At 37.4% G+C, this 144,179-nt stretch overlaps 2 protein-coding genes and 3 pseudogenes across 3 annotated transcripts; all 5 read right to left on the bottom strand.

Moving 5' to 3' along the window:
* Positions 1-14,838: 14,838 nt before the first annotated feature.
* On the bottom strand, positions 14,839-23,560 carry LOC149179691 (protein RRC1-like pseudogene; annotated as a pseudogene).
* A 9,670-nt stretch (positions 23,561-33,230) lies between these two features.
* On the bottom strand, positions 33,231-93,904 carry LOC149179692 (putative glucan 1,3-beta-glucosidase A; annotated as a pseudogene).
* LOC149179693 (cell division cycle 20.2, cofactor of APC complex-like) lies at positions 53,431-55,559 on the bottom strand. Its single transcript, XM_089417950.1, has 4 exons — positions 55,536-55,559; positions 54,344-54,611; positions 53,669-54,249; positions 53,431-53,577 (listed from the first exon to the last, which is right to left on the bottom strand). The coding sequence occupies exons 1-4, from the start codon at positions 55,557-55,559 to the stop codon at positions 53,431-53,433; spliced, it is 1,020 nt and encodes a 339-aa protein (XP_089274076.1).
* A 484-nt stretch (positions 93,905-94,388) lies between the features above and the next one.
* LOC149179694 (uncharacterized) lies at positions 94,389-108,130 on the bottom strand (annotated as a pseudogene). The gene is made up of 10 exons (XR_016256685.1): positions 107,837-108,130; positions 106,213-106,500; positions 97,434-97,565; positions 96,979-97,098; positions 96,673-96,867; positions 96,397-96,550; positions 95,931-96,100; positions 95,669-95,824; positions 95,007-95,357; positions 94,389-94,816 (listed from the first exon to the last, which is right to left on the bottom strand). The product of XR_016256685.1 is annotated as an uncharacterized LOC149179694 (transcript).
* Positions 108,131-111,681: 3,551 nt separating this feature from the next.
* LOC149179695 (putative glucan 1,3-beta-glucosidase A) lies at positions 111,682-114,913 on the bottom strand. The gene is made up of 8 exons (XM_089415755.1): positions 114,679-114,913; positions 114,304-114,423; positions 114,005-114,199; positions 113,715-113,882; positions 113,249-113,418; positions 112,987-113,142; positions 112,298-112,653; positions 111,682-112,106 (listed from the first exon to the last, which is right to left on the bottom strand). The coding sequence occupies exons 1-8, from the start codon at positions 114,847-114,849 to the stop codon at positions 111,919-111,921; spliced, it is 1,524 nt and encodes a 507-aa protein (XP_089271881.1). The 5' UTR covers positions 114,850-114,913; the 3' UTR covers positions 111,682-111,918.
* Positions 114,914-144,179: the final 29,266 nt, after the last annotated feature.

Below are 144,179 nucleotides of genomic sequence, written 5' to 3' on the forward strand. Positions count from 1 at the left end.
GTTTCTAATTTAAAAGAAGATAGAGACGATTGCAGCAGGTGGTTTTCACCCACATTGGGTTTCCACCTTATATCTGGTGTTCTTGTGTGTGATTTTCTGTTCTATTTTTACTGCACCTGGTTACTGTTTATATGGTTCTTATGCACTGATTAAAGATCAACATATGAAGAATTAACTAAATCTTAAGTCTGCAGTATATACGCTAGTTGCCTTAAACACATTTGTGTATACATGCAAGTTTCATTAACTGAAGTAGCGTATATGAATCTGATTATGGAAATGAAAAATTATTGACTTGCTAATACTGATTCACCCCCCCCTCTCAGTATTATTTCCAACAAGTGGAATCAGAGCAGGTCCTTCAGAAGAAGCTTGATCTCTTGAAGGAAGATCCATCATCATGAGTAACCACGAAAAAGAGGGATCCATCAGACCACTAATCTTTGATGGGAGAAACTCTGTTTATTAGAAGGTAATAACCACAACATCTCTTCAATCTCTTGGAACAAATGTCTGGGAGATCGTGGAAGGAGGATATACATTTCCATTGGCAATTCCTATAGATGCGGTAGGTAAAAAACAATATGAAACCAATGCCAAGGCTGTCAATACATTATTGGCAAGTCTGTCACAATCAAAATTTGTCAAAGTTATGCAGATCAAATCCGCCAAAGAAATATGGGACAAGATCATTCTAAACTATGAAGGAGACACTCAGGTAAAACGTGCAAAACTGCAAACTCTCAGAATTCAATATGAAACTCTCAAAATGTACAATGATGAAAGTATAGCTAGTTACTTCATACGTATAGATGAGATTGTTAATTGCATGAAGAATTTGGGTGAAGAGATAAAAGAAGTCACTTTAGTTGAAAAGGTTTTAAGATCCTTTTATGCTAAGTTTGAATCAAAAGTATCTGTCATAGAAGAAAAGCGAGATCTTCAGACTATTACTATGACACAGCTGCCCGGAATCTTAACTTCCTTCGAAATGAGAAAAGGAGGTCCATCAGATATGAGAGAAGCTACATTTAAAGCTTCAGGAAGAGAAGAACTCAATGAATCAGGACATATTTCAGAAGGAGAGGAAGAAGCAAACTTTCTCAAAAACCTTCAACGGGGTTCCAGAAGATTCAGAGGTAAACTACCTTTCAAATGTTTTGCTTGTGGAAGAGTCGATCATTATGCTGCCAAATTTCCTCATAAAAATAAGCTCGATAAAGGTAAAGAATCAGCAAAATGGAATAGAAAACAAAGTGTAAGTAAGAAAATCTATTATACGCATGAAGATAATGATGGTCTATCTAATAGTGATGAAGATGAAAATAGTAATGACTATAGAGTTTTGATGGATTTTGAAGATGATAATTTCTTGGATGCTTTAGATGAAGATGATCTTTATGAAGAAATCTCTAAACTCAAAATTTGTTTAGAAGAAAATAATATGATTATAGATGCTTTGACATTCCAACTTGCTAAAAGAGAAAAACACAATGAAAAACTGGAATGTGAAATTGTGGGTCTAAGAAAGGATATTGAGAAAACAAAAGCTCTCAATCTTAGATTTGCTAAAGGATCAGAAACATTAAATGAAATTATCAAAGTGCAACATTCTCCTCTGATAAAGACAGGTCTTCGATATACTGAAGAAGCATCTCAAGCACAGAAGCTTTCAACCTCCACCAAAAGCTATCTTGATGCAGCAAAGAGCAGTGAACAGTTTGACAAGCAAAGGCATAAAGCAGATCACCAGGTAAATCGAATTCAATCTACTTCAAGGATGAACAGAAGCTACAACCAACCTCAGGTAGATCATACTCAATCTGCTTCAAGAATGAATACCAATAGAAACTACAATCACCAAGTCAGTAGATTCGATAATCACAGAAACTTCTTTAATTGCCAATGTTTTTCATGTCATAACTTTGGACACAAAGGTGCTCAATGTGTTGCTTACAAAACCATCATGACTAGAGAAGCATGAAATCAAAGGAATGTGACAGGGATCATGAAAAGGACCTAAAATAACTTTTCTCTTCTTGAAAATGAAATAGAATGCACTATTTGTAACAAATTTGGTCATGAAGAATCTGAATGCAGGAGTAAATTTTGGCAAACATCTAAGAAGGAGCAAACTTCATTAAGTCCCAAAATATGGAGAAAGAAAAAACCGCAAACAGAAATATGTGGTATAGCATTATATGTAGAAGGACAAGAAAATCAGTGGTACATCGACATTGGACGCTCAAAACACATGACAAGTGACAAAGAAAAACTTCATTCCTATAATGCCTTAGAAAAGGAAAAGAAGGTCTCATTTGGAAATGACACTCCTAGTGTCATAAAAGGTAAAGGTTGTGTTATCTTAAAAGAAAAAGTTAAAGCTAGGATTGTTATGTATGTTTATGGTCTAATGCATAACCTGTTGAGTGTCAGTCAAATGTGTGATGAAGAAAATGAAGTAGTATTCCGAATCAAATAGATGTGTTGTTCATGAGCTTGATATAGGAGAAACAGTTATCAAAGGTATAAGAACTCTAAACAACTTATACATACTCAAGGGAGGACAACAACAGTTCTATCTAAGCAAAAATGATGAACACTGACTATGGCACAGAAGATTGGGGCATCTAAGCTTCCCTCAAATAAGAAAAGCATGCAGATTCTAGGTTGTTCGTGATCTTCCTGATATCAGCATTCCAGAAAATACAATATGCAAATCATGTCAATTTGGTAAGCAAAAACAGATCACATTTCCCTGAAAAGGAAGGATCAATTAGTAAGCCTCTTGAACTTGTTCATACTGATTTATGTGGACCATTAAGGAAAAAGTCACCTCGTGGAGAAGAATACTTTATATTGTTCATTGACGATTTTTCCAGAATGTGTTGGATAGGACTTCTAAAGCATAAAGATGAAGCATTTGAAAAGTTCAAAGCCTTCAAAGCTTTGCTTGAAAATGAATCAGATCGCAAAATCAAATGTCTTAGATCTGATCGAGGAGGGGAATTTACCTCAGATGAATTCTTCAACTTTTGTGAAGAACATGGAATAAAAAGGGAATTATCCACCGCAAGGACTCCTCAGCAAAATGGAGTGGTAGAAAGGATGAATAGAATTGTTCAACAAATGGCTCATGCTATGCTAGATGAGTCTAGAACTCCTGCAACCTTCTGGGGTGAAGCTGCATTCATTGCCATCACTATTCTCAACAAAGCAAATGTTCGGGTAAACAACACTCGAACTCCACATGAACTTTGGTATGGTAAGACTCCTACTGTAAAATACTTCAAAGTTTTTGGAAGCAAATGTTACATCAAAAGGATTGATGAAAAACTTGGTAAGTTTGAGCCCAGAGCAGATGAAGGTATCCTCCTTGGTTACTCTTCCCGAAGTAAAGGATATAAATGTTATAATAAAAGACTTGGGAGAATTATTGAAAGTATTGATGTTGTTGTTGATGAAATATGCAAAAATCCAAGGCAAATAAAAACCAAAGAGCATGAAGAAGATGAGGATTATCCTTCCACATGAAATCAGACTAATTCTGAAGAAGAAACCAATGAAGCACCAAAAGAAGAGATAATGGTAGAAGAAAAGACTCCGTCCAAGTATGTTTAGAAAAATCATCCAGAGACTCAAACTTTGGCACAAAAAGAGGCAGGTGTGCAGACAAGAAGAACTATTTCAGAAGCTTCAAGCTATCTAGCATTACTATCCTCCACCAAACCTCAAAATGTAAGTGAAGCATGTAAAGATGAATGTTGGGTCAAAGCCATGAATGAAGAACTTGAGCAAATTGAAAAGAATAATACTTGGGAATTAGTTCCTAGACCTCATGATAAGAATATCATAGGAACTAAATGGATATTCAAAAACAATCTGAATGAAAATGGAGAAGTTATTAGAAACAAGGCCAGACTTGTTTGTAAAGGATATGCTCAACAAGAAGGTATAGATTTTGAAGAAACTTTTGCACCTATTGCTAGACTTGAAGCTATAAGAATGTTCCTTGCTCTTTCTAGTTTTCAGAAATTCAAGTTATACCAAATGGATGTAAAATCTGCCTTTCTTAATGGAGACTTAGAAGAAGAAGTCTATATTGAGCATCCAGATGGGTTCATTCTTGGAAATGATGCAAAACTTGTATGCATACTTAGAAAAGCTCTCTATGGTCTAAAACAAGCTCCAAGGGCCTGATATTACCGTTTTGACAAATACCTCCATCAACAAGGTTTTTTAAAAGGGTTAGCTGATAGCAATCTATATACAAAGATTGACAATAATAAATTGTTAATACTTGTTATGTATGTTGATGATATCATTTTTGGTAGCAATGAAGAAGCCATGAGTCAGAATTTTGCTTCAGTAATGTAGCAAAAATTTGAAATGTCCCTGCTTGGTGAGCTTAAATATTTTCTTGATCTACAAGTTCAACAACATAAAGATGGTCTTTTTTTGTCACAAACCAAATATCTCAAACAAAGATTGAAAAAGTATGGCATGGAAGATTCTAAACCAGTATGTACCCCAATGGTAACAGGATGTAGTCTCAGCTCAAATGATGAATCAGCAGTAGTACATCAACCAACTTACAGATCCCTGATTGGCAGTCTGCTTTATCTAACAGGTACCCGACCGGACATCATGCATGCAGTAGGAATAGTTGGAAGATTCCAAGCAAACCCAAAGGAATCACACCTTTAGGAAGTCAAAAGGACTTTCAAATATCTTCAAGGTACACATAATTTTGGTTTATGGTATCCTAGAGATACAGATCTTACACTTCATGCATATACAGATGCAGATTGGGCAGGAAGCGTTGATGACAGAAAAAGCACCAGTGGTAGTGCATTCTATATGGGTTCCATATTAGTGTCTTGGTTCAGCAAGAAACAAAGTTCAATTGCGTTATCTACAGCTGAAGCAGAATATGTGGCTGCCGCATCTTACTGCACACAACTCCTTTGGATGATGCAAACATTGCAAGACATTTAGATCACTTGTACTCCACCCATCTCCATTCTATGTGATAATACAAGTGTAATCAATGTTACAAGGAATCCAGTCATGCATTCCAAGACCAAAAACATACCCATCAAATATCATTTTCTACGTGAACAAGTGCTTGAACAAAAGGTCAAATTGGAGTATGTTCCCTCCAAAGAACAGGTTGTTGATATATTCACCAAACCACTACCCAGAGAGACATTTGAATATCTCAGACAGAAGCTGGGAGTACTTGATGCATCATCTTGTTATTAAAACTTATCTGTTTCAGAGAAAAGTGGTTATACACGAGTTCCAGGAAGCGTATCCACGTACATACGCTGGTTGTTGTGGATACAGTCACGTATATGTTGGTTTGAAGAAAAAATAGTGGGCCAGACTCAGGATGAAAGGAACCTTGGCATTATCTTAGAAGATCTTGGTACAAATTCATAGTTGTTTTTTATTCAGGTGGAACATGTTCAGGGGGAGATCATGGTTGCTGGTCTGGATGGTGATTGACAGATGTTGTTGATGATAGTTGCTGATAACTATCATGGTCTTGTTTTAGATAATTGGTCTCTATGTCATGTATATCTTTTAATGTCAAGGTCATGAAACAACCTATTTTGTTTCCCCACTATGCATGGGATGGATGATGTAATGTTCTTGTTTTGACATGTATAAACACTTGGTATATCCCCACTTGGTTGGGAGATGGATGTATGTATGAGTCATTGGTGATAGGAAGGTCATTTATGATGTATGTATAGAGTCATGTTCTTCTTTTAGAACATATTTTTTTCAGACCTTGCTTATATTCAGGGGGAGCATGGACTCGAGCATGGAGCTCAATCTTCACACTTCAGCATATCAAAGAATTCATCATGTACTCAGGGGGAGCATAACCCTTTGCCCTTGATGACAAAGGGGGAGAGTGACATGGGGTTGCCATCAAGTCCAAAGGGGGAGATTGTTGGCATTATGACACAGATTTGGCACTATGACACAGGTGTTGTCCTTGATGGCAACTCACTCAGATGACAGATCACAGTTCAGACTCACAGAATGAAGAAATAGAGGTATACGCAGGTTCCCCATTGACCAAGCCGCTTGTACATGTGGGTTAGCAGACCAAAAGGTGCATGTGGATTACACATGCACTTTCACAGAAGGAAAGGCGCGTACATGTTGGAAAACTTAGTTTTGGTCTATGGTATTTGGTCCATGGTATTTTGATCCATAGTATTGGTCCAAGGTATCTTGTCTGAAGTGTTGACCCAAGGTATTGGTTCTAAGTGGTTTTGGTCCATGGTATTGAGTAAGTCCTAAGACTATAAAAGGAGGAGAAGATCATTAGGCAAAGGCACTCATGAATTGAATATCTGATGAAGAGAAAGATCTAATATATAGGTTATTGGGTTGTGGTGCATAGCTGGATCTGAACCAAGGATGAACCTTAGCGCTTGATGAAGGATAAGATCTAATGATGGGTCAAGATCTTAAGGCTTGAAGTGAAGTATCTTTATGTGGTTTTGATCATTTATATGTATAACTGGCGCATGTTGTAGTCTGTAAATATGATGATCTAGGTATAACTGAAGTCTGAAATTGTTGTAGAGTTTAAATCATCATTTATAGATCTGTACACAGGTTCACTTTAGAAAAGTTGTGTATACACACTGGTTTGGCATATCAAAACAGCGTATACATCTTAAATTTGATTTGCAGATCTGTACATAGGTTCGCCTTGAGAAAAGTGCGTATACACGCAGGTTTGACAAAAGGAAGTAGCATATATCTCACAAAATATATTTTAGCTACTTCTGTTTGTTGTTGCAGTGTTCTGGGTTCTGGCTTGCGTTTTGGTTACTGTATTTTGGTTACAGCATTTTGAAGATTTGTCAAAGTGATTGGTTGATTCAGTTTTGGTTGGTGCAAAAGGAGATTGGTTGATGTAGATGATTGAATGATGCTATTGATGGATCCAGTTTGAAAATTTATGAAACGTGGTCCCTGGAAGAAAAGAGAAGGTTGCAGCCTTCTGTAGGTCGGAACCTATGTACTAGTAGTACAAGAGCTAGGGGGTTGTAGCTCCCTTCCAGGAGAAGCTCGAGAACAAGAGAAGGTTGTAGCCTTCTGCAGGTAGAAGCCTGCGTACTAGTATAAGTCTGCACCAACACAAAAATTGAAAAAAGAAGTTTCTAATTTAAAAGAAGATAGAGACGATTGCAACAGGTGGTTTTCACCCACATTGGGTTTCCACCTTATAACTTATGTTCTTGTGTGTGATTATATGTTCTATTTTTACTGCACCTGGTTACTGTTTATATGGTTCTGATGCACTGATTAAAGATCAACATATGAAGAATTAACTGAATATTAGGTCTGCAGGATATACGCTAGTTACCTTAAACACATTTGCGTATACACGCAAGTTTCATTAACTAAAGTAGCATATATGAATCTGATTATGGAAATGAAAAATTATTGACTTGCTAATACTGATTCACCCCCCCTCTCAGTATTATTTCCAATAATTGGAATTAGAGCAGGTCCTTCAGAAGAAGCTTGATCGCTTGAAGGAAGATCCATCATCACGAGTAACCACGAAAAAGAGGGATCCATCAGACCACCAATGTTTGATGGAAGCAACTTCATTTCTTGGAAGGAAAGAACCACAGCCTATCTTCAATCTCTTGGAACAGATGTCTGGGAGATCGTGGAAGGAGGATATACATTTCCATCGGCAATTCCTACAGATGCGGTAGGTAAAAAACAATATGAAACCAATGCCAAGGTTGTCAATACATTATTGACGAGTTTGTCGCAATCAAAATTTGTCAAAGTTATGTAACTCAAATTACGAAAGAAATATGGGACAAGATCGTTCTAAGCTATGAAGGAGACACTCAGGTAAAATGTGCAAAACTGCAAACTCTCATAATTCAATATGAAACACTGAAAATGCATAATGATGAAAGTATAGCTAGTTACTTATTACGTAGAGATGAGATTGTTAATTTCATGAAGAATTTGGGTAAAGAGATAAAAGAAGTCACTTTAGTTGAAAAGGTTTTAAGATCCTTGTCTACTAAGTTTGAATCAAAAGTATCTGCCATAGAAGAAAAGTAGGATCTTCATACTATTACTATGACACAGCTACACGGAATCTTAACTGCTTTCAAAATGAGAAAAGGAGGTCCATCAGATATGAGAGAAGCTGCATTTAAAGCTTTAGGAAGAGAAGAACTCAATGAATCAGGACATATTTCAGAAGGAGAGGAAGAAGCAAACTTTGTCAAAAACCTTCAACGGAGTTCCAGAAGATTCAGAGGTAAACTACCTTTCAAATGTATTGCTTGTGGAAGAGTCAGTCATTATGCTGCCAAATGTCCTCATAAAGACAAGCTTGATAAAGGTAAAGAATCAGCAAAATGGAATAGAAAACAAAGTGTAAGTAAGAAAAGCTACTATACGCATGAAGATAGCAATGGTCTATCTAATAGTGATGAAGATGAAAATAGTAATGACTATAGAGTTTTGATGGCCTTTGAAGATGATAATTTCTTGGATGTTTTATATGAAGATGATCTTTATGAAGAAATCTCTAAACTCAAAAAAAATTTAGAAGAAAAGAATATGATTATAGATACTTTGACATTTGAACTTGCTAAAAGAGAAAAACACAATGAAAAACTGGAATGTGAAATTGTGGGTCTAAGAAAGGATATTGAGAAAACAAAAGCTCTCAATCTTAGATTTGCTAAAGGATCAGAAACATTAAATGAAATTATCAAAGTGCAGCGTTCTCCTCTGATAAAGACAGGTCTTCGATATACTGAAGAAGCATCTCAAACACAGAAGCCGTCAACCTCCACCAAAAGCTATCTTGATGCAGCAAAGAGCAGTGAACAGTTTGACAAGCAAAGGCATAAAGCAGATCACGAGGTAAATCAGGGTCAATCTACTTCAAGGATGAACAGAAGCTACAACCAACCTCAGGTAAATCATACTCAATCTGCTTCAAGAATGAATATCAATAGAAACTACAATCACCAGGTCAGTAGATTCGATAATCGCAGGAACTTCTTTAATGGCCAATGTTTTTCATGTCATAACTTTGGACACAAAGGTGCTCAATGTGTTTCTTACAAAACCATCATGACTAGAGAAGCATGAAATCAAAGGAATGTGACAGGGATCATGAAAAAGACCTACAATAACTTTTCTCTTCTTGAAAATGAAATAGAATGCTCTATCTGTAACAACTACGGTCATGAAGAATTTGAATGCAGGAGTAAGTTTTGGCAAACATCTCAGAAGGAGAAAAGCTCATTAAGTCCCAAATTATGGAGAAACAAAGAACTGCAAACAAAAATATGTGGTATAGTATTATATGTAGAAGGACAAGAAAATCAGTGGTACATTGACAGTGGATGCTCAAAACACATCACAGGTGACAAAGAAAAACTTCATTCATATAATGCCTTAGAATAGGAAAAGAAGGTCTCATTTGGAAATGACACTCCTGATGTCATAAAAGATAAAGGCTCTGTTCTCTTAAAAGAAAAAGTTAAAGCTTGGAATGTTATGTATGTTGATGGTCTAATGCATAACCTGTTGAGTGTCAGTCAAATGTGTGATGAATGAAATGAAGTAGTATTTCGATCAAATGGATGTGTTGTTCATGAGCTTGATACAGGAGAAACAGTGATCAAAGGTACAAGAACTCCAAAAAACTTATACATACTCAAGGGAGGACAACAATAGTGCTATCTAAGAAAAAGTGATGAACATTGACTATGGCACAGAAGATTGGCGCATCTAAGCTTCTCTCAAATAAGAAAAGAATGCAGATTCCAGGATGCTCATGATCTTCCTGACATCAGCATTCCAGAAAATACAATATGCAAATCATGTCAATTTGGTAAGCAAACCAGAGCACATTTCCCTGAAAAGGAAGGATCAACTAGTAAGCCTCTTGAACTTGTTCATGCTGATTTATGTGGACCATCAAGGAAAAAGTCACCTCGTGGAGAAGAATACTTTATATTGTTCATTGACGATTTTTCTAGAATGTGTTGGATAGGACTTCTAAAGCAAAAATATGAAGCATTCGAAAAGGTCAAAGACTTCAAAGCTTTGGTTGAAAATGAATCAAATCACAAAATCAAATGCCTCAGATATGATTGAGGAGGGGAATTTACCTCAGATGAATTCTTCAACTTTTGTGAAGAACATGGAATAAAAAGGGAATTCTCCACTACAAGGACTCCTCAGCAAAATGGAATGGTAGAAAGGATGAACGTAATTGTTCAACAAATGGCTTGTGCTATGCTAGATGAGTCTGGAACTCCTGCAACCTTCTGGGGTGAAGTTGAATTTGCTACCATCACTATTCTCAACAAAGCAAATGTTCGGGTAAACAGCACTCAAACTCCACATGAACTTTGGTATGGTAAGACTCCTACTGTAAAATAATTCAAAGTTTTTGGAAGCAAATGTTACATCAAAAGGACTAATGGAAAACTCTGTAAGTTTGAGCCCAGAGCAAATGAAGGTATTCTCCTTGGTTACTCTTCCCGAAGTAAAGGATATAAATGTTATAATAAAAGACTTGGGAAAATTATTGAAAGTATTGATGTTGTGGTTGATGAAACATGCAAAAATCCAAGGAAAATAAAAACCAAAGAGCATGAAGAAGATGAGGATTATCCTTCCACATCAAATCAGACTAATTCTGAAGAAGAAACCAATGAAGCACCAAAAGAAGAGATAACGATAGAAGAAAAGACTCCGTCCAGGTATGTTCAGAAAAATCATCCAGAGACTCAAATTTTGGGACAGAAAGAGGCAGGTGTGCAGACAAGAAGAACTATTTCAGAAACTTCAAGCTATCTAGCATTACTATCCTCCACCAAACCTCAAAATGTAAGTGAAGCATGTAAAGATGAATGTTGGGTCAAAGCCATGAATGAAGAACTTGAGCAAATTGAAAAGAATAATACTTGGGAATTAGTTCCTAGACCTCATGATAAGAATATCATAGGAACTAAATGGATATTCAAAAACAAGCTGAATGAAAATGGAGAAGTTATTAGAAACAAGGCCAGACTTGTTTGTAAAGGATATGCTCAACAAGAAGGTATAGATTTTGAAGAAACTTTTGCACCTGTTGCTAGTCTTGAAGCTATAAGAATGTTCCTTTCTCTTTCTAGATTTTAGAAATTCAAAGTATATGAAATGGATGTAAAATCTGCCTTTCTTAATGGAGACTTACAAGAAGAAGTCTATATTGAGCAACCAGATGAGTTCATTCTTGGAAATGATGCAAAACTTGTATGCAGACTCAGAAAACCTCTCTATGGTCTAAAACAAGCTCCAAGGGCCTGGTATTACCGTCTTGACAAATGTCTCCATCAACAAGGTTTTCTAAAAAGGTCAGCTGATAGCAATCTATATACAAATATTGACAACAATAAATTGCTAATACTTGTTGTGTATGTTGATGATATCATTTTTGGTAGCAATGAAGAAGCCATGAGTCGGAATTTTGCTTCAGTAATGCAGCAAGAATTTGAAATGTCCCTACTTGGTGAGCTTACATATTTTCTTGGTATACAAGTTCAACAACATAAAGATGGTATTTTTCTGTCACAAACCAAATATCTCAAATAGATCTTGAAAAATTATGGCATGGAAGATTCTAAACCAGTATGTACCCCAATGGTAACAGGATGCAGTCTCAGCTCAAATGATGAATCAGCAGCAGTACATCAACCAACTTACAAATCCTTGATTGGCAGCTTGCTTTATCTAACAGGTACCCGACCGGACATCATGCATGCAGTAAGAATAGTTGGAAGATTCCAAGCAAACCCAAAGGAATCACACCTTCAGGCAGTCAAAAGGATTTTCAGATATCTTCAAGGTACACAAAATTTTGGTTTATGGTATCCTAGAGATACAGATCTTACACTTCATGCATAAACAAATGCAAATTGGGCAGGAAACGTTTATGACAGAAAAATCACCAGTGGTGGTGCATTCTATATGGGTTCTAGATTAGTGTCTTGGTTTAGCAAGAAACAAAGTTAAATTGCATTATCTACAGCTGAAGCAGAATATGTGGTTGTTGCATCTTGCTGCATGCAACTCCTTTGGATGATGCAAGCATTGCAAGACATTCAAATCACTTGTACTCCACCCATCTCCATTCTATGTGATAATACAAGTGCAATCAATATTTCAAAGAATCCAGACATGCATTCCAAGACCAAGCACATACCCATCAAATATCATTTTCTACATGAACAAGTGCTTGAACAAAAGGTCAAATTGGAGTATGTTCCCTCCAAAGAACAGGTTGCTGATATATTCACCAAACCACTACCCAGAGAGACATTTGAATATCTCAAACAGAAGCTAGGAGTACTTGATGCATCATCTTGTTGTTAAAACTTATCTGTTTCAGAGAAAAGTGGTTATACGCGAGTTCCAGGAAGCATATCCGCGTACATACGCTGGTTTCTGTGGATACAATCGCGTATATGTTGGTCTGAAGAAAAAACAGTGGGCCAGATTCAGGATGAAAGGAGTCTGATATGGGTCTGACAATGATCATCTGGCACAGGGGGAGCATATACTTCTAATGCATTGTTGGCATTATCTTAGAAGATCTTGGTACAAATTCACAGTTGCTTTTGATTCAGGTGGAACATGTTCAGGGGGAGATCATGGTTGCTGGTGTGGATGGTGATTGACAGATGTTGCTAAAGATAGTTATTGATAACTATCATGGTCTTGTTTAAGATATTTGGTCTCTCTGTCATGTATATCTTTTATTGTCAAGGTCATGAAACAACCTATTTTTTTCCCCACTATGCATGGGATGGATGATGTAATGTTCTTGTTTTGACATGTATAAACACTTGGTATATCCCCACTTGGTTGGGAGATGGATGTATGTATGATTCATTGGTGATAGGAAGGTCATTTATGATGTATGTATAGAGTCATGTTCTTCTTTTAGAACATCTTTTTTTTCAGACCTTGCTTATATTCAGGGGGAGCATGGACTCGAGCATGGAGCTCAATTAGCACACTTCAACATATTAGAGAATTCAACATGTACTTAGGGGGAGCATAACCCTTTGCCCTTGATGACAAAGGGGGAGAGTGACTTGGGGTTGCCATCAAGTCCAAAGGGGGAGATTGTTGGCATTATGACATAGATTTGGCACTATGACACAGGTGTTGTCCTTGATGGCAACTCACTCAAATGACAGATCATAGTTCAGACTCACAGAATGAAGAAATAGAGGTATACGCAGGTTCCCCATTGACCAAGCCGCGTGTACACGCGGGTTAGCAGACCAAAAGGCGCGTATGGAGTACACACGCACTTTCACGGAAGGAAAGGCATGTACATGTTGGAAAACTTAGTTTTGGTCTGTGGTATTTGGTCCATGGTATTTTGATCCATGGTATTGGTCCAAGGTATCTTGTCTGAAGTGTTGACCCCAAGTATTTGGTCCAAGGTATTGGTTCTAAGTGGTTTTGGTCCATGGTATTGAGTAAGGCCTAAGACTATAAAAGGAGGAGAAGATCATTAGGCAAAGGCACTCATGAATTGAATATCTGATGAAGAGCAAGATCTAATATACAGGCTATTGGGTTGTGGTGCATAGCTGGATCTGAACCAAGGATGAACCTTAGCGCTTGATGAAGGATAAGATCTAATGATGGGTCAAGATCTTAAGGCTTGAAGTGAAGTATCTTTATGTGGTTTTGATCATTTATCTGTATAACTAGCGCATGTTGTAGTCTGTAAATATGATGATCTAGGTATAACTGAAGTCTAAAATTGTTGTAGAGTTTAAATCATCATTTATAGATCTGTACGAAGGATCACTTTAGAAAATTTTCTTATACACGCTGGTTCAGAATATCAAAACAGCGTATACATCTTAAATTTGATTTGCAGATCTGTACGCAGGTTTGCCTTGAGAAAAGTGTGTATACATGCAAGTTCGACAAAAGGAAGTAGCGTATATCTCACAAAATATATTTTAGCTACTTCTGTTTGCTGTTGCAGTGTTCTGGGTTCTAGCTTGGGTTTTGGTTACTGTATTTTGGTTACAACATTCTGAAGATTTGTCAAAGTGATTGGTTGATTCAGTTTTGGTTGGTGCAAAAGGAGATTGGTTGATGTAGATGATTGAATGATGCTATTGATGGATCCAGTCTGAAAATTTATGAAACATGGTCCCTGGAAGAAAAGAGAAGGTTGTAGCCTTCTGTAGGCCGGCACCTACGTACTAGTAAACATATCAGCTAGTACAAGAGCTAGGGGGTTGTAGCTCCCTTCCAGGAGAAGCTAGAGAATGAGAGAAGGTTGTAGCCTTCTGCAGGTAGAAGCCTGCGTACTGGTATAAGTCTGCACCAGTACAAAAATTGTAAAAAGAAGTTTCTAATTTAAAAGAAGATAGAGATGATTGCAGCAGGTGGTTTTCACCCACATTGGGTTTCCACCTTATATCTTGTGTTCTTGTGTGTGATTGCCTGTTTTGTTTTTACTGCACCTTGCTACTGTTTATATGGTTTTGATGCACTGATTAAAGATCAACATATAAAGAATTAACTGAATCTTAAGTCTGCAAGATATACGCTAGTTGCCTTAAACACATTTGCGTATACACGCAAGTTTCATTAATTGAAGTATCATATATGAATCTAATTATGGAAATGAAAAATTATTGACTTGCTAATACTGATTCACCCCCTCTCTCAGTATTATTTCCAATAGCCTCCACTAATTCCTGATTCATGTTCCTCAACATGTGATCATAAAGATGATTCTTCCTGAAAATTTTGAATAGATCTGGACATATAGTCCTTATCATCATCAAGTATGTATTTTATTTCTTCACCTGTGATCCACCTTCCCCCTCCCAATTTTGAATAAGCATTAGTTTCTCTTGCATGCTTCCCTCCAATTGAAAATTTATACCCATACCTAATCTTTGTTATTATTCTTCTCTGCTTCTTCTAAGCTAAGGAATTGGGAAACCATTACCTCCCTACCACAATGAATAGATAAACCATTTTTCCTACAATGTATTTCAAACTCTACAAGAGTAATACTAAACAATTCTCAAGTTGTTTCTCCCTCTTCAATTCTGAGAGAAACATATTGATTTGGACCAAATCCATCTGTTATGTTTGTAAGATTGGCTTCAGAACTATATAGGTCCTTCAATGGTGGGACATCTCCAAATATTGAATGAAAAGGAGGGACACCTAAATTTCTATATTGAATAAAGGTAGCCCTCAATATATTCACATAAGCATTTAAAAAGAGAAGCTAGTCTGACCAAACCTGGAGAGAATTCATCATTCTCTTCCTCAAAGCTTTTGTACTGATCTGACCTATGATGTTTTGATATAAGTCATTAAAGGTTTCCATAATATCAGGTAATGTTACTTCAAATTTTTTCCTATATGCAGAAGAATTTTTCACAGGAGCACTACTATTGTGAGGAATATCAGAAACTAACACGATCCTTGCAACTTTAGTTGGAATGGTAATCTCCTTTAGATTCAAAGACTCTATAAGTACCTCAATTACCTCACCAATTGCGTCAGCATTGTCTAGAGAAAACCCCATTTCTTCTTTTACCTAATTTCTCTCCAAGGTTAAAGCACCAAGCATGTCCTCAAATTCATATCTTTGGCCCTCTATTAAGGCGCGTTCCTGGTCCACTCTCCTAGTCCTTCTAGCAGTGTAAGTTGTAGTTGAGGCTTTCTCATGCTCATGCACGTGTTCAAATTTAATCACATGAGTGGGGGAACTTATACGTATTCTAAATTGATAAACAAGATTTTTGTGGAAATATGTCTATAAGAGTTATTTCTTGCAGTGAAAGATGCATATTTTTTTCACAAGCATGAAACAAATCATGTTACAAAAATTTGAGGGAGGGATTGCTTTAAAAAGTCAAGTTTTAGCCTACCTTTAGGATGGGTCAGTTCCTATGGAATCATAAAGCACCTAAATATTGATTGTATGCAGGCCAAACAAAATAAATGTATACCAAACTGGAGCAATCAAAGATACAAATACAATGTTGAGATTTGGATTTGAAAGCCTCTAGATTATATAAGTTTTCAAGTAATTTCTGGAAAGGACAAACCATAGTCTTTTAGATGTAGACCCAAGATATTCTTGATTGTTTTCATAAAATTAGAAAATATGGAGAATCTGAATCTTAGTGCAAGTTAAAAGCACTTGATCTTCATACATGCTTTTTTTCATCATTACTATCCTTAACATGTTCTATTATTTAGAGTGAGATTTCGTGAATTGGCATGGGCTTTTTCCCACATTTTTGTTTTTATATCCCACACAATTGGAATCCTACTACATTTGGCCTCCTCTACTTCCCCATGTTACAGGTGTTAAAGAGGGTACGAAAGAATAAGTTCTTCTCATTTTTTGGATGGATTTTGTGGAACTTTTACGCATGCCAATTATGTGGCAGGAAACAATGTTCCATTATTATTTTTTATCATCTCGTGTTTCTAAGTTAGCATGATTCTATTGTTCTATTTCATTACGCCTATGTCATGTAAAGATCAAGTTGAGTGGTTTTTACATTTTATTTCCACTATATTCCACAACTGAATATATATGTTTTCTGTGTACCTTGGATGATAGGATGACACACTTTGATTTCCACTCGTTCTCTCTTTATCATAGACTATCACAAGTGCAAAAATACAAACTCACTTTTATTTTTACCTCGATAAGAAAATGACGACAACTTTGTATTTTGTAGTGACAAGGATAAATATGTATTGCAACTAGACCTTGAGCCCTTCAATTCATCCTTTCCTTACCCAACACGACCATCTCCTATTGGTAATGGAGTTCAGTTTTTAAACCGGCATTTGTCTTCAATACTAATTATGATAAAGAAAGCACGCAACCATTGTTGGATTTCCTTTGAGAACACAAATACCACAACCATGTCATTTTTCTTTACTTGGTTAATATATTGCATTATTGTGTTTGATAGTTAATTCATTATTATTTTATGCACAATAAATCTCTATCAAATAGTAGAGAAGGATGACTTGGCTGTTTTAGAGATATATAATATGAATTGATTAAAAATTCACAAGGCTATTTTGACTATCATCTTTCTATTTCACTTCTTTAGAGAAAACTATATATTCAAATACAAACTCAAATAAAATAAAACTAAAATAGAGAATCCTAATTATGAAGATGGTTCTCTCTCCATACCTTAGAATGACATGTCACATTATTTTTTTGAATTATACTTGAATTTCACTAATAATAACCTGGATTTATATATTTCTTTTAGCACCAAATTGACATCATGGTAAACATACAAATATCCCGTTAAATATGACCTAAAGATGATTCAAAGAACATTACCTTTAGTCTAAGCACATGGCAGAGTAATTTATGAGGTGTGAATTTTTATTAGAGGCATTGTTTGTTTTGGTTAGAAAAGGGTTTGTTCTTACTTTTATGTGACTTTCAATTTATCATATGTAGCATGTTGAGAAATAGGAAAGAATAATGTGTGACATTTATCTTGCAGAATTTGATGATGAATGAAAGTATATAGAGTTTAACCAAGCTACAATCCATTTTGGTAAAGGCAGAGGGACATCTTAAAAATCTACCTAAGAATACACCATATACATAGTTTGAACATAAGTAATATATGATTTTTTCTTTTGCATATATGTTCTTTTTTCTATCCAAGATATCACAGCAAGACAAATATTGATATGTAGAAATTGTTAGAGGACCTCATTGAGGTCGATTTTTCTGATGTCCTACTTGATTGATACCTTCTCATGACATGGAGGCTTTAAATACAAATTAATATGTTCCCGAAACAAATTAGATTTAAATTTTATAGATATGAAAGATAAAACAAAATGTCAATGCCCTCATTTTATTATTACTTGACTCTGGTTTGGGCATGTTACATGAAATGTGATTGGAAAAAGGATGGAGAGACAATGCAGATCACATCTTGGATATGATTCATTTGTTGTTGGAGATCCTTCAGGCACTTGAGCCATCGACTTTGGAAACATTTCTAGTAGGTATTCCTATGGTTTTTAATGTTGTGATTCTTTCCCTCATGGTTATTTTGGTCAAACAAATTTTTTAGGAATGCCCAATAAGACATCGATGGACAAGTAAACACATTTTTTATAATTGCATGCTCATTCCATGATAACCTCTCTTTATTGTTTAATTGTATTTTGAACGTTTATTTTGCTTTTGATTTGTATTTTAACTATGAAATTTAAAATACTTTGTGAAAAGGAAGTAGTTGGTGTGATACTAAGAAAATATGCTCCTAACATGGTTGAGCCTAGCAAAGTCATATCAAGGGAGGGGGTGGTTGAAGGGTAGGTTTAATTGGTGAAATAGTAATACTAGGAACACCTTCCAATACTAGTGGCAGGCCTTACAACCATCGATAATGTTGAGGTACTAGAAGGTCCCCTATTGTTCTCTAGTTGTGATGTAGTGTGTGAGTTTTCGAGTGAAGGGGATAAAATATTTTTTCAATGTAAATTGGTTGATTCAAAGCATTAGATCAAAAGTGAAATGAAGAATAAATAAAAATGATGTGAATATTTCTTCAATCTCTTTGTAATTCAATTTTTTTATTAGTTAAACAGGATTATCATGATTGTGAAAAGAAAATAAACATAAATTCTCGATGTCCTATGAGACCTAGACACTCTTTCCAATAAAAAGTTACTAAGCCTTCCAAAACCATTCAATAGTGAGGCTTGAACTCATTAGAAGAAAGCTAGTGAATATTGAAGGGGTATTATGGGCAAGTTCTGGGGTGATGGGAAAAATTTCCTAATAGCCATTAATAATCACCTTTCGGTGAAATCACATCTCATGACCACCACCTTGGGTATATGACCTATGATTTGGAAACTAAGTTACCTTCATATAGTGTAGGAAAGAGAAACTTAGATTTTGGGTCTGAACCCTTGATCTATAATCTTGAGCAAGATTTGGAAGACTCAATGAGGGCCACAAAATCACAAGCCTAAGCCTTACCCTCTTCACGAATTTCTTCTTGCTATGGCATTTTTTACACTAGATGATGAAGGATTTCTCGAAGCTCCCTAAAAGGAAATCTTCTATGCTTCAAATGAAAATGATTAAGGTGGGTTATTTGGATGCCTACCGCTAAAGTCCTAGCCAAGCTAAAATATTGTGTTGTAACTTGTTAGAGGAGGATCTTAGAAAGATGAATTACAGTTGTTTTTGGAGTGTTAGAGTTGGGGATGTGGTCCAACTCGTTTGAACTATTGTGTGAATGGAACAAGATATTTTATAAATAAATCAACTTTTTAATTCCCCTAAATTGCTTGTGGGTTCAAGGAGAAGAGCATAATAATCAACAATTATCCCCAAAGAACTTGACATATGTGATGTTGATTGTGTGCTAGTGTATTGGCTCTAATCTCATGTATTCAATTACAATATGTGGATATCATTGGATTGTTACTTTTTTCTAGTTAAACTAGATGAAATTGCAACCTTGCTAAAAAATATAGCATTTGACATTTGTATCGCTCTCTCGCTTAATTAATGATATGTCCAGTTTTCTATCTACATCAAAAGGAAGATGAACAAGACCTATGATCTATTCTAATTCACCTAGATCACATGAAGTGAAAGATGAAGAAAATTCCTAGATATAAAGTATTTCTTCTAGCCCCAAAAAACTATAAGAAAATGTAACCTTAACTAAGAAATGCAAATGTGTTTAGATTAGACCATCCGCATGGAAAAATAAAAAATGATTTCTTTTAATAGATTTTAACAAAAACCCAATGGCATATCTAACTAAATCTTATCAGTGAGAAGGTGCAAGATATTAGGGGTTGTAACCTAACTTAAAATGTAGAGAGAAAACAATTTACAAGTTACAATTTTTGTAAATTTGTGTAGATCATGCACTCATAGTCATGTGAATCATGCATAGAGAAAACTCTCAATTTGTGAAAATAGTATGATTGTTTCTTTAACAGTTGTGTGAATTATTTGTGTGAGCAAAAATGGTTGAAATTTCTTAAATAGAAGAGAAAGGAAGGGATATTAGTTCCTCCCTAAGGATGTTGGGGTACCTGTATGACAAATTGACAAGGAGAAACAACCTAAAAAGCAACTAAGAGAGTGTCAATTAATATTTAACATCAGTGGAATCACTAATCTATTTGATGGCACTATTGAAGTGGTTGAAAAAAATCCCACTTCTTAGAGAAGTAGCTACATCAACACAACACAATAGAGATGGTTAAGGTTAGGAAAAAACAAAATATGGATTGGAAAACTAAAAATGGATAGATCAACATGTAAGTAGACAAAAATTCATAAGAAAAAAACGAAACATACTCTTTACTTGATTATCAATGGAGCAAATTTTTGAGGGGACCTTTAAAGTAGACACAAAAGAGGATTGGGATGAACAAGGTGATCCTTCTTCAGTCCCAATGAGGAGGGTCCTTATTGTTCTCCTTATTTTTTCTCTCCCTCCAAGTCAAGAAGATGACAAGCTTCTTCAATGGTGAAAACATTTCCAAGTGGTAATATCAATATCCATGGCCTTGCATTTATATAATTTCTTGTAGCATCATTAAGAATAGCTCCAAGTGTGAATGAAACTCAATGTAATTAAGAATGACCATGCATAAAGGGACCTTTGGGATGCTAAAGGACTTTCTATTACTTTTCATGAGCTTCAAACTAGCTTGGTAATCACCTCAAACAAAAGTTTATGGCTATATCTAAGGGGGTACGATCAAATTTGAGGGTGTATAGTTTATGTATGAGACATGAATGCTACAGTATTGGTACATACCATACTACTTACTATACATGTTGGTGTCTTTAGAATTTTTCTCCTCTTCTTCTTGTTGGCTTAGGGGGTCTCGACCCAGGTTCAAAGTTAGTTGCACCAACCAACAAATCCCTACACTACTGGCCCTTTCGGAAAAAACCCACGTAGCACAGGCTGCAGTCTCACCCGGAGCAGTATGGGGGGATGCAAGAACCAAGTTTCTACATCTAGAGATGAGTGTGATGTCTTTTAGCGCCTCAGATATGCCTTTGTGTAAATCGATACGCCATTAGGGCTCGGTACTAAAACTCTATTAAAAAAGTCTTCAAACCTTCACGAAGGTTTACGATCAGCCTTTGTAGACCCTTAACAATCAATTTATCCACTTATGTGTATCAAATAACAACCCTAAATTAGTGTTTGCGCAGATCTACTTAAATTATTTACTAAACATAACAGAATTCATCTGAGTCTTTGCGAAAGTTCTTAACATGCATTGCGTACATCTATTAAGACTTATTTAAGAGAATCACACATCATTAGATCACTATTCCATAAACACATTATTCATTGACAACATATAATATTAACTGCATTAACAGAAATAAATAGATCTGCACAAGAATTCTTTAGTAACTTTCTTTATTGATCTTCAGTTTAGGTTTACAGACTCAAAACTACCCTGCACACTCAGCTGCAGAGGTCCGTGCACTCAGCTGCAAACTCTACCTAAGCCTCTGTGCACTCAGCTACAGAGCCTTTCTCTCCTATCTTACCCACTTCTCTGCGCTATCACTTCTCTTCTATTGACCCATTACATCTCAGATATTCCTTAGAATCTCTAAGACACACCTATTTATAGCCTTTTTCATACAATCCCATGGCCTGCGAACCATGGGCGGATCTCAAAACTGACACAAAATTTACATAAACAAGGGGCTAAAACCCCTTAGACTCCTAATCATCTATGCGCTCTACATCCATAAATCGTGGAGACTTTACATTAGTTACAAAAATATATCAACACTTGGGTTATCTTAACCCCAAAACTGACCAAGGGGACCCCATCCCAATAGGCCCCCAACAAAAATATCATGACTTACCCTCGAGTCACTGGGCTGGCGCTGCAACCTTGCTGTGAATATCCCCCATCTCTACCTAGATTACTGCAACTTCGACAACGCTCTGTGTAGGTGTCTGCTTGACCTCCTTGACTAATGTTTCTGTATCTAGTCCTTCTATGGCCAACTTCATTATCTGTTGTGTCTGCTACAAGCCCTTAAGCTTACCTTGGATGGTTGTCGTGACTTGATAAGCCTCTTCCAACCATGGATGCAACCTGGCCTTTAGCAAGGCCTCATTCTTTTGTGCTTCCTCTACCTATGAGAGGAGCTTCTTTCCCTCCTATAATTTAGCTTGGTGCTGCTTTGGTGCAATGGAGTGCACGGTTACCCTAACCTCATCATACTATCGATGCAGCTCCCTTATTTCCGTATTCCTCATCTGTAGGTTTGGATCCTCCTACAGATTTGTTACCAACTCCATGGCTTGCTCAAATAATACTGTGCAGTCAGCAAATGTGGCATCTAGAGTGGCCATTCCTTCCTTGATCATGGCTTCGGGCTGCTCCTCGACCTCAAGTAGAGTCGTGGGCTACAAATTTAATTGCAGCTCGGTGATCTTCATGTGAGTTCAAAATGAACTCGGTTAACCTCGGCTTTGGCTTCACACACACCAGCAGCTAGTTTTCTAATCTTTGCTTCTAGTTGTGCATCCTCAGGGATATGAAGCTTAGGCACTATCCTACATGCCTCTGCGACTGCTAACTCCAATCATGAACTGTGCACCTGTAGCGTGTCCTTCTCCTTTAGAACCTGCGTCTTTTCACAGAATAACTACTAATTATTGACTTTGATTTCACTCACAGAACTAAGTGCTCACTATTCCTTAATGCGAATCTCTTCCATGACTCCATGTATTAATGCATGCAGTGACTCAAGTGATATCGCGGCAAGGTTCAGGCCCATTTTGTGACCTTGTCAAGGAGGGCACGCTGTTCCCCGGTGTCGGCACGGTTTGAACCTTCAGGAAAGAGGAAGACTCACACATCCTGTGACCAGGCCATCTTCATGATTGTACTTTTACCCCATTCCAAACTTCCTTATGCGTCGCTTGACTTCCCGACATCTTCTTGGATATTGGTTGCTTGGAGTTGCAACTCTCGGAGGTCCTTCTGAACTCCTCCCAATGTCTGCATCTACTACTACAATACTTTTGTTGCGGTGTCCCTAAATTTATCACCGATATCATCCAGATCACTTTCTGTAAGCACCATGGGATCAACCTGTGTTTTCTAAGTTTTCTGCTTCTTCCGTGATCCACCTTGCTACTCAAGTTCACGCCTTTTCAGAATGAAGGGGGTACATTTCCCTTCCTCGCCTTCACCACCTTGTCCTGTAAACGAAGGTCATTTTTCTCCTATCCTCAGGCGCGATCCTGATCTGATGGTACCCCAAAAACCTATCAGTGAATGAGTATGCATCCTGCCCTCCAATATTGTCTAATACTTCATCGGTAAATGACGTCGGGAATGGATCGTGGACACACGCATCATTAAGCTTCTGCAGATCTAAGAAAATCATTATCTCACCCTTCAGTTTCTTCTCCTAAACCACCATCGGGCTTACCCAATCAAATTCCTCAACCGGTTCTATGATGCTTGCTTCTAGCATCTTATCCAGCTCTAGGAAAACCTTTTCCTTGTACTTAGGATTAAGGTGATATGGCCTTTGTTTAACAGGCTTCGTGTCTGGCTTCGTAGTGATTTTCATAACGCCCAAATCACCAACTATGCCCTTCAAATCTAAAAACTTGGTAGGGAAAAGATCCTGATATTCCGAAGTAACTCAGCAACTTTATCCACAGTAGCGTCATCCCCATAATATCTAATCTTTGAAAACTTCAGTTCTGCTTCAGTACCAATGTTTACTTGCTTTGTCTTCAATGGTGCGGTGATGTCCAGGTTGTCTATTTGCAGGCCCTTGACTTCGCGATGCCCTTCTGCCTCTGGAATATTAATATTTCTTAGATCGTCATCCTCCTCTTCAATGATCACATTATAACATTCCAGCGCATGGCGCAGCTGGGTGCTCCAATCTGGTTGGACCCACTCCATAGGTTCTTGCGGTGTTCTGAAGATAACTGCCTTAATCTCCTGTAGGGCTTCATCAATGCTCGCGAAGCCGTCTTCAAAACTGAAGGTTAATAAGAACCCTTCCCTCAATATATCCCACTCTGCGGTGCCATGGCGGAGCTCCGTTTCCAGATACCAGTTCATGGGAATTGTATCCAAAGTATGGCAAAATAAGTGTACCCACTTTGGCTGCAGTTTTGTTCCCCACGCTTTAGTCCATTTTGCTAGGTGATTGTGTGGATCATGCCTCCCACTATATTTCTTAGTCAATCTAGTGTTAGAGCACCCAAATCGTAACCTCATCATTCTTCTGTAATCCCGTCATCCATCAAAGCTATCCTTGTGCGTACCCCACCATCATGTGGGCATAGCGCGTAGTGCCAAATCTAATACTTGGAAGCGGTGATCCTCAGGGACTTCACGTTCAAATGCATCCAAAAACTTATCAGTGTCAATTAAACCATCATAATAGGGTAAGTTCCTTACCTCCGATGAAACAACGTAGTAATTTTGTCATCACATTGCATCGCAACGTGGATACTTCATGATTCTACCAATAGTCCAACTCTTCGTTTGAATCAGAGGTGCATGAACTCTCCCAGTCCCATGCAATCCATCCATTACCATCAAATTGATCTAGTCCTAGTCTTGCATTGTTATCTTGTAGATTTGATCCAGTTCATCCTCACTTTCTTTGTAATCATAGACTTGTTCAGTGTAGCATGTCCCTTCTGCAGGGTCCAATGACACTACAACCTGAAGCGATTTCCTTTCAAATGACATTGTCCTCCTCTTCAGATTGATGACCCCATTCATGTCAATGGCCCAGCCAATTCACAAGAGTGCAGGCTATGGATTACTGTCGTCAACAATCTTTGTCACCTCAAAGTCATCCATCACTCTCGCACCTTCTATATCAACTGTGACTCCGTATAATCATCCAATAGGGATGATTTTCTACTGGTTTTCCATTCTGAGCTGGATCGAAGAGCACTGCAGCCTAGGTCTCCCCATTATTTCCCATGTTTTCTTTGGTAGTACGTTCGCATTAGGCCCTAGATCCAAAATGACCTAGTCGATCTCATAATCTCCTGTATGCGCAGTGAGCCTCATCTCGCCCTGTTCGTTCCTTAAGTTTTCCAATTTTTCTGACCACCCGATCTCCATCAAGGACCTTCTCTTTGCTTGTGTATTTGTTTATTAACTCCTTCACGCCTTCCACAACTTTTCTATTGCTCAAAAGTTTTATGCAACTCTACAGAAATGTAGTAAGCACAGAGGGGTCGACCTGTGCAGGCACGCTAGTGTCTTGCACCTTGTCCTAACTTCCTGAGGTGAATGCCTCAGTAAAGCTTATCTTGGCCTCCATAAATGTTTCCTTAGAGCATGCCAGATCAAAACCCAGTTCCTTCTATGGGGCCTTTGCCGACCCATCTGTCCTCTTCAAGTTCTTTACCCTTATCATCGTCAGTCATTATTCCACTTCTCAATACTATATTCAAACTTTGATCTTCCTCGTGGGGCTCATCTCTCATCATCTGCAAGTTCTGTGTGGGCTGCAGAGGCTGCATCATATTTTCTTTCATTTTATTTATGAGCACCTAGCATTCTTCTATAGTGTGGTCAAACTGGATGTAGTATTGACATGATGGGCATGTCTGATTCTGACACTCCCATGCGTAGTGGCCTGGTATTCCGCAGTTGTAACAAATAACCTAACCCCAGCCTCTACCAGGTCCTCCTCCACCTCGGCTTCGTCCTTGTCCCTGATATCCTGCACGCGCTTCTCCCACGCCCTGCTCTGGAGGCCAAGTTTATGCTTGCATCCTGTATATAGGTGTTCTTTCCATCATCAGCTCATAGCTGCGACAGTGGCGCTCATCGTGGCCCACTAATTTGTAGAAGTTACAAAGCAACTGCAGCAGTGTCTGGACGAATTTTTGAAGAAAATGGAAATTATTCGTTGCATTTTTTCCAGCAACCTGACAAATAGCGCACTATAGCGCAGCCCCCACGCTTGGTCCTGCTGGAGCTTTTGGCCTCATGGGAATTGGCCCCCCTCTTATAATATAATTCATGAATATGGGAAAATTGTCTTTATCGTGCCCTTGGCTCTTACACTTCAGACACCAGACTTCCGCGCGCACCTTTGGTTTAGTCTCCTTGTCTTTCTTCAAGCTCTACAATTCCAAGCAGAGGCTTTGTAACTGAGAGTGAATCTGTTGTACCCCCAAGGTCACATCCTGAATGGGTGTTTCATGCAACCTCATCGTGATTTCCAGGGCTTCCTCCTGAGTTCCTATCTTCTGTTGTGATAGAGCAATCCTTAGGTGGGGCAGAAGCGAAGCTATAAACCATTCGCGATGCTGACCATCTGTGAGCTGCATGTTAGCTTCTTGAATTTGACATTTCAGCCTTTGATCTAATTCCCAAGGCATCTCATCAACCCTCATCATGATTTCCTTAAATCCAACTACTGACTGTGAGTCAGACTTAGGCTTACTAAAATCTTTGTTTAAAGCAGCCTTAGTTTCTGCTAGTGATGCTAGAGGATTATCAAAACAGTACTTAATATACCAAGTCAGTGTGCGATCCTGCAGAGTGGTAACCAATTGTGCCTTCTTTATATTATCATCAGTAATCTACTTTGTTTTCCACACAACATTCACAACAAACCAGAACTGCTATGTATCTTCACTCCATATGCCTTTGAAAATCGGAAGCTTCATAATGTTTGACATGTTGAATGGTGGTGGTGGTGGTAGAGGTGTGGACAAAGGTGTATGCGATGGAGGTAGAGGTGAAGGTGGAGTGGATGGATGATATGTCCGCAGAAAACCCTGTGTCATCAGTTGGACAACACTCTGTGGTGAGGCCTGTACCGTTCCCTAGTCGTCTCCCAAAGGAGGTCCGATCAATGGGCTATATTGAGGACCTGATCTCTCATGATCTCTAAAGATCTTTCCACTTCGCGTAGCTCCGAACATCAAGGCGGAGACATAACCCATTTTTCACATAACAACATTTTAATCTAGGTATTCAAAGATATTAAATACTTACCTCACGGCCCCTAGAAAAATTGTTGCTTCACTTCATTGTAGCTGACTAAGGTATCGACTACAAATTCTGTAACAAATCCTCCCAGAATCCGATCAAGCCAATGATCAACAACCCACGCGATCTGATTTTTAGAGGCTTCTAATCTTCGCAATAATTTAGGAGTCCACTCTATAGGACTATCAAGCTTCCATCTTACTTGGTTGGTTGTCAATTTAGCTAACCACTTGTACATTTCAATGGGAAAAGTGCAAAAGAAGATTTTGTGTATCTCTGTATATAGATACATGTTCAACAACTCTTCTTTTAAGAAGCGCAGATTCCCATTTTCTTACACCACAAACTCGTGAATATTCCAATCCATCCACTTTTCAATTTCTTTCTTGGTCGGATTCTAGTGATGTGGCATCACAGATCTCTTTCACATAGTTCCTGGTCCCGGTAGCAGAACCATTTTTTGGCTTAGGGGGTCCTGACCTAGGTTCAGAGTTAGTTGCGACAACCAACAAATCCCTACACTACTGGCCCTTTCGGCAACAACCTATGTAACGCACGCTGCAGTCTCACTTGAAGAAGAATGGGGGGATGCAAGAACCAAGTTTTTGCATCCAGAGACAAGTGTGATGTCTTTTAGCACCTCATATCTGCCTTCACGCAGATCGATAAGCTCTTAGTGCTCGGTACTACAATTCTATTAAAACAGTCTTCAGACCTTCATGAAGGTCTGCGATCAGCCTTTGCGGACCCTTAACAGTCAATTTATCCACTTACGTGTATCAGATAACAACCCTAAATTAGTGTTTGCGCAGATCTACTTAAATTATTTAGTAAACATAACAAAATTCATCAGAGTCTTCGTGAAAGTGCTTAAAATGTATTGCGTACATCTATTAAGACTTCTTTAAGAGAATCGCACATCATTAGATCAGTATTCCATAAACACATTATTCATTGAAAACAAATAATTTAACTGCATTAACAGAAATAAACAGATATGCACAATAATTCTTCGGTAAGTTTCTTTATTGATATTCAATTCAGGTTTACAAACTCAAAACTACCCTGCACACTGAACTGCAGGGTTCCGCGCACTCAGCTGCAGACTCTACCTAGGCATTTGTGCACTCAGCTGCAGAGCCTTTCTTTCTTATCTGACCCACTTCTCTGCGCTAACAATTCTCTTCTATTGACCCATTACATACCAGATATGCCTTAGACTCTCTAAGACACAACTATTTATAGCTTTTTTCATACAATCCCATGGCCCACGGACCATGGGTGGATCTCAAAACCGACTCAAACTTTACATAAACAAGGGGCTAAAATCCCTTTGAATCCTAATCATCTAAACACTTAGCATCCACAAATCATGGAGACTTTACATTAGTTAAAAAAATATATCAACACTTGGGTTATCTCAACCCCAATACTGACCCAGGGGACCCCATCCCAACACTTCTCCTTGAATGCACTCTACCTTCTTATAACTCTCTTGTTTTCGTCTCATGAGTGTAACATATCTCTCCTATATTGTCATATTTTTCCTTTGAGAGAAAATAAAGTTTCAATCCTAGCAACTACTCTTTGTGATTGTAACTACCACGTATATGAATTATGAGACATATGGCTAAGATTAAATTCTAATCCAAGTCACTAATGTTCTAGAACTTATATAACATATCATTTAGATTCCTAAGACTAGTTGACTTCAAAACATTAAACTTTAATTTTTTCTTTTATTTTTCAAATAATATTACAAGATAAAATTATTGGTCACCTTTTGAAGGTGGCTAACAAAGAAACATTTCAAAATACATACTACACATTCACATTGAAGCCTATGTAAGAAGTTCCTACTTGAGCTACACTTCTCAACATTTCTTATTTTCATCATTTTTCTATAATAATCATTGCTTCTCTCTTCTTTTCAATTCCAACTACTCCTTTTTCTTTTTCTTTTTTGCTTAGGAAAATGTTTGATGTATTCATTTGACGGTAGTAACGATGATCTTTTTCTTAATTAAAAAAAAAGTAGCGATCATGTCCCTTCTTTCTCTTTAACTATATCCACTGGAAGCCTTAGAAATTGCTCGAGTGTTGGTCCAAAAATTGGATAAATATGAGTATGCTCTATGGCATGTGATTCTTCTTCATCAACTTCTTGATTTAGTTCTTTATTTCCTACATTGTGTTCCTCTACATCTCCAACATCCAAATAATAATATACAACTTCAATTTTGTTCAAATCCGCTGACAACAAAGCAATGTTAAGGCAGTTTTCATTCATGACAACGATGTTTCTATTCATAGGCATCATGGATTGTGTTAACCAGTCATGCTATGGTACTTGGATTAACAATGTCAATTGTTGGTTGAAGTTTCCCATTGCTTGACAACCTTCAATCATTTTCAATTCAATAGTATCATTTTGAGTTTATTCTATAGAAGATATATGTGGTTTGTGTGATGCAATGGGATCCATATTTACTTGATTTTCATCATCATTTAATTGGATGGCACTAAGATATTCATCATCATCACCTAATGGCTAGCACTATCCTTGAGAAAGGATTAACATATTTGTTGCAAAACATTTGCATCTTCCTTGCCATGTATATCAAAAGATTTGCTTCCATATCACTGAGAAGAGCATCATAATTTAGTAACCAAATTATAATATACCTAAATCCAACCTTGATATTTGAGGGTGTATGGACTCATTTAAAAATTATCCTAGAAAATTATACTAATTCAAACCTTTTTACCTCTTTCTCTTTGCCATCCATGATCTCAAAATTGAAGTAACTCTTAAAAGACCCAAAAACAAGGGTTGCAACCTATCAGTAGTATGTGCATCCAAAATCAACAAGTCTATGTCTATCTTGTTTTCCTCCACCATGGTTTGTAAAGCTATGAGGCGACCATGGGGAACAAAAATTAACAAGTATATGTTTTCAAGTGAGACATCACCAAGTTGAAATGCAATAAAATGATAAAGCCAATTCATAAATAATTCTTTAGTCATCCATGCATTGGGATGTGTAACATTGCATGTTCTTAGCCTACAATTTTCTATATAGTTCTTCACCTGAAACTTTCCCTTAAACACATAAAACCATGGATTGACATATTGGTTACATTTACAAAACACCATATATATCCACTCCTTGAACGTAGATATAATATTTTGCACATTTTGAATCCCTCTCTTGGACATTACTCACATGCCATTATTCCTTCCAGATTTTAGACAAATCTAATCATAATTTCATACTATAGAGTATAGGGGATGTTTCTCATATGCATCTGATAGAGTGTCATATAACTTGGTCACAACTATAGGGTGAAAATTCAAAATTTTATCTCCATTTAGGACCTTTTTTATTTGTGAAACAAGCTCTGATGTTTTTTCTTGAAACCTTCCCATCATAATTTCCCAATAAATTGATATCTGAATGGATTTGGCCTCCACTGGCGGATTTGAGAAACAATGGCCTTTATTTATATCAATTCCATCCCATGGCTTATCTCAACTATCTCCTCACACCAAAAAACCACTTCCTCCTCCTCTTGTTCAATTAACATTATAAAAGGCTCTTTCCTCTTTGTATGAGTGGGACCGTTTAGCCAATGATGCAATTATGTTGGTGCAATTCTATATCTTTTCACAGTTTCTCTTATTAGATATGCATTAATTTGACATCATCAAAATTCTTTCATCATATCCTCTTTTTCCTGACCTATGATAGCATTAATCTTCTTGGTTGAACTTGCACCTTGAACTGTAATTGGTGTACCAAGACTTTTCATCTCCACCTCATTATGATATTCAACATTTGTAATTAAATTCTCTTCAACAACTCTATGTTTTATCACCTCATCTAATGCAATTTGTTGTAAATGAGCACCTATGGTCACTGATGTCCTTGCCCTCATTATACTAGCATCATAATTCCCCCTTTCCATGATTTCTAAAACTAATATAAGAGGTCAACATAAACATACAAACAATAGAAACTCAACCATACAGACACAAAAGAAACATATTGATAATAGATACTATGTAACAAAAGAAGATGCAATTTAAAACATACAAATAATAGAGAAATTGTCAATACCTAAACTAAAATACTCTGTGGAGTGTTTACAATGATCTCTTGAATAGATTTGAATTGTGAAATGAAAAAACAATGCATCTATTAATAATAGACATTAATTTATAGTGTTCCACTTTGAGTTTTGACTGGTGAAGGAACATTTGTATGGACTACATAATTAAACTTTTAAATGAGATTTTAGGATTGAATTGCTTATGATCCAATGGTTAGGAAATTTCCCTAACTGCTTCTTGTGATTATGAATTGTTTAATGGTCTTGGAGGCTTGATTTGATGAATTTAATCAGTAAAGTGTCATTAATCATTGAGTTATAGAGCGCATTGTTAGAGATGGGTTGTTGATCACACTTGTGGGTGAGGTTGATCATAAATTGATGAATTGATGTGCAAGTGAAGACCAACATATTACTAGGCTTGCTATTTGGCTTATTGTTCTCCTTATGTCATTCAATATATTTGATATTATTGTGAATCTCTACTTCTTGACTCATCAAACTAGGATAATTTAAGGTTTGATTGTGTCTTCATATCAAAATAGCATAGGGTGAGGCAATACATGATGTTTGTATGGCAGAGTTGTAAGGCATGCACTTTGATGTTGAAAAAATCAATTTTTGGATAGTTGTGGACCCAATCAATTTATGGAAATTTTTTAAATTTATTTTCGACATTTCATTTAAGTTAATTAATTGAGTATAATATTTTACTAATGGAAATAGTTATCACCTATTGGAAGTTTGATATGACTTCTTCTATGAGCAATGCTAATCCCTACACCACTACTAGTGTCTCTCCCCTAGTGTTCAATGTAGTTGTGATATCAGTGGCACAATGGCACTGATTATCCACCTTATTGAAATTCTTCCCTTGGAGACAAGGCTGGTTAGAAGTGCAAAAAAATATGGTTCCAACTTACTCTACATGTCATTGCAACATCAGAAATCCGCTCTATTGAAATTATTTTGTGATAAACAAGGTTGGTTGGAACTATGAACATTTATTGTTCCAATTTACCATACCTCACCTGAAGATTTTAAGTGGAAAATTTATATGAAAGATATTTGTTGTCATTTTTATTATTTTTTTATTCATTGGGAGTGATCAATTCATAAAATGAAGGTACCATTTTTTTCTAACAAAGATGACTAGTACAACAAGGAGAATTATGCTTGACCTTACCTAATTATAAAGGTAATAATTTTTACCTTAATGAATGTAAGCTTGAAAAGGATGTCAATTTTACCACTTGAAGATTTTAAGCAAAAACTTTATATGGAAGATATTTGTTGTCTTTTTTTATTGTTACATTATTCATTGGCCATGATCAATTCATTACCATTTTTCATAGAGATGACTAGTACAAAACTTTATCTCGAAGATATAGTTGTCATTTTTTATTGTTATATTATTCATGGGCATTAATCACCATTTTTTCTAACCAAGATGACTAGTGCAACAAGGAGGACATGTTTGACCTTAACAAGGAGGATATGTTTGATTTTATTTAGGGTTAAATGTAATATTTTTTTTATTAAGTTAATAGGTTTATTTACAGCCTAGTATGATGTGTAATCATGTCTGATTTTGCTCACATTAGCCCAAATATTTTTTTTAATTTCAAAAAAAAAATACAAAATACAAAATATTTAAATAATGCCTATTCATAAAAAAATTACACGTGAAGAGATTAGATCTTTTTCTACTCATATTAAATCTATATTTAAAATAGATGCCAACCTGCCTAGAACACTCACTCTATGGCAACTTGCATCGAACATTAATTGACCTTATTCAACGCCTGCCTTATAAGGCCACATCGTTAGAGAGATAATATTCTAATAAAATAATATGCGTTAACCTTATTCGAACGCTTGCCTTTTAGGCCACGTTTTTGCGATAGATAATACTAATAGGAATATAGTATGATGAGATCTATAATTCATTCCTACAGTTGCATATAGTTGTTCTGCACCATCCACTGGAAACACCAATGAGTGTCATTATTTTTCAATGGCCAGTAACCCCATCCAAATGTAGCACTTCCATACACTTGCAGCTGCACCTCAGCAAAACCACAGTAATCCGACAGTGATGCACCTTGACATTCGAATTCATCTGTCCACTCTCCTGTTTTTCATAGATATTAAAAATAATAAAGTATGCAATCAATTTGATTTATCAGAAATTAGCTGGAAAAGTTAAACCGCCCCATCAACCAAACTTTGAATTGTGTTGTGATTTGTACAGAAACAGTCCGCTCATGCTTAATTGAAGATAAAAATCACATATGTTTAATTGGCGCCTAAACGTTTGAATGTGCGAATTCGAGATCTTACCAACATAGATGAGACGACCATTGGCACTTGTGAGGCTTTGCAACATTTGAGCTCTGTTGTTATTGAAAAAATCAATATTTTGTTGAACCGACATCCCTTGGAAGGCGGAATCATCAAAGAGATTGTAGTAATGCACGCCAATTACAATGAGTGTTAAGCCATTGGTGATACCAAACAACTCTGTAGGATCAGCAGGACCAATTCTGTTCCACATTATCACATAGGCAGAGGACGAATACTTTCGAATGGCGTCATAACCTCTTTTATAATATGTTTACGATGTGTCCGGGTGTATATGGGGTGCTATGGGTTCATTCAGCAACTCAATCCCTAGGAGAGCTAAGTATGAAGCATACCTAATTTAAAAAAGAGATTTATTATTAGGTCAAAGAGTTAAGAGATCAATTGAGAGGGTGATTAATACCCTAGAAAATGGGAGAAATCATCCATAGAAGGCCTATAATGGAACCAACTACTTCTAAAGAAAAAGGGGAAATGAAGGTACCAACTTTAGCTTGAGTGCTTAACAATTCGGAGAATTATTTCTCCATTTATATAACATTAAGATGGTAAGTTTGCTCTCTTGGCAGATCCAGATCAAAATCAACTAACTTGTGTACCTGTTAGCGAGAAAGTCTTACTGATATACTTCAATCTATGTTGTCTTGTGAAAAAGGCAACTCAATATATCCGTCTCTCGTGCCGCTGTGTTCATATCCGTTTTGGTAACTCGGAGCAGCATGAAGATCCACAATGACCCCTATCCCATGATTGCTGCATCAGTAATTATTGAATGTTCTAGTTAGAAACTAGTCTTTCTTTGTATTTCTCTGTCAATCAATCAACTAATTAGTTAGAGACTAGGTTTTTTTTCTACTTCTCTTTTCAATCAATCAACTAATTAGATAGTTGTCGTACTTAGCCCATGTGAATGCGTTATCCAGAGTTTGCAGAGATCCTCTTACAAACAGAGGAAGAGGATTGGGGTCACTCACAATCCACCATCCAACTGGAACTCTCACAGCATTTATACCCGTACTCAACATGAATTCAAAGTCACTCTCTGTAATGAAGTTGTTCTAGTGATCCTCGTTAACCATTGAGTCAAATCAATATGATTATTATTAGGTTACTGAACCTTAAGGGTTAGCTCCGACTTGGGTTTGTTAGTGTCGGTATCTTCATCCCTCCATCAGTGATAAAATTCTCTTTTTGCATGCCTTTTAGGTGTTCCATCCAATCAGTTGCATTCCATTAGGTCATGGATCAACTAATGGTAGTGGCTCATTATCAAATTTCCCTCATGGTCTTTACTTGCTGGCCTATTTTCACAAGTTCAGGTCATTTACAAGCATCTTTTGTCATTACATTTGCAAAAGCCATTTTTAGGGTTTTAGGTCTCATTAGGTCTAGGGTTTGCCACCATAGTCATGTAAAAGCTCAATAACGGTCAGCAAGCACATGAGGAGGTCTAATAAGGTCTCAAGATCAAAATTCCAAATGATGATATACTTAATAAGTGATTTTTTCCTCAAAACCTTGTTTTGAAGTAAAACAGAGTTTTTATTTTCTTTGTATAAAAATTTTATGTAATTTTAATTTTCCTATATGTAATAAGTATAGAGCTGCTGCCCTTGGTCACCTTGCCAACTCCAGCCACTGCAAGCAAAAGCACAAGCATCAATGCATCAGTTTTTCAAATGATGAAGAAAAGTCAATTTCAAAGGAAAAATAGAGTTCAAAACCAAAAGTGACTTTAACATTAGAAAAGTGGGTTTGAGATGAGTGAAAAATTAATGTCATTCATATTTAAAATGAAAAAGGTCCTCTTGGTCATTTCATTGTGCAAATTTACTCTTGGAGAACAAAAATCACAATTTGGGAGTCAAAGAGGCAAAAAACCTTGTTTTCAAGGAAACTTGACCTGCTGCTGCGCATCAGAGGCAGTGCGCTGTGCATGAGGCAGGCGCTGCGCATCAGAAGCAGAACTGCTGTGTAAATTTGAATTGGCGCTGCGCATTGGGCCCAATGCACTGACCATCAATCCAGTTTGCTCTAAATCATCCCAAATCGTGCCATAACTCTCAAATTTGCTCAAATTTGCTCCATTTTCCCTCTACAATTAAGTAATCATCCTCCTAAGGTTGAATTTGAAGTCACATTGGTGTTTTTCATAAGTCTTGCATGTGAAACCCTAGTTTCTCTTCATTGTTTGCCATCCAATTGTGCAATTTTCATCCCATGTTCACAAAAACTTCATCAAACCCATTTTCACTCTTTATTTACCCTAATACACTTCATTCATCCCATTTTCCCATACCCCACTCCCCTAAAGCAATTATTTCCCTCACCAAACCCTAAATCCCTCACTAAACCCTAATTTCCCAAAACCATTCCCTTCACTCCCCAACTTCATTTCCTAAGAGTAAAATCTCTTCATACTCATCACCATTGTCCTCTTTCATCACCATTTTTCATCATACCTTCATCTCATCATTTTCCTAAGACAAGCACTATGGCAAGAAACAGTGACTCAAGCTATGAGGAAGAAACACAAAGTGACAGTTCAGGAGACAGAAATGTACAGCCTAGGAGACCTCACAAGGGTGGGAAGATCATCAAAGAGGAGCCTATTAGCATTGCTGAACTTCTTGCTTGCCCTCTTGCCACCACTTGTTTTAGATACCAATCTTGCTTTGAGTTTTGTGAGCTAGTTGAGAGGGTTAAGTATCATCATGAATTGGCTAGACAATTTGTCATTAACATGGAGGACAACATGGTACAACTTGCTAGAATCAACTTCACTCTTTCACCCACCATTATTGTAGAAGCAACTAGGATGCCAGATGTGGGGGAAAGATGGAACAAGAGACAAAATATCAGCGAACAGAATTATGAACCCTACATCAAAGCCAAATATCATAGTCAATTGGGCAGGGTGTTTCCTTTCAAGTTTTTGGAGGACTGGTATGTGCCACTAATGAAACTCATCATTAAATACTTCACATGTGAAGGAAGGTTCTCAAGACTCTATGCTTATCATATCAAGTTGCTTATGCATTTTACTAGGGTTAGAATGATGAGCATACCATACTTCATTTGCAAAAACATAGAGAGGATGACTGTAATTGCAAAGAGGAAACCATACCCATAGCAGCTCAATAGCATTTATCACTTTGCTGTCATCAAAATTGTTGTTATGCATCAGCTGACTCAGTTGGGAGTGCCATGGGAAACCTTCATTGCCCATGAGATTTTCAAGGGGCCTCAAATGTTTACAGAACCTCAAGAGGAAGCTGGACCTTCCGGGCAACAAAGAGAGCATGAAAGCAAAACTGAAGAGGCTCACATTCTTGTGTTTATCACTTATGAAAAGGGGACAAGGAGGCTATTTGCAGCTGTCAAACGAGTATTATCTCCACCAGGGGTGGAAGGGGTCTCATTCTCTTCACCGGACAACAGGAAAATGTTATCTTCACCTGGGATGAAAGGGGTTTTGCCTTCTTCTTTAGCAGAACAGGTATATGACAGAGGAAAGAAACCATTGCATGATGAAGGGCCTTCTGAAGCCCAAGATAGGGATTTCATTTTTATTGAGGAAGAGGACACTGATTTGGGCTCCCAAAGCTCAAAGCTCAAGGATGAGATCATCAAGGAGAAAGAAGCTAAGATCCAAAGCCTATCACTTGACCTTGAGAGGGCTAAATGGGTCATTAATTACCTTGAGCAACAAAACAAGAAATTGGAGGATAAACAATTAATCATGGAGCTGCAAACCATCAGGGAAAACCGACAAATGGAAAAAAGAAGGAAATTCAAGCTGACTTCACTAGAGCAAGAAATAGAGGTTGACCGAGAATCATGGTTGGAAAGAGTAAATATCCACCTTGAGAAGCTTCTTGACAAGGCTAATAAGGAGAAGAACATGTTGTGACACATGGCTTATCATTATTTGGCCCGGAACAAAATTTGCAAGACAAGAATAAGAAGCCTAAAAACCAAGCTAGGGAGAGCCTTAAAGGCCAAAAAGGAGCAAGACAAACTTAGAATCCTGGCTGAAACTTCCTTGGCTAGCATGGGTGGTTTGTTGCCTATGTCTTGTACTTTCTTAGTCATTTGTCAAGGTTGGACTCTTGTGGACGCATTTAGCACTATTGTACATCACTTCTACAGTTTGGCAAGGAAATAAACCAGGGTTTTGCAGCATTTTGTGGGATTCTTGTGGTAATGTGAATTAGCATTGTGTTCTTCTCTGTAATTTCATTTGATTTATGTTTATGTGTGCCATCATCTCTCTCTTTCTGCATAACTAAATGAATCAAGTTTGAAAGGTGGAATTCATTGGTATTTCAGTGCTCTACCTTAGGGTTTATTTAGTTCTATATGTTTTCTACTGTTTGAAGAGGACTCATGACACTTGCATGCCCTCTCTAGCTCCTCACCAGTCTTTAGACTCACCATTACACTCATTTCAAAGTGCTAAGACACTTGCCTACCTCGCCCCACATAAACCTCTGCAAATCTGTGTTCATTTCCTGGACCCAAAGCTGCCTTCCCCATCTGATCTAGCAACCCAACCATTAAATTCAATCAAATTCCTCTGAGAAAACATACCTAGCCTAAAATTAGTATTTATATTAGTCATCTGTAGCCTTCCTTGATATATTTTCATTGAGATTGACAAGGAGAGAGCCCTCTCCCGACCTGGTAGGGCTAGCTACCAGGTTAAGCGTGGTTTAATGTTACCCTAGACCTGTCTTTCTCAACCTAAGGTAGATTTAGGCCCTAACATAGCAGCGACTCCACTGGGGACCAAAATTTTATTTGTTTGTTAATGTTCTTTGCTTTATAAACTACAAACGGAGCCTGAAGTTAGCCAGGTAGCCTTCGAACTGCTCTTGCTCTGCAAGTGCATAAGTAGATGAATGCTGCTTCAGTCAATCTCCGGTTTAGTTTTATAAACTAAACATCTGACTTGCAAATTTCCCCAGTACATTAAATAATTCTAGACTTTTGGATGATGAGTTTAGAATTCAGTAGGCTGACAAGATTGTAATGTCCATTTGATTTTTGGGAATAATTCAACACACTGGCTTCCAGACAATACACCAGAGCCAATCCTGATCTTGATCCTCCTCCTGTGTATGAAAACCCAAATCTCATTCCAAGAATTCTCCGCCAAGAAAGTTCTGTGATTCTTGTGTTTAGATCTCATTCATGCCCGATTGTTTTTGAATATCTTGAAGATCTCCCATTTGATGAATATTTTGATCTATCGTTGTTTGAAACTAAGTCTGAAAGTGCAGTTGGTGTTACTGTTTCAAATCCGAAGTTTGTGCAATATCTTGAAACTGAAAGAGAAAATAGATCAATTGACGCTTACATTCTAAATCTTCAAAATTCAATTGTGGCTACCAATATTCCTGAGTTCTTAGAATCTACATCTGCTACTCTTGGTTCGTCTGCTGTGGTGTCTGGTTCAGAAATTCTTACTGAGCCTCCTTTTATTCCCACCATTCCCATGCAGCCCACCATATCTGATCAGAGATCTACCGTCTCTTCTCCCCCATCAACTCCTTCAACGCCTCAAATATCAAATATTTCTTCATCCCCTTCGACACCTCATACACCTGTCACATCGACTGCTATCGTTGTTCCCACTCCTCCTACATCCCCAAGGCTAGTTGTAAATCCACCTCGAGCAATGGCTGCTAGATATGCACCTCTTGTTTTGCCACAAAACTTGGATGCTATGCCTGTTGATTACCAAAGTAAAATCCCATTGTTTGATGCTTCCCAAGGTGTCACAGCACAGTAGCATGTTGATAGGATGAGTGATTTCTTTGATCTCCATGAGATAGATGCAAAGAATGTGACTATGAGATTATTTGTGCAAACTTTTGGAGGCGAAGTGCAAAAGTGGTTCAGAGCATTGCCTGCTAGAACTATCAATTCATTGGCAGCTCTTCATAGACAATTTCTGGATCACTGGGAGGTAAAGAAAAATCCACTCCAAATCCTTTCCGAATATGAAAACATAAATAGGAATGTTGGTGAAAGTGTCCAGGACTACTATGTTCGATTCAATACTGTTTATAATGCCATTCCAGCTGATATCAAGCCACCTATGGGGCTAGCTTTGATCAAATTTCTCGATGGCTTTGATCCCGACATGGCATATCAATTGAGAGAAAGAGACCCGGCTACATTGGAGGACATGCAGAAAATCGCAGTAAGTGTTGAAGCAAATTTGCTAGCTAAGAGAGCTAGGACAAAGACCGAGAAGAAGGTGACCATAAAGGAAGAAGCTTCTTCCTCATATCATTTGCTTCGTAAGCTTGAGAAGATGTTTGATAGATTCACCATTGCAGATAAGCCTGAGACACAGGTCAGAAATCCAAATTTTCGTGGTCAGCAGCAACCACAGTTTAGAATCAAGCAACGGGAGCAAAGAGCTCAAGATCCATCAGCTCAACAGCAAGTCAAAACACCATTATAGCAGAACTATGTCCATGGCACTGAATCAGAGGATGATGAGACTCCAATAGGAGAGGAGAATCACTTTTTTACACCAGATGGTTTGCCAATTTATATCACCGAAGATGAAGAGTATTCAGAAAGTCCAGCTGCACAAAAAGATGAAGATTTTATATTGGCAAATGAAACAGTCCTAGAAGAGGAATCAGATGAATATTAGAGGGGATACATGAATGCATTGACAGTACAACAAAGACAATACTCACTCAGGAGTAGGGATGTACTGATCAATCCAATTCAGAAGCGGAAGGAAGCAACACCACCAAAGAATGATTCTCCAAATGTGCAGAAAAAGGGAAAGGAGCCAGCAGATCCTACTTCCAGCAAAGTACAATCAACAAATGAAAAGTCAAATCAGCCAAGTGCAACAAAGGAGAAGACTGAAAAGAAGGATGCTCCAGTCAAAGAGGTAGAGAAAACTACAGCCTTTAGCTTAGAAAATGAAATTTCTAAGTTAAAAGTATCAATACCTTTGACTGAATTAATGAAGAATAGCAGCTATAAAGGTCAAGTAGCAAAGATTTTGAATATAGATCCTTTGTCTGATATGGTTAATGTGGAAGATGACCAACCTGAGCTTATCTTTGGTCCGGCATTAGAAGGCCAATCTGAGGATAGTGATGTAGCTCCTTTTTACATCAGCCTTAGATTGCATGATTATGTTTTGCACAACGCCATGTTTGATTCAGGAGCATCTCACAACCTAATGCCAAAGGCAATTATGGAAAAATTGGGTTTGGACATCACTCGCAAGTACCATGATCTTTATTCCTTTGATTCGGGTAGGGTCAGATGTATTGGTCTTATTAAAGATTTGGTTGTAACTTTGGATCAGATTCCAGTGAAAAATGTTCTTATGGATGTAGTTGTGGCCGACATTCCCCCTAGATTTGGCATGCTTCTATCTAGATCATGGGGTGAAAAACTCAAAGGGACATTGCAGTTAGATTTCTCCTATGCTACTATTCCTGTCTTTGGTCAGTTGAGGAAGTTATATAGGGAGAAAAAGATGAAGTATATGATCACGAGCAAGGAGAAACCTATGAATCATCCAATTAATTATGTACATACAGATTTAGAGTCTTTTGTTCTTTATTCTGATAGTGGTTTCAATGATGTAAATAGTCAATTAGTTGAAGTTGAAGATATACCGGAGATTACAGAAAATTTCAGAGCTGTACTTGATCAAGAGAGACAAAGGCTTGAAAGTACCGTTGAACAGTCAACATCCCACCAGCAGCAAGAAATTGATGGACAGCAGCCAAAGGTAGAAGAGCGGGCAGAATTCCAACACTTGGAGGAAGAAGCCGGTTTGTGGAGTATGGACTTTGATGGAGCAGTAGGTAAGGAAGGTGCCGGAATTGGTATTTGGATACGCAACCCTATTTTCCTACCAAATAAAGTCCCGAGTAATGTAAGAGTTTGTTCGTACAAGTTGGCTTTTGATTGTTCCAATAATGAAGCAGAATATGAGGCACTAATTGCAAGCTTGAAAATCCTCAAAAAGTTGAATGCAAAGAGAATTTCATTTTATGGCGACTCCGAATTAGTAATCAAGCAAGTCAAGGGTGAATACCAAGCCAAACATCCTCGAATGAGGGCCTACCATAATGTGGTTTTAGATATTTTGAGGTTGTTTCCAGATTTTACCTTGACATGTGTTCCTCGTGCACAGAATGTTATTGTAGATTCCCTTGCTACAGCAGCAAGTAACTTGAAGATTCTGATGAATTCAAACAATAAGTTTGAAATTCATGTGAAACATCGCCCAGCTGTCCCTGATAATCTAAGATATTGGCAGGTGTTTCAGGATGACAAAGAGATTGAATAATTTCTGCAAAATGAAGGTAAATATCAAGACACTTCTATAGATGGTGAGCAAGATGATGGTGAACCAGACATGGAAGTAAATCAGATGGAAGTTTTGCAGCTGAAGGACAATGTCATCCCTAAAGGCCTTATACCTTTAGAGGAATTATTTGACCAAGATGATGTAGCCCGGAAGCCAAGTTTAATGCCGACTGAAAAGGGAGTTGAAGATGTGAATATCGGAATAGCAGAAAATCCAAAGATGGTGAAGTTGTCAAAGGCATTATCTCCTCAGGTAAAGGCAAAGTACATTAGTTTATTGTCTTCATTTACTGATGTATTTGCGTGGGACTATTCATATTTGAAGGAGTACGATAAAAGTATAATTTAGCACATCATTCCAATCAAGCCAAACCAGAAGCCATTTCGGCAAAAGTTAAGAAGGATCAATCCAAAGTTGTTGCCATCAATAGAGAAGGAGGTGAACCGATTATATAAGGCTGGTATAATCGTTCCAATAAGATTTTCAGAATGGATTTCCAATTTGGTGCTCATGCGGAAAAAGACAAGTGAGATTAGATTATGTATTGATTTCAGAAATCTGAATAAGGTGTCTTTGAAAGATAATTATCCATTGCCAAAGATGAACCACATACTCCAAAGAGTGGTTGGGGCATCTTGAATGTCGCTGCTCAATGGGTATTCCGAATACAATCAAATTTTGGTCCATGAGAATGACAGGGACAAAACAGCATTCACCACTCCGTGGGGGATTTTCCATTATGCCAAGATGTCATTCGAATTAAAGAATGCTGGTGCAACTTTTCAGCGGGCTATGGATATCTCCTTTGCAAATGAGAAAGATGTATTTTTAGTAGTTTATCTTGATGATTTGACAGTTTTTTCCAATTCAGATGAGGAGCATCTTTATCATTTGAAGATTGTTTTTCAGCAGTGTAGAAAGTATGGCATATCTCTTAATCCCAAAAAGAGCTTGTTTGCCATGGATGAAGGAAAGCTTCTCAGCCACATCATATCCAAGGAGGGCATCTACATCGATCCTGCTCAAGTGGAAGCCATTCAGAAAATTGATTTTCCCCATAGTAAAAAGGAGATCCAAGCATTCAATGGTAAGATGAACTTCTTACGTCATTTTGTGCCAAATCTAACTGCACATTTGAGGGAAATTACAAACATGTTGAAAAAAGATAGTGTGGTGAAGTGGACCGAAGAAGCCATCAAGTCTTTCAATTTGGTAAAGTTGGCTCTTTCTTCAGCTCTGATTATTCCCATGATTTCATTTTATTTTCATTTGCTTCAGAGCATACTATGGCAGCGGTTCTTATGCAGAAAACGAACCAACTTGAGAAGCCAATTGCCTTTTTCAACAAGACAATAAGAGATGCAGCCTTAAAATATAATATTATTGAAAAGCAAGCTCTTGCCTTGGTGAAAGCTTTGAAAGATTTCCGCATATATATTCTGCATTCTCATATTCTTGCTTATGTTCCTAACGCAGCCGTCAAAGATGTTTTGGTACAGACAAATCCGGAAAGGAGACGAGGCAAATGGATCACAGCTTTGTTAGAATATGACTTGGAGATAAAGCCAACAAAGCTCATCAAGGGGAAGGGTCTAGCAAAATTGATGGCAAAGTCTAATTCACATGCCTTGGACATAAACTTGATCGTTGCTATGTTCGAAGAAGATGAAGATAACTCACTCGTTCAGGTATCTGAAATTTTTATCCATTCTCCTTGGTATTCAAATATTGTATATGTGCTCCAAAATCTTTCACCGCCACCGGGGATGGCTAAAAACAAAAGTAGAACTCTGAAATTAAGGGCTGCTAAATTTTATATTATGAATAATGCATTGTATTGGAAAGATCCCGGAGGTATGTTGCTGAATTGTTTGGTTGAGGAGGAAGCAAAACAGGTCATGGATGATTTTCACAAGGGAGATTGTGGAGGTCACCTATTTTGGAAGACAACGGAAAATAAAATTTTGAGAGTAGGGTACTATTGGCCTACCCTCTTTGCTAATGTTTATAAAACTGTTACAAGCTGTCATGAATGCCAAATTTTTTAGGGAAGGAGAAAATTATAGCCACTACCTCTCAAGCCAGTTGAAGTAAGTGCTTCGTTTCAGCAGTGGGGCTTAGATTTTATTGGAGAGATTCACCCTACATCTTTAGCTCAGCACAAGTGGATCTTAACAGCGATGGATTATTTTAAAAAATGGATTGAGGCAATCCCCACTCGGCAGCCCACAGATGTGGTAATAATTCAGTTTCTCGAAAATAATATTTTGTCTCGTTTTGGTTGTCCTAACAAGCTGATTACAGATAATGCAGCAACTTTCAAATCTAAAAATATGATTGATTTTTGTAATAAATATCAAATTACCTTGGGGCATTCTACTGCATACTATCTGCAAGGTAATGGATTGGTGGAATCTTCGAATAAATCATTGGTTAACATTATCAAAAAGCTGCTAGAAACAAACAAAAAGAGCTGGCACAAGAATTTGGTTAATGCACTGTGGGCGGAGAGAGTAAGTCAGAAGAAATCAATTGGCATGTCTCCGTTCGAACTAGTATATGGTATTGACACAGTGTTCCCGACATCTCTCGTAGTCCCGGTTGTAAAACTTCTGCAAGAAGCTGGCAGTGAGGAGGATCATTTTCAGCGAAGAATAAACCAAATGATCCATTTACAACAGATGAGAGAGGAGGTTTTTCACAATACCTTCAAGCTACAAGAGAGAATCAAGAAAATCTATGATCGGAAGGCAAAGGAAGATAAGTTTCAGATTGAAAACATAGTGCTAAAGTGGGATGCTAGAAACGAGGACAAAGGCAAGCACTGAAAGTTCAAGAATCTGTGGAAGGGAACATATAGAATTGCTGTATATCGAGGTCAAAATGCTTTTCTCCTGAAAGAAATGAACGGAGAAGATTGTCCAGGAGGGCCGGTCAATGGTCGGTTGCTGAAACGGTATTATCTTTGAGAAATTTTCTGCTGTCATAATTTGTCACTGTACATACCATTTTATTTCCTTCATTGCAAAGTGTGTACTATCGTCATTCATTTAGTTTGGGGCCCGAAGTGAAGGCTATAAAACTGAAGGTCTGATGTCAGTTTTTGGTTATTTAGTGTGGGTTGTTTGAGTCAGTTTTCAGTTTTGTAATTGAGTCAGTTTTGAGTCAAGATATTGGTTTTAGTTTGCTGAAGTTATTGACTCCATTTAGCCCAATGGAAGAGGCATTGTCTGCTTTCCAGAGATCTGTAGTTCTTGGCACCTCCCAGGAGCTACCATCCCCATTGGAGCCAATGTTAGTGTCGGTATCTTCATCCCTCCATCAGTGATCAAATTCTCTTTTTGCATGCATTTTAGGTGTCCCATCTGATCAGCTGCATTCCATTAGGTCATGGATCAACTGATGGTAGTGGCTCATTATCAAATTTCCCTCATGGTCTTTACCTGCTGGCCTAATTTCACAAGTTCAGGTCATTTACAAGCATCTTTTGTCATTACATTTGCAAAAGCCATTTTTAGGGTTTTAGGTCTCATTAGGTCTAGGGTTTGCCACCATAGTCATGTAAAAGCTCAATAACGGTCAACAGGCACATGAGGAGGTCTAATAAGGTCTCAAGATCAAAATTTCAAATGATGATATACTTAATAAGTGATTTTTTCCTCAAAACCCTGTTTTGAGGTAAAATAGAGTTTTTATTTTCTTTGTATAAAAATTTTATGTAATTTTAATTTTCCTATATGTAATAAGTACAAAGCTGCTGCCCTTGGTCACCTTGCCAACTCCAGCCACTACAAGCAAAAACACAAGCATCAATGCATCAGTTTGTCAAATGATTAAGAAAAGTCAATTTTAATGGAAAAACAGAGTTCAAAACCAAAAGTGACTTTAACATTAGAAAAGTGGGTTTAAGATGAGTGAAAAATTAAAGTCATTCATATTTAAAGTGAAAAAGGTCCTCTTGGTCATTTCATTGTGCAAATTTACTCTTGGAGAACAAAAAGTGCGATTTGGGAGTCAAAGAGGCAAAAAACCCTGTTTCCAAGGCAACTTGGCCTAGCGCTACGCATCAGAGGCAGTGCACTGCGCATCGGGCAGATGTTGCACATTAGAGGCAGTGTGTTGTGCATCAGGCAGGCGCTACGCATTAGAGGCAAAACTACTGTGTAAATTTGAACTGGCACTGCGCATCAGGAGGGTGCCGCGCATTGGGCCCAGTGCGCTGCGCATTAGTGCAGTTTGCTCTAAATCATTCCAAATCATGCCATAACTCTAAAATTTGCTCAAATTTGATACATTTTCCCTCTACAAGTAAGTAATCATCCTCCTAAGGTTGAATTTGAAGTCACATTGGTGTTTTTCATAAGTCTTGCATGTGAAAATTGAAACCCTAGTTTCTCTTCATTGTTTGCCATCCAATTGTGCAATTTTCATCCCATCTTCACAAAAACTTCATCAAACCCATTTTCACTCTTTATTTACCCTAATACACTTCATTCATCCCATTTTCCCATACCCCACTCCCCTAAAACAATTATTTCCCTCACCAAACCCTAAATCCCTCACTAAACCCTAATTACCCAAAACCATTCCCTTCACTCCCCAACTCCATTTCCTAAGAGTAAAATCTCTTCATAATCATCACCATTGTCCTCTTTGATCACCATTTTTCATCATACCTTCATTTCATCATTTTCCTAAGATAAGCACTATGGCAAGAAACAGTGACTCAAGCTATGAGGAAGAAGCACAAAGTGGCAGTTCAGGAGACAGAAATGTATAGCCTAGGAGACCTCACAAGGGTGGGAAGATCATCAGAGAGGAGACTATTAGCATTGCTAAACTTCTTGCTTGCCCTCTTGCCACAACTTGTTCCATATACCAATCTTGCTTTGAGTTTTATGAGCTAGTTGAGAGGGTTAAGTATCATCATGAATTGGCGAGACAATTTGTCATTAACATGGAGGACAACATGGTACAGCTTGCTGGCATCAACTTCACTCTTTCACCAGCCATTATTGCAGAAGCAACTAGGATGCCAAATATGGGGGAAAGATGGAACAAGAGACAAAATATCAGCAAATAGAATTATGAACCCTACATCAAAGCCAAATATCATAGTCAATTAGGCAGGGTGTTTCCTTTCAAGTTTTTGGAGGACCGGTATGTGCCACTAATGAAACTCATCATTAAATACTCAACATGTGAAGGAAGGTTCTCAAGACTCTATGCTTATCATATTAGGTTGCTTATGCATTTTACTAGGGTTAGAATGATGAGCATACCATACTTCATTTGCAAAAACATAGAGAGGATGACTGTAATTGCAAAGAGGAAACCATACCCACAGCAGCTCAATAGCATTTATCACTTTGCTGTCATCAAAATTGTTGTTATGCATCAGCTGACTCAGTTGGGAGTGCCATGGGAAACCTTCATTGCCCATGATATTTTCAAGGGGCCTCAAATGTTTACAGAACCTCAAGAGGAAGCTGGACCTTCCAGGCAACAAAGAGAGCATGAAAGCAAAACTGAAGAGGCTCACATTCTTGTGTTTATCACTTATGAAAAGGGGACAAGGAGGCTATTTGCAGCTGTCAAACGAGTATTATCTCCACCAGGGGTGGAAGGGGTCTCATTCTCTTCACCGGACAACAAGCAAATGTTATATTCACTTGCGGTGAAAGGGGCTTTGCCTTCTTCTTCAACAGAACAGGTACAAGATAGAGGAAAGAAACCATTGCATGATGAAGGGCCTTTTGAAGGCCAAGACATGGATTTCATTTTGATTGAGGAAGAGGACACTGATTTGGGCTCCCAAAGCTCAAAGCTCAAGGATGAGATCATCAAGGAGAAAGAAGCTGAGATCCAAAGCCTATCACTTGACCTTGAGAGGGCTAAATGGGTCATTAATTACCTTGAGCAACAAAAAAAGCAATTGGAGGATAAACAAACAATCATGGAGCTGCAAACCATCAGGGAAAACCAACAAATGGCAAAAAGAAGGAAAATCAAGCTAACTTCACTAGAGCAAGAAATAGAGGCTGACCGAGAATCATGGTTGGAAAGAGTAAATGTCCACCTTGAGAAGCTTCTTGACAAGGCTAATAAGGAGAAGAACATGTTGCAACACATGGCTTATCACTATTTGGCCCGGAACAAAATTTGTAAGACAAGAATAAGAAGCCTAAAAGCCAAGCTAGGGAGAGCCTTAAAGGCCAAAAAGGAGCAAGAAAAACTTAGAATCTTGGCTGAAGCTTCCTTGGCTCAGAAAAGTAGTTGATAATCTTGCTTCTTGCCAATTTTGAAGAATTTTGGAGAACTTTTTGTCATTTTCAAATTTTTAATTGCAATACACAGGAATTTTCCTCTGATGCGCAGCGCCACTGGCGCTACGCATTGAGCTGGTAAGGAATTTTGAGGAATGGCTTACATTTTTGGATTCCTCATGAAAAAATATGAAAACCCAGAAAATTTCATGAATTTTGGAGGAGATCTGGGTCACCTAAAGGGCAAAAAACACCTCAAAAATGCCCTTTCTGCCACTTTTTGGACCCACAGGAAGCAGTGTTGGGAGAACTGATTTTTGGAGGGGAAAATGGACACCAAATTCAAAAATTCCACTTGTCCTAGAAAGTAGACAGACAGACCTTTCCAACAAGCCATCTTGGAGCAAATTTGGTGAAGGGGAAGGCCTCCAAATTCAGCTGGGAAAAGGCGCTGCGCATCAGGCACAATTTGCTCAATTTTGCTCAGAACTCAAAATTTTCGCCTAGTTTTTTTTTCATTTTGACTTTTTCTCTCTCATGGTTAAACTCATGATGTAAATTGATGTTCTTTGATGTAAAAATGATGAAAATTTACTCAAGGAGGTAGATACATCATGTATAGGTGGTTTTGAACTGAATGAATCAGTTTCCATAGTTTTAGAGGCAAGTTGTTCCACTGCCTATTTTTCAGTTCCTAGTTTAGATCTTGTTGAAACAGATCCTAGACTTATGGATTCAACCCCTAATGGCTAGCATGGGTGGTTTGCTGCCTATATCTTGTACTTTCTTAGTCATTTGTCAAGGTTGGACTCTTGTGGATGCATTGAGCACTATTGTACATCACTTCTGTAGTTTGGCAAGGAAATAAACCAGGGTTTTGTAGTATTTTGAGGGATTCTTGTGGTACTGTGAATTAGCATTGTGTTCTTCTCTGTAACTTCAGTTGATTTATATTTATGTGTGCCATCATCTCTCTCTTTCTGCATAACTAAATGAATCAAGTTTGAAAGGTGGAATTTGTTGGTATTTCAGTGCTCTACCTTGGGGTTTATTTAGTTCTATATGTTTTCTACTATTTGAAGAGGACTCATGACACTTGCATGCCCTCTCCAGCTCCTCACCAATCTTTAGACTCACCATTACACTCCTTTCAAAGTGCTAAGACAGTTGCCTACCTCGCCCCACAGAAACCTCTGCAAATCTGTGTTCATTTCCTGGACCCAAAGCTGCCTTCCCCATCTGATCCAGTAACACAACCATTAAATTCAATCAAATTCCTCTAAGCAAACATACCTAGCCTAAAATTAGTATTTATATTAGTCATCTCAAGCCTTCCTTGATATATTTTCATTGAGATTGACAAGGAGAGAGTCCTCTCCCGACCTGGTAGGGCTAGCTACCAGGTTAAGCGTGGTTTGGTGTTACCCTAGACCTACCTGTCTCAGCCTAAGGTAGATTTAGGCTCTAACAGGGTTCAACAATTGCAGGAAGGTTGTAAAATCCACTTTTATTAAGAGTCACTATTACATGTAGGGGGGTTTTAAGACAATATTTAAGATAATATTTGAGTCAATTGTCTTAACTTAAGACAAAAAGAAATTTATGTATTGTCTTAAATATTGTTGGGTGTCTCAAAATTTAATGTCTCAAAATTATTGTCTTACAAATTTGTCTCTATAAAGACAATATAGAACACATATTATTATTGTCTCTATAAATACAAGAATTATTGTCTATTAAGAGACAATTTCATTTGATTGTCTTTGTAGAGACACTTTCATTTTTGTCTCTTTAGAGACAATTACATTTTTTTTTCAGAGACAATAGCTGAGATTAAAAACATATTGTCTCTATAGAGACTATAAGTCCATAATTCAAACTATTGTCTCTCTAGAGACAATATAAAAAAATATTTTTAAGAAAATAAATAAAATCATTTTAAATGTTCTTTTAAGGTGGTTTCAACATTCAAAGTTCCCAAATAGTGATTTTAATTACCTTAAATCTTTATTGTTTATGGATACCAACAGAATAAAAAATAAATAAATCCATTATTTTTAAAGCTAACAACAAAGTCATTTTAAATATAAATGAAAAAACAATTCTTGAAAGCAACATTGAAAATAATATGGCAACACACTTATATTCGCTGAAAATACATTCATGTCATTTGAACATGCACGATAACTTCATTTTAAGACATATTATGAGGCAAAAGAAAAATGTTCTAGATTTCTCCATCTTACAAGAGGGTTTACTGTCTAACATATAAATTCAAAGCTTTAATCACATTAAATTGTGGAAATTAAATTCATATCTAGTTGTTAAACCACAATTTCAAGACCCTTGTATAATTGGAATTGGCTTCCTTGTTAACAAAGAAGTATAATAATGTATATGAATTTGAATCTACAATTGATTGGCAATTCTGTCTTCATGAAGGTTTTACAAAAGATGGAAAACTGACACAACATGATATAGGTCAATTCTCAATCTATTGGTGACCTAAAAAATTATCTTCTCCACTACTGGCTTTCACAGTTCGAGTTGGCTCCATCTCCTGTTTGCAGCCCTAGAATTGTTCCAATTGGTATCCAAATTGGTGGTGATCTAGTTCATGGGGAAGCTTCATATCCAATGAATCTAATTCAGGTAATGAACTATTATGATCGACTTTCACTAGCTTTTTCTGGGCAATTAATCGTTTCTTAGAGGCACACCAAACCACCCATCCTTCTTCTTGTTAAGAATAAAATAATAAATTCATGTAAGGAAAGTTTTATACCATTGCTCAACCATTTCCAAGAGAGATACTTACTGAAATAAAATAAATAAATGTAGTGGGTACCTGAAATAGAAATGTGTGCACTCTTAGTATTTCTTCATTATCACTTGCCTTGCCTTGCCTGATTCCCCGGAGCACCTACAAATGAAATAGTAGAGTCATTTTACTTTCTTTATAATAAAAACCCCTACCATCTTTATAATAATTAATAATTGAAATAAAATTAAAATTATACAAACTTATTAAACTCTCAATATAAAAATGGCTCAAAAACAAAATCAATCTACTCTTTAATATAAACATAATTTTTAATGATGATACCATCTCTATTTTTTGTTGGTAGCACTGTTTGTTCCCATTCAAAGCCCAAAAATGTCATGAATACTAGTGAAAATACAAGGTAAGTTTCAAACCCTGAATCAAGTTCTCATAGGCTATTGTCATTCACACAGCCATGGTGAGTAGACTCGTTGTCATTGGGATAACATTGCACAACCTCATAATATCATCTCCATTTGATAATGTTCTTTTTTGTGGTACTTGTAATGTTTCTTTATACTATTAGTAATGATCATTTACTCACTATAAATGGTATAAATATGTATGGTGTTAGCTTATTGACTGGGTTTAATTGTTAAGAACATCTTTTTTTCTCTTATCAAGAAAAGGAAATTAAAAAAATAGAATAAGATAAAACTTTAATATATATATATATATATATATATATATATATATATATATATATATATATATATATATATATATATATATATATATATATGTAATACTTTAACATTTTGGCAGTCAAATCACTGTATCAAAGTGGATCTCTTGTCCCATAAACAAATGAACATTAAGCAACGAAGTACACAATCATAATCTTCAAACCCAATCAAAGCTAAATAAAAAGAGAGCACTCAATACCCATATATTTCTTATAGTGACTTACACATTGCTTTACTGTGAGAGAAAAATTAAAATGGCCCTTTTGGGGATCAAAATATCTATCTTTTGATCAAAGTTTTTAAAGATAAACTGGGACAAGGACCTTCTAGAACAACTTGTGGATACTCAGAAATTTCATGGTTTTCTTCTGGGAAAAGAGAAAAAAGATGAATAAAGAGCAATTATAGAGACAACAGAGAGAAAAACGACTCTCACAATGATTTGGAAGCTCGCCAAAAGAACAGGAGAAAGTTTTGAACAACCTCAATTGTTGGCTATTTGAGTAGGGTGAAAAATAATTTATACTCGCAGTGTTGCTATCCCTCACCGAGATTTAAATTTCCAAAAGACATGTTCAACATACCCATGTATACGGGCTAGGCTATATGTTCCAGTTAGAGCCAAATACAGATCCTGTGGAAATAGATATCTGCAGTAACAATTGCTTAGCCAACACTAAATAGTTTTTAGAACATCACATTCACTCTTCTTACCTGAGAAGTAGTCCTTTACTCAATTGAAAAGAAAAAATGGTCAAATTCTTCAATGCAATCCTTCACTACTATACCTAATACATGAACATGCTTTTGGTTGTTTAATATGTCCCTCTGTACAAACCTCTAAATAAACTAAATGAATTCATGAATGGTCAAAGAACTGGAATAAAAAGGAAAAACAGATATGATAAGCAAGATAGACTTACAGTATCTTCAATATAACATAAGTCCATGCCTATTTGAATTGCAAGGAATGTAACAATTTATTCCTACAACAAAATCACTATGGTACAGAGTATATTCGCTACTCTTACCTGAGAAGATTACCCTTTCCATGTTAGACTTGTACATGTCCAAAATGGCATCTCCATGTACAAATCACAAACCTCTTGATACACTAAAAATGAATTCATGAATGGTTAGAGAACTGGTATAAAGAAGGAAAAACAGTTATGTTAAACAAGATAGGCTTACAGTATCTTCTTTATTTATAATATTTTGAATGCAAGAAATTATTATTATACCATAGATAATACCCATGTGCTCATTCCTGAAGTGGAAAATCTGCTTAACGAATCTGCTTGAAATACATGTTTAAAGCACCAGCCGCATCTTTACTCTTGGTCCTCTTTAAGGTATCAAGAGCTCCAAAGACTTACCAAATACAAAGGAAATACTGTCATTGTGTCAACACAAAAACAAAGGAAAGACTGTCAGCACAAAAACAAATACTTTCAACACAAAATCCATTTAGCAATAGATCAATAGAATGAATACCTCTGCCAGATGCAACACTCTAGACGTGTGACCTGTAAAGCTCTCTTATCTTAACCATATATGGATATTTCCATAAGGTCAGTTGGTTCTAGCTAAATCCATGTGAGTAGATAATACCCCTGTGCTCATTCCTGAAGGAGGAAAATCTGCTTAACGGATATGCGTGAGATACATGTTAAAAGCACCAGCCGCATCTTTACTCTTGGTCCTCTTTAAGGTATCAGGAGCTCCAAATACTTGCCAAAACCTAAGAGTCTCATCTCCTACAACCGATGCAACAATGTACCCATCTGGACTCTGAAAATACAAAACAAAGGAAAGATTGTCAGCAAAAAGGCTAAGATTGTCAGCACAAACCCATTTAGCGATAGATCAATAGAATGAATACCTCTACCAGATGCAGTACTCTAGACGTGTGACCAGTAAGCTCTGTTATCTTAACCATAGATGGATATTTCCATAAGGTCAGCTGGTTCTGGCTAAATCCATGTGAACTCAATAGCTCACGCTCATGCTTATTCCATAATAATGAGAAAACTTGAGAGTGAGTGTCAACGGTATTTAGGCAAGCTCCTGTATGAGTATTCCAAAACTTAATGCAACGGTCAGCACTACCTCCACCAGATGCCAAAAGATTTCTCTGGAAAGGGAACCATGCCAAGGCTTTTACTGTAGCACAATGCTCATCAAGTCGGTGAAGATATTGAGTTGCAGCATTAGAGGATGACATGCTCTTGTCCCATACATGAAGTAAATTGTCATTCCCCCCACTTGCAAGTTGTTGGCCAGACATAGACCATTTCAAACCACACACTTCTTGCACATGTCCTCTGTATGTTTGAACAATGGAATCATGGATGTGGACATCGTGATTAAATATTAAACCATCAAGGCCACCAGTTGTAAGAATATGACCATTCCAAGCAAGTGCACCTACACGGGATTGGTGACCTTTCAAGGCTCTCAGCTATGTTCATTGAAAAACATTACCAAGTGAATGAGATTTCATCTAGAAACAAATAATGAAACTGAAAATATGAGAACAAAAATTAATTTAATCTACCTGTATTAGATGCATAATCCCATAGTTGTACAATAGAATTAGTCAAGCCAACACCAATATGTCTTCCATCAGGTGCCCATTTAACACTGGTTATTTGACCAACATCATCATCGACTGTCAGGAGCTCAGAAGTTGTGCTCTTGGAGGCATCCCATAAATACACCGTATTGCTGAGGGCTATCGATAAAATGTTATTGGCACTCCAGTCCAATAGATTCAAGTAATAATCATCCACAAGCTCAGGGGCATCCAAAGTTCGCTCCGCAGACTATAAATAAGGATATGAAAGTTAAAAATAAAATACAAATGTTAAAATCAGCAACTGTCAATTTTTAATTATCTAGGTAACATCCTAACATCCCACAGGAGTGTGGTCCTGGGGCAAGTAGTGAGGTACTCAAGGCTTGGGCTTGAATTAAGGCAGAGACCAGTGTTCCACGGCTGAGGCCAGTTGCAAGTCATAAGTGATTGACGGCATAGATACATCCTAGGGCAACAACTTTTCTATAAGCAGTATTTCTTAAAAGAAAAATTATCTAGGTGACAAAAAGGCAGAACCCCTGCAGAGATAGATATAGCAGTGGATCTCAATCATCTTGACTCCAAGAGAAACCCATTTAGAGACAAGGGAGGATTTGTAACTTGTCCAATTCTCAATCCCAACCTGGGCCATTTGCTCAAATATCAAAATCTATCCATTACAAGCATTAAGAGACAAAAAACCCAAAAACGAAACATGAAACTAACATGGAAGTGTAACATTGTAAGTTCAATATACAAAGACAGAGCCGTAAACTGGGGTTGGCTGAAGGATTTATCCAACACTGAACAATTTTCAAAACATCACATTCACTCTTCTTACCTAAGAAGTAGTCCTTTACTCAACTGAAAAGAAAAAATGGTCAAATTCTTCAATGCAATCCTTCACTACTATACCTAATACATGAACATGCTTTTGGTTGTTTAATATGCCCCTCTGTACAAACCTCTAAATAAACTAAATGAATTCATGAATGGTTAGAGAACTAGAATAAAAAGGAAAAACATATATGATAAGAAAGATAGACTTACAATATCTTCAATATAACATAAGTCCATGCCTATTTGAATTGCAAGGAATGTAACAATTTATTCCTACAACAAAATCACTATGGTACAAAGTATATTCGCTACTCTTACCTGAGAAGATTACCCTTTCCATGTCAGACTTGTACATGTCTAGAATGACATCTCCATGTACAAATCACAAACCTCTTGATACACTAAAATGAATTCATGAATGGTTAGAGAACTGGTATAAAGAAGGAAAAACAATTATGTTAAACAAGATAGGCTTACAGTATCTTCTTTATTTATAATATTTTGAATGCAAGAAATTATTATTATACCGTAGATAATACCCATGTGCTCATTCCTGAAGTGGAAAATCTTCTTAACGAATCTGCTTAAAATACATGTTTAAAGCACCAACCACATCTTTACTCTTGGTCCTCTTTGAGGTATCAAGAGCTTAATTGAAAAGTGGATCACCAAGAAATTGGACTTGTGACAAAGAAGAAGATAGTGAGGATTGTATAGAGTTTTTGGAAGAAATTCCAAGTGAGATGGCAGATTTGTGGCATGAGCTAAGTCTTTTGGAGAATAGACTAGCAAACCAGAGAATGAATATTCTGATTGTACAATTGAAATTGGACAAAGGTGATGCAGACATGTCTCATGCTAAAGAGGAATCAATCTTAGAACTGAAGGAAGCTGAACTGATTACTAGGATCAGTCAAAGAGTTGAAGGATGATTATTGAATGTTGTCAAGGAAGAGGAAGAAAGATATGCTGGAATTGATGAACAACATAGTGATGTATCTGAGAGGAATCAAGTAGAAAGTGAGTTACTGGAAGAATCTGAGTATGAGAAAGGGATTGCAGTCATTGATAGGAAAGTGTCTCAAGTTTTGGCTGAGAAAAAAGCAGATACTAACTTACCAACTTATGTTATGTTTGCTGGTATGCAGAGAAGTGTGAGCGAATATGTTACTGCAGTCAGGGAATTGGAAGACAATTTACTTTTTGAAAGTAAATTTGAAGGTAAGAAACATCAATTAGATATTGTAGAGGGAGATATCTTCAAGGATATTCAGGAAGTATGGGTGGCAGCAATATTTGGAGCAGCATTTGGAGAAATTTTAAGAGAAAAAGCAAAAATTGAAGCAAGGAAAGTTGAAGAAAACAATTAGCAGTTTAGAGATGAATGGATAAAGTGCAACAGAGTACAGTGGCATAGTGAAGAAAATAAAAGTTGTTTGTAGCAATAGACTGAATTACAAGAAACCATAGATGAACTATGGAACCTAATGCAGATACCTAAGGAGAGATACAACATAATGAAGAAGGTAATCCACTGTGAAGATGATTGGAAAGTGAAGAACAGAGAAGGTAGAGATAGTGGAGCATTACAACACGAAGTGTGGAAGCCTGAAAGGTTGCAGATGAAGAATGATGAAGACAATGCAACTTATGGACAACAACAAACTAGAGTATGGGATCCTGGAGGGTTCAAGTGTCAAAGCATATGACCAGGAGGTCATAATTATTTTTTTTTCCTGGGGAGTCTAATGCAGGGGCATCCTAGACTTCTAAGGAATTCAAAGGATGGTCATACCTAAGGTCTTGACAATTATTCCAAGGAGGAGTTTTAATCATGAAAATATTGTAATTATCATAGTTGATTTAGAAGATTCTAAATGTGATAGGTGTTAGTCCAGCATAAGTTATTTAGTCTAATGATGAAGTGTCAATGTAATCAATGAGTCATAAGGAAAAACCTAGATTGATGGAATGACTCAGAGTAGGTTGAGGAGATTTAGGAGTTGGTTACAAGAATGTAGGAGGTTGTTTGTTGAGTCATTAGACAGGATGAGGATAAATTCTATTTTGAGAAATAGTTACAGATATTTAGGTGTTAGCATTCGATTGAGACTCAAAAGATTTAAATTGTGAGTCATTCAAGATAGAGTTAGGGTTTCTATATTTAGAAAGTTAATTACTAGAAGTTAGGGAATTAGTTGAAGTGACCACAAATTGGTTTTGTGTATAAGTAGCAAAGAAAATCAGGAGAAAGGGGGAGGGGGTTCAATAGGAGGCTGGCTAAGCTCTGAGCCAGGCCTGAAAATCATGGAGATAGGTAGTTTATTCTTGTTTGTACAGAAGCTTATTAATGGAAGAAAAGGCAGTTAGTTTATGCCACAAACTATGTAAGTGATTTGTGTTGAATGAGTTTATGTAACATGTTGTTACAGTATTTCGATTGCTTAGTTTGTACATGATTTGATAATGAAATTGTGGGTACTTTGAGGCAATTAACTGTATTGATTATGCGTTGTAATTGGTTTTGGTTCATGCTTGAAAATGAATCCCAATCGATATAAATAAGGGTGATTCTGTGTGTATGTGTTTGGACTCTGTACACAAGACAGAGTATGAGAGTAATCATATGGTAAAATGTTTTGTGCAAATGTTGGAAGAAGTCTTCTTTGGATAAGTAGAGGGTGTGTATTGTTTGTGGGAGAAATAGAAAAACATCATCGATTTGCCTGAAGATTAATATCCATCAATGAACAATGGTTCAGCAAAGATGAATGCAAGATTAGTGAGGGTTTTTGTGTAAGGTTTTGGTGAGGAAGAAATCGATCCCATTTTGAAATCGATTTGGAAAAAATGAATATTCCATGTCTGTGTGTTGATACCATTTAATCCTCTGTTCATAAACAGAGCTTGAGAAGTAAATTAATTTGTTGGAGAATGTGATCATCAATCGATTGAATGTATGAGTGATCATTGTTTGTATTGGGCGATTAGAATGGTAGAAATTGATCTCTGCAAGATAATGGCTTCGTTGTGGAGGTAACTCATGTGTCTAGAGGTTGTATGTGCGAAAAATCAATTTGATTGTTGAATTGGTTTGTACCTATGCATGGTGGAGTAACGCTACAGGAAGAAAGCACAGTTATATAGTTCAATCATGGAATGGGGAGTATGGAATGGAATAATCGATTTGTAAATCAATTTGTGGAGTTGGCACGTAGGGCAGAAAGCACAAGGGCTTAAAGGTCGATTTGCCGAAGTATGTGGTGAAGAAATATTTTCAGATTTTGTTGAAAGGAAGTTAATTGACCATAGGGTCAATCTAGTAGGAAATCGCTACTTGGAGAAGGAGACCTCAGCTAGTTAACAAAGAGCAGTGATCTCTGGTTTTCAGAGGTTGATTATTATTTGAAGAAGGGTGATTTAAATCTTTGTGTGAAGACAAAATACATTGAATGAGCCATGTCATTCCAAATTTTTGGAAGTGGAGATGTTGCAAAGTGACTTTGAGAATCAAAGTTAGTGGATAGTTGTTTATATAACTGCTAGGGTAAGGGTTTATGACTATAAGCTTGAGATTAAGATCATGGAGTTGTGAGACATTGTCATAAACAAAAGTATATGTTTGATTGAAATGGAATAGCAAAGAGTTCCTATGAGAACAATTCAGATTCATGATCAAAAGAGCACAAAGCAAAGTGTTGACAAAGTCGCTGCAAAATCATTTGGCAGCATAGGAAAAGAAGGTTTGGAATGGGCACTACATAATCTATGTGCGACATGACAACATTAAATAATTTAAAGATTGTAGAAAGAAGATGTGAGTAGAGTATTGATGGCATAAAGTGCCACTTAGATCAGGACAAAACTGATTGTCAGAGCAAGCACCTAAAGGGTGCATCACATTATCATATAAATTATAAAAGTCAATAAAAAAATCAATAATGAACAGTTTTGCCTTAAAAATCAATAATTTCTCCTAATGCCAACACTGAACAGTTTTCAGAACATCACTTTTCCATAACACAAATAAGTCGATTCATTAATCATCTATTTACCAAAAAAGCATTTCTTAAATAGGCAATGTTGCCAATAAGAGGGCGAGCTTTTGTTCTGTACTTAATAGTTGACAGTGGACTTAACTTATCTGCACTATGTTATGGTTCAACTCCACTCCTTTCATGACCATAGATGCCTTCTGTTTGTTGGATATCCTATCTTTCAATCACTTTATTTGCTTCTATCATATATGATAGAATAGGTTGCAACAGAATAAGGAACACAGAAACAGAGTAACCACAGACACAATTGACCTAAACTAAATTAAATCGACTGAACATGACAGCTAACGCTGACAATGCTCCTATTCTGTATAATGATTAAACCATGTGTGCAGAACGATTACCATTGATGAGTGTACAATTTTTTTTAAGTTAAGCAAATCTGTAAGCCACAATGCAGACACGTTGCAACTACTTAAACCGACTAAAATTTTGATAATGAGCTATAACATTTCTTCTCATATAGTTTTTTAGAAATGATAACTCACAGTAAATATAATCTGAAACATTTTTATTCTGTAACGCAGGGCGTGGAACAACACAATGTAACGTGGGAGAAACAACTTACTTGTGATGTTGCTGAAGAGTACTTGGACGTGGAAGAACACACCCTAAACAACTTTCTTCCTTACCAATGTTCACCATGTCCACTCCTCCAATTTCCTACGCTCTAGCGTTTGGAGGCCTCCCGTCTCTTCATCTGCCAATCATATAAATTTAAGTGTTCACAGATTTGGACAAAAGAAAAGTTGACAGGCATCATTTTGAAGCTAAATTGTTACTAGAATGATGATTAAGGCATTGTCATGACCACTTAGAATGTTATTGTCATAAATTAATTTTAAAGGCTTAGTATAATAATTGTGACATAATTATAGGATTGGGTGTTGGGTTCTAATTGAAGCCTAATGGAAGTTGAGAAATTTGAATGTTAAGGGACAGAGAAATATATGGACTTGTTTCTACATAGTTTTCTATGAGATGGATATCCTATAAATTACTAGAGCCTAAAAAAAACAGAGAATACTTCAAAATTACCTGAAGTGCTTCATATTTTACCCTCCAAAAATCGAGGTGATTTCTTAGAGGATCCCACGCTGCTAGCATTATCTGTATGAACCAAGGGATATCAAGAATGCAAAAATTTCCCAAAGGGATAGAAGCTTGGTGGATCCATTGAACTCTAAAATGAAAAAAAAAAAAACAACTAGACAAAACCCTTGTAGTCAAAGAAGGAGATACAAATTATAGCCATGGATATATAAAGCATGTTATAGCCATGGATATATAAATCATGTAAGGGAATGAATACTACTGAAAACAACCAAGAAACAACTACAACGAAGAAAGAAAAACAATAACAAATAGTGTGTTACCTGAAAATATAAGGATTGTGATGAGGTGTACCAATTGACCCCACGAATGCCACATATGCAGAGGTTTCAGAAAAAAGGGCATGCCTGTGGCTTTTTGTCTTGTAGCGGTGAAACCCAAAAATCACATTAATAAGTAATAACGCTAATGAAGGTTGTAGACACAGTAAAAAAAGGAAATAATAAACAAAATGAATCCCTCCCTAACATGATAGTTGGGCTATCTCTTGGAAACAGAAACAGTAAGAATTTAATTAGAATCCCTCCCTAACATGATGGTTTGGATTCCTCTTGGAAACACAAACACAACAACAAGCATTAAATTCAAAATAGGTCTGATCTAAAAAATAATTCTCGACCAAAAAATCTTCATTTATGAAATATCATAAGTGTACAAATTCGTATAGTTCAGAAGATTGTTGTAGGAGTGCCATTGAAGGCAAATATTGCTAACCCAATGTCACAATATATTCAATTCATCATGTAGATTCAAGGCATTGTTTTTTGTGACACTCACATAAAAAATAGTGTTGCAGGAAAACAAAGTACCTTCAAAAAACAAGGTACCTTAAAAAAAAAATTTGTTCCACAAAGTTCAAAAAACAAAGTATCTTCAAAATTTGTTTTGTTGCACACAGAATTAGTTTATGTTTGGACCCTCACAACCTAGTGCACTCCTTAGAAGCTAGAGCAATGCACATTCAAGTTATTAAAATTTAACACATATCAATCCTTTTTGTCCTCTTTTTGCGAGGCGCTACATTAATTGTGGGTGTGGAATGCTCATCACATTGAACACCCTCCTCATTATTTATGTCTCCCATTCGCTAAAATTCAACAATGGTTTCCTACCAAGGTTCAGGAATGACAATTGAATGATTGTGTGCAACAAACGAATCATCATGTGCTTGTATCTCCTCCCCATGCTCACTCCCAGATGTTTCACCTGATTCCTATACACAACACACTTTAACTTGTTAGAATAAAATTATACCTCCAATTGAATTATTGCATTATTCATAAAATATTATAAACAACTAACCTCGGATCCATAACCAGTAATTAATTTTTCCCCTCAATCTATCATGTGTTGTCGAAGACCTTGGGAACCATGTAATAAAGCATATTTTAAGTCTTCCTCTGAAGCTTCCTTTTGAAACTGGTGAACCTACATTAACAAAGATAATCATATTTATAAGGTAAAATAACTAATAAGATACAATTAACTCAACGTGACCATGGTTATTTTGCCTAAAATAGAAAATATAATAGATGGAAATATCACTTACCATGCCACCATGAATACTATTATATCCACCAGAGCCTAATTTGTGAGATCCAATTTTTGATACCCTAGCTTGGGTTGCTTTTCTTGTATCTCAGAGGCGTCTCTTAGCTCTTCCTTGTGCAGATGGCGTATAGTTTGGATTTTTGTGGACTTTCCTCTTAAACTTGGCATCTTTCATAAGTTCATCCCATTTCACTTGGTTTTTGATCCAAGCTGGACATGGATACATCAAGTTTTTTGTCAACTTTGACCTTAAATTGGACCTCTTTGAGTGAATGTATTTACTTGCAATCTCTAAAATAAGTTCCTTATCAAATCGAGGATTACCAAATGTTGTTACTACATCTTTAAATAGTTCTTCTTTTTTGATATTGGTTTGTTTCCTCCAATCCATTTGGATGGTATTCCAAAAAAAAAATTCACAACGAAAAATAAAGTGATAAAACTTCAACCCCATTTCATCCTTCAAGACATTTCCTTCTGAAGTGAAAAAGATTGTAACTTCTTGCATTCCTTTTGTGGTCATTGATGATATTGTTGTAGTCTTAGGGATTGAGGAAGATGCCCTTATAGTTACATTAGGCACTTTTTCACTTACTTCCTACATTTACAATGAAATTGTGGAACTGTTAAGAACCCAACCAAAATATGAAACTATTTTTCATTTCTAAAATAATTATCCTAAATGTAACAAATGAAATTATAAAAAAATAAGATAATTTTACATGTTGACCTCTTGTAGGAGTTACACTCTCCAACAATGGTATTTCCCATAACTGAATTTGTTCAATTATTTCTTGCTTGATTTCAACATTTTCAGGAATAGCTAGTAGGAGCCTTAACATTCTTATTTGTGAGTCTATAAGACTCCTCAAAGAAACTTGTTCTGGTCTTGGTGGGAGAATTCCGACTGAACCCATATTTGATGTAAAGGACATGTTTTGGGGTTCTAGTCTAGGTGTAGACGGCATAACATTACCCTCTATACCAACAGATTGTATACTTGTTGGAGTCACCCTAGAAACATCCTGCAAGGCACAAATATAAATAATAAGATGGAATAATAGATGAATAATGTTGAAATATGTAACTAGGTTCGGTCTTCATAATGACATATGTAATCACAATTCTATGTAATTTATGTAAAAAAGTGAAAAATAAGATTATTTTTGTTATGCTTGAGGCATGGGTTTCATGCTCAAGGAATTGTATTCTAGATCAAGCTCCCATTGTGAGCTCTTAGGATTGGTCATTGAGTCGTTGTCATAAAGACCCATTTGGGCATGTTACATATTGCACATAAATTTTTTGTTTGAGTCAAATAGAGTCAAATGACCCTCCAGGACCAAGTCAAAATGTTCCATAAGCAACCATACTATAACTTGATGGAACATATGAAGAAGCAAGTCCCATTATAGAACGACAATATCCCGGAAGACTCATTAAAAGAAGGTCACGAGGATGGAAAATGATCAATGAAATGTATATTTTTGTTGCAAAGAATCATGGCAACCAAAATAATAAACACTACAGATAGGTGTCCATCATAAGGGTCCATCATAAGATGTAGTAGGGTTGAATTTATGGGTTTATATTTTAAGAAAACCCTAGTATTTAGAAACCTTAATCTTAAGGTATTTTTTCCCTATGATTTGATTTCTAGGGCATGGGATAAACTCTAGAATGACATAAAGGGAAAATAGTATGATCTAAGGTTTGAATTTAAGAAACCCTAAAATGACCTCTTGATTACATAAAAACCCTAGAAAAGTAACTTGACATCATGTTTTGGAATAATATATTGCTTGGGTTACTTGCTAAAATAGTATTGCAGGTACAAGAAGTAAAAAATGGATGGGGTGATCCATTGAAAGGCATGATGAAAGAAGGGAACTATACAAACCCTTAGACACTATTCATAATATAGATGAATAGCAAGGAAAAAGTAAAAGATGAAAGACCTTTTCCATGGTTGAATGCATCTTAGTAAGAAGGCATCATGGTAAGCATACAAATTGGAGAAAGAGCTCATAGCTGAAGTAAAAGTATACATATTGGTAGTAGTCATCATAGGACAATGTAGCTCTTGGTAACCTCATAAATCATGGAGTCATTGTGCAAAAACTTTATTAAATATATGCCCTAGATTTCTCAACAAATAACATAATCAAACTCATGCAAATAGATGGTTGAATCTTACATTTTGCATAACATTGGATGTATATGGGGGCATTAATGATCCATGCATGCCATCATTGGGTGTATTGAGGGGCACAAATGAATCTTGCATGCCAAAAAAATGCACACTTAGAAAAAATTCAAATATTAATAAATAGATATAGTGAAATGATTTAATTTAATGCATAAAAATATTGATCAAGTTTTACCACTAGCATTACCTTAGATGTATTAAAAGGTGTTATAGGGTTTGGTACGACTTTAGAGATTGCATGCATTCCACAAACATAAATTATCATAATATAATAAGGAACGTAAGATAATTCAACCTATAAAAGACAATATTCAAGCTTACCTCATGCATCATCATAACAGCATCTTGCCCTCGTGCGTTTGTTAACATTTGCATAAAATTAGTTAAGATCATTGAATCCCCCATAGTAGCATCGGTAACACCCATGGGCACATTCTTAAAAAGCCACATAATAACATAAAAATAAGAAAACCCTGATAAAAAAACTGATAAGAAAATAGAATCGGTAACACCAAATATATATGTCTTTCAAGTAAAACCTTAAACATTCAAATTACTTGATGTTCATTACAACTAAAAACTCATTACTTAACTTGTAAAGAAAAATTATATTGTAGTGAATCCTTACAACTATCTTAAAGTAAACATAGTGATCGAAAAATGTCATCCTCACAAGTAAAACATTAAACATTCAAATTACTTAATGTTCATTACAATTAAAAACTCAATGCTTAACTTGTAAAGAAAAAATATATTGTAGTGAATCCTTAAAACTATCTTAAAGTAAACATAGTGATCAAAAAATGTCATCCTCGCATGAAATCTCCTCATCTGATGGCATATATACCCCATCATTAATAAACCCTAAATCCACAAATAAATTAATACCATCATTTTCATAGTCTTCATCACCTTCAACTACAAGTAAATTAAAATCAATGAATTCATCATCTTCATGGATTTGATGCCCATGTGGTTGCTCATGTCCTTCAGACACTTCAGTAAACTCATCCTGATCTTCATCTTGGTCATATGCATCATTGAAAATAAATTCTTCATCATCTCCATCTTGGTCATCTATGTCTTCAGGGGAACTTCTGCATCTTCAAGTATATCATGGTCCTCTACATCTTGAACAAATGTTACTCTTCGTCCTCTTAGATCATAATCAATCACAAATGACCAACCAGGTTGTTCTAAATTTGGAATGAGAAAATTTTGGTCACATTGACTTGGAAACACATAAGGTTCAGAAGTGGCTTCAAACCTAGATGTATTGATCATATGGAATCCATTATTATGGAGCAAGATAGTTTTTTCTTCGATAAGCTTGTACCATTCAACACGAAAAATAACTTTCTTGAAAGACATAAAATCAAGCTCTATAATGTCCTCCAACACTCCATAGTAGCGAAGTGTTCTTGTGATTGGTTGTCTATCATTTGCATGTGAACGACATTCCACCTCAAATGATGCTAAAACTCCACAATCATAAGTTTTTCTCTTTTCATCAACTTTTCTGATGCGAAAATGATGACCAAAATTCCACATTCCTTTGTAATATCTTACCTAAATTCATATAAATATCAACTAATTAGATTCAAGGATATGAAATCTAACAAAAACTTTATTAAATATATGCAATATATTAATATATATCACCTCCCCATTTATAGATCCTTTAATGAAATTCAATTGTTGTTGTGTTACTCTATCATTCCCTTTTGTTGCCTCGTGTTCAATATTGGTCTTTATCCAATTCCACGAGAATCTCTCTAGCCACTTTCTTTTATGGTTTGTAGGCAATCCTCGAGTAGTGTTTTCACCATGTCTATTATATATATCGGCCCATGCATTTTCATCTTCTAATTTCTTTTTTTCAGCGTACTTCTCCATCCATTCCAACATAAAGTCAGAATTGTATGCAACATACAAATGTAATGCCTCCCACTCCTTAGCATCTACAATGAAAAATGTATTTGTTCAATGAATTAATAATTATTTAAAGCCATGTAATATAAAACTTAAGATAAAAATAACTCCTAACATTTTTTTATACCTTTTATCCTATTTGAAGTCCCTTCACCCTCTATTTTTTCTCCTTCAAATGATTGAGATTGGTTATAATTCCATAATCGTGGAGCTTCAAGATGCAATTGAGGTAAGTACTCACTCAAATGAACTATTGCCTGGAAAACCATGTACCCCTCAACTATTGACCCTTCTGGTCAAGCCTTTTGCCTCACAAATTGTTTTAAGACCTTCATATATCTCTCCATGAGCCACATTGTTCGAATATGAATAGGACCACACTGTTCAATGTATTTTACTAGGTTATACAAGGTAGTGATCTTGAGAATTAAAGAAGCTTGGAGGGAAGCACATTTGAATATCACACATCAAAAGTGAAACATTCCTCTTCCAATACTTCAAGTCATCCTGATGTATCTCTTTAGATGAGACCCACCTACAAGTATTACAATAAAGACTTGTTATTTCTTCTAAACTAAAAGTAGAAACCCATATAAAGGCATAACTAATGATGCACCTCAAATGATAATAGTAATGGAAGAGTGTGCAGGATGGATTGAAAAATACCTCAGATATTTACATAATTTGTAAATAGTCAAAGTGACATTGTGGTCAAAAGTACTTGGTATTGTTGCAGGAAACACATACTGCATGACCATTAACAAATAACCATGTTCAAATATGCATGAACTGATATTATCACTAGGATATACAATTTTCTAATTAAGTTTCCAACAAATATAACATATGGCAACGTTATTACCTTTATCCAATTGTGCTAATCATGTGCTTTTAGGCCTGAGAAATATGATCCATCTCTTGTGAATAAGTTTTTTAATGTCGCACCAAAGCCAGAAGGAAATCTTATGCTTTTCATAGGAGAAATGACGTTTTCTTTCTCATTTGATGTAAATGTCCATGAAGCATGAACATATGAGTTGTCTTCATGCAACCACATGTTCGGCATGATATTGGCAACACGAAGGTCCTTTCTTCACTTTATTTGTGCTTCAATGTTATTTCCATTTAGATGCTTCCACAAGCACTCTGTCACATTTTTCCCGATGTGCATAGTATCAAATAGGTGGGCTATTGGCAAGCTCTCATAATATTCTAATTTGTAGAAAATAGAGTCTTTTCATTCCTAGGGGAAAACTTGTCCCTTCTTTTTTGTCATACATCGCTTTCCACCTAGCAAGGGTTCATCTTTATTGGCTTCCTCATTTCCACTTCCTTTCCATTGAACTTATGTTTATCACGCAACCAATAGTGATGATTTTGTGGTAATAATTGTCGATACTCATCACAGACAGTTTTATTGAGATCCCTTGACTGCCTATGCAACAATATTGGCCCACATGATGGACAACCATGTTTTCCCTTTGTTCGTAGTCCTAAAATAAGATTGGAAACTATATTTAGTAAATGATAAAATGAATATAACAATTCTAAATGTAATTTATATTATATTACCACAACAAATAGAGAGCCCCGGAGCATCATGAATTGTCCAGATAAGAATCACATGAAATAGGAAGTTTCTATCATTGATAGGTCTTGATACATCAAGCATATTTACACCATCCCATAATTCATGAAGCTCATCAATGAGGGGCTCCATGTATACATCCATATCCTTTACCTGATATTTCCCTAAGTGAACAAAGAGTTCTTTATTAGGATTAACTGAATTGAAATATTTTTATATAATCTTCAAGAAAGCATTGCATTCATATGTTCTAGTACCTGGTATGATAAGAGTTAACATTGCATGTTCCTTTTTCATTGCCATCCAAGGGGGAATATTGTTGTTTATAATTAACACTGGCCAAACAAAATATGTTGTTCTAAGATCTCCAAAAGGATTGATGCCATCCATTTCTAGAGAAATTCTTGCATTCCTTGGCTCATTTCTTAAATGTGGCCATTTTACCTCAATCTCTTTCCAATATTTACTATCTGCAACCATACACATGACACCATCTTGGCTCCTCCCTTGTGCATGATGATCCATATATTTTTCCAACTCCTTGCATTTGAACATTCTCTCAAACCTTGGCTTTAGTGGAATGTGTCGTAATACTTTATAAGGAACCTTCTTGGATACTTGATCTTGACGATACCTATTTGTGTGACACATTGGGCATTGTTGTAAATTTGCATTATTTCCATAGTACAATATATGGTCATTTGGACATGCATCATATGTCTTGTAGTCCATTCCAATGTCTTTCATTATTGAGGATACTTCTGTATGAGAATGAGGCAACTTATTGTCCTTTGGAAGTATTTTGTTTGCAAAAGTCTGCATAGTGCAACAAATGATTTTTATAAATATACACAATATTGAAAACTTTTATGAAATGTAGAGCATTAATTTATAGGAATATCAATCCAACCTTAATATATCAGTAAAGGATGTGTTTGTTAATCCATGTGTAACCTTCAAGTTCAACGACAACATAAGTGTTGCCAATATAGAAGATTCAACATTTGCATAAAGAGGTGTCCTAGCCAAATGAGCTAGGGGTGAATCAACAACTTCTTCAAAAGATGTGTAGAAGTCTTGGATAAATTCATTGACACTAGCCTCATTTATCTGCAAAGTGGCTTCATCCATAAATGTGTCTTCTCCTTCATCTTAAGAGTCACTATTATCAATATCATCCATTGGTTCTTCAAGAATATTGGGAACTGGAAGCGACTTTTCATAAATTAAAAAATCAAATGAAATGATCAATAATAATGTATTAAATAATGTGCATATTTATTTATTATAAGAATAACAATTTGTTAATTATAATGTACCTCTTCTATATAAACTCCATTGTCCAATCTATGGATACCAACAAGGCTTCGCTTCTTTAGTTTCCTATTTTGGCACATTTTGCAAATGCAATATATCATTTCATTGAAGTATTCATCTATACCTGGAGTAGGTCTTGTTGCCCGTTCATCTAAATATTCAGATGACAGATATGCTATTTCCCTAAATGTACCATATTTTTTAAACAATAAGACTGCAATTTTTAACTTGAGTATTACTTCTTTTTCAAGAGAACATGACCAATGAATAAACCTAGGGAGTGAATCTATGAATATGTAGTTTTTCAGTGTATTTTTTGGCTCTTTGATCACTTGATTGTTTGTACTTTTGTTTTTTTGTTGTTTCAAGGTAGTGTTTAGTGCTTCTGTAGGAATTAGATATGAAAAAAATTGAGATATAGGTTCAAAACCCTGAAAAAACTCTACCAATTTGTTGAGTGAGCATTCGAGATCTGTCCAACACTTTGAGGCAAGCTTATCAAATTGTTCCAACAAGCATCTAACTGGGCACAAACAAACTTTTGAAGTATCATTTTAGAGTTGTTTCTAAAAATAAATATAACCTCTAACTAAATCAACAACATAAATACTACAAATACCAAAAGCAACATAAATACCTAGTTTGCCATTTTGTATAGAATAACGTAATAGAAATTTGCGAAGAAAAATTTGTGGACATTAGTTAGGATCATTACATAAATAAATGTTGAAATATATGACAATGTGTAAAACCATAAAATTATTCTAAAATATGTTGGTTTAAACTTTTATGCATGTAATACTAATTTCATTGAGGCAGTTCTGTGATTAAAATGCATGTAGTGAATGTAGACCAATTCAAACTTTACAAGCTACTAAATTCACATGATGTAGTGAATGTAGACCAATTCAAACTTTACAAGCTACTAAATTCACATGATGTTATCTTTCACTCTTCAAATACCATCTTAGATTTTTTACTACCTTTGAATTAATATAGTCTTCTTAATGTTTACACTAATTTTTTGAAACAAATGTGCTATCAGTTATTGAGTTGGTAGTAAGGCCTTATTTCCAACTCAAGCTAAATGGATATACCAATTAGCCTTTGAGCAACACTTATAACATCATCTAATAAAATTAAGGAATTTTTTTCTTAAAACATAAAAGAGATGACCACACATAATTCCATAAACTATTATATATTATTATATATTTTACATATCTCTATAATATTTCTCAAAAACTTATATATATAAATACATTCTTTATTTTATTTTAATGTACAATTTTCTTTATCATATTTCCATACTATATAGACTGATATCTATAATAATACAAACTAATATATGACTAATACTAGACTTTAGTCTATTCCTTTAATTAAATTTAAATATATTTAATGACCAGACACTTATATCTTAATATTCATATATCTTAGTGAAAAAGTACCTACAGGCTACTTACTGTTACTGACAATTGATCTTTGAAAAATCTGATTGTGAAAAATAAAATTTTGAACCATCTCATATTTTTTATTTTTATGGACAATTGATCTTTGATAATGCAATCTCGATGAGTTCATTACATTCAACTTAAAGAAAGTCCCCTCTGTGTTTTCTGATGAGCACCCATTTTATGATGTAGGCAGAGAACAAGAACATGTTGCAGATTTGGAAAGGGGCTTCAAAATTGAAAAAAATAATGAAGACTATTGGGGATGAAGTTTAATCACATCCCTAACTAAAGTTGTGATAGGTCTGAAGGATACTTGTGCTATCATGAGAGAGATGCAAACTGAGACATGTTCTCCTTTGAATGGCAACGCTGATCCTAATATTACCCAAACAATTGTCTAAAATTGAAGGAGTTTGTTGTGATCAAGATTCCTAATAGGTGTTGCAGTTCGTATGTCACAATTCGACCTCTGTCAATTTATTTCATGAATTTGATGAGAAAGACAACCTGAAAAATCTAGCAAGTGTTAGCAGAGGTACACTACACCCCTTTGATGCATAAGAAGTTTAGTTATCAAATGATCAATGAAGGTGGTGTTAAAGTCACTGCCTAGTTCTATATTCTAGTGTCCACCTAAACAATGAATGGGAATATGCCTTTGATGGCAAGGGCTAGATGCTCCCTAGATTTACGAAAGAAGAGGACATACTAAAGGCCCTAAAGATAGAGTAACACCTATCCCTCAGCATTTATGATATATCACGAGTACCACTGTGTGTAGAATTAAAGGAATTTATTATGCCAGATACTGAGGAGGATAATCTGTGTAGATAATACTATCTTAATGAGTAGCATTCAGGTGTTTATAACACTATTCTACATAAGATCTAGATATCAAAATCAGAGTCCCCTGCAGATACTTCTTCAAGGCACCTCTGATTTCAAGCAGAATTAATAGGCTAGGATGAAAATATATGAAAAATGCATAATTACATATTAGAGTACATTATGGGTGTTGCTAAATGTTGTTAGTAACTTAAATTCAGATTAATATAGCATAGTTGGAAGCATAAAAAATTTATTGGGATCACAATATTAAAACAAGTCAAATGTCCTTTCTATAAAGTTGGTGCATTTATTTTTTAAATAATCATATTGAAAGGCCAATGTTGTTGAATATAATGAAAATATTGAGGAGTAAGAAGGAGATCTGGTATTGCGTGGTACACGATGTAGACTAAGGCATTTTTATAAATATAAAAGATGAGATCTAGGACTTTAATGTTGTGAATATCTACAGAAATCACAAACAGATTCTGCATGATAAATAACTTTACAGATATCGTGTCACTCCACCTTCTCTTTGTATAATAATAATATACATTTGCATCGACTCATGATTTTTTTTTTCAATTATTTTGTTCATCCTCCAAAAACACCATGAAAAACAATGGGAGCGCATTAATAAGTTGGTGATGGGAAAGGCACATTTGGTTTTTAAATTGCAAAATGTAAACCTTGAGTCCATGCCAGTAGCAGTCAGATCAGCAAGGCTGATGATAATAACACCGAGAGAATTGATTTGTCTATATTCAGGATAGTGGAGAAAGTGGATACACACAGTAGACTGAATGTTGCCTCCACTTTTGGAGTCCATAGCCATGATCAGCATTGTTGCCAATTGAGGGTTGAGACGTGGTGTGACAGTGATTGACACCATTCTCTTCCCAGGACTCTAAATCATATGATGGAGAATTTTGCATGAGCAACAATATCAGGGAAAACTCTCCCTGTGCTTTTGTTTAGGATTTATATAACAACATTCAGAAGTTGGATTAAAGTGAGAGATTGCAGAAAATTAAATGAAAGTCTGGTTGGTTGACTCTCTGCAATTATGGATTGAAAATATTACACAACTGAGATCCATATTTAAAAGAGAATTAATCATGCCCAACTCACTAAGAGAAATGAAGATTGGGAGGACTAGAGTTGCTTTAGCTGGAGTCATCCTTGTGGGCTTTTTGGTGGTGCTAGCTGTCTTCTTGAGTAGCCCAGGTACATGATTGACTCTGCCTTTTAATCATGCTCTTGAAAAGTAAAGAAGAACGTTCCTTTTTGGGCCATGAGCTTTCACGCTTTCACTTCTTGAAGGTACAACATGACAGAGGAAAACACAATGTCCTTCATGGCTCCTTTTCTTTGCTTGATGGGGAGGAAGGAATAGGATTGATGAGAAATGAACATGATCAAACAAAAACCTTGGTACAATGAGCCTATGCCACTGTGAAATTATTTCTCTTGTAGATATTTATGCCCAGAGATCCAATAATTATGACAATATGTATTACCTGTGTCGCTTTTCTTTCGTCATGGTCAAATGATTCCATAAGATGAAATATATCTGATATCTTCATAATCCAGGTGACAAAAACACAGATGTCATAACTTCACTAAAATCACACAAGTTTCTATGAAAATAGCTACTGCTGCAGGAGAGGATTCCCTTCTCTGATTTGGTTACGGATGCAGAGGGTTTCACAACTGTGCCAAGGTTGAATTTTGAGCATCATCAGAGAATGTCCTACTCCTCTCCTTTACTTAGTTACATCATTCAATACTTAGTACTGCTATGTTGCTCTATGATATTGCTAATGGTAGTTGAGTTGGAGATGTAGCTACCTTGTTCCATGAGACATGTTTCAACAAAGAGTAGTAGAGTGAAAGACAGAGAGTTGTTCAAGGTGTAGAGAAATAGTAACAAGAAAAAGGAGCACAAGTTATTGTTGTTTACATGCTAGGATGGCATGAGCATAGAGGGAGAAACAATGAGGTTTGGTGATGGCATGCAGTTTTGGCACAAGGTCATGCTTTTAAAATTTAACTAGGTAATATGATACAGGATCATCTCCTAAAAAGGAATAGCTATATGCGAATCATGAAAAGGAAAAGCTTAAAAAGAATCCTTAAAAGGAAAAGCTTTGTGCAAAATTACTGAGGGATAAGTGTGTGAAGGGATCACAACTGCAACCTATATAATAGTGAAAAGAGAACCTGACCCCTCGACCAATAAAATCTTAAAAGGTGTATTAAAGATAACATAAAATATATAAAACTAGTGTATAAATCGATTATTTTTTTTTTAATTATTTAATGGGTATAAAACTAGTGTATAAATCCCCTAACTATATGGATGCTACTCATATTTTCTCTAGCTACTTTAGCTAGAAACCAATTTAAGTGGAGTCCTTTATGCTCTCAGAGTTTGCATATAATTTCTTAATATTTCTTGATCTTGCAGGTGGAGGAGAAAGGAAAGTTATCTACTAATGAGTTTCAATGCCATTAAATTGACAAGAATCTATGCATTACATGCCATTAAGGCATCTAACATTGATTCGCACACAATGGAAACGTTGATCCTGATATTACCCAAACAATTGTCTAAAATTGAAGGAGTTTGTTGTGATCAAGATTCCTGATAGGCGTTGCAGTTCGTATGTCTCAATTCGACCTCTGTCAATTTATTTCATGAATTTGATGAGCAAGACAACCTGAAAAATCTAGCAAGTGTTAGCAGAGGTACACTACACCCCTTTGATGCACAAGAAGTTCAATTATCAAATGATCAATGAAGGTGGTGTTAAAGCCGTTGCCTAGTTCTATATTCTAGCGTCCACCTAAACAATGAATGGGAATATGCCTTTGATGGCAAGGGCTAGATGCTCCCTAGCTTTACAAAAGAAGAGGGCATACTAAAGGCCCTAAAGACAGAGTAACACCTATCCCTCAGCATTTATGATATATCACGAGTACCACTGTGTGTAGAATTAAAGGAATTTATTATGCCAGATACTGAGGAGGATAATCTGTGTAGATAATACTATATTAATGAGTAGTTATCCATAAATTGTCTTCAAATCAAGGCATATGATTGGTGAAGGAGAGGATCATCATGTTGTTGGATAGACAACATCAATAGATGTATCCAAAATTCATAGTTCCCTTTGAATATCGAGAATGCAATCATCTGCAACCTATTATTAATCAACATAACATACAAAAACTACTTCAAACTAACATAACTTTTGTTTCAGTACTGCATCATGACTCTTCATAACTCTAGAGACTCAGACAAGTCACAAGACCCCTGTACCATTCAGCTCTTGGTAGAGAAGATCTAATAGAAATGTTTCCAATAAAGCCAGTTCTCGTTGGAGAAACCATTGTAAATAACAACAACATAACAAGTTTCAAGCCAAAATGATGCAAGACATGTTGCCCATTATTTCAGAGTGTGACTCTTGATTTATGAGGTAAATATAGAAGACATTGTGGAAGCTTCTTGGTTGTCAATTGAGGTTTTCCACCTCATTCCATCCCCAAACTAACAAACATACTGAGATAATCAAAAGCAAGATTGCACGAAGTGGGAGCATTTTTTAGAAGCAAAGCATTGGGAGCATCATCTTCTAGAATCCCTCAAAAGTGAAATGTCCAAGAAGAATATATAAAGCTCTGTGTGTTTTTATTATGGATAAGATTATGGCTAGAAATTTTTCTCTAGTAGATAAGAAATGTATATCTGAAGTAGAGATCAAAGAGTTAGAAAAAGAGGAAGAAATCATTGACCCTACTAAATGGAATCCTCCTGAACTATCCAGTAATGATGTATATAAGAATAATATTATTCATCTCTTAAGGAATAAAGTTATGTTAAAACAAGTCGAAGTAAAAATCAAGGTGTTTGGACCTGCTACTCAAATAGTTGCACTTAATATTTTTCACTGATGAAGATATAATCCTATCTCCATTTTGGAGGTATAAGAATAGGGTTGGAACCCCTTTTCTGAAGAGGAATTAATACTCCTTGCATGGTTGAACTGTTTGATATCTGTCATAAGGAATATGAACATGCAAGAATAGGTACAATAATGGGAAATTTAGCTACTAGTTGTCTGTATGGTACTATATATCCAGACTATGTTGTTAGCTTAACAAATAAGCATATTAAGCATGCATGGAAACTACTAATCGAAGTCGAAGGAATTATTATGGTTGATGAAGTTGAATATCTTTCAGTAATGGTACAAACTTCATCCCAACTTAATGATACTACTCATCCAAAACTAAAACAACATGTGTTAAAATATTGCATAACAACTGGTACTTCAAATATTGAGGTAGAGGGAGTTGGTTATGAAGAAGTTGGTCTTCCTTCCGATTGGTATTTTCAATATCAATCTTTAGAGGGTCAGAAAAAATGAGAAAAATATCCAAGAAAAATTGTGACTAGGAATGGTCAAATATAGTTTCTACAAGATAGGCAAGAAATTCCAAAACCAATCATTAAGCCACCAAGATATAGTTTTTCTAATCATATGAATAAAGCCCAAATTGTAAATACAGAAGCATCATCTAGTAATAGTGAGTCCAAGTTGTATATTATAGAAGACAAGGGACTGTATGTTCCAGATGAAAAACTGTTTTTGGCTAAGGCTTTCAGGATCAGCTCAATACGAATTGTAGATGAACCAAACGTTCCAAAACATTATAAATATTTACTTGGTTCATTAAAAGAAGATAGTTTTCCATTAAAAGCCTTCCGAATTCCAAATTCATCTAAAGCTACATCATAAGAATGGAATTATAATAATCATAAATTTTCCTGTGGTGGAAATGGCCTCCCAAAACAAAATATAGTACTACAAGTTCAACAAACTATAAACAACCAACTACAAGAGTTGATTGTGCTCCAATGATAGAAAATATGTCAATGATCCAAAGGATCTTAATGAACTTTATCAAATCAACAATAACATAGCCAACTAGTGTCATCATGCTGAAAGTGCAATAGATGATTTGGGATCACAAGGAGACTTAATATTGCAGAATTTAAAGCTAATTCATGATGAACAAACTCAAGCCAAAATAGAAAAAGAAGAACGAAGAAGAATCAGAGAAGAAAAGAAAAAGAATAAACAAGAAAGATAAAAGTTTGATAACTTAAGATCTTTCACAAGAATGACATATGACTCTGAAGATGATAGTGAATCAACTTGTTTCTTAAAGAAAGAACTAGAAAAATACCTTTCACTTTCAGAGGGGGAAAGTAGTAGAAAGAAAGAAAAAGGAACTAAGTTTGAAATTAAACCAGAATTAAAAAAGAGTCAGTTGAGTATGACTAAAGTTGCAAAGTTGTGTCTTGATTTTATAAGACCCAGTCTCAACAAAGCCCACATTTTTCATTATGTTCCTAAATACCCAAAAGTTGAAGAAAGTCTGATGGCAACCAACAATAATGGCTATATTTTAGACTTAGATGGAACAAATAATCCAACAGATGCAATAAGGGTATGGATCGGTCCATTATGAAAAATGCAATATACAACTAAATTAGATAACAATGCCATTTTTGGATAGCTGAAAATATAATGACTAGAATAGTATATGATTGGTGAATGTCTCCATCTCAAGAAAAAAGAGATGCAGTCATCCCAACAGGGTTAGATATATTAGAAAAACTTCTCAAAACAAAATTTTGTATTGAACCACATGATACAAAGAAAAGAGCCATGTATGATTTGTCCAGAATGGAAATCTGCGATTCCAGAAAACTAGAAAGATTTTCCCAATAATATTTTAGAGTGGTAATGAAAGAAAACCTTCAAGATGATTTCATGACCAAAGTTACATTTTGTTATAAACTACCTCATAATATATGTGAACTGGTTATGAAAGACCTAGAAGAGAAAAGAATTCTATATGGAAAATCAGTGATGGAAAAGGGGGCTTCCTTTATTCCCAACAGGATATAACAAATGAGGCAGTGGCATATTTCAAAAATCAGTATAAAAGATCGAATAAATGCAAAATCCAGGATATTCTATGGGGAATTGATCTGTTCCCACAGATGTTTGATGGTGATTTAAATGATCAAATATTCCAGCCAGTTTCAGAGGAGGAGCTGCTTGCTACTATAAAATCCTTTAAAAGGGACAAGAGTCCTGGTCCAGATGGCTGGACGATAGAGTTATTCATTCATTTCTTCGATATCATCAAAGTTGATCTATTGAGGATGGTAGAGGGTACCAAAATGTCGGGTAGTATCAATCAAAAAACTCCTCCACTAACATAGCGCTCATTCCCAAAAAGGGGGATGCTCAATCTTTCAAGAATTTTAGGCCGATTTCGCTATGTAACATCTCCTTCAAGATTGTTTCAAAGATCATAGCTGAGAGAATCAAAGGAGTTTTTTCAGAGTTCCTAACAAAGGAGCAACACGGTTTTTAAAAGGTAGAAACATTCATGATGCAGTTGCAAGTACTCAAGAGGGTCTGTATGCTATTCATTCAAAAAAATGTGATGCGATTATTCTCAAGATCGATCTCTGGAAGACATACGACTGCTTGGATTGGGGCTTCATCAGGTGTTTGCTCGCAAAGATTAGGTTGAGAACCAACATGATCAACTGGATCATGGCTTGCATTGAAATAGTGGACTATGTGATCATCATCAATGGGATACCATCTCCTTTCTTCTGTGCGGAAAGGGGTCTTCGTCAAGGATGCTCCCTCTCCCCGCTTTTATTTATTCTGGCAATGAACTCTCTTAGCCTGTATATCAATAAGGCTGTCAAGGAAAACATGTGCCGCCCCCTAAAAATCTGCAGAAATATCTCAATCTCTCACAATTTATTTGTAGATGATATCATCTTATTCGGCTTGTTTTGCATGTTCACTTGGATATGCTTCTATGAAATCATAAAAAATTTCCAAAAGGCTACAGGTTTTCAAGTTAACAATGAGAAGTCAACAATCTATCACAATGATATAAATCAAGAAGCTGTTGCATGGTTATCTGATCTTTTTGGAATTAATGTGCAATCTATCAGTTGTGGTATTAAGTACTTGGGTTTTCAGATAAAAGCTAATGGTTACTCAAAAACTGATTGGAAATGGATCCTGGATAGATTCTACAGGAGGATTTCAGCTTGGGAATTCAGATGCCTCTCTTTGGTGGGAAGAGTGATTCTGGTGCAATCAGTATTAAATCAACTCGCGGTTTACTGGGCGCATTTATTTTTTCTTCCTGCGAGTATTATTAATAGCATGAATAGATTAACAGCTAACTTCATTTGGGGTGGTCAAGTGGATAGGAGGAAATACCATCTCACAAAGCTATCCAGTATCTCTTTACCAAAGAGCATGGGAGGTTGGGGTTTGATCGATATGCGCTCCTTCGGAAAGGCCCTTTTATGCAAGTCGCTGTGGAGAGCTGTTCATGGTGAAGGTCCATGGAGTAACATGATTCAGTCGAAATACTTAGGAAGGAAGGACTTACCGTTCTGGTTCAGAAAAGGAAAGATCGGTGCCTCATATGGTTCTTCAATTTGGCTCAGCTTTCGCAAGATTGAAAACTATTTTTTGAAGAACTTAATCTGGCATTTTCAATCTGGTAGTAAGATTCTTATTGGTAAGGATCAGTTCAAGAGTGGCACTGAGGAGGTCAATGTACCAGAGTCTTTATTGAATTTCTTTCATAGAAGAGGTCATTTCTATTGGGATAGTTTGATTGCGGGCTGGCAGGGACCCATTCCTCTGTGGAAAGATGCAGACGTTCTGGAAATGCCTCAGGCGATCGCACTTCAATGGGATTGCATCAGGGCGGGCCTTAGAAACTGTGGCATTTTTCGTTCTGTGGATTCTGATTATCTTATATGGAATCTTTCGAAAGAGATGAACGTAGTAAGAGTTAAAGATGTATATCAGCATTTAATTGGCTCGAAGCTTCTTGCGCGCAATCCTGTTTTCCCTCGAATTTTCTGGAAGGATGGTTGCCCTTCAAAAATGATTCTTTTTGCTTGGCTAACCTTCCACAACAAGAATTTAACCTGGGAAAATTTAATGAAAAGAGGATGGCACGGGCCAGGTCTATGTTCATTATGTAGGTCAGAGGGGGAAAGTAATGTTCACTTGTTTTTAAAATGCAAAAAATCGCAACAAATATGGCAGGCTTTGGAGATCAGTTATGGAATTCAGCATATGACGCATGCTTCAATTTCTGAAATGTTTCTATGGTGCAGCGAGCAGAAGGAATCATGGAGAAGGATCTTCATCTTTTCTCTGTGGAGCATTTGGAAGTGGCGTAACAGCAATATATTCAATGGCATTAAATCTACTTGCTCGGAAATCTTCTTTAAAATTGTTGCTTCCTTTGAAGCCCTTCCGCAGAAGCCTATCAATCAAAAAAAGGTCGCATGTACTGATCAATCAAAGGAGCTCTCATCTTTCCCTAAGGCGTTCTTCGACGGAGCTGAGCAGAAAGGCTCTTGTGGCTGTGGTATACTCATTATGATTAATGAAAACACTCATTTTTCCATTCACTGGAATGGGGGGAAAGGCTCCAACAGTAAAGCGGAGGCTATGGCTCTCGCTGGACTATTAAAATTTTGCCTCTTTCTTGATATTCAGCATGTCTCGGTATTTGGAGATTCGAAAGTAATGGTAGATTTCGTCTCAAGAAAAAATCATATATTAATGCCTCACCTGATTGGCTGGATGGATAGGATCAATTTCTTCTGGGGTTGTTTGGTTGGAGGCACAATTCACCATATCAGTAGGGACAAAAATTTGCAGGCCGACTCTCTGTCAAAAATGGGTCTTCAATCAGCTCCAGGATTATGGTTTTTGCAGGTTTTTTCTGAAGGGGAAATCTTTTATATCCAAGAGTTTTCTCTCCCGGACTTCTAGGTTGTGTAACTTTGTTTCACAGGTTCTCCTTGGATCATTTTGGTTTTATGATGCTGCTTCATGATCTCTTTCTCGGCAGAATCCTCTTCCTTTGTCTTTGCTCATGTATATATTTTGCTTCAGATAGTCGATATCTGCTTTTGATTTGCGCCCTCTATGATCTTTGGATCTTTATACAATGGGTATCTCCCAGATCTGTCTCTCCTGGTAGGAACCATTTTGTTATCTGGATATGCTTCCATGCTGTTCCATTTTTATTTGACCCAATGTTATGGGTCATCTACAGATGTAAACATATTGCCTTTTATATCTCTCATATAATATAATATTTAGCTTTTTTCGTCCTGAAAAATATTTGTTGGAAAAAGAATGCTCAAGATAATGCTATAAATCCTTCTCAAGAATGTTGTAGAGAAGTGCTTCCATGGATGCCAATGAAGAAGAAAAATCATAAGAAAAGATATGGAAAATATAAGATCAAGAAGATATCTAATCTTAGAAAACCATTTAAAAAATACAGGTACATTAAAAGAAGACAGAATGCTATAAAAGAAGGTTGTTACTTCATATGTAAAGAAAAAGTTCATTTTGCGGCAAAATGTCCAAAAAGCAAGTCTTCAAAGCTAAAAAAATGTACAAAAATAGATGAATTTGTAGATAATTGGCCAGTTGTCGAGTCAGAAGATGAAGTTTCTGATGTATATATGTTAACAAAAACTGAGGAAGAAGAAGAAAAGGAAATTGAAGTGCATAACAGTTTAAAAATGAACAAATATGATTCAGATTTTTCTGAATGTGAAGAATGTGAATATGAAATTACAGAAGAAACAGAAGAAAGTTCTAAAGAAACTGAAATAGATTCTCAATCAATAGAAAGCTCAGAAGAAGAAAAACAATAGAAAAGAAAACTGATATTTTTTCTCTAGCTCCTAGTTTGTGTCCAAGGCCAAAACAAATTGAATCTTCATCTACTATTGTTCCCAATTAAATTGATGAAGTTGCAAAGTCAAATTTCTTAAAGGAAATTGTCAGAACAAATAATCTTCTATATATACCTATTGAAATTTAAGTTGGAAAAGAATGGTTGCAGTTGGATGAATTTATTGATACAGGTGGTTCTAATAATTTGGCTTGTCCCAGCTTATTCAAAAAACAATGGAAACCATTAAGGAATATTCTCACCTCTGAGACTATTGGAGGAAAGATTACTCTTACACATTATGTTGATGATATCAAGATGAAGTTGGGGAGACAAATCATAAATATTAGTGCAATTCAACATTATGATTCAACTAGCAGTCTATTATTGGGTATGCCTTTTATCTCTTATGTACTACCAGCAACAATTTCAGAAGATAGAATTATTTTCAACATCAAGAAAAAAGTTGTTAGTGTAAAAAGACTAACATTAGCATATTTTGAAATTAAGGGAAAAATAATAAATCAAAACAAAAGGAGTTCATCAAGAAAGACTGAAAATGATTCCATAGATTGGAAAGAAGTTTTACAAAAATATGAAGAAAGAGTCAGTCATAGAAATAAAGCTTTAAAAGATGAATCCTGGTCTGTTGAATAAAAAGAAGTATATAATGAATTAAACAAATTATGTTCAAACAATCCTCAAGAATTTTGGGATACGACAAGCCCACAACAAGAAATCGAGACTTTACATGATAATGGAGTTAAAGGAAAACTCATACCTTATACACCTCAATATGAACAGGAGATTAAAAATCAGGTGAAAGAATTAATATATCTAAACTTGATATCTGAATCCAAATCTCATTATTGTTGTTCTGCATTTGTGGTTAGAAATCATGTAGAAATGGTAAGGGGAAAAGTAAGAATGGTGATAAATTACAAGCCATTAAATGTTATCACAAAATATTTTAATTATCCATTACCCAGGCAAGAAGTCATTATGAAAAAGATTCATAATAGTCAAATCTTCTCAAAGTTTGATATGAAATCAGGCTATTATCAAATTCAGATTAAACCAAAAGATAGACACAAGGTTGCATTACCCTGTCCACCCAAACCAATAGCAATGCCAAACACTTCATAAGAAACCTCAATACCAATGCCTTCAACTATGCAAGGAAAATACCTCTGGAAAATACAAGGAAAATACATCAAATTGAAAGGAAAATACCTTTGGAAAATAAACCCTTTGCTGTGTTCCTTGAAACATCTAGCTCAGCTTCCAATGCCTTTGCAAAATCATAATGAAAGCCCCAGCATACAAAAACTAAAACAATTTGCCACCAAAATGATTTTCAACCTCTACACCAAAACAAATTCAGTGGTTTCAGCCGGCTTGTTTCCATTTTCAGCCAACCTAGCCTGCTATTTCCTATTGCTTCCCACTCAGCTGGCACCCCTGTCTCCCACTTTTCCTATGAATTATGGTCTCTTAATATCTATCTCCCGCCACCCACCAATAAAGGATTATGTGCTCTGCTGCCCTGAATGCTCGTAAGGGGTATAACCATTGGGCCTGCTTCCCTGAATGCTCATTAGAGAAACCCTCATCTCATGGCTCTCAAACCCTAAGCGACTCTCAAACCCTCGTCTCGTGGCTCTCAAACATTGGTGTTGGTCTCTCCATTTTCTTGACAAACCCTCCATTCCAATGGGGCAAATGAGGCCCTCATTCCACACATAAATTCTGATACTCCTCTAACACTGACGTTGTAATCAAACCAAGAAAATTTACAGCATTAGCTGTGGGCAACCTCTCCATGGTTCCAAACACCATGCTTCACAAGAGATGGATCAGTATGATGACTTGTTCTCGAGATATGATGTCATAGAAAGATAATGGAAATGTCCCTAACATTCGATGGTTATCATTGGGATCTATTAGTATCAGGTTATTCTCATTGGTATTTGTTATACCATGTCCTAATCTCTGATACCAGATACTTTGGTAAACTATATGTTGGCCAGTTGATACACTATGTTGGAGTTCGCTTGTAATAGAGGTATTCATTATGTCGTTAGCCCAATACCTGACAAATGATATTATGTCCTTTGGTTCTTAATACCCATTTTGGATAGCTCTTGGTCATAGCCCCCTTATTGGACATATTACCAAGCATTGAGGCTAGGACCCCCAAACACCAAATTTCCAAATAGTCCAAAAATCTAAAGGGGAACCAATCTCTAAATTTCTCCAAGGAAAATAGCCATATAGAATGGATTTCCTCAATTTGTCTCCAAAGATGGAAGATATTTTTAGAGGGCATGGGTCTACCAAAATGACTTCTAAAACTACAAAGTTCCTTGTTATCCTTGAATGTATCCATACTCCTTCATCTCACTACCATATTCTAGGCCTTTCCTTTAGTTTCTTTAGTATACTTTACCAACTCGAGAGTTCTTTAGTGAAATCTTTAATACTTTCCGCCAGATGTTCTGAGAATACTCTTTCCCTTAAGTATCATTTTCTGAGATCAAGGCTTATATTTTTGTCTCAAAGTCCATATCATCCACAAGACTCTTTGATCAGTTCAATAAACTTAGAGAATTTTTGGCCCCTCTACGAATTGACTATGAACACTATTAATAATTGTGACTAGTAGTCCATTAATCACATGCTTAAGTGAACCATTACATCCCTATTCATAGTCATGAAAAGAACATCATAAATGCACATTAAAGATTGATTAAAATGCATATGAATACTATACAACCATTGCATCCAACTCTATTATTCACATTATAAATAGACATCACATATGCCATAATATCCATTTAGCATATTAGTGCATACATATACTCATTTCATCAATCATCATTTGTTTTTTATTAACATGGTTTACATTCCAAAGTTGAATTCCACAAGGGTACTTATGTAATGAATATTTTGTGTTGTCTACAACTCATGAAGGGTGAGCCATGTTCTACCTCACCATAGTCTTAGCTACACTGCATTCATTCTTGAATCTGGCCACCCCCATGCTAAACCATGAAGCCATGAGGGAATTTTTCACTCAACATTATAGGGTGGGGTCAGGAAGGTCATTCCCCTTCATGAAGTTAACTCATTAGTTCCATTAAAGTCTCGTTAAACCTAGAGTATGCCCAATCATTATGGGTGATGTCTCAACTACGATACATAACAAGAAACCAGAAAAGGGAAAATATCTTATAGGATATCAATGGTGTAGGTATGAAGGCCAATATCCTTCATCCACATAGAATTTAATATCATATCTTTCATACCATTGATCCAAGGATGGTTCTCATCGAAAGTGTGGCCACAATGGACCCACACAACACAAAGAGAGGCATTCTCAATGCTTCCTTTCTACACTTCTCATGTGTGGTTTCAATAAGATTTCTAAAAAGATGGACATTCTAGGAATGCGCAACTCAAAGGGATTCTTTCACTCATCGAGTATTCCTTTGATGCTTCACCAAATGCTTTTATGCATATGTTTTAGCTGCTACAACCACCCTCCAAAATTTTGAATTCATATAATTTTTGGAGCCCTTATTGATAATATTCTTGATATGCCTAAGTGGTCAAGGTCACTCTGAACTTGTTTGAAATCCCCTCAGTGTTTGAATTCATTCGAGTTTTCTTTGAAAATCCCTAAGTGTAAACACACTTTTCCCTCACAAGCTTCGTGCTCTTTCCCTTTGTAGTGCACCTTTGTTTGGAAATCTAGTTCACTTCTCAAAACCAACGCCAATCATGATCAATGCAAGCACATCTCTAAACATTAGTCGACCCCCCTTGTCGCAAGAATATGTGTTGGGTGCACTTCAAAAGGCCAACGAGCTCACACATGTGAGCTAGTTATAAATATAAGCCCTCCCCAATAGTTCATTTTACAGTTTGTTTTGTTGCTTGGAGGTTCACACACTTTCTGAGTATATAGCAAGGCTTCCATTTGTGATTGCACTGCACGCTCCTTATGGGTAAGCTCTCCTTTTTTGCACTAAAAAAATGCACTTATGACTTTGTCATATCAGTCCCTTGTTTTTTTCATATGCACCTCTTCGTGTACCTTGAATTTTCGCTTTCCTTGAATAGTTGAACGCATATATTTGTATGTGTGTGTGTGTGTGTGTGTGTGTCAATTGTTGAATTTTCGTTTTGATTGGTTTGCTATGTGCTTGCATTTTTTTGTGTCTATACTTAGTTAAATATTTGCGTTCTTGGTTTACCTATCCATCTCTTGTTATTAGAAACAAGACTTCCTATGAAATGTGGTATGGCCACATTCCGTCGGTGAGGAATCTCACAGTTTTTGGTTCCTCCTTTTATGCCTTCGTACCAAAGGAACAGATAAAAAAACTCAGTGCAAGGAGTCACAAATGTATCTTCTTTGGGTACTCATACCTCCAAAGCATACCATCTCTATGATGAAGTGAATAAGAATTTTATAATATCTAGAGATGTGATCTTTCTTGAGTCTTCCAAGATTGACAATGTTATTGAGTGGTAGCTTAATCGTTTGGATATATTCAAACATGCAAAGTATTTTCAAGAGTTTGATAGTGATATTCCACATCTCCTTATCTTAGCTCTATACTTTATATGAAGAGCCTTGAAGAAATAAGTTCGAAGGAAATTCCTTCCCCTGCTTTGTCAGGAAAGAGCTAAGAGATTGCTGGTAGCACATAGCCAAATCTGACAAGCAGTGAGGGTACATGCAAGATACAAGGCAAGGATTAATGAAAATGAGTAATGTAAAGGAGTGTACTGACCATATACATATCATCAAACATCTTTCATCCCACTTAGGATGCCTTGCATCATGCCTAGTTAGTCATAAGATCATGCTAGTCACAACCTCCAATACCTAGAAATGGTTTGGGCAGATTCTAAACAGTTTGGGAGATATTAAAATAATTAATATTTTTAATGGAGTTCCCAAGTCTAAACTTAAGGAAAATAAAATATTAATGTGAATTAATATAAAACTGTGTTAGAAGAGTCCAAAAGTCAGGGATCAAGCCACAGTTAATATTAGCCATTGATTAGGGACTTAAGATCGGCTATTGAATTGTCAATGAGAAAATTATAAGAGGAGGCTTGAGGATCACTTGGAGAACACAATGAGTTGATCAAGAATTCGATTTTCTAGGGAAGAGCTTGCTGAGGAAATCAAAGGAGTGATCAGATTTGCAGCTAAGGGGGAGTGAATACAGAAGTAGAGAGGCAGATAGGGTATCGGGAGCATTAACGCAGAATCCTAAAGAGAGGGACACAGAGCCAGCTAGAGGCCACGCAGAGCGAGTAAGGGCCCACGCAGAGGTAGCCAGGAGTTGTGCAGTGCCAGATAGAGCCAGAATGGGTGACACAAAGTCTCTAGAGGCTGACGCAGTGCCTCCATAGGATGAAGCAAGGCAAGTTGGGGTGACGTTGGGCTAACACTGGGCCAGAGAGGCTAACGCAATCCCTAGAGGTAGATGTTGGAGATTTCGTGGGGCAGATTGGAGCAAAGAGTTGTGGGATTGTTCATCTGGGGTTTTAGCTGGAATATTTGTCTCCAACTGAGAGGTACTACTGCCGAGACCATTCTCTATTGGGTGAGCCAGTTTGGCACCCAGATTGTATTTTGAAACTGCTTAACAATAAAACCCTCAGATAGATGCACCGGTTTTCACGCATTTGGCTTTTCTGGGGACATTAGTCCAAAAACAACGGTGTCACTTGTGTGCATGTTGTTCCTTGAGTTGATGATCTGTAATGTGTTGAGCATGTCCTTGTATTTATTTTCAGTATTTACGTGGTGAATAACTTGTTAATTAAACAGAATAAGTAGGCAAAAATTAATCAAAAAGTACATGAAGGATTTCTAACAGTTAGACTTAAAAATTCCAACATGGTATCGGAGCGTGGTTGCAGATCACAAAATAACTGAGGGCATCATCTGAGCAGAGAAGCAGTAGAAGAAACAACTATCCCGAGTAACAGAAGTTGTTCCTAGTGGAGAAACATTGAGGAAGGGGTGACGCAGTGCCTGCATCATCAAGTTTGATCTGGGAGGAGGATCAGCACAGTGGCAGAAGGGAGAAGACCTGAACTATGCAGTGCGTGGTCATCTTTCTAAGTCAGGAAGGATTGACGCTCGTGGCCAGGAGGTGCGGATTTTGCTCGTGTTGGGATTGCATAGAGCCTAGAAGCTCTAACCTTCAGTTTGCTAAGGCAGAAGAGGTTATGGTTAAGTTACAGAGTGAAGCTGGTGGGGTACTATGGTAAGAACAATACCCAACAGGGTAAGACCAAGGAGGAGGGAGTTGTTACCGAGGATTTCTAGCTAAGAAATCCAGATCAATGGTGCAGCTACACTAACGATTGGAGTGGGGGCATCTTGACATTGGCAGAGGGGTTTCCAAGAGGGAAATTGAGGCTCAGAGGGAGTCACAAAGAAAACTTCCAGGAGGGAAGTAGAGGAGCAGCGAAATAGCAGTGAACAGGGTAAGAGACCAGGACAGACTTGACAGAGCCTCAAACTTCATAGTCTGGAAGGCCAAAATCTTGTTCGTTCTAGACATGAATCGTCTTAAGCACTTCGCCTTGAAGACGATAGCAATCCCAATTGACCCAGCTGAGAACAATAAGTACGAGGAGGCAATGGCGAGGGCCAAGAGCATCATCCTTGATGGGGTCAAGGACCATGTGGTACCACATATTGCCAAAAAGGACATGGAAAATGCGATGTGGGAGGCCCTGACAAAATTGTATCAACATACTTCTGTGTAGAGGAAGATGCTCCTAGAAAATCAGCTATGGTCATACCAGATGCAGAAGGGAGAATAGATCGACACCTTCCTCGATCGATTGAAGGAGATTCGGGATTAGCTCACTTCCATAGGTGTCATGCTGGATCAAGAATTGATGGTGAGGACAGCCTTGAATGCAATCTTAGAAGACTGGAAGGTGTTTTTCCAGAGCATATTGGGTAGGTCGACCCTTCCAGATTGGGAGGAACTGTGGGCAGCTCTTTATCAAGAAGAGATTAGAAGGCTGACCAAGACGAGAATCAGCGGTAAGGGGGTTAGAATCAAGGAGGAAGAGGAGGATGTTGCCCTAGCATCTGAGGGAAAGCAGGAGAAATAGAAGAAGGACCTCTCCAAGGTCAAATGCTTCCACTGTGGGGAATTGGGTCACTATGCGAGCCAGTGTCCGAGGAAGAAGAGAAAGGGAGAGGCTTTCGAGACCAAGGCTACGCTAGCAAGGGCGGAGAAGGAAGTGGAGACAGATGATGACCATGCCATGAGTGCTCACATGCCACTTGAGAGGAAGTGGGGAGACATCGAGTTGTAGTCAGACGAACTACAGGCAATGAGGGGCAGGATCCTCGAGGTACCCAGCCTCTTGGATTATACCTTGCTACGGAAGCCTTGAAGAGGAGCAACAGTACTGGCGGATGTCAGTGGAGACGGTTGCGAGTGGAGCAATAGAGGGAGCTATAGTGCAGGATTCCCAGGACAGCATGAAGCAGTAGTGCGAGATGCATGGAGTTGTTGTAGCAGCGCAGAGGTCAGAGAAGGGGCACTTGTCAACAACAAAGGGAGTTTCAGCATCACGGGTGTCTCTAGCCTCACAAACATGTCAGAGTTGGGAGATCAATTAAATACCTCTCAGTAACTGAGTTGCATTGCAACAGTTAGCAGTGGCAATGCTATGGGCAACACGATGCAGCATGATGAGAGGGGTTGTCGTATGGATGCAGAAGTGGCAGTGACAAGGCCATGGGTAGCAGTACATGATGCAGCAGTGCAAAGGATGATGGGAAGTAGGCCTAGCATCAACACAAGGACCAATGCTTTATGATCAAGATGATGCTCAGTGAGGAGTATTACTAGACCAGAGTCCTCGCTAAGAGGGAGTGTTGATTTGGGGTAGCACTGGATGTGCTCTAGCCATGAAAATTCGTGGAGAGGCTAAAGCACATGAGATATCCAATACCTAGAAATTGTTTGGGAACATTCTAAACAATTTGGGAGATATTAAAATAATTAATATTGTTAATGGAGTCCCTAAGTCTAAACTTAGGGAAAATAAAATATTAAATTGAATTAATATAAAACTGTGTTAGAAGGGTCCAAAAGTCATGGATCAAGCCATAGGTAATCTTAGTCATTGATTAGGGACTTAATCTCGGCCGTTGAATTGTCAACAAGAAAATTATAAGAGGAGGCTTGAGGGTCACTTGGATAACACACCAAGTTGATCAAGAATTCGATTTTCTGGGGCAAGGCTTGCTGAGGAAATCGAAGGAGTGATCAGAGTTGCAGCTGAGGGGCAGTGAATATAGAAGTGCAGAGGTAGAGAGGGTACAGGGAGCATCAGTGTAGAAGCCGGGAGAGAGGGATGCAAAGCCAACTAGAGGCCACGCAGAGGCATCCAGGAGCTGTGCAGTGCAAGAGAGAGCCAGCGTGGGTGACATAGAGGCTCTAGAGGCTGACGCAGTGCCTCTATAGGCTAACACAGGGCAAGTTGGGGTGACCCTAGGCTGACGCTGGGCCAGAGAGGCTGACGCAGTCCCTAGAAGCAGATGTTGGAGATTTCGTGGGGAAAATTAGAGCTGAGAGTTGTGGGATTGTTCATCCGAGGTTTTAGCCAGAATATTTGTCTCCGACTAAGAGGTACTACTACCGAGATCATTCTTTGTTGGGTGAGCTGGTTTGGTACCCTGATTGTATTCTGAAACTTCTTAATAATAAAACCCTCAGATAGCTGCACCGGTTTTCCTGCATTCGATTTTTCTGGGGACATTAGTCCAAAAACAATGGTGTCACTTGTTTGCTTGTTTCTCCTTCAGTTGATGATCTGTAATGTGTTGAGCATGTAATTGTATTTATTTTCAGTATTTACATGGTAAATAACTTGTTAATTAAACAGAATAAGTAGGCAGAAATAAATCAGAAAGTACATGAATGATTTCTAACAGTTAGACTTCGAAATTCCAAGAGATGATACATTCTATGTAAAGATAAAAGCATGAACGACTCTTAAGATTGAAAAGGGAAGCTTGAGATCATCAACTTACCAATAAGTGACTAAGGAATGATCGATCACAATATCTATAGTAGGATCCGAAATTTAAGTGCAGGCCAAAATTTTGGAGGGTGTTGTAGCCGCTACAATAGAGCCTTCACCTTCTTGCTAGCTTCTTTTTCAACCAGTATCTTGAATTCTACGAACTTGGAGAATGTCTCATCTTTCTTCCACATGAAGAAGATCCAACACTTCCGTGAGAAGTCATCAATAGAAATGACAAAATATTTGTGTTTGACAATGTAGGTTATCGAGAAAGGTCCATAAACATCATAGTGGATCCTTTCTAGGACTGCATGTGCTTTTTTGTCCCGATCATGGAATGTGGATTTTATGTACTTCTGCAACGTACATCCGTTTCATACATCTTAGTGCTTAAGTTCTCCTTTAGGGAGGCCAGTGGTTATCTGTTGTATAATATTTGAGGTACCATGATGCAAATGACCAAGTATTTTGTGCCAAATTTCATCGACATCGCAACCTGCACTTTCTCTGCCTTAGTGCTTAATGCAACACAGTCTTCCACATCTAGCTTATATAGGTTCTTCACATGAACCCCAATCTGGTTCACTTGTCCCGTGGCTATGTGTCTGAGAAACGCTTTTCCTTTGTTGAATATCACTTCACAACCATGGTAAACCAACCACTTGGTGAATGTTAGTAGACAGACCCCTAATCCTTTATCTTTACCTTTTTTTACTAGCGCCTCATATTGAAAATTTGAAGACAAAATATTTATTTTCTCTTAAAAAATTGTCTTAAAATCCCCCGCCGTATAGCAGTGTCGAATGCAATGATAAACAAGTTGTCTCTAATCGTATCAGCAGATATGAAAGGGACAGAAGAGGAATTGATGTCCAAGAAATTGTAAATGTTGTCGCATTCTTCTTAGCTGATTACCCCCACAAAACAAAGAGCCCAACAAATCGTTGTCTTTATATAAGATAACGTGAATGGTAAGTAAAATAACAAACTCGGTATAGGTGCAAGACAATGGTTGTGTGCAAGCTGGCGAACTTAGGGCGCAATGTTAGAGTCAATTTTGCAGTTGTTAGATAATATTGCCTTAAATTGATATGTTTGTGTCTTAATTGTTAATTGTATTAAATAGGCTTCATCTAAAGTGGCCATTATCTTAAATATAAAGTTTTGTCTTAAAATATTTTTGTCTCAAACTATTTTTGTCTTAAATATAAAGTTTTGTCTTAAAATAATTGTCTTAAATTGTTTTTGTCTTAAATATAGAATTTTGTCCTTAAATGTTTGTCTCAAACTAATTTTGTCTTAAATATAAAGTTTTGTCTCAAAATATTTTCGTCTTAAAATATTTTTGTCTCAAAGTGCTTTTGTATTAAACTACTTTTTTAAAACAATTCAATTGATATTAAATTTTAATATAAAACTGTCTTAAAAAATGTCTTAAAAGTGTCCTTGGTGTAGTAGTCAATTAGTGCAATTGTTATTATTATTACAATTAAAGATAGATACCACATTACAGATTTCAAGAATATCACAGAAGTTGAAGGTTACCACATTACAGATTTAAGGAATATCACAAAAATTGAAGGTTACTGGAGGTTAAACAATTAACCCCTTTCCTAACCGTCATTCTAATCTACAGATTCAAATACACCACCAGGAAATACAGGGTAGAGGGGAAATCCACTGAAAGGAAAAAGGGTTAACAAAATATATTCTCCAGAAAAGTATTAAGTTGAATGATAATAAGAAACGTGGGAAATTTAGTTGAATTAACGTGGGGAATAAGAAAGCATATATTAAGGTACCTCCATGACTTGAGGAGCTCAATCAGGTCCAAGGCCATTTGTTAGTTGGTACTCCCCCCCTATGCCATTATCTCCAATTACAATGTTCATCTCGAATGTTGCGGCATTGCCATCATTCCACCTAGGCTCACCTTGGAATTCGGCAGTCAATTGATCTTGTGATTGAGCCTGATAGTGTTCGTGTTCTTGTTAAACCACAAGACAATACATATAGTACCTAATAACTTATGTCATAAATTTTCATGAATTTGCTCTGACTCCTTAAACATAATCTATTAGAGACATGATACCTGAATGTACATTCCGTTGTAGGCTTTGATATGGACTTGGTTCTTGTTTGAGGGATTTCTTATGATTTGAAATGTTTCCCACTCTTCGGGTGTGTTAGTCACAGCATCCACACTTCCACCTCCTGCATTAACGGCTCGAACAAATTGTTTATTGAAGGCTCTAAGCTGGTAGGTACCATCTCTCACACGCCATATCTGTAGTTGTAATTTTTACCAACATGGATTTTTAAGCCCTTCTCGTTCATGTGACCCAAATGCTTATGCCATAGATCTGCTGAATTTTCTTCTTTTGTGATAGCAACCAAATTTGATTTTCCTATTAGTGTCTTCAATGTGCATAATGTTCCTGTCTTGGGTCCTTTGGCCACGACCAATGCACCTTTGCTAATTTTCTAGCCTCCTTTTCCAAAGCTTGTCGAATAGCCTTCATCATCCCATCGTCCCATAGAGATTAAACTCATGTGCATTTCTGGTACATGCCTGACCTGTTTCAACAATATATCTTGTCCATCTTTGATTGGATCCTTGACTCTGGGGCATCTCACCATGTAACCCCATGCAAAGATAGTCTTGTTTCATATAATCCTGGTGATTATGGTAGAGTGCATTTGGGGAATAATCATTTTTGCAGTATTGTTGGAGTGGGAGATGTCCAATCTTGGAGATCTAGAAACTAATGGCAGTGTGGAGATCTAGAAAGATATGATCTAGAAGGATCTAGAATCCTGAGTGAATTTGGCTTCACACTTAACACAACTTGCACAGCTTAATTATCTCACCTTAGAAACCGCAAATTTTCTGCTAATTGGTTCAAAAAATTTTGCAAATTTTATACAAACCTTAAAAGTATCCCATCCAAAACGACTTCCTCTGTTCACTGCAAGGTTTTTACCGCCTCCATCTTCTGCAACAACGTAGGTACCCAACTTAATTGATTTAAGTTGAATTTGTGCTCTATGGTGAGTGATTAAGAGATAAAATAAATTTAATTCTCTGAAAAAATAATATTTCATAATAATAATAATTTTGTTGGAAAAATGAATAAATTTTGATGTGATTATCACAGAAAATATTTCTCAAAAATTTGATATAGATTAACTTTAATTCAATAATAATAATAATCTAATTTAAATTCATGCTAAGTGAATGTATTATGCTTGATTGCGAGACAAAGTCCCTTATGTATCAAAATCCAGAAGCATCAATTAAATTACATTATAGGATTACAATGGAAGATGGGCTTTCAAGCTACTAACAAACTGAAACAAGGTAAAAGGAATATGAATAGAATAACCAACCATGAGATCCCTATCTTGGACACCATCAAATAAGAACTATCCATTGTTCAACAATGAGCCAATCCAGAAGAACTATCAATCCCTACACCACTATTGATGTATCTCCCCTAACATTAAAAGTAGTTGTGATATCCATGACATTGATTATCCACCTTATTAAAATTATGCTCCTAGATATAAGATAATCACCTTATTAAAATTATGCCCCTAAGATAAGATTGTTTAGAAGCATACACATGTATGGTTTCAACTTACTTTACATGTCACTCCAATGTCAAAAGCAACTGCAATATCATTGGTATTGATTATCCACTCTATTGAAATCATGTCCTGACATACAAGGCTGGTTGGAACTATGAACATTTATGGTTCCAACTTACCATATATGTTTCTTTAGTTGGTTTTGGGCAATTTTTACAAGGTGGAATCTTTTTTCAATGCAAAGTATATATGCTTATTAATAGTTTGAATAATCTCAGTGAATGTAGCTCCAAAAGGATATCAATTTTACCTGCATTGACTATCACTTGAAAATTTTAAGCAAAAATTTAATATGGAAAATATCTATTGTCATTTTTTACCGTTATATTATTCACTAGGAGTAATCAATCCATAAGATCAAGATACCATTCTTCCTAACAAAGATGACCTTTTATAGTGACAGCAAAACGTTTCTCGAGCATAGAGGCCCTTCACATTTTTTTTAATCCAGAATTATTTAAATTATATGTTTTTATCATATAGCTGTTTTTTTCCATATGAAAGACTATGCAAATAGTAAATAAAATTTAAAAACTAATAAATAAATAGATAAATAAAATTGAAACTCAATTTGAGAGATTCACATTATTATAATCTTTGGTGTCTGAGTATGACTTTATTAAAATACCATGTAATCCATATAGTGTCACAGTTGACACTCGCTCGATGGCAATATACATCTAACCTTAACTTGAACTTATTCAACGCCTGCCTTTTAGGGCCGCGTTCGTTCGATAGATAACACTAATAAAAGTAATATATGACGAGCGCGGTTGAGATCTGTAATTCATTCCTGCAATTGCAGATAGCTGTTCTGCACCATCCACTCGAAATTCCAATGGTTGTAATTATCATTTTTCAATGACCAGTGACCCCATCCAAATGTAGCAGTTCCATACACTTGCAGTTGCGCATTACCGAACCTCTGGTAATCCGACATTGATGAACCTTGATATTCGAATTCATCTGTCCACTCTCCTGTTTTTCATACATTTTTTAAGTATACAGTCAATTTGATTTTATCGGAAATTAGGAAAAGGTAAACAGCCGGATCCACCAAACTTTGAATTTTGTTGTTATTTGTACAGCAACAGCCCTCCCAATTGAAGATAAAAATTGCATTTGCTTAATTGGATAAATGTTTAAATATGGGAATTTGAGATCTTACCAACATAGATGAGGGGACCATTGGCACTTGTTAGGCTTTGCAAAATTTGAGCTCTGTTGTTATTGATATAGTCAATATTTTGCTGAACCGACATGTTTTTGAAAGTGGAATCATCATAGAGATTGTAGTAATGCACATCAACTACAGTGCATATCATGTTAAGCCATTGTTGATATCAAACAACTCTTTAGCATCCGCAGGACCAATTTTGTTGCACATTATCACATCGAAAGCTTTCGAACGGTGTCATAACCTCTTTTATAATATGTTTTCAATGTGTCCACGGGTACACCAGGTGCTCGGGGTTCATTCAGCAACTCAATTCCCAGGAGAGCTAAGTTTGAAGCATACCTAATTAACATCATATATATTATTAGCTCAAAGGGTTAAGAGATCAATTGATATTGGTGATTAATAGTCTTTCATCCAAAAAACACCCTAGAAAGTGGGAGCAATCCACAGAAAGCCAATAATGGAACCAACTTCCGAACAAAAGGAAAAATGAAGACAATCTACAAAGTGCTAATAAGATACCAACTTTACCTTGAGTGCTTAACAATTTGGAGAATCATTTCTCCATTTATCAATTATATAACATTAAGATGGTAAGCTTGCTTAAACTAGTCTCTTGGCAGATTTCTGAAATCAAATAACTTGTGTACCTGCCAGCGAGAAAGTCGATTACTGATATACTTTTATCGATGTTGTCTTGTGAATCAGGCCACTCAAGATATCCATCTCTGGTGCCGCTGTGTGCATCTCCGTTTTGGGAACCCGGAGCAGCATGGAGATCCACAATTACCCCTATGTTATGATTCCTGCATCAGTAATTACTAATTAATGAATGCAACATGTTCCAGTTACAGACTAGTTTTTCTTTCTATTTCTCGTCAATCAACTAATTAGCATCACTAGTTGTCGTACTTAGCCCATGTGAATGCGTTATCCAGAGCTTTCAGAGATCCTCCTACAAACGGAGCAGGAGGATTGGGGTCACTGGCAATCCACCATCCAACTGGAATTCTCACAGCATTTATACCATTACTGGACATGAATGCAAAGTCACTCTCCGTAATGAAGCTGTTCCAGTGATCCTGATTAACCATTCAACCAAATCAATATGATTAGGTTACTGAACCTTAAGTATTAGTTCAGTGGGTTCAACACTTGCAGTAAGAGGCAATGTCTAGGAAAGTTGTGAAATCCACTTTTACCAACAGTTAGTGCAACAGTTATTGCAGTTGAAGGTTAATACCACCCTCCATCTAGAAAACCAGGGAAGAGGAGGGAAATCTACTGAAAGGCAAAAAGGTTACAAGAATATGTTCTCCATAAATGAATTAAGTTGAATGCATGATAAGAGAGGTGGAAAATTATATAATCAACGTACATTCATGACTTGAGGAGAAGGCCGTTTGTTAGCTGGTACTCCCCCCCATGCCATTATCTCCAGTTACAATGTTCATCTCGAATGTTGCGGCATTGCCATCATTCCATCCAGGCTCACCTTGGAAGTCGGCAGTCAATTGATCTTGTGATTGAGCCTGATAGTGTTCGTGTTCTTGTTAAAGCACAAGACAATACATATGGTACCTAATAACTTATCTCATAAATCTTCATGAATTTGCTCTGACTCCTTAAACAGAATTTATTAGAGACGTGATACCTGAGTGTACATTCCGTTGAAGGCTTTGATATGGACTTGGTTCTTGTTTGAGGGATTTCTTATGATTTGAAATGTTTCCCCCTCTTCGGGTGTGTTAGTCACAGCATCCACACTTCCACCTCCCGCATTAACGGCTCGAACAAATTGTTTATTGAAGGCTCTGAGCTGGTAGGTACCATCTCTCACACGCCATATCTGTAGTTGTAATTGTAGTTAGTTGCAACTTGCACAGCTTAATTATCTCACCTTAGAAACCGCAAATTTTCTGCTGATTGGTTCAAAACTTTTTGCAAATTTTATACAAACCTTAAAAGTCTCCCATCCAGAAGGACTTCCTCCGTTCACTGCAAGGTTTTTACCGCCTCCATCTTCTGCAACAACGTAGGTACCCAACTTAATTGATTTAAGTTGAATTTGTGCTCCATCCTGACTGATTAAGAGATAAAATAAATTAAATTCTCTGAAAAATTAATATTTTTCAAAAAAGTCTACAAATAAATTTTGATGTGATTATTTTCGAAAATGAATCACAAAAACCTTAATTCAATAATAATAATCTAATTTAAATTCAGAGTTCAGAGTCCAGCCAGATGCTAAGTGAATGTATTCTGCTTGATTGTTGGACAAAGTCCCTTATGTATCAAAATCCAGAAGCATCAATTAAATTACATTACAGGATTACAATGGAAGAATGGAAGATGGGCTTTCAAGCAACTAATAAACTGAAACAAGATAAAAGGAATATGAATAGAATAACCAACCATGAGATCCCTGTCCTGGACACCATCAAATAACGATGGCTTTATCCATTGTTCAACAACGAGCCACCCTCCCAAGTTAACAGAACGGTACTTCTGGGCTCCGGAGCATAATGCAAGAAAGAAAAAAAACTCCTATTAAAATTAACTGGAGACGCAGCATGGAATGTGCCATTTAAAATGTTCAGAGGGAACAAGCGAACTGGGGATTTGATAAAACCCAGTGAGTGCTCCATTTCATTAGACGCCTTCGTTTTTATAGACGCGTTGGATTGCCATAAGTTTCTTGTACGCCGCCCTCTTTGACAAACTTTTGTATGTTTAAAGGCAACCGACTGACTTTGTGACATCTAGAAACTTTGAACTGTGACGAGTAGGACAACGATGCCGCGTTCGACAAGTCAGTTCCAGATATTTTCCAACTTTGTGTCAACGTTTAGAAGAAGTCCGTGACTTGTGAGTCAGCCGTAGTTCAGCCCATCACTCGTCTGAATTTGGACACTGTTGCAAGTCCGTGACTTGTGAATCCCAAATACTTTTGAAGTTTAGTTGACTTGTGAGTCAGCCGTAGTTCAGCCCACCACTTGTCTGAACTTGGACACTATTGCATGCCCAATCGAACAAGTTGTATCAGAAAAGCTAGAGGACAAACTAACTCCCCAGGCAATAAATTGGAAAGTTCCCAAGGAGCCTTTGAAACACATCTCAGAAATGCGCATGTGAGGATCGGTGGAGGAGCTGGTCAGTAGTATGACTTTTCTCAATCTACTGTGGTGAAGTCATGATCAATGGGGAGGATTTAAGTGAAACGAATTTGGAAATGTACTCCGTCGACATATTGACATGAACGAGATTAAGCGATATAATAATTCAGGCGATAAGAATGAAAATATATAACCTATGTCATTTAAGTGATAAGAACGAAGAAATGCAGCGTCTTTACGTGGAGGGAATAACTTTTTAGCTTGGATTCTACTACAAGTCATACATACTATGGATCTAGAACCTGGGGTAAGCTCACTCTAATGGTCGCTTGAGCTGAATCATTATCATCTTCTCCACCCATGTTCATGTCTTGTAAGTTGATCTATTTAAGACTTGGAATAGAGTAATTATGTGGCGGTTTTAAAAGTGAATTTATATTGTGATGTGGTGCTATTAAGTTTCTATTCCAACACGTCATGCCAAAAAATGACCTACTTCACACTCACAAGAGGAAAAAACAGTGACATGGCATCAAATATCTCAAGCGTTAGGGCTCCAAGGTGATGTATAGTCCCCCCTACCCTACCCCTTTGATATCAAGGATGACCATCATCATATAGGTTCTGGATCTAGTGATTCCCACCACATAGTCTCAAGGCCAACCTAAGGGATTCATGGGTCCACTAGCCACATCATCAATATCTCCAACACTAACCATCACGGGCTCAACATTTCATCATCTGAGGGTCCCTCTGAGTGTCAAGCTTCATGCGAACACCTCAACTAGCGCGACACTTTGCTCTAGGTAGGAAACATTGCACCATCAAAGTCAATTTATCTCTTTGCACTAGATAGTACAACTTCTAGTAATTTGTTTAGGAGGTAGGAAATCACCTCTAGAAGCCTCTACTGCTATGATTTGAACTGCCTGAAAAAACCTCTTCAAGATCAAGTTTAAATCAACAATCATTAGGTAACTAAAACCATCGATGCATCATATTGGACCATACTTAAATTTAGGGGCACAACCAATACTTCACACAAGGATCACCTTCAGATATCTGACTAGACCAAGTCTCATATAGGTGTTCCCTCTCTTGTGTTGGTTATGGCTAGATGGATAACCCTATTATGTGTTTCCAACCCCTAAGGGGAAGTGAAAGGTCCCAAGTCAACCCATCAATCCATAGGTGCATATCCAAAAGGTGGTAATGAAGTGGGCAAGACTTCAGGGCCAGGAGTCATAACCGAGTGATCAACTAATGGTGGTCCCACATCGCAAGTGTATATATGTAAGGAAGGAGCAATCGTGGAGGCATGAGTTACTCCTTTCCTTGAATTTCTTTTTCCACCCCTTTTGTGAGCCTTTTACTTTTTTATTATAATGCTTTGATGTGATTGCATAGCTCAGGAGCCCAAGCTTGCACTTGAGAGATTTAAAATTTATCACCCCTTAAGATAAGGTGGTTTATTGCTCTTCAAGGTTGGGAAAATATAATGATTCCTTTTTATATGTGGAGCATCAAGTGCTCTAGGAACTGGTGATCGCTGATGAGGGGGATATAGCTCATGCTAGGCTTCTTCCCATGTGTTAATTTTAGCCCCGACCATCTTTTGCATTTTTCCTTTTTCTTTCAGTGTGGCTTTATTGACTTTTACCATTATTTTAGCTGCATCAACCTCCAAGCAAATGTTTTCCATCCTAGATTTGAGAATGAGGATGACAAGGTGTCAATCCCCATGACCAATGACCACCTACCCGAAGAATGGATACGGAATAGAGGGAATGATGTAAATTGGTAAATATGGAATATCATGGGTATGCAACTCCAATCAAATCCTCCCCATTAGTGTCCTTACTACAACCCTAAGGCCTCAGAGGAGGTCCCATTGGACTAGGATCAAAGACTAACCTCCCAGGTGAAGTGAGGGAACAAGAATACAATCAAGATTAGTCAATCATCTGAATCACCCCTTACTTCATGTCAATATGCCCCAAAACAATAAGCGAAGGCACGTGATTACAAAATGGTAAAAGTACCTACCAATAGATGACCCACCTTCCTTCAAGGAGGAATGTCATATGGGAGAAAGAAATTTGAATGGAGCATATATGTAGAGGTTCCATGGCATCATGTCAAATGTTGATCAATAGGGTTGTTGGTGAACTAGTTGTCCAAGGAGAAAATTTTCTCCTATGGGATATCCACTTTTTGATGGGTAACAATGACCAAATCCTAATACACCTAAGTGCAACATTATTTGAGGGTTTAAGATTTCTTTGAAAATCTCTACTAGCAAATTATATTAATTCAAACCCTTTTGCCTCGTGTTCTTTGCTATCCATGATCTCAAAATTGAACTCTTAAAATACCTAAACACACTCACATTAAGGGGTTGGAATCTATGAGTAGTTAATGGATGTGAATTCAACAAGTATATGCCTATATTCTTTGCAAAATCAACAAGCCTATGCCTATATTATTTGCCTCCACCATGGTTTGTAAAGCGATGCAGTGGTCATGGGCATTAAAAATTAACAAGTATATGTTTTCAATTGAGACACCACCAAGTACAAATGCAACTAAATAATTAATTCAATTCATAAATAATTATTTAGTCATTCATGCATTGGGATGTGTAACCTAACATGCTCTTGGCTTACAAGTTTTTATATACTTCTTAACTTGATACTTTCCCTTAAACATATAAAACCATGGATTGAAAAATTGATTGCATTTACACAACACAATAAAGTTATCCACTCCCTGCAATTACATAGAATTTTTGGCACATTCCTTCTCCCTCTCCTAGAAATTACCCACATGCTACAATTCCTTCTAGCTTGTAAACCAATCTCATCATAGTTTCATATTCTAGAGTGTAGGAATGTTTCTCATATGCATTGGATAGTGTATTAGAACTTGGTCACAATCATAGGGTGTAAATTCAAAGCTTTATCTCCATCTAGGCCGTTTGTTGTTGTAACACGAGGTTTGATGTCTTTTCTTGAACCCTATCCACCATGATTTCCTAGGAAATCCATCTCTAAATGGATTTGGCCTCCACTGACATATTTGAGCAAAAATGGCCTTTGTTTATATCAACCTCATCCCATGGACAATCTCAACTATCTTCTTATACCAACCAACCATTTCCTCCTCCTCTTATCCAATTAACATTGTAAAAGTAATTTCCTCTTTGCATGAGTGAAACCATTTAGCCAATAATGCAATGATGTTGGTGCAATTCCGTATATTTTCATGGTTGCTATTATTAGATATCCATTGAATTTTACATCAATAAATTGCCTTCATCCAATGTTCCATTGGGTTTTTGGAACTCGGGGCACAAGAATGGGGAGATACACAAGGGGGAGAGGTGGGAGCACCCCAAAATTCGAGGGAAATTCACGAGGGAGGGGATGATGATCGGGTTATATATATATATATATATATATATATATATATATATATATATATATATATATATATATATATATATATATATATATATATATATATATATATATATATATAAACATTATTCAAATTCAATAATGAAATACATGGATTCATACATCATAAATGATTGAATGAAATAGAAATAGTAAAATATTTTATACATTGATTTAAATTCATCATTCATTATTCTAGCATCTGATCAGTACTAAGAAAAATAGTAAATATTAATGTTTGAATACTAGAATAGTAAATTGAAATTACTCAAATTCAAAAATAGTAAAAATTGACGAGCCAAAGACTTGGTCTAAGGTCATCAGTATCTAGAGACAACACTCAAAAGTTAAAACTAAAAATTAAAAATGGATAATGAACCAATGTTATCAGAATTAGACTAGTGATCGAATTAGTCGAACCCATAACTGGGAACTCGAAAAAAGCTAGACCAAAAAACCAGTTGACCAAAAAATACATATATATTCATGTGCATCCATATGAATCCAAACCATTAAACACAAATATGCAAATTTTCTCATATATATAGCAAAGGTGCATATAACCAAAATAGCATCAAGTGTAATCCAATTTGAACCAAAAATACATCAACAAAGAGGCTCTAAATGGCCTCTACAATCCAAAAAAATCACACTAACAAATACCTGCATATCATCAAAATCATTGCATATATTGGGATCCTCATCATCAATAATTCCCTCTAAGCATTAAAGTGAGATAGAAAATGTTTAACATGTCATGTTGAGATTTTGTTTGAGTGATAGATACAATTTTACTAGGGTCGTGACAAAGGAGTTCAATAATCAATGTTGCCAATTTCAAGGTACATAGAGGGTTTGGTTCTCTTCATTAAATGCTAAGTTCCATACCCTCAAACATGATAGAATCCAATGGAAATTTTGCAATTCCCTATTAATTGTTCACCAATTGTTCTATGCTGCAACTATTACTTCAACAATATCCAATAGCATCCAATTTAACAATTTCACTTCTTCAATTAGCTAATGACAATGGAGCAATAATAAATATAACAATTATACAAATGCATAGTGAAAGACAACCAAGAGACAAGAGACACAATATTTGGTCAATGACAAGCGAAAAACCCCACTAAGGGGAAAACCCTTCCAAATCTTCTTCTATTAGATGTCTTCAAATGTTTACCAGAGAAAATACAACATCCAAGAGTCAAAGTCAAACTTTGACTAGCCAATATCCAATATCCAAATATGCCAAACAACTATCTAAACCAGAGACAATGGAGAGAGATGAAGTCAACAATAGTCAAATTTTATCTTCTTGTAATCTGCCAAAGTCAACAAAAGTCAACAACAAAGCAGTCAACCCTAACCAGTCAATGATTAACACATCCCTTTAGGAGCTCAATCAACTTTAGTCAAACTCAGCCTCAAATGATGGTCAAAGTCAGCCCAAAATAGTCCTCAAAACCTCAATCAAACTAAGTCAAAGGAGAGAGAAATTTTGTTGTTACAGTCTGCAATTTTCTATTGTCAAACTAGAAAGTCAACACTAGTCAAACTGCCCATATTGCCTCTGTTTTTGTGCCAGTCAACACAACCTCAAGAAATCATATTTTTTTAGGTCAAAGCAGATCAAAATGTGAAGTCAAACTCGGTCAAACTGCAATCAAACTGTCCAACTGAAAAGTCAATGCAGAAATAGTCAAAACTGCCTCCAAGATCCTCGCACATGTGAAGAGAGAAGAGCTTCATTTAACCTATATGAACCAAATAAATGAACAGAGAAGAAGAATGTGTGTTGTGTGATGTCCAAATGAGCCAAGAGGGCACTTGTATTTATATGCAACTTGAGGGGTGTCATTTTGTCCATGAGATGTGCCATTTGACCCAAGGTCGACCTTGACAATTTTGTATTTGTGTGCTTGACCTCAAAAATCCACTTTTCCTTATCCAAATTGAGTGCTTCAAAAGTCAATTTTGTTTCTCTCGAAAAGAGGAATTAAATGCAATGATTATCTCCATCAAATGAGTTGTCCAAAGTGGAATTTGAACCTAGTTTCACAATTTAACACTCCCTCTCAACTAGGGAGAATTTCACCTGCCAATATCTGACCATCGATCATCGTGCCATCCTATCATCATGCACCATATTTTCTTGTCTTTGCTCATCTCATGTTGAACATTCTCGAATCTAAAGAAGAATAAATGTTGCAGGGGAACTCTAGCTACCACCCTAACTCTATCACCATCGGGGAGACTCTACTACCACCCGGAATCATCATCATCATCATCATCATATCGGGAAGCCATGGCTACCACCTAAAACCAAATACAATGGGCGAGATCAAACTACCCCAATGCATAGTGATCACACTATATCCCAAATTTCCTAACAATAGGTGAGATCAACTTACGAGAGATAAGGATCACACTCTACCCTATTGTCCCTGCTTATCCATCTTAACCCTAAAGAATCAGATGGCAGAACACTTTCATCCACCAACTTGGGCGAGATCCACCTACTGCAAGGGGTAGGGATCACACTCTATCCCAATTCCCTCAACCCATTGGCCAGATGGGAGAGGTTATCCCACAGAGTGGGCAAGATGCTAACTGGGGCATACTCTAACTAGGGGAGATCCCAAGTCTCAACATCTTATTGGTCAAAGGTCTCTCATCCTCAAGAGCCCTATAACTCCATTCCTCACCCTGGGAGCTCAACAAGGTGGGGGAAGAGCACTGCTCAATGTTCTTTATCAACTTAGACCCTTATTCGAAAGGGTCATCTCAACCAGTGGAAGTTACTCTTTAAAGACCAAGAACTTCTCTTTCATCAAAGCCTTGGTGAAGATATCAACTATCAACTCATCTATCGAAATGTGGAGGAGTCTCACGGCTCCTCTCTGCACCATGTCGTAGATGTAATGATATCTGATCTCAATATGCTTGGACTTGTCGTGAAACACAGGATTCTATGACAAACGAATCCCACTCTTGTTATCACAATAGATGATTGTCGTGTCCAGAACCTGCTCAAATAGCTCTCCAAAGAGATTCCTCAACCAAACTGCTTCATAGCTCGCTAGGCTGGTTGCAATATACTCGGCCTCAGTAGCACTAAGGGCTATGGATTTCTACTTCCTGCTCATCCATGATATCATGGTAGATCCTAGACTAAAACAACATCCGGAAGTACTCTTCCTGTTGACAACACTACCAACCCAATATGCATCTGTATATCCATGTAGTCTAACATCTCCAACGACATATCTCAATCCAAGTTTAATAGTCCCATGTAGATATCTTAATACATGCTTGGCATTGACCTAATGTACATGGTGAGGCTCAGTCATAAAGTGGCTCAAAGTGTTAACTGTGAAGCATATGTCACAGTGAGTGTTTACAAGAAACATCAGAGCACCAACCGGTGGTCTATATTTGATAAGTCTGGTTTGGCAGCCTCTCCACATAGCTTCTTGAAATTCATCTCCATAGGTGTAGGCAAGGACTTGCACTCAACTATGCCAAATCTTTCTAGAAATTTTACAACATATTTTCCTTGTGAAAGGAAAATCTCGCCCGGCTTTAGCCATAGTTCTAGTCCTAGGAAATAGTGCATCAAATCAAGGTCTTTCATCTCGAACTCGAAAGCCAACTTCCTCTTACATTATAGAATGAAAGGGTTTGCACCTGTCATGAATAATTCATCAACGTATAATACCAAAATTAGAGGCATACCTTGTATCATTTTGAAGTACAAGTTTGGATTAGCATTGCTCCTTGTGAATCCCATATTCATCAAGTAACTATCGATACGAGCATACCAAGCACGAGGGGCTTGCTTCAATCCATAGATAGATTTCTTCAATCGGAATACATGGGTCTTCCTGTCATGAACTTCAAATACTGAAGGTTGTTCAACATATACTTATTCTTGTAGTAAACCATGTAAGAAAGTAGTCTTCACATCCATTTGATGAAGAGTCCATCCCATACTTGCAGCAATGGATTCAAGAAGATTCCATCCCAAACTTGCAGTAAGGGATTCAAGGGATTCAAGGGTCCTGTTAGCTCTGCTACAATTTTTGACATTTGAGAGTCAAAGATAGCTTGGCCGTGTTGTTTTATGCTAAAAGGGAGCTCATAGCAATCTGTTTTCTTCTTCCCCTTCATTCTCCTTATACTCTTTGACTCCCGCTATCCCTGTTTTCCTCTAAAATCCTTTGTAAACCTATATTCCCCTTCGCCCCCGCTTAATCCCTTTTACTCCGCTGCCTTTGTTATATCCTTTGAAACTCTGCGTAATCCTGTGTTTCCTCTGACCCCCGAGCGCTAAGCTTTAGCCACCATATGACCCAACCATATGACTCGGCGCTTTTATAACCCTCCGCCTTAATTCCCACCGTCGATTGCATCACGATCCGACGGTCTTCACTGTTTTTACTGTTCATTAAGCCTTGTTCTTTTCCCCACTGTCGATCACATCCACCGTGAGATCTAACGATAGTCGCTCCTCCCGATCGCGCGAGTTGCCCACTCGTTAATGCGCGGGGAAAGCGGTTTCCCGCCCGTCACGTCCGCCACGCGTCGCGCGTTGAGTGGGATCACGCGGGTTTATACGGAAACCGCCGCAGCTCCATAGGTGGTGCGGGGAATACCGCCCGCCAGAAAAACCACCCTCCCTCGCTCGTTAAACCCCGTGTTCTTTTGACCCCCAATCAACGTCGGATCTGCCCAACTGCGATCTAACGGCCCACGTTCGCCCGTCCACGTTACCTCCCGATACTCCTCATCAAACGATCTCCGCCGTTGATCTGTGTGATCCGACGGCTGAGCTTCGTTCCTCCGTTCAGTCTGCCCCCGCCATACTGTCTGTACTACCCTCGGTTGTTCTTTAATCCTCAACAACTGTATTTAAGGAAGGGGATGGCTGAGAAGAAAAAGGACGGCCTCGAGCAGTCAAAGGCATTTACCAGTTATGGAGTTTCACTCATACAACACTCCACCTGCCCGAGAAGGACTGCAGAACATCAGAGAAAGTCGAATTCATGCGCAGACACAGTCAAATCGTAGCAGAGACTCCATCAGAGAGTTAAGGTGGTTGGTGGTCCATTATGACCCCTCCACGCATAGCACAACAGAATATCTTTGTAAACAAACTCTATATATACCCAAAAAACAGATGTAATCAGGGTTGATGGTTGTTGTATTGATGTAAGGTTCAACTTCTGCAGACTGTAACTACTGTGATACCTACAGTGTCTGGTCTTCATTTTCAGTTAATGCAAGCTTCTTTTGCTGTTAATTGTTCACTTTCCACTTCTTCTTTGTTCTAGGCTGTGCTTGTTATGCATTTTTCATGTGCTCTTGATGTTTAACATCAGAGGGGTTGTCATCCCACCTCTGTGTTAGAATCTAGTATGTATTATTGAAGGTGTATGCAGGTTTCTGTTTTCTTGGTGCCAGAGAGCTATCATCCTGTCTGTGCATTAGGAAATAGATTTATAGACCTTTCTACTGGTTGCAGCCGACCATCACATGGTCTTGTGCATCTGCTGGTGTGGTCAGTATTCTCCATGTTCACCTATTCCTTAAACTGTGAGTAATTGGTGGTCTAAAGCCTTATAGTCTAGGGGTGTTCACCCATGTCTGGGGTTAAGCATGGTAGAAGTGGTTATCTGGCTTGAATATGCATCATTCCTTCCATTCATCCACCATTTTCCAACATTTTTGTTGAGTTTGTAATGTTCCCGAGCATCTCTGATATACAACCTAGGAGAGTTTCTTGGGGTGATAACAGGTCCATCTCGTCTTCTTGAATCCTTGGAATCTCGATTGGATTGATGAGGTCTTCTTGACTTAGATAGCATTCCCTTTCCTTTCTTCACATTCTTTTTCTTCCCTTGAGTAGCGAAGGTAGTGGGATCTCCTTCATTTGGCCTTTGAATTCTTCCTCTAGATATCATCAATCTTTCCTCTTGATTGAATAGAGCAAGTAGCTCATCAAAAGAAGGCATCATTTCCATGTTGTTGATATAATTAATGAACATATCTGATGATGAAGGAAGGCCACTAAGGGAAGTCATTGCCAATTCCCTGTCAGGTATTGGATTTCTTGAGCAGTCTGGAGTTGGTCCCTGATCTCAGTGATTCTTATGAAAAATGATTGCACGGTTTCTCCCTTATGCAACTTAGATTCCTTGAGTTGATTTTTCAATTCCATTATATGACTCAAATTGTTTACCTCATACGCCCCCACAATTTTATCATACAATTCTTTGGAAGTCTTCAAGGACGAAATATAAACAAGTAAATGATCTCTTAAAAAGCCAATAATGATCTTCTTTGCTTTAATCTTACCTTTCTTATACTTGGACTTGACAGCTTGAGAAGCATTTTCTGGTGGTGGTGAAATCTTTCCTTCCATGTACTCCAAGACATCATAATCATCCAAGGTGACATTGATCCTCGTCTTCCATGCTGCAAAGCCACATGAGTCAACTAGCTTTTCATTATCCTTGAAATAAGAGGTAGACATTTTTACCAAAATATTTTCCCCTTTCAATCAACTACTTAGAAGATGGATGCTTTTGCTCTATGTCTCTTGGGCTTGTCTTCACTTCAGCTCTAATACAATGTTATTTTTTCATCAATTGTTCTATGGTACAACTATTACTTCAACAATATCCAACAACATCCAATTTAACAATTTCACTTCTTCAATTAGCCAATAACAGTAGAGCAATAGTAGATAGAACAATTATACGAATGCACCATGAAAGACAGCCAAGAGACAATATTTGGTCAATGACTAGGGGAAAACCCCACTAGGGGGAAAACCCTTGCAAATCTTCTTCTATTAGATTGTCTTCAAATGTTCAGCAGAGAGAGTACAACATCCAAGAGTGAAAGTCAAACTTTGACTAGCCAATATCCAATGTCAATATCCAAAATCCAAATATGTCAAACACCTATCTAAATCATAAACAAAGGAGAGAGATGAAGTCAACAATAGTCAAATATGATCTTCCTATAATCTGCCCAAGTCAACAACAGTCAACAGTAGAGCAGTCAGCCCTAACCAATCAGTAGTCAACGATCAACACAAACTTTTACAAGCTCAGTCAACTTTAGTCAAACTCGGCCTCAAATGCTGGTCAAAGTCAGCCCAAAAAAATCATCAAAACCTCAGTCAAACTAGGTCAAATGAGAGAGAAAGTTTGTTGTTACAATCTACAATTTTTTGTGGTCAAACCAAAAAGTCAACACTAGTCAAACTGCCTAGATTGCCTCTGTTTTTGTGCCAGACAAATCAGCCTCAAGAAATCATATTTTTGCAAGTCAAAGAAGATCAAAATATGAAGTCAAACTTGTTCAAACTACAATCAAACTATCCAGTTGAAAAGTCAACACAAAAAAATTCAACATTGCCTCCAAGATCCTCGCACATGTGAAGAGAGAAGAGTTTCCTTTAACCTATACGAACCAAACAAATGAAGAGAGAAGAAGAATGTGTGTTTTGTGATGTCCAAATGAGGCAAGAGGGCACTTGTATTTATATGCAACTTGAGGGGTGTCATTTTGTCCATGAGATGTGTCATTTGACCCAAAGTCGACCTTGACAATTTTGTATTTGTGGGCTTGACCTCAAAAATCCACTTTTCCTTATCTGAATCGAGTGCTTCAAAAGTCAATTTTGGTCCTCTCGAAAAGAGGAATTCAATGCAATTATTATATCCATCAAATGAGTCGTCCAAAGTGGAATTTGACCCTTGTTGCACAATTTAGCATCCCCCAAATCCTAAAATCCTAAACATTGTTGAGTCTGTTGGAATTTGAGTGGGATATAAAATTAAACTTTCTCCACATGAAATTCCTATGATGTCAGAACCACTCTCAAACATCCTAAATCTATTAATGGTAATGTTAAATGTTTATTTATTTTTCATTTTCATCATTCTACTTTAAGAATTTAACATTATCATTAATTGCATAGCATTAGTAGGGCCCTAAGCTTGAATATTAGGCTTCCCCACTTATAATTTATTGTTTTCAAGCAAAATTCAGGAGAGACACCCTGTCATTTCCTAGGGGTAATTCCCACAAGCATTCCTTTTAGGGAAACATGTCCACCACATTGGAGAAACACATCCCGCATATTTGGGAAACACTTTCCCCTGCATCTCCCCAAGTTTCCCCAAAAGGGGGACGTGAGGAAACATTTCCCAAAACATCCCCCCATCCCGAGTACGTGGGAAACATGGGGAGCGTGCACCCCACCCTAGAGGATGTGTCCTCATGGAACACTGCCTTCATATCCTCTTTTATCCAACCTATGAAGCACTAATCTTCTTGGTTGAACTTGCACCTTGATCTGTGATTGATGGTGGAGCAACACTTTCAGCGTCTACCTCATTATGCTCTTCCACATGTGTAATTAAATTTTCTTCAATGACACCTTGGTTTATCTCCTGATTTGATGCAATGTGTTGTAGTTGAGCACCTATGGTCACTCACCTTCATGCGCTCATTATACCAGCATCATAATTCCCTCTTGTCATGAATGTAAAAGCTAATAGAAGAAGAACATAAACATGCAAACAATAGAAACCGAACCCTACAGTGCCACAAAAGAAACATACAAATAATAGATACTATGTAACAAAAACAAATACAATGTCAAACATACAAATAATAGATAAAGTGTCAATACTTAAACTAAAATACTCTGTGGAGTGTTGACATTGATCTGTTGTACAATTTGGAATTGTGAATTGCAGAAATGGTGCATCCATGGATAATAGGCACCGATATATAGTATTCAACTATGAGTTTTGATTGGTGAATGATCATTTGCATGTATTGCATGATTTAACTTTTAAATGAGCATCTAGGATTGATTTGATTATGATCCAATGTCCAGAAAATTCCCCTAACTGATCCTTGTGATTCTGAAGTGTTTAATGGTCTTGCGGGATTAACTTGATGAATTTAATGGGTAAATTGTTATTAATCATTGTGTTATAGAGTGCATTGTTAGAGATGGGTTGTTGATCACACTTGCAGGCGACGTTGATCATAAATTAATGGATTGATGTGCACGTGAAGACCAACATACTACTAGGCTTGTTATTTCGTTGCTTGTTCTCCACATGCCATCCAATCTATTTGATATGATAGTGAATCTCTACCTCTTGATTGATCAAACTATGATGGTTTGAGGTTTGATTGTGTCTTGGTGTCAAAACAGTATGGGATGTGGTAGTACAGGATGTTTATATGGCAAACATGTAAGTCATGCACTTTGATGTTGAAAATTTGATTTCTAGACAGTTTTGGATCCAGTCAATTTATGGGTAGTTTTTTAATTTTTTTGGACATTTTGTTTGATTTAATTAACCTAACATAATATTTTACTAATGGAAATATTGATTTCCATTATCACCTATAGGCAATTTGATATGACCTCTTGCATAAGAACTATCAATCCCTACACCACTATTGATGTATCTCCCTTAACATTGAAAGTAATTGTGATATCCATGACATTGATTATCCACCTTATTAAAATTATGCTCCTAGATATAAGATAATCACCTTATTAAGACTGGTTGGAACTATGAACATTTATGGTTCCAACTTATCATATATGTTTCTTCTGTTGGTTTTGGACAATTTTGACAAGGTGGAATCTTTTTTCAATGCAAAGTCTATATGCTTATTAATAGTTTGAATAATCTTAATGAATGTAGCTCCAAAAGAATATCAATTTTACTACATTGACTATCACTTGAAGATTTTAAGCAGAAATTTAATATGGAAAATATCTATTGTCATTTTGTACCATTATATTATTCACTGGGAGTAAACAATCCATAGGATCAAGATACCATTCTTCCTAACAAAGATGACCTTTTGCAGTGATAGCAAAAGGTTTCTTGAGCATATAGAGGATTATACTACCTCGTGGCCTTCACATTTTTTTAATCCAGAGTTGTTTAAATTATATATTTTTATCATATAGCTGTTTTTTTCCGTATGGAAGACTGCAAATGCTAAATAAAATTTATAAAATAATAAATAAATAGATAAACAAAATTGAAACTCAATTTGAGAGATTCACATTATTATAATCTTTGGTCTCTGAGTATGACTTTATTAAAATACCATGTAATCCACATAGTGTCACAGTTGACACTCGCTCGATGGCAACATACATCCCTTAAGTTGACCTTATTCAACGCCTGCCTTTTAGGGCCGCGTTCGTTCGATAGATAACACTAATAAAAGTAACATGTGACGAGTGCGCTTGAGATCTGTAATTCCTTACTGCAATTGCAGATAGCTGTTCTGCACCATCCACTCGAAACTCCAATGGTTGTAATTATCATTTTTCAATGACCAGTAACCCCATCCAAATGTAGCAGTTCCATACACTTGCAGTTGCGCACTACCGAACCTCTGGTAATCCGACATTGATGCACCTTGATATTCGAATTCATCTGTCCACTCGCCTGTTTTTCATAGATTTTTTGAAGTATTCAGTCAATTTGATTTTATCAGAAATTAGGAAAAGTTAAACAGCCGGATCCACCAAACTTTGAATTTTGTTGTTATTTGTACAGCAACAGCCCTCCCAATTGAAGATAAAAATTGCATATGCTTAATTGGATAAATGTTTAAATATGGGAATTTGAGATCTTACCAACATAGATGAGGGGACCATTGGCACTTGTTAGGCTTTGCAAAATTTGAGCTCTGTTGTTATTGATATAGTCAATATTTTGCTGAACCGACATGCTTTTGAAAGTGGAATCATCATAGAGATTGTAGTAATGCACATCAACTACAGTGCTTGTTAAGCCATTGTTGATATCAAACAACTCTTTAGCATCCGCAGGACCAATTCTGTTGCACATTATCACATAGGCAGAGGACGAATGCTTTCGAACGGTGTCATAACCTCTTTTATAATATGTTTTCAATGTGTCCACGGGTACACCGGGTGCTCGGGGTTCATTCAGCAACTCAATTCCCAGGAGAGCTGAGTTTGAAGCATACCTAATTTAACATCATATATAAAAATAAATAAAAAAGATTTATTATTAGCTCAAAGGGTTAAGAGATCAATTGATATTGGTGATTAATAATCTTTCATCCAAAAAACACCCTAGAAAGTGGGAGCAATCCACAGAAAGCCAATAATGGAACCAACTTCCGAACAAAAGGAAAAATGAAGACAATCTACAAAGTGCTAATAAGATACCAACTTTACCTTGAGTGCTTAACAATTTGGAGAATCATTTCTCCATTTATCAGTTATATAACATTAAGATGGTAAGCTTGCTTAAACTAGTCTCTTGGCAGATTTCTGAAATCAAATAACTTGTGTACCTGCCAGCGAGAAAGTCGATTACTGATATACTTTTATCGATGTTGTCTTGTGAATCAGGCCACTCAAGATATCCATCTCTGGTGCCGCTGTGTGCATCTCCGTTTTGGGAACCCGGAGCAGCATGGAGATCCACAATTACCCCTATGTTATGATTCCTGCATCAGTAATTACTAATTAATGAATGCAACATGTTCCAGTTACAGACTAGTTTTTCTTTCTATTTCTCGTCAATCAACTAATTAGCATCACTAGTTATCGTACTTAGCCCATGTGAATGCGTTATCCAGAGCTTTCAGAGATCCTCCTACAAACGGAGCAGGAGGATTGGGGTCACTGGCAATCCACCATCCAACTGGAATTCTCACAGCATTTATACCATTACTGGACATGAATGCAAAGTCACTCTCCGTAATGAAGCTGTTCCAGTGATCCTGATTAACCATTCAACCAAATCAATATGATTAGGTTACTGAACCTTAAGTATTAGTTCAGTGGGTTCAACACTTGCAGTAAGAGGCAATGTCTAGGAAGGTTGTGAAATCCACTTTTACCAACAGTTAGTGCAACAGTTATTGCAGTTGAAGGTTAATACCACCCTCCATCTAGAAAACCAGGGAAGAGGAGGGAAATCTACTGAAAGGCAAAAAGTTTACAAGAATATATTCTCCAGAAAAGAATTAAGTTGAATGCATGATAAGAAAGGTGGAAAATTATATAATCAACGTACATTCATGACTTGAGGAGCTTTGTCAGGTCCAAGGCCGTTTGTTAGCTGGTACTCCCCTCCTATGCCATTATCTCCAGTTACAATGTTCATCTCGAATGTTGCGGCATTGCCATCATTCCATCCAGGCTCACCTTGGAAGTCGGCAGTCAATTGATCTTGTGATTGAGCCTGATAGTGTTCGTGTTCTTGTTAAAGCACAAGACAATACATATAGTACCTAATAACTTATCTCATAAATTTTCATGAATTTGCTCTGACTCCTTAAACAGAGTTTATTAGAGACGTGATACCTGAATGTACATTCCGTTGTAGGCTTTGATATGGACTTGGTTCTTGTTTGAGGGATTTCTTATGATTTGAAATGTTTCCCACTCTTCGGGTGTGTTAGTCACAGCATCCACACTTCCACCTCCCGCATTAACGGCTCGAACAAATTGTTTATTGAAGGCTCTGAGCTGGTAGGTACCATCTCTCACACGCCATATCTGTAGTTGTAATTGTAGTTAGTTGCACGCATTAATTGTGTCACCTTAGAAACCGCAAAGTTTCTGCTGATTAGTTCAAAACTCTTGGCAAATTTTATACAAACCCTAAAAGTCTCCCATCCAGAAGCACTTCCGCTGTTCACTGCAAGGTTTTTACCGCCTCCATCTTCTGCAACAGCGTAGGTACCCAACTTAATTGATTTAAGTTGAATTTGTGCTCCATCCTGAGTGATTAAGAGATAAAATAAATCAAATTCTCTGAAAAATTAATATTCTATAATAATAATAATCTAATTTAAATTCAGAGTCCAGCCAGATGCTAAGTGAATGTATTCTGCTTGATAGTGGGACAAAGTCCCTTATGTATCAAAATCTAGAAGCATCAATTAAATTACATTACAGGATTACAATGGAAGATGGGCTTTCAAGCAACTAATAAACTGAAACAAGATAAAAGGAATATGAATAGAATAACCAACCATGAGATCCCTGTCCTGGACACCATCAAATAACGATGGCTTTATCCATTGTTCAACAACGAGCCACCCTCCCAAGTTAACAGAACGGTACTTCTGGGCTCCAGAGCATAATGCAAGAAAGAAAAAAACTCCTAATAAAATTAACTGGAGACGCAGCATGGAATGTGCCATTTAAAATGTTCAGAGGGAACAAGCGAACTGGGGATTTGATAAAACCCAGTGAGTGCTCCATTTCATTAGACGCCTTCATTTTTATAGACGCGTTGGATTGCCATAAGTTTCTTCTACGCCGCCCTCTTTGACAAACTTTTGTATGTTTAAAGTCGAAATCGCAATTCAAGGCGACCGACTTTGTGACATCTAGAAACTTTGAACTACGATGCCGCGTTCCGTGACTTGTGAGTCCCAAATACTTTTGAAGTTTAGTTGACTTGTGAGTCAGCCGTAGTTCAGCCCATTACTCGTCTGAAGTTGGACACTATTGCATGCCCAATCGAACAAGTTGTATCAGAAAAGCTAGAGGACAAACTAACTCCCAAGGCAATAGATTGGAAAGTTCCCAAGAAGCCTTTCAAATACATCTCAGAAATGTGCACGTGAGGATAGGTGGAGGAGCTGGTCAGTAGTGTCGGTGGCCAAGTAGATTAGCCTATGACTTCTCTCGATCTACTGTGGTGAAGTCATGATCAGTACGGAGGATTTAAGTGAAAAGAATTTGAAAATGTACCCGGTCGACATATTGACACGAATGAGATTTAAGTGATATAATCATTCAGGCGATAAGAATGAAAACATATAATCATTTCATTTAAGTGATAAGAACGAAGAAATGCAGCGTCTAAGTTGACTAATTTAACCTTTGGAATAGAGTAATTATGTGGGACTTTTAAAAGTGAATTTATATTGTGATATGGGGCAAGCAAATTTACATTGTGGGCTGGCCAGTACTAGCAGAATCATTATCATTTTCTCCACCAATATTCAAGTTTAGTAAGTTGACATATTTAAGTTTTGGAATAGAGTAATTATGTGGTGCTTTTAAGTGAATTTATATTGTGAGTGGGCAACTTCTTTCTTGAGGCCAATTCCTTTCCTCGAACACATTGATGGAATACATAATGTAAGAAAATTATCTTTTGTTCTAAAAACTGGAATAAAAATCTAAACCAATTGAAAGCACGAAGCTCAAGAAAATTGGTTGTGTAAAAATTCAAATCGCAGATGAAAAATATACTTGAAAATATCTTGTATGGATATCACGCTATGTTGCATGAAACTTTTAGAAACCCGGCATTTTGTGCCATACCCGTACTCGAAAACTTTGAAACTTGGCCAAAACTCAACCCTCATGTAATCCTCTATGAGACTTAATATAGACTTGTTTTTCCTTCTAAATTGTCATCTATGGGTCTTATCCCTTGTTTTCTTGCAAGATAATGTGTTATTCACTTATATATATATATATATATATATATATATATATATATATGACGTTTCGGATGACGTTTCCATTTTTGGGATGTGATGTTTCTAAACGTACCTGTTTTGGAAACTCTAAAACTTTTCGGTGTTTCGTGCCACTTAGATATCATGCCACTGAACCAATAAAAGGTCTTAACTATGAAAGAATGAGAAACGAAAAAACTACTATGTAGCAAAAGTTCCAATCCACTTGGATAAAAACAATTGCAAGAAGGATGTCATAAATAGAGTTCTATTTCAATGAAAATACAATATACTAAGTCTTAATTTCTATGACAACAAAAAAGAGCATTGTTGTTGAATTTTGTAGCTATGGTCAATTTTCATAATTAATATTTTAGCCTTTGAAATATATGTAACAATAAATATAAGACATGTTCTTCATGTCAGTTTTAAAAGAGAAATTTTGAAATTTGAAATTTGAAATTTTAGCTCCAAAAGTGATCAAGCTGGTCTCAATCAAAGAGACACTCGTTCGGCCAACGAGATCTCTATATATACTCCATTCAATTTCCTCCTCCAACCACAATTCGAATCACACAAGATATCCTCTGGGCATCCAAGCAAAGAAGACAAGAAGGACGAAGACATCTCAAGCATTTTCTCTCTCTTGTTTGACCTCGCACATGTGATATCTTTCTCTCTCTGCAACTTCGCACATGTGATCTTCTAGGCATTTTCTGCGCAGCAAGTCCAAGTTCTTCTGGGCAGCAAGGGCAAACTTACGAGCATATAAGAAGGCCAAATTTCAGTGTATGCAAATTAGATAGGGCAGAGTTTATTCAACAGATTTGTGACTTGACTAAAGGGTAGTTTGACAAGGGTTACATTGTTGGTTAGTTTGAATTTGTATTTCACTAGAAGAATTAGATGTATCTCTTGTTGAGCTAAAGAATTTTTCTAAGGAAAAGGTTGTTGGGTTATTCCCCCAAGTCGGTTTTCCCAAGGTAAATCTTGTGTTCTCTTTATGCATTGTGATCTCTATTGTCTTACTGCTTTTATGGTTGAATTTATGAAGTGTAATTACTTAAATGATAAACTGGAAACGCTAAAAAGAATATCTATATCATTAAGTAATTATCAATGTTTAGAAATTAGTGCTTGTATCTATTTCACTTGAAAAATCAACTTGGGATCAAAGCTATGGTGAAAAGGACAGCCTTGAAGAAGATGTTGCTTTTAGCCCTAGAAGCCCTAGTCCAAGAAGCACGAGGAATATTCCAAAAGGAAGGCCAAGATCTTCCTTCCTGTTTCTGCCCTAGAAAATATACACTCTATTCTACTCTAGAAAACAAATTAATAATGAAATCATCGGATAAATAAAAGAAGGAAAACCGTATCTATTGTTTAGGCCGAGAGTCTAAGAGAAAGGGTCAAATTCCTAGTTTGGATTTGAAAATCCCATAGTTAGGTCAAAGAAGCCTCAGGACATGAGCAAACAGGACCAAGGCTACGCCACAGGCTTTGTAGAGGGCCGAAAGTCCTCAGGAGTAATAGTATCCAAGGCCAAAGAACCTTAGAAAGTGATCAAAAGTAGCCTGAAATACCTCAGTAAGTGAATATGCTAGTGAAGCTCTTAATTAAAGGAAAAAGGTTGAAGCCTTAGTGAAACATAAAAACTGATAGCTTGTTGACTTAAGGTAAAAATACACAAGAAGTATTTTGTAATAATAATTTAATATATACAAAATTGTACAAGTGATGATTGTTACAATGAGGACCAACATATATATACCTAAGCAGGTGTCCTTTCATGACTGGGCATATCTTTTAGACACGCATTTTCACTTAACTTAATGTCTATTTAACCTAATCAATATTTGATTATTTAATATTTACATTTATTTTATTTATTTACTTGTTATGAATTATATTCATAACATAGCCTCTTCCTTCAGAAGCTTTGTCCTTAAAACTTATTGTCGACAGTTTCCTTCAGTTTGCATTTGTCATCTTGGCATATGTAACTCGACGCCATTGGCACATTTGCCTATATAATTTGTTTGGTAACTCTATCTTGAATCCAAAGTTATCAATATTTTTATTTTTTTTAATAACTCTAATTTTTTTAAATACTAGAATTAATTAATTAATTAGAAACTATATATTATAACTATAATATAAAATATAATTATATAATTATATCTAAAATTATATAATTCAATTCTATATAATTATATAATTCTATATAGTTTCGTTGTTAAAGGGTACGACATACAACGTTTGACCGAGCCAAACATTCGATTGGGCTGCAACATTTGAGTGAGGTGAAAAAAAAAATAAACACGACGTACGATGATTGACCGAGCCAGAACATTCGAATTTGGCTGCAACGTTCGACTGCAGTGAAAAAAAACGCGTCAAACGGGTTAGTAGTGGGAGATTCGGTTTGAGGGTAGGGTCTGGCGGATGGCAGCATAAGAGTGTCAGAACAGGTGATTGCTTTAAGAGATGCGGCAGCCGAATACTGGACGACGATGAAAGCATAAGATCTTGCGGACAACACTGTGGCATAACATCGAATGTCTTGGCGACACAACGTTGGATAGGGGGGCATCGATACCCTTGGTCCGGGTGTTAATAAAATTCCAATGGAAGTAACGCAAAAGAATAGTTGCCTCGGCTTCAGACACAACAAGCACATTGTAAACGCCTTGTGTAGCATTGTGCTGACACTCACGATTGTCGTTCAGACTTAAAACGTTGTAATTCATATGTCTGGTATTGTCAACGTGATTGCGTGCTATGTCCACCATGCTATCATATCTCACTTTTTCATCAACCCCTTCATTTCCGCTTTCGTTGCTTTCCCTTTCATCGCTTTCGCTGTCATATATCTCATTATCAGACATTTCATCGTAAAACGCTATGTTGGTGGAGATCGAGTAGATCAGAGTCTGAGACTTTTTTCCCGGGCCTTGCGGAATCCACAAAAATAAAATGCTCTGAATTTGTTTTTAAGCAAGTTAAGCCGCAAGGTTGTTGCGAGTAGACATGAGAAGGGCTAAATCTGCGACTTTTATAGTTGTGTCCCTTCTTGCTTTCACGAACATGGCTAAATCTGCAGTTTTTACAGTCGTGTCCCTTCTTGCATTCATGGGCGTGTCTAAATCTGCGACTCGACAATTCCCAGACAGACAAAATTGAAGAGATCGGTACAAGAACCCTTGTTAATGAATTGTTATTATTGATCTCCTTCAATATCGTCTGCCCCATCCCGGTGTTGCCTTTGCCTGGTAATGGCTTATCTCCATTCTGGATGATTTGTAGTCGTGTCGGCGCATTATTTTTGTCAGAGAAAATGCCCACACATTCACGAATTTTAGGTTTCTCTTTCACATGCCAAACAACTTGTAGAAGTGCTTGCTTATTTTTGTTCTCGATGTAAGGCTAGGGTTTCCACATGTTTATTTTCAGTCCTAGAGAATTAACGACATACCCACCTTGTATCTTTTCGACCACAACATTTGCGTAGGATTCCAGTTCTGTTGTGGATTCCTGCAACAACATGTACACGCCAAGCCTATTCGACACATAAATGGTTCTCTCGTAACCCTCAGGAAATATTGTAAAATGATGGCCAGCTGGCATTGGTGTCCAAAAGGTATGAACCAATGTTTTATCCATCTTAATTTTCAAGAATGGTTGTTGATTAATTTTTTTCCTCCTTATCTGAATATGGTTCTTCGAACGAATGCTGGAATTTGATGTAAAGAGAGTGTCCACTACTTCACTTGAAGAGTCCAACATCACAAATGTTGTAGGATCTTTAGCAGAGCCCTGACAACGGAACATCACACGTGTTTCTGAATATTCATCAAAGTAGTTCTCATCACATTTTTGGAGCTTATAGGGAGCAACTGATGCTTCCTTCCAGAGCTTCAAGCCATAATCCTGAACCAACAAACTTGTGGCCTTTACCACTAGAGTCATTTGTGCTTCCTTCTCCATGTTATGTAAAATGTACTAGGATAAAGTTTCCTTTACTATTAATTTGCGTTTTTTATTCCATAACCTAGCAGCTCTGCTGACCCCATTACTTAGGTAATGATTTTCTATTTCCCCCATTAAATCTTTGTTGTCTAGTTTCGCCAAGTGTTGAAGCTCCAACATTGAAGTATTGCTTGAGACAAAATGATGCTTCATCTTTGACAGTGTGCTTTGCTCAAGATTCTCATTTGCACTTTTAAAATCCATGGCTTGCAGGGGTCTTTTTTGTGAAATTATAAACATTGACCTTCTTACTAAAGGCATCCTTGTTGGTTGTTGTTGAGAAGCAACATCAAAATTATCTTTACCATTATAATAATCCAGGCCATCTTCATCTTTAAGATCATCTTCACTCTCATCATAAGCTGAAATTGACATAACCCCTTTCTGATCTTCTCCCCTAATTACCTCTTCAGTAACAATTTCAGCTAGACTCATGTATGATGCATCTACTCCAACTACTTGACCAGATAATGTACACGATGGGAAAGAACCTGGGGAATCTGAACCACTGTGAATTTCATCATGGTCAAGACTACCCACTACACCTGCAACTTCGTCCATATTAAGATCAACATCATCTGGATACTCATCTTGATTGATATCAGCTTCATTAGAATCATCTTGATCATTTTCTGCGACATCTTCATCTTCAACATTATAACCATCTACTTCACATTGTTTCGTTTCTTCACTATCGTTATTATCTTCCTTATTATCGATTTCCTTTCGACATGCTTTAACTTCTGCAAATGATTTTTCTAACGCTGAAATGCTTCTTGAATTTTACTAAACTGCTCAACGCATTCAGGTCGTGAATGTAACGGCACATTGTGCGGTGAACAACATTCAAAGACCCGCATGATTATAGTGTGTGCCATGGCTCTGATACCACTGAAGCATAAAAACTGATAGCTTGTTGACTTAAAGTAAAAATACACAAAAAGGTATTTTGTAATAATAATTTATAATATATATATATATATATCTATATATATATATATATATATATATATATATATATATATATATATATAATTGTAAAAGTGATGATTGTTACAATGAGGACCCGCATATATATATCTAAGCAAGTGTCCTATCATGACAGGGTATGTCTTTTAGACATGCATTTTCACTTAAATTAATGTCTATTTAACCTAATCAATATTTGATTATTTATATTTACATTTATTTTATTTATTTACTTGTTATGAATTATATTCATAACACTTAGGTTCAGAACCTTAGTTCATTCATAGAGGACCGAAGGACCTTAGATCTAGACCAGGAAGGAAATCAAAGAAAGCTTCTCAGCCAATCCAAAATGCCTCAGTCAAAAGAAATCTGAAGTATCTTAGACTAGCAGGCTAAGAAGGATTGAGAAAAAGGTCCAAACACTGACAAAGTAGTCTTTCTATTTGATGTCTAATAAAAGGAAGATTTAATGCTTGCAAAAACGTTTTCAATTGAAGACTATTTATGGAACAAGTTCTATGGAAGTCTTTCAATATTTCCTCAAACGATTATTACTCATTCGCTTGGACTTCCTTGTTTACAACTTCATTTCTATCCATTTGTATCCACTTATGGTGTCCTATCTATATCAGCTTAGCGAGAAAAATTTGTACAAATTTGATGATCTTATCTTGAGGTAAGATAAGGTAATGTTAGGTTGAAGTTTGTGTACAAGCCTGTGAAGAGGGATATCTTTTCTGGTTACAGAAAGTAGTATGTTACCCTGGAAATATTTAGTAAGATTAAGTATGAGACTGTATTAAATTGAATTAAAGCTTAGACAAGGATTTTTGTTTAGACTTGTTTGAACAGCCTCCAAGGAACTGTGATTCTTAAAAGAACTGGTAAACTTAGGGTTTTGTAAAACCCTGGAAGACCTCAAAGAGATCATTTGGTTGATGTCTTTGTTTGATCCTGAGCTGCATCATACTATAAGATATGTGTTCATCAACAGAAGTATTATTTTGAAGTTGCAGAAGGGTCCTACTCTTCCTATCTATCCAACCATCAGACATCATTGTGCATCCAAACACTTCCCATGTTTGTTTCAACTCCGCCAATCTAGAGTTGATGTCCTGCTTTTCTACTTGAAGAATTGGCCCCCGCAACTCCTCATATGTAGCACTTTTGTACCCTGGGCCCACAACAGCAATAGCATCACACATTAGCTGCCAAAATGGATTGGTTTTGGTGATGCTGAGAGGTAAGTCGCTCCAGAAAAGACACCTCCCCATAACTCTATCTGCTTCTTGCTTCTCCCTTTTTTTAACAATTGATTTTATGGAAGGTTGTGCTCCATGTCCTGTTCGTGGAACAAAAAATGATGACCTTGCACTAGCAGTAGCACGTGATACTGTCGAGCCCCTCCCACTACCCTCAGCCTCAAAATCAGAAGAAGATATCTCAAAAAATCTACCTGCACATTCAACCTTGTTTACTCCTGCCTCTTCCTTCTTTCTGTCTTTTTCATCAATTGCTTCAAGAGATTTTTGTATAAGCTTCGGACTAGAAATTGTACAAATTCCAACATCATGTCCAGGGAGTCTAGCCAGATGGTGTTTAAATCGCGTAACCCTTCCTATCATCCTGGTCCCACACAATTTCCATGATATATATGCCCGATTTGTCCCATCATTAGGCTCCACATACTTCCAAAATGGGTCCAAGGCTTTTCGCATATTTGTAGTAAGCTAATTCAAACCTAGGGCACCAAAAAAAAAAAAAATGGAATTAATGATTAAAGTTACTCCATCCATACACAAAATAATAAGTAATAACCACCTCATTTTACAAAATAATTTTTTTGCTACATTATTTTCAATGTGAATTCATTGAACATGGCAATAAGAGGGTGCATTTGAAAGTTAAAAAAAGAAATGGAGTTTGTTGTCCAAATATGGAGAAAACCCTTTCATTGGCTCATGGGCATGAAAACCATAGCAAATGGAAAATAAAAGAAGAAGCAAAATGTTGGTAAGAAAAGAGGCAAGCAAGAATAGCCCTAAATTTATGAAAAAATTCATTAACATAGGGTTTTTAAGAACATACCTGTTAATGGAAGAAATGAAGTGTGTATGATTGTTCTTCAATCTTTGACCCACAAAAAATTCGTAGTTGGTGGTGATAATGGTTGTTTGATCCTCAATTCCTCCTGAGCGGCGATATTTTATATTGTCATGCGATATTTTGCTGAGATATCGACGATATCTCGGAAATATCGCGATATTTTCAAGAGCGAAAATATCACGATATTTTCTCAGCAATATTTTAGTTCACTGAAAATATCGCGATATTTCCAATATTCAGCGATATATCGTCGATATTGTTATCACTGGCATATAAATAAGGGTGGAAAATCAAGGTCAAGGCACCTCATGCACCATGATTTTTCCCCCCTATACACTATATACCCGAGTGTGGGATTCATTTTATTAGCTACACTTGTACCCCAGCGTGTGGCCCATGGCTGCCCCTTTCATTCCTTACTCCATTCACCTCTTAATCACATGCCACCACCCTTTAAAGGATGTACCTTGAACATATTATCCCCTTTAAAAGTAGAAACCACCTAATAGGATACTTGGTTAACCCCATTTGGAGCTTAAAGACATTAGCACATGCTAAAGCCCACTATGGAAGGGCATGCCATTATGAAGTTCCCACCTATTGTCCATGGTTTGTAAGCTCTTTAACTCGATTTCCTTTAATGACTTGTTGTACTAGAAGGCTAGGGGACACATTGGATCTTATGCAGGATTGCAGATAGTCTCCATTTTGGGTTTGGTCTCCATATGGGGTCCTAACCCTCCAGAGAGCCACATTGGCACATCTAGGGTGTGTGCAGAGAGCCATGGGCCTCTGCAGCAGCAGACAAAACTCTATGGATCCTCAGAGATGTTCAAATATTGCTCGAGATTCACCTATTGGACAAGGAAGATGTACCTGGTTCACCATGCTTAGTCAGCGCCACAGTTGTACCATACACTTGGTAGATAACCCAGGACTTGTACGTTGATGTGGCATCACTTACACCATCATCTAAGCCCTTACAGAGGGTCTTTAGGCATCTTCGATCTACTTGGAGATCCATGAGGTCACTTGTGTGCCCTCACACCCATTGGGAGCACCATAGGTTTATTATATGGAGAGCAAGGGACCACCCCTTGTCCATTACTTTTGGGAGTCATATTCATCATCATGTCACTTATGGACTTCATCAAGCATCTTAGAAGGCCCAATGACATGTATCATTTATCATTCGACTTGTTGAAAAGCCTCTTCTTTTGCTTATGAGCTAGTTTGGTGGGCTTGTCACCAAAAGTTAGTTATTTTTCACATTGTTTTATTATAGGGGTTAATGTAGGCCTAATTAGTTAAATCAAACTCATTAGAAGTGTATAAATACAAGTGATGCGAATTCATTTTAGCATGATCACTTGGTTGGACTTGTATCTCTTGTGAGAACTTCGCTATCCTTCTTGGAGGATGAAATTTTGGAGCATGGAATGAATTTTGATGTTTGGATCATTTTCTCTTGCCTTGGAGCTTCTTGATTGGAAAAATTTTGATGGTTGGATATACTCTAAAACATTTAAGTGCAATTTTAATTCTATTCTTTTTCTATTTTTGTCACATACATTGTTGTTGGGATTTCGCTATACTAGGGCTAATTTGTTGCATCCATTATTGTGAAGTTGTGAGAATTTTATTTCTAGATAGTGATGCTTCATGTATGGGCGATGTATGATGAGTGAATGTTCCCGAGGATGTTTCATTGTTGAAATTGATCTTGATAAACCATCTATTTTGCAAAATAAACTATAAAGTCTTTGAAGATTCTCTCCTTTGCCCTAATGCTAAGTGAAGTTGCCTCTAAGGCCTCCTTGACTAGGAAAATTCAATCTAAATTCATAATCATTCTTGACTCCAATCTCCCCAAAGGATTAGGCCCTGGTCTACCATAGGTGACCACTCTAAAACCTATTTTTCTTCACCTTCTTCTCTTATTTCTAGTTCTAACCCCATAGGTCACCTAGGGCATCAAATATCTCACAATCTAGACATCCAAATACTTTGATTTTTGGTCCACAATTGCGTTGGTGTGTCCTCAAGAATCCCTCCAAATTTCATGAGATTCCGATGGTGGGATCATGATATATCACAAGCCCTAACTCGAAGACCAATTATTGCACTTGGTTTCCCTTAGGCTAAAAACCTCACTGGGATCTTTGCATTTCTTTTCATTGAAGATCTATTCTTTGATCCCCTTCCCTTCCTTGTTTAGGTCAAGCTCATCATTGGTTTCTAAACCCCCTCCTCTTGACCTAACCTGGGTCCACTTGGTCCTGTGAGGTCCCATATCTTATCAAAGTCAGCTCTTCAGAAACCACTTGGGAAACCAAGTTCCACAAGGATTTTAGGGTTTAGGAAGCTTCTTTACAAGTCACATTCCCTAAGCCAAGCCCTCAAATGCATATTCCCCTATCCTAGAGAACCTTGCACCTTGCTTAAGAAGCAAGCAAGTCCCACTCTTGGGTCTCTGCTAGGAAAGGGTCATCGAGATCACTTCACATCCATCTTAGTTGATCTATCCTTCATAAGTGATTCTCTATATATTGATTCTCCTCCCATGAGTGAAAGTCTGTAAAGAGTAGGAAACTTTAGCTGTGGTGACAGTGGGATTTAGCTTCATTGTTGCTCTTGGCCTAGCAAGTGCCCCTCTAGCACCCCCTACTAGTTTGAGCGGTAACACCTGTTGATCTTGCATATGTCAACAGTTCCAAGAAGCAAATTACACAGCAGTGGATAAAATATTTAAGTCATTATCATCATTGTAATCACAAATTCTGCAATTTTAGTGTAAATTTAATTCTAGTATGACTATGAAGCCACGTAAAAACACCTAGGTAAGCCTTTGATACTTAACAAAGGGTTTCACTCTAGGGAGCTTTTTAACCTCCCAAATTACGTGTTTCTAAACATGGATAATTAGCAGAGTTTTTCTCCCAATATTCCCCCAAAGCTAGAGTGTAATCCTCTGGTAAGGTCTTACGTGAGTCTTAGTGTTATCGAGTCTATGTATTTTATCATACTAGATCATGGGTCTTGTGTCGCAGAATTTGGTTGAGTCTAAGAGGTCATGTCTATTGTAAATTTCCCCTTCTATGGGTGATTATTGTAATATCTTGATGTGAAAAAGTGTTGTCTATGAATATTTTCGGTGAATGGTTACTCATAATTAGACACCATTGCCAAAATATTTTATTAGACCGACTTAGAGGGTGGAAAATATGTATAATCCCCTAAATGAAAAAAAAAAGTAGACATAAATTGTCAAAAAAAATAAAATGAGAGAAAAAATAATTTTTCTCCAAGTGTAAAAAATCATCAAAAAATAATTGACGACCATTTTCAGAGGGAAAAATCAAGTCAAAATTAAAAGGCCTCATTTCCAAGGCAGAATGTCCTAGTTCAAAAATTTGTTGGACCAAGAAGACTATTTTTCCAGCAAGTCGAATTTCTTGGACCAGGTGGTTGATCAAATTGCACAGTTATGACAATTCTATTTTTTGAAGATTCTTCAATGGACCAAAAGCACCAGGAAGTTCAATTTTGACCCATCCAATGCATTTTTTAAGGGGATAGAATTTTTTGGATATTTGTGCAGCAATTATCAATGGATAAAATTAATTTGGCAAGGATTAGGCTTTGGATCAAGTCAAACTAGGTGTTTTTCCAATTGGAGAGAATCTAGAACTCTCATTTTTCTATATAAGGAAGCCTAAGGTTCCTCATTTGAATCATGAAATGATTTGGTCATGTAACGAAAAATCTTAAGCAAGTTGTGAATCAAGTTATTGGATGTAATTTCTATTTTGCAATAATAATATTAAGTCTTTGCGGGTTTACTCGCGATGGTGTTCCTTTTCTGCTTTTTATGGTAATGTTATTCTGAATTGCGTTCAAATGCTCTATTGAATATAATTTATAAGTTATTATTTCATTTGTTGGCAGTTGGATTATCTATTTGCACAGGTATCTTGCATTAGGTACAGGGTTTAGAAAAGTGTTCTAGCTCACTCAATCTAGCAGGTATCTCTAGATATTGAGGGTTTTAACGTGTATCTAACCCCTTATGATCTAATAAATTCATTTCAAGTGTGTAGATATTATTTGATATTTAAATCTTGGACATGAGGGGAAGTCTTCGGTTGGACCAGCCAACTCCTAAAACAAGAGATTTAAAAGTCCATTGTGTTAAATCTTCCAAAACTTATCTAATGATTCGTATGCAGTAACTTGGCCATGGCACTACATTAAAATTTTATCTTCCTCAAATATTTTCAAAAATTAAATTGTGTAATAAAGTTAGATCTACTATCTAGAGCTTGTAATTTTTATTTGTGAATATTTATAAATTATTTTCACTAACCCTTCTATTTTATTTTAATAGTGTAAATAATTAGAGGGGTTTTATTTTTTCAAATTTGAATTTTATCTATAAATAGTGGAGGAAGGCTAGCCTTTTGTGACTTTGCAGGTGTTTCATCATAAGATCAAAGGCTAATTCAATTTTTTTTTTTTTGAGGAAGCAAGCCCTCACCTAGCCTAATGGCTATGGTTTGAGCACTGAATCACTCTTCAAGGAAGTTGTCCAACCAAGGGAAGGAGGCCACGTAGATTTGAGGCATGGATCTATCATTCTAACCTCACCAACGCTCAAGCATATTTGGCAGCTGCTAGCCCTTTTAGGGCCTTTTCTCTTGCAATTAAGGGTTTCACATGAGGGTTCACATTTAATTTTTATTTGCAATTTTTATGGCTATAAGTTGGATATTCTTGGCATAAATTTGTTTGCTCTCATTTGCAGGATCATTGTAAATTTGTTGGAGGGTCGAAAAGTCTAGTTGGAAACCTTTTCTAGTTGGTCTCAAGGAAAAGGAAGGCTTGTAGCCCTAACTGTAGGCCCAAGAGCCAAGGTCGCAGGGCTAAAGGGCCTGTTACTGCTCAAACTAGCAGGGGACCTAAAGGGGATTCCTAAAGGGTCAAATGTTAGACTAATGGGAACAAATGGAGACTTAGCCCACTGTCACCTCAACTAAGGCTCCCTACTATTTACAGACTTTCACTGATGGGAGGAGACCCGATATATATGGAGTCGCAAAAGAAGGATAAATCAACAAGTGGATATAAAGTGACCCAAATAATCCCTTTAAAAAAGAGGGTGAAGAATGGAGTTTACTTGCTTTCCAATCAAGGTACAATGTCTTCAAGGAAAAGGATATGAGGATTTGAGGGTTAGGTTTAGGGAATATGACTTGTGGAAGAGTTTTCCAATCCCTAAAATCTTTATTGAAATTGGTATCCTAGATGGTTCTTGAAGAATTGTCTTTTCAAAGGAGTGGGACCACACGGGACCAAGTGGATCCAGCCTAGGTTAAGGGGGGGAAATTTAGTAGCCAATGATGTTCTTAACCCAGACAAGGAAGGGGAAACAATCAAAGCAAGAATTTTTACTTAAAGGTGTAAAATTGATCCTATGAGGCACTAGCCTTGGGGATGCTAGGGCAAAGTTTGATCTCGGAGCTAGGGCTTGGACTATCTCACAACTCCACTGTCAAAATGGGTTCAAAATTGGAGGAGGCCTTGAGGACACACCAGCGTAGGGAAGGCTAGGAGATCAATCTTTTTGGAGGGCTACTTTGTCGGGAAAGTGATGCCCTAGGTGACCCAACTTGGCTAGACCTAGGAAAAGGTGAAAAGAGTTGATTTTTGAGTGAACCTCTTGGTAGATCAATGCCTTAGTCTTGGGAGAATGGAGTCTAGGATAAATATGAATGAGGATCTTTGTTTCTCAGTCAAGGAGGCCTTAAGACTACCCCGCTTGCCTTTTAGGGAAACAGGAAGCAACCTTACAACTTTATACTTCGATTTGCAAAAGGTGATGGCTTGTCAAAATGAATTCATTGATAGAATTATCCCTAGGAAATTTCATTCAAAATTACATGGCCCATACATCGAGAGATGCTATATAGAAACAAAATTCCATAATTTAAGCAGTATATGCATGCAGCAATTAGCCCTAAAAATAGAGAAATTCCCAATCCAATGTATATGACAAACTAAATAAAGAATAACATTAAAATCATGTACTTACATGTAATAGAACATATCCAACCATCCACAATTTGACAATAGAGAAGCTCCAAGATAAGATAAATCAAATCCAAACATCAAAATTCATCCATAAAGCTCCAATTCATCCTCCAAGAAAAAGTGTGAAATTCTCAAGAGAGAGAAGAGATCCAATCCAAAGTGATGATGAGCAAATGAACTCATCTCACTTGTATTTATACACTAATGAGGAGTTTGAATTAGTCTCATAGGCCTACATAAGCCCAAAAAATAAAATAATGTGCTAATAACCTAACTTTTGGTGACAAGCCCACCAAACTAGCTCACAATGAAATAATAAGCCTCTTAAGAGATCACATGATAAATAATACATGTCGTAGGGCCCTCCAAGAGGCCTGATGATGTCCATAGCTGCCACAATGAAGAATAGGACCCTCAAAAGTGATGGACAAGGGATTGGCCCCTTGTTTTCCAAACAATAAACCTATGGTCCTCCCAGTGGGTGTGGGGGTACAACAATAACCTCATGGGTCTCCAAATGAGTCGAAGATGCCTATAGATCATCTGTAAGGGCTTTGATGATGATGTAGTGGATGTAGTGGATGTAGTGGATGCCACATCATCCTACAAGTCTTGGGCTAGCTGCCAAGTGCATGGTACATCTATGGGTCCGGTTGGGCAAAGGTGAACCAGGTGCATCTTCCTCGTCCAATAGGTGAATCTTGACCAATCTCTAAACATCCTCTGGGATCCATGGAGTCTTGTCTACTATTGTGGAGGCCCATCGCTCTCAAAACACACCCTACATGTGCCAATGTAGCCCTTTGGAGGATTAAGACCCCGTATTGGGAGACCAAACCCAAGATGGAGACCATCTGCAATCCTGCATAAGATCCAATGCACCCCCTAGCCTTCTAGTACAACAAGTCTTTAGAAAAATCGAGTAAATGAGCTTACCAACCATGGACCACAAGTGGGGACTTCATAATGGCTTACCCTTTCATAATGGGCTTTGAGATGTATCAATGTCTCCCAAACTCCAAATGGGGTTAACAAAGTATCCTATTAGGTGGTTTCTACTTCTAAAGGGGATAATATGTTCAAGGTACATCCTTTTAAAGGTGGTAGTATGTGATAGATGGGTGAATGAAGTAGGGGATGAGAAGGGGCAACCCTGGGCCACATGTTGGGGTGCAAGGGTAGCTAATAAAAGGGAAGCCCACACCTAGGTTTATAATGTATAGGAGGGAGCAATCATGGTACATGAGGTGCCCCGGCCTTGATTTTTCCACACTTTTTTATATGTCTTTTGATTTTTTATGATTTTTCTTTGATTAACTGCTCAAGGCTCAAGGGGTAAGAGCATGATATGCGATATATAGCAGTGAATACCTCTTTTTAAGGTAGGGCGGTTCATTGCTCACCAAGGGTTGGGACAATCATGGGTTCATATATGATGAAGGAAGCTCGTAGAACATGTAGGAACCAGGGTGATGGCCATGATGATGGGGTAGAGCTTATGTATTGGCTTTTGCCCACATGTTAAATGTGTTTGTCCCAACCTTTTTTTGCATTTTGTGGTACATTTTCCTGTTGAGTGTGGCCAATTATGCTTTTATCTTTCTTTTTAGCTGCATCAACCTTTGGGGCATCATTCCAGGCCTAACCCAAGGTATGGGCAAGGGGAAGGGGAAAGCTAATCCTATGTGGATCCAGTGGAGGAATGAGGACCCAAATGGGAGAAATGATGAATGGGATAATAATGAGTGGAAAGGGGGGAATATATGCGGATAAGGGAGCGGGACCACGTGACCAAAATTAGGGTTTCCCATGAAATACCATCCCTAAATCCAAATGGTCATTAAAAGAGACCCCACGGGACTGGAATCCAAGGTTAATATCCAAAAGGGGTTTAGGGTACAAGAGCACATACCTAGCCCATTCTTTTCACCAAATCCCCCCATTAATCCATGCCCAGAAGTGTCCATGATAAGAAAACCACAATACTCAATTTCCAAATGACAAGGCATACCTTTAGGTTCGGGAGGCCCATCTTCAAACATACGATCATGGCAGATGGGTGAGGGACCACATGGCTAGCTTAGGGGGCAGAGAAATGGCAAAATGAGCTAGCTGGTGGTTGTAAGGGGTTGTTGGCTGTCGGTTGAGGACCATCTTGGAGAAAAAAATATCTCCTAGGGATATCACTCACAAAATGGTGGGTAACATCTAGCTCCAACTGGGACGCGATCTCTCAAAAAAGTGGGCGAAGCTACTCGAACAGGAGATCACGAGAACTCCAACAATCTCTTGGTTACCGTAGACCTGTTACCTGCACATATAATAGATGAAGAACACGAGGCAACATGCTTTCGCGACGTCTCATGATCGCACATGCTAAATGTTAGGCCATAAAATCAACAAAAAAATAAAATATGCAAAGATGCATCTATCTACCATGAGAAATATCATATGACGTTAATTCTAATGCAAAAATCATCATGCAATGCATCCTACTCTACCATGCATATGATACAATGTCAATTCTCAAGGAAATAGGTGATACGACTTAATTTGATCGGCTCAAGCCAAAGTTCATTGTTAAGTTTGGCAATGTAGTAATAATCCTCCCCAACCTTTCCATGAATCCTGACAGATATTGAATCTTTATCAACCAAGACTAAGTCCCCAGCTTTATATTCTTTTTTAGGCTTCCACCTTTTGCTCCTTTTAGAGATTGGTCGCTTGAGTATATGAATTTATTGAGTTGGGAGAATAAGAGAAGGCTTCTTGATTTCACATGTTTCATAGTAGGGTCCATGCTTGATCGCATGAGGTAAGTAGGTAGGTTCCCTATAAAGGATAAAAGGGGTACCATCAGATTGTGGAATGGTTGCATATGATAATTCCATTTGAACATGGCCTCCAACGGTAGCTCCCCATTTCCTAGATAACAGCATCCCCCACACATCAAGAATATCAATGACAATAACATCCATGAGGAGGGATATATTGGGATTCCTAGCCAAAGAAACCTTAAGGTCCTTGATGAGACCTTCCACTTCCATAGGTTTGGAGTTAAAACCACACACCTTTTTGTATAGTCGAGTGATGTTGAGACCCAATTGTTTCATAATTGTTAAAGGCATGATATTTGCAGAAGCCCCTGAGTCTAACATACAATTGTGTAAGAAGAGGTCATTGATAGCCAAAGTAAGCAAGAAAGGTTCATGCCCAGGGTTTCGTCAAGAATATGAATGTTTTGCAATTCTTTAGGTAGTTCTTCTTCCTGAATTCTCAGGGACTTCTTGATTTGTTGTTGTTGCTAAGGAAGCTTAGCAATCTCTTTCAAAGGAATAGGTATAGTCATTCTTCCTATAGCAACTCCTATGTCGATGTCAAGTTTAACTTCTTTCCCCTTTTCCTTCTTCTTGATGTTTTCTTTCCTTGGAGGATCCTTTTTTGGATTGGCTTTTGTTGGGGGATCCTTCTTGGGAGGAATTTCAAGGAGAGATTCTTTGGGAGGGGCTTGCTTAGGCGATGGATCTCCTTTAGATGGTTCCTTAGGAGTTGCGGGGTCTTTGTTATTTTCTTTTCATGAGTATTGGACCCCTTTGAAACTTCCCTGGTTATTGAAGTTAAGAATGGATTCTTCCTTTTCCTCTTTAAGGGTGACCTCACTAATGGGAGGATGTGTATAGGACCCCCCCAACAAAATGTTGAAGATATCAGATTCCACAAGGTTGGCCTACTCGTCAATTTGTTCATCCTCACTCTCTTCCAATGTTGCACGAAGCAGGGACGCGGAAGCGTCATTTTCCAAAAATCTAGGAAGCGAAGCGTCTGCTATATATCTATATCTATATATATTTATATTTTTTTGCATTTATACTCGAAACAAACATCCCAAACAGGAAGAAGCATCCCAAACAGGCGGAAGCACGCTTCCGAATTTTGGAAGCGCGCTTCCGGGGACGCTTCCTGGACGCATCCGCATGGGACGCGCTTCAGGCCTTAGAACCGGGGGGGGGGATGCTTCCTGCAACATTGCTCTCTTCCCCTTCACTTTCCTCATCCTCAGATAAAGAGCCTGGCTCAACAGCATTAGTTGGAGCCGAAGTGTTTGGGAATTGAGAAGGGTTTGGCCTATCTTCTTCACTTTTCTTTTTGGGAAAAGGCTTTCCTTTTCGGGAAAAGGCTTTCCTTTCGGGATATAACTAGATTTTTGGGCCTTTTCCAAGGTGGTGATTTTATTCATGATAACCATGTCATGCACATTGGCTTATTCGGTGAACTTATCCATCTTTTTGAGGATGGCAAGGAGAGTTTCCTCATGTGTATCTTTGGACTTCTTCTTCTTGACCTTAGCTCTAGCTATAGGGTGGTCATTGATATCAACCTTCAAGATTCGTATGTTCTCTTCAACTTCCATTGCTATCTTTTTCGCTTCAGCCAAAGTGGAAGGTTTCTTATCCCTTAACACATAGGTGAAGTGGCCACCCACCACTTTTATGAACTTATCAAGAATATTGGCTTCGAATGGCTTCAACTGATCAAGTATATCTTTGACTACCCTATCAAATTTTTGAATGAATTCTCGCACATCCTCAATTCAAAACAATTGAGGAGAAGGCTCTCACCTAGACTAGGCATCTAACTAAAGGTAACCAATATTTTGCATTTCACTTAGATTAGATCATGCATTTCATCTAGGATAGATCTTGCATATCATCCTTGCAGCATTTGTCTATCCAGTAACTTAACATATTGATCTTTGTTGTGCAAGTATTTCTCAATTCTAAGGCACTGGTCTATCATTGATACATCTCAAATAATCTAATTGTTTGTGCTTATAGATCTTACTTGCCATATAATCTAAACCAAGTTGCTAGGATATTCATCTGTATCTCCTAAACTGGTTGATTTTCAACAGGTTCCTAATCCTTTCACCCTCAGGGACTACCCCCCTTAGCCTGCTTTAGGAGATAGCTTAAACGGAGTGAGTAGGGATCAGAGTGACAGGCCCTACTCTGAGCATTGCTCCTTAGGTGTACACTTTAGGCGACAACGTTACCTTTTCATGCTTGAGCTCACCATCATGGTTGAATATTTTCATCAATATTTCGGTTGTTCTAGTGGGGTCTAGACTCTAAGCCACCAATAAATAGAGTTGTATTATTTAAATCATTCTCAAAGTCTAACTCCTCATTGGGATAGGGTTGCTAATAAATTGTAGTTTGTTTTTTTATGGCAAGACCTATCTGCATGTGTCTGAAGGAAAAAACATTTCATTCATCTTGGTTATAGCCTAAGCTTGTTATTTCTTGGTTTGTCTGAAGTTCACAAACATGCACCAAGCTATGTTTGAATACTCTGTTGCTACTAATAGTATTGTCAAAACCGAGCTTAGGGATGATTTCCCACCTATGGCTTTCCCCAAATCCATAGTATTTCCACAATCAAGGGGTGTACTCATTGTGATGTCCATGTTTGGCTTTTCATCTACCAGTTGATGGTTGGAGACTTCATCGCAATCATTAGTTATCATAACTATTAACTTCTAATCTTCCATCTCATTTTTTCCAATTTCTCCCTTCTAATGAGTCTTCTGAACTCACGGGTTTCAAGGAATCATCCAATAGATACTTTTCGCATTCATTCATTTCCTTCCTTTTAGGGGGATACAACCATGTCCATGCCTTTCTCTCTGCTTCAACTTTTCTTAGACCCTGTTTTTCATGTTCGGGCCTATTACCCACCACATGTGGATACTATCCATAGGAGAAGATTTTTCACCTAGATGGTTCTCAGCCGGCAACCAGCAACCCCTTGTAGCCACAAAATAGCTTGATATGCCACTATCTCCGCGACTTGAGCTAGCCATATGCTCCCTTGTCCATTTGTTATGATCATATATTTGAAGGTGGGTCTTCCAACCTTGAAGGTATGGCTTTTCATTGTGTAGTTGGGTATTTTTGTTTACTTATCATGGACATTTTTGGACATGGATTAGTGGGGGGATTCAACGGAAAGAGAGGGCTTGGTTTGTACTCTTGTCAGCTTTGTTCAATTTGATAGTTAACCTTGTATACTATTCTCATGGGATCTCCTTTATTGGCTACTAGCTTTAGGGGAGGCACTACATGGGAAACCCTAATTTTGGTTCTCTAGTCTCGCTTCTCAACACCATATACATCACTCCCCTCTGCTCATTATAACCCCATTCACCATATTTCCCATCTGGGTCCACATTTGTCCATTGGGTCCACAAGGAGTTAGCCTCCCCTTCCCCTTGTCCACACTTTGGGTCGAGCCTAGAACGATGCCCTAGAGGTTAATGCAGCTAAAAGAAAAGAAAAAGCATAATTTGGCCACTCTCAATAGGAAATGTACCATAAAATACAAAATATGGTCGAGACATACAAATTTAGCACGTGGGCAAAATCCAAACATGAGCTCTACCCCTATCATCATGGCCATCACCCTAGTTCCTAGGGCCCCTCATATTGGCCTCTTACATCATTAAGGAACCCATTATTGTCCCAACCCCTGGTGGGCAATGAACTGCCCCACCTTAAAGGGGTATTCACTGCAATATCTTAAATATCATGCTCTCATCCCCTAAAGCCCCGAGAAATTACTAAAAGAAAAAACTATAAAAGGCAAAGACCCTTCCACAACCTCAAAGGATCCCAGCAAGAAAGAATCTCCTCCTAAGCAATCCCTTCCTAAAGAACCTCCTCTTAAGAAAGATAATTCTAAAAGCAATCCTCCAAAGGGAGAGCCCAAGGGTAAGAAGTTTGAACTTGATGTTGACCTAGATACTGCTATAGGAAAAATGACTGTCTAAGTTCCCATAAAAGAGATTGTCAAATTCCCACAACAACGATGGAAAGCCAAGCAATCCTTTGGGTTTGAAGAAGAAAATGACACACCAATAACATTACAAAACATTCACCTTTCCAATTCAAACCCGAGACATGAGCCATTCTTGTTCACCTTAGCTATCAATGAGCTTCTCTTGCATAATTGTATGTTGGATTTAGGGGCTTCCACGAATATCATGCCATTCAAAATCATGAAGTAACTAAATCTTGGAATTACCCAAAAATATAAAGCGGTCTGTGGTTTCAGCTCCCAACCTATTGAAGTAGAGGGCCTCATAAAAGATCTAAAGGTTTCCTCAGCTATGGACCCCGATATATCACTACTCATGGATGTCATGGTCATAGATATTCCCGATGTATGGGGAATGCTATTGTCTATAAAATGGGGTGCTATTGTGGGTAGTCAACCCTAAATGGACTTATCTTATGTTACCAGTCCACAGTCTGATTGAACTCCCTTTACCCTTTATAGAGAACCTATGTACCCTACTCACATGGTAAAGTTAGGGACCATCCTTTATTACAAGACCCAAGAACCATCCCTTATTCTTCCTTCTCAAGAGGTTTGTATTTGTTATCACCCCAAGAAACTCACCTAGGTTGTATGTCAGTGATGCTCGGGAACATTACAAACTCAACAAATATGTTGGATAAATGATGGATGAATGAAACAAATGCTGCATATTCAAGCCAGATAACCACTTCTACTATGATTGACCCCAGACATGGGTGAACACCCCCAGACTACAAGGCTTTTAACCACCAACTACTCACAGTTTGAGGATAAGGTGATAATGGAGAAAACTGACCACACCAGCAGATGCACAGGACCCTGTGATGGCCGGCTGCAACCAGTTAGGAGGTCTGTAAATCTATTATCTAATACCCAGACAGGATGACAACTCTCTGGTATTGAAACAACAGAAACCTGCATGCACATTCAATGATACAGCTAAATCCTAACACAGAGGTGGGATGACAGCCCCTCTAATGCTAAACATTAACAGAACATGAATCAATGCAAACAGGCACAGCCTGGAACAAGAAAGAGAAGTGGAAAGTGAGCAATTAATAGCAAAAGAAGCTTGTATTAGCTGGAAATGAAGACTAGACGCTGCAAGTTACAAAGTAGTTACAGTCTCCAGAAGTTGAACCTTACAGCAAGGTAACTTTCATCTAACACTCATCCTCTCTAATTACATCTCTCTTCTAGGTATATATGGTGCTTCATTACAAAAAAAATATATCTCTGCTAACCTACGCGTGGAGGGATCATAATGGATCACCACCCGCTCTAACTGCTTGGTATGGGTCTCTGCTATAGCATGACTGTGTCAGTAAACAAAATTGATCTTCTCTGATATTCTGTTTTCCTTCATGAGCAGGTGGAATGTCGGCTGAAAGAAACCCATCACTGATAAATGTATTTAACTGCTCGAGGCTCGTCCTTTTCTTCTTGGCCATTCTATTAATTGAATGCAGCTGCCTGCTGCGTTGTACTGCTCCATGCCTACCTTAGCACATTTCGTGCTGCTGAGAGATTTTGCCCACTTTGCCACATTTTAAACTTCAACAGTCAATGCATGCATAACTCCTCTATCGGGTCTCCTTTCGGGTTGCAATCGCATATAATAGCTGGCCGATCCTTGCCTTTTTTATATTTTGACTTATGCTTAAAAAACATTGAAAACATGAGAAAATGGCTGTTGGTGGAATTGAAAATATGTATATTTCACTTCCCGGACCCTTTCGGGTCCGGGCTTCATCGCTATCGGCGCTCGCCCAAGGCTTCCTTATATTTCGTTATATAACGAAAATGCGCCAAAAACCATTGAAAATGGCTTTAGCGCGGACCTGAAAATTTATCAAAAATCACTTATAACGCCATCGGGTCCGACCCATCGGGTCGCATGCATGTCTTATGTGAAAGCCCTGCCCCTTTGGTTTTGCCGATAGCGAAATGCTGATGTGATATCCGCCAATGCGACCCGCCGATGCGATATAGCAATACGATGTGGGTCGTCGATCCGCGTGCGCGATCGACGGTCCTCATTTAATCGCTGATCGCAATCACTCCTTCCCCCTGGTCTGTGCCGATAACGCTGATCTGCCTTTGCCGATTGCGACCCGCCGATCCGATCATCGGCGATCGCTGATCGGCGGTGTCATGTGCCGATTGCCACTGCCTGCCTGTGCCGATCAGATCTGCCGATGCGATCCGCCGATTAGATCTGGACCATTGATCAGCTAGATCGAACGGCTGCTGTGTAACCATTTTTTAAGCCTGCGCTTGTGGGTTTTTCATGGTTTTAAAGTGTTTTTTGCCTCTTGATAGTGCATTTCCGCCCTTCTAAGGGCTCTCCTCTTGCGATAGTTTTGACTTTGAATGATCCTTAAGAGGATTTCGAAGGCTTTTGGGGCACTTTGGGATCCATTTTTGGGCATCCTTCTACGTGCAAACAACCCAATCAGGACTGTATTTGATCCTCAAATGTTGGATTATATAGCAGAGCTAACACTGGCTCCTTCTGGGGATGAGATCCTCCCTGTGAGGTCTCAAGAACTGCAGACCAATGCCTTCATACAAAACAAGCTTAAAAACATTTGCCTAGTGTCCATTGGGCATGGAGTCAACTAAGCATACAACATAAAACTGTAAAAGAACTTAATTACAAACATTAAAGCCTGAAAACATAAACTTCAAAATTTGCCCATTTGCTGGGCCACCAAAATTGTTTCTCCTGCTCTCAGCCCGGTTCACCATATATCAGCAGGATTGGATTTATTTGATCCCCCACCTCAAACAGTTTAGGACATTTGAGCTTGATAGGTAGATAGGGATCAAATTTCATTTCCCCTCTGTGTATTCTCCTCCTTGGATGTTCTTTATGGGAGCTTTTGTACACCTGATAAATAACAATGGTGGTTGTGTATTTGTCTGTGTCTTCTGTAGCCTGCACAATAAATATGAATGGTGTGCCAATATGTTCATGTGTAGGGGGCACGAAAACATTATCTGCTCCTGAATCTTTCTCTGAACAATCCTCATCCAAGGAGGAGTCCCATGACTATGCACCCTCTTCCTCTGTCATCTGATAAGCTGCTGCTTCATGCTGTGTAGAGTCCAACTGAGCAGGTTTCATACTATCAAGACTGAATTGATCAGTTTTAGCCTTGAGCCTTGAATCTTGTTCTGCTTCAGTGTTCAGGGAGCAGCTTAGAGGGCTTGTCACTTGAGCATACAAAGAAACAAAAAATGATGGAGAGCTTTCCTCTCCCTTACTGATCACTGAGTTATTCCCCCAGTGCTTTAGGAACACATCATCTAGGGCCTCAATGTGTGCAATGGACCTAGGGGGTAATTGTCTGAACCAATTTCTAGCCTCCCCCTCTAAGCTTTGGACAAAAACCCTCATCCACACATCCTCTTCATAGATATCCAGGTTATCAGCATAGCTATAAAAGGACTCTAAATGTTCTTCAGCTGATATTCCCTCTGCACCAGTAAACTTAGGCATGTATTCTCGAAAATCTCCTGCAGGCATGGTACTTAAAGGAGAAGGCAAGACCAAAGGTCCATACCTGGCAGCAACTATTCGTTCTATCTTTGTGAGAGCTTGCTGGCCTGCCATGACTGAGCCTAAATGAAAGGGTACTGGTAGACTGAGTGGTATGAAGTGATGCAATGGATAATAGAAACAGAGGAAATTGACGGACAGTATGGGATACTTTTTCTACTGAGGTCCGAAAAGGAAATGAATAACCGGGAGCGGTATGAATCTCTGAAGGTGAACTTCACTAACAGAGACACATAAAAATTCTTTAAGGCTTACCTGATCCTGATGCTCCCTTCCGCAAAGTTTCTTCTGCTTATCGATCCTCTCAGGATCAGGCACTGGCCAGCTAGTAATTTCTGAAGGTTTCTCTGAGCATGCTTCACGAACTAGACCAGAACTTCAATGTGGAGTCGCCAAAGGATGGCCTTCCTCCAGTGGAGTCGCCAGACAGATGATTACAACCAAAATCTGTGTTCAAACCTTGTCTGTCATCAAAGCTTGAAGCTGTGTTGTCTCCCAGGGAAGCTGAGCTTCGATGCTCTTCTCCCCGGCAACGACGCCATTTAATGTTATCACCCCAAGAAACTCACCTAGGTTGTATGTCAGTGATGCTCGTGAACATTACAAACTCAACAAATATGTTGGATAAATGATGGATGAATGAAACAAATGCTGCATATTCAAGCCAGATAACCACTTCTATTATGATTGACCCCAGACATGGTTGAACACCCCCAGACTACAAGGCTTTTAACCACCAACTACTCACAGTTTGAGGATAAGGTGATAATGGAGAAAACTGACCACACCAGCAGATGCACAGGACCCTGTGATGTCCAGCTGCAACCAGTTAGGAGGTCTGTAAATCTATTATCTAATACCCAGACAGGATGACAGCTCTCTGGTATTGAAACAACAGAAACCTGCATGCACATTCAATGATACAGCTAAATCCTAACACAGAGGTGGGATGACAGCCCCTCTAATGCTAAACATTAACAGAACATGAAACAATGCAAACAGGCACAGCCTAGAACAAGAAAGAGAAGTGGAAAGTGAGCAATTAACAGCAAAAGAAGCTTGTATTAGCTGGAAATGAAGACCAGACGCTGCAGGTTACAAAGTAGTTACAGTCTCCAGAAGTTGAACCTTACAGCAAGGTAACTTTCATCTAACACTCATCCTCTCTGATTACATCTCTCTTCTGGGTATATATGGTGCTTCATTACAAAATATCTCTGCTAACCTACGCGTGGAGGGATCATAATGGATCACCACCCGCTCTAACTGCTTGGTATGGGTCTCTGCTATAGCGTGACTGTGTCAGTAAACAAAATTGATCTTCTCTGATATTCTGTTGTCCTTCATGAGCAGGTGGAATGTCGGCTGAAAGAAACCCATCACTGATAAATGTATTTAACTGCTCGAGGCTCGTCCTTTTCTTCTTGGCCATTCTGTTAATTGAATGCAGCTGCCTGCTGCGCTGTACTGCTCCATGCCTGCCTTAGCACATTCCGTGCCGCTGAGAGATCTTGCCCACTTTGCCACATTTTAAACTTCAACAGTCAATGCATGCATAACTCCTCTATCGGGTCGCCTTTCGGGTCGCAATCGCATATAATAGCCGGCCGATCCTTGCCTTTTTTATATTTTGACTTATGCTTAAAAAACATTGAAAACATGAGAAAATGGCTGTTGGCGGAATTGAAAATATGTATATTTCACTTCCCGGACCCGAAAGGGTCCGGGCTTCATCGCTATCGGCGCTCGCCCAAGGCTTCCTTATATTTCGTTATATAACGAAAATGCGCCAAAAACCATTGAAAACGGCTTTAGCGTGGACCTGGAAATTTTATCAAAAATCACTTATAACGCCATCAGGTCCGACCCATCGGGTCGCATGCATGTCTTATGTGAAAGCCCTACCCCTTTGGTTTTGTCGATAGCGAAATGCCGATGCGATATCCGCCGATGCGATATAGCGATACGATGTGGGTCGTCGATCCGCGTGCGCGATCGACGGTCCTCATTTAATCGCTGATCGCAATCGCTCCTTCCCCCTGGTCTGTGCCGATAATGCTGATTTGCCTTTGCCGATTGCGACCCACCGATCCGATCATCGGCGATCGCTGATCGGCGGTGTCATGTGTCGATTGCCACTGCCTGTCTGTGCCAATCAGATCTGCCGATGCGATCCGCCGATGCGATCTGGACCATTGATCAGCCAGATCGAACGGCTGCTGTGTAACTATTGTTTAAGCCCGCGCTTGTGGGTTTTTCATGGTTTTAAAGTGTTTTTTGCCTCCTGATAGTGCATTTCCGCCCTTCCAAGGGCTCTCCTCTTGCGATAGTTTTGACTTTGAATGATCCTTAAGAGGATTTCGAAGGCTTTTGGGGCACTTTGGGATCCATTTTTGGGCATCCTTCTGCGTGCAAACAACCCGATCAGGACTGTATTTGATCCTCAAATGTTGGATTATATAGCAGAGCTAACAGTATCCTTAAGAGGCCCAATCACAAGCAAAACAAGAAATGGAAGCCCAAAAAGGAATACAAGGTTGGGGATGTGTTGTTGATAGATATAAACGCTATACCTGTCAAGATATACGAGAAGGTTGGTGAGGATTACTATTATATTACCAAACTTGATGACGAACTTTGGCCACACACGGTCAAATTGAGTCGTATCACCCCATTCCTTGATACTTGACCTTGTATCATATGCATGTTAGGGTATGATGCATTGCATGCTTTTTTTCTCATTAGAACTAATATCATATAATATTTTCATGCTAGAATCACTGCATTCAGAATAAATTGCATTTAAAGTAGAATTTTATTTCTTGTTGCTTTTATGGCCTAATATTAAGAATGGGTGATCATAAGACACCACAAAACCATTTTGTCTTGTGTGCTTGGTCTTTTATATGAGCAAATAATAGGTCTGCGATACCAAGAAATTGTTGGTGTTCTCATGACCTCCCCGTTCGAGTACGTTCATGCACTCTTCTAAGAGATCATGTCCTAATTGGAGCTAAATGTTACCCACCACCCGTGGGTAGTATGCATAGGAGAAAATTTTTCTCCTAGATGGTCCTTAGCTGGCAGCCAGCAGCCCCTTATAGGCACCAGATTGCTCGATGTGTCACTATCTCTGCCACCTGAGCCAACCATATGCTCTCGCCCATATAGTATGATCATATGTTTGAAGGCGGGCATTCCAACCCCAAAGGTATGGATTTTCATTATGTAGTTGGGTATTTTTGTTTGCTTATCATGGAAACTTTTAAGCATGGATTAGTGGGGAAATTCAGCAGAAAGAGTGGGCTTGGTTTGTACTTTTTTCTCTTCTATCCAATTTTATGGTTAACCTTGTATCCTACTCCCATGGGATCTCCTTTATTGGTTACTAGCTTTAGGGGTGGCACTACATGGGAAACTCTGATTTTGGTTGTGTGGTCCCGCTTTTTGACACCATATACATCATTTCCCTCCACTCATTAAAACTCCATTCACCATATTTCCCTTTCACATCCACATTTGTCCATTGGGTCCACAAGGAGTTAGCCTCCCCTTCCCCTTGTCCACATTTTGGTTCGGGCCTAGAACGAAGCCCCAAAGGTTGATGCAGTTAAAATAGAAAAAAAAAAAGCATAATTTGGCCACTCTCAACAGGAAATGTACCATAAAATGCAAAAAATGGCCAGGACATACAAATTTAGCATGTGGGCAAAATCCAAACATGAGTTCTACCCCTATCATCATGGCATCACCCTGGCTCCTAGGGGTTCTCATATTGGCCTCTTACATCATTAAAGAACCCATGATTGTCCCAACCCCTCATGGGCGATGAACTACCCCACCCTAAATAGGTATTCACTATTATATCTTACATATCATGCTCTCATCGCCTAGAGCCTCGAGCATATACTAAAAGAAAAATCTATAAAAGGCAAAGACCCTTCCACGACCTCAAAGGAGCCTAGCAAGAAAGAGTCTCCTCCTAAGCAATCCCTTCCTAAAGAACCTCCTCTTAAGAAAGAAAATTCTAAAAGGAATCCTCCAAAGGGAGAGCCCAAGGGTAAGAGGCTTGAACTTGATGTTGACTTGGATGCTACTATAGGAAAAATGACTATGCAAGTTCCCTTAAAAGAGATTGTGAAAGTCCCACGACAACAATGGCAAGCCAAGAAAGCCTTTGTGTTTGAAGGAGAAAAAGACAAACCAATAGCATTACAAAACATTCACCTTTCCAATTAAAACATGGGACATGAGCCATTCTTTCTCACCTTAGCTATCAATGACCTACTCTTGCATAATTGTATGCCGGATTCAATGGCTTCCGCGAATATCATGCCATTAAAAATCATGAGGAAACTAATTCTTAGCATTACCCGAAAATATAAGGCGGTTTGTGGTTTCAACTCCCAACCTA

This window comes from Pinus tabuliformis, chromosome 3_2 (genome assembly GCF_031772625.1).
Source record: "Pinus tabuliformis cultivar Carrire ecotype Pingquan chromosome 3_2, CPIR1, whole genome shotgun sequence".
NCBI lineage: Eukaryota > Viridiplantae > Streptophyta > Pinopsida > Pinales > Pinaceae > Pinus > Pinus tabuliformis.

What these genes read in the sequence shown, in the direction of transcription:
- LOC149179695 (XM_089415755.1), bottom strand. Translation starts at nt 114,849, where the DNA reads ATGGCACATTCCATGCTGCGTCTCCAGTTAATTTTATTAGGAGTTTTT. An exon ending in CTGGATGGGAGACTTTTAGG is followed by an intron (nt 114,200 to 114,303) that starts GTTTGTATAAAA and finishes TTACAACTACAG; the next exon opens with ATATGGCGTGTGAGAGATGG. An exon ending in TGGTCCCCTCATCTATGTTG is followed by an intron (nt 112,107 to 112,297) that starts GTAAGATCTCAA and finishes TATGAAAAACAG; the next exon opens with GCGAGTGGACAGATGAATTC.
- LOC149179693 (XM_089417950.1), bottom strand. Translation starts at nt 55,559, where the DNA reads ATGTACAAGTCTGACATGGAAAGG. An exon ending in GGATTATGCATCTAATACAG is followed by an intron (nt 54,250 to 54,343) that starts GTAGATTAAATT and finishes TTCAATGAACAT; the next exon opens with AGCTGAGAGCCTTGAAAGGT. An exon ending in GAGTACTGCATCTGGTAGAG is followed by an intron (nt 53,578 to 53,668) that starts GTATTCATTCTA and finishes TTGTATTTTCAG; the next exon opens with AGTCCAGATGGGTACATTGT.